This window comes from Halichoerus grypus, chromosome 2 (genome assembly GCF_964656455.1).
Source record: "Halichoerus grypus chromosome 2, mHalGry1.hap1.1, whole genome shotgun sequence".
In the NCBI taxonomy this organism is placed as follows: Eukaryota; Metazoa; Chordata; class Mammalia; order Carnivora; family Phocidae; genus Halichoerus; species Halichoerus grypus.
Window position 1 is genome coordinate 49,120,026 of NC_135713.1, and position 127,377 is coordinate 49,247,402.

The 127,377-nt window shown below is 37.5% G+C and overlaps 2 protein-coding genes across 3 annotated transcripts; one reads left to right on the plus strand and one right to left on the minus strand.

Moving 5' to 3' along the window:
• Positions 1-3,745: 3,745 nt before the first annotated feature.
• RNF145 (ring finger protein 145) lies at positions 3,746-58,292 on the minus strand. 2 transcript variants are annotated; one of them, XM_036103647.2, is made up of 12 exons: positions 57,944-58,292; positions 55,923-55,960; positions 51,835-52,037; positions 43,770-43,878; positions 32,517-32,608; positions 24,647-24,882; positions 21,889-22,064; positions 18,297-18,437; positions 15,526-15,708; positions 8,932-9,079; positions 7,678-8,034; positions 3,746-5,371 (listed from the first exon to the last, which is right to left on the minus strand). In XM_036103647.2, exons 3-12 carry the CDS (start codon positions 52,016-52,018, stop codon positions 4,988-4,990), a joined length of 2,010 nt encoding a protein of 669 aa, XP_035959540.1. In that variant the 5' UTR covers positions 52,019-52,037; positions 55,923-55,960; positions 57,944-58,292; the 3' UTR covers positions 3,746-4,987. The 2 variants fall into 2 exon arrangements, with proteins under 2 accessions (XP_035959540.1, XP_035959539.1); XM_036103646.2 differs by lacking the exon at positions 55,923-55,960 and having other exon boundaries at positions 57,944-58,290.
• Positions 58,293-98,900: 40,608 nt separating this feature from the next.
• Positions 98,901-118,585, plus strand: UBLCP1 (ubiquitin like domain containing CTD phosphatase 1). Its single transcript, XM_036103644.2, has 11 exons — positions 98,901-99,198; positions 102,242-102,439; positions 103,238-103,329; positions 103,726-103,811; positions 103,895-104,010; positions 105,235-105,333; positions 107,621-107,658; positions 108,180-108,278; positions 111,676-111,792; positions 115,720-115,847; positions 117,489-118,585. The coding sequence occupies exons 2-11, from the start codon at positions 102,286-102,288 to the stop codon at positions 117,514-117,516; spliced, it is 957 nt and encodes a 318-aa protein (XP_035959537.2). The 5' UTR covers positions 98,901-99,198; positions 102,242-102,285; the 3' UTR covers positions 117,517-118,585.
• Positions 118,586-127,377: the final 8,792 nt, after the last annotated feature.

Here is a 127,377-nt window from a genome sequence, read left to right on the forward strand (position 1 = left end):
GAGATCATTTTGTCAGATGAAGCTGAAGCCCAGAAAAACAAAGCCTGGCCAAGGATCACACAGATCAACCAGGAATAAAAATTATAGCCCAGAGCTCTAGCCTTTAGTCAAGCCTCCTCTCACCTCTTCTGTGCCGATCTGCCTAAATCCAAGGGGACCGGTAAATGATTGTCGGGGGAAACTAGCAGGCTTGGTGCCACTCGGAGAGATGACTTCAGTTTGGCAAGTTCTCATTTGGAAAGTAATAGAGTATTCCATCTAGAATTGACACAGAAGTTCTTCTAGGTTCGTGGGAATTATTTCCAGCTAGTCAGAAGCCATTCTCTTTTACCTTAGAACATACAAAACAACAGAAAAGCAAGGAGTTACTTATATCTATTAAGAATAGAAAGAAAAACTAAGGGTCAAACAGCCAACATTCATAAAAAATAGATTAGGAGAACACCAACATCAGTTTTAGTAAGAACAAGGAAAATGGATGACTCTAGAAGCATGGTTAATAGCAGGGTTTACTCAGTCTTTACCAGAAATGTCCCGACTTCCCTCTGAACCATACTGCAACCGAATGTCAAATCTGCTGGAGAAGGAAGTCTTTTTCTGAGTGGCCACAAGAATAATTAGTTCTGCAAGCTGCTCCTAGTATTTTTTATTATTTTCCAAGCAAGTGCGATCTATTAAACGCAACTTTAAAAATAGTCATAGCATTCTGTACTTTCAAAGTTGGGAGAAACAGGTGTACCTTAACGGATGAATTACGGAATTGTTTGGAATGTGTTTGAATTTCAGAAGCTGAACGATAGGCAGCAGACTTTAAAAATAGAAGTAAAAATGACTCCTGCGTGAGTGGGGGTGTACTTGTCAACAAGGGGAGTTCTGTTAGCACTGACTATAAACGTAACTTGAAAAGACTAATTCCAAAAGTGAAATTATGGGTGATTTTTATTCTTTTTAAATACTTTGCTTTCCTTGGGGCGCCTGGGTGGCTCAGTTGGTTAAGCATCTGCCTTCGACTCAGGTCATGATCCTGGTGTCCTGAGTAGGGAGCCTGCTTTTCCCTCTGCCTCTCCCCCTGCTCACGCTCTCTCTCAAATAAGTAAAATCTTTTAAAAAATACTTTGCTTTCCAAATCAAAAGCAGTGTTTAAAAAATGAGGAAAAAGTATTTTCAAAAACCATATAGGATTTAAAAAAACAATCGAAACCTTATAATTCCTACCTTCAACTTGCCAGGATTCTAATATTGGACTCTATTTTTTTGTGAAAGCCAGAGTAGAAACAACTAGAGTGTAAAACTTATTTTCTTGAAGGTGTTTTTTTTTTCAAAACTTAGCATATTCAAGTTATTAATTCCTTAAATCTCTGTAAGGCTCTTGTCCCATTACTGGAGCCGTAGGAAAAAAGGCCTCCCTTTTAAACTTGGAAACTACATAATTTTTCCTTCTCCACTAACCAATTCAATTCACAATTTAACATAACGTCAAAACCTTTAGGGAAAGCAGAGTGTTCCTGATGTCATGTGCTCATGAAAACATGTCAGGCATACCTCAGAGAACATGGGAGCCCTAGTGAGGGGATCGCAGAGCCTCGTGTTCGGGCCAGTGTTTGAAAAGCAGACCTCTAGAGACATACTGTGCCAACAGCATGGTTTAGATCACTGGAACAAGTTTTATAACATGAAAACACCACAAAGTGGAAATGCATGTTAACAACTAGTATGAGGGTTTAGATGGTTGAGTACTGACTTTGACGCCAAAGTTCATAAAGTGATAATAAGCGTTTAAGAGAAAACTGATTACGAGTGGGTATATGTACCCATGGTCTGAAAAAGAGTGGAAATCAGCAAGTGGACACAAAAAGGGCCCCAAAAGGATGTCGTATTTTCTCACTTAAATTTGATCAAGTGCAATGGAGGAGAAATCGAATCTAACTCTGTTTTCTCTTCAGAGATGGTTAAACTTTGTCTTCTTTCAGTCAAAAGTCAGTGAGTTGGAAACGATTACAAAAATGATGGGGAAATAGAAATCTGAAATACGGATGGCATCACGCAATGGTACAATCCCAGCATATCGGAACAAGTAGCAAATTAAGTCAGAGGTTCCCAGTCAGTATACTTCCAACAGGTGTGCTCCCAAAGTCTGAATACTGTGTAACTAAGACTAGGTGCTGCTTCCGCTGCGGTGTGGTAGCCCTCCGCACCGCTCACGTGCTCTCTGTCCAGGCCCCAGAGGGGGGACTGAACTTCTGCAGCGTCCTGTGCCGGTGGGGGGGTGACCGGAGGGGGCAGACGTCCACTGAATTGCTAATGGACCGTCTTCCCAGGCCCTTTGTCTCAGCCATGACCATCAGGAAGGTTCAACAGTGGCTGTTCCAGCAGCCTCCATCCAAGTTGTCTGCACCAAACAGAGCACCCGGCCAACTCCACAGTCACATAGGCAGTGTGCGTGGGACAGAAACTTTTGTTGTTTTAAAGCCACTTGAGATTTTGAGGGGTTTTGTTCCTACAACATAAGATAGCTCTCCTGAATGAAACAAAATAGGATATATACACTGAATAGAATGAGATTTGTCCACCAGGCTGCTGTCCTGAGAGGCTCATGTGACTTGGTAAGTAGAGCTGGGGTCTCTGTGCTAGTAGGAGATACAAAGTGTATTAAAACATGAAACTGATGCCAAAGAAGTCTCTAATTTTATTAGAACAGTTGAGTACTTTTCCTATGGTCTATAAGAACAGAGTCCTTTGGCCAGAAGTGTAAACAATGCTAAAAAATGGCCAAGTTTACTATGCCATAAATGATTCCAACTTTACCTGTAATTTTATTCCTTTGTTTGACAAAGCACAATATTAAACAAAGAGTTTAATATTTGAACACGCACCTTTTGCTCAAAGGATAAGTCAGTTTTAAATCAGCGGTCACTACCAGCCTACCACTAGAGGGGGCCATCTGCCAAGGATGGTGAGCCACTTGAGCTACACCCAGGGAGAAAGGCATTCTAGTCTAGCCTCTTTTCTAAACATAAAACTGCTGGTATCACCCAGGAAGCTTTGAAAAGCACATTCTCAGAAACCCCCAAAGCCTGATTCAGTAGGTCTGAAGTCGGGTTCAGATATGTGTAATTCTTAAAAATGTTAGGAGTATAGTTGACACACAATGTTGTATTAGTTTCAGGTGTGCACCAGTGCCATTCGACATCTCTCTGTATGTTCTGCTGTGCTCACCACACGTTATTACAACACCATCAACTATATTCCCTCTGCTGTACCTCTTATCCCTGTGATTTATTCATTCCCTAACCGGAAGTCTGTACTGCCCACTCCCCTTCCCCCATTTGGCCCCCTATCTCCCCCCTGTCTGGCAACCATCAGTTCTCTGAATTTATAGGTCTGATTTCTGCTTTTGTTCGTTTATTCATGTTTTGTTTTTTAGATTCCACATGAGTGAAATCATATGGCATTTGTCTTTCTCAGTCTGATTTCACTTAACATAATACCTTCTAGGTCCATCCACGAAATGTGTATTTTTTTTTTAAAAAAAAGCTCTCCCCAAATGCTTCTAATGCAAAGTTAGGTTTGCTTCCACTGGTGTAGATTTCAAAGAGCTGGTCATTCTCAATCAAAAAGTTTTGCCATCTGCAAGGCATTTCTGACAGGGATCAAGATACAAGAAACCTGGTTGGATAAAAACAAAACCTCCTAAGAACAGAATTTCAAATACTTTACAATAATAATCATCACAGGAACAAAAGAGTTATCTTCAAATTTAAATTTATTAAGACATTCAGCTATGTCTGTCAGTCTACATCCAAATTTGCTACTAAAAATAAAATAAAGTCACATCCCACATTAGGAATATCGAGTCTGAAAAACACTTTTTGAGCCAAGCCTATATTGTATAAATAAATGACTAGTTTCTTTTCATATCAAAATTCCCATAAAAAATTACATTCCCCCCTCCCCAGTTCTACCTGTAGCCATGATGAATGTAAAAATTTAAATATGACACATCCTTGTCAAAGAAAAGGTGCAAAGTCTATTAACAGCTTTAAAAGTGGCATTTGCAGAGTGTGATCATACAGTTAAGTACTCATTCCCAAAGTGCAAATATTGCCATAATTTAACACTGTTTTGATTCAGTCGCAAGAATTCAACATTACACAGATTGAAAAGTACACTTAGGGCCTTTATCAGTGCCCTAAAGCCCCTCCCACTTTGGTCTCCTACACTAACGTGGACCCCAAAGTGTTCATGAGAGTTTTAGTTTACTTCACACAGCCGACACAGTATACAATATATTAACAAAAGTTCCATATACATCAAAATATTGAAGACTCCGTCATAAAGTTCAAGAGTCTCAGATTACATGAATGCACCCGCAAGGCCCAAGTGCCCTCCCACCCCCTCCCCTAAAGCACATACGAAGTATGAGCGTGCTTCAATCTTGGAATACAATCAATGCTCTTAAGTCTTTGATTTCATTTCAGTGTTGTACAAAACTCAATTATCACCTGACTGAGTTCCAATTAACTGAGGGAAAGGGAGGTGGTGAAAAGGGCTGGTCACTACTCATACTTTGTAGTAAGAATGATCCTGTCCCATAGAAAGTGAAATGTCAGTTCTGCTTCTGCCCGCTTCTTCCCATGCTGTCCTGATGCTCTTTATCCTCCTTTCTTTAGCCCCTTTCAAGCACTCAAATCTGATTTTATTTATCCCTTATAAGTCAGGGGCAGTTTCTGAAGTTGTTGAAGTTGAATTTTCTTGGCAAACCTCTACAAAATATCAGCATAGGATATATAAATACATTTTGATTAGCACACATTGCAAAATTTCTCCCACAATGTCAGGGGGATGAAAGCAAACAGCCTCCACTGAGAGTACTTCCTGGATCAGATCCTTGGAATGTCAAGTTTCCTACCTCATCATCTCATACATTCATTCCTCAAATCTGAGCTCGAATTTCATAGTGAGTTAACTTCTCCAGAGTATCAAAGCATTACTTCTGCTTCTTTTCTTCTACGCTGACCTCAACAGGACACGCTTCATCTTTTTCACTAAAAGGATATTCCTTAGGGTCACAAGTCCCTTCCTGGCTATCTGACCTAGTGGCAATGCACTCATTATTGTCCCTAGAACCTTCTCGCATCCCAGTCCCTGGAGGATGCTCTTGATTTGGAGGCTCAGTCCCTTCCGGGAGCATGTTTTGCGCGGCTCCCGCAGGAGGGTGCGGCACCAGCTCAGCCCCCAACCCCGGAAGCTGGGAGGAGTTTTTGAGGTGGCAGTGGCACAGAGGGCAGGTCTCCTGGACATACAGCCACTTCTTGAGACAGCCTGCATGGAAGAAGTGACTGCAAGGTGTGATCACAGCAGATTTCATGTCCTAGAAGGGGGGAAAGATACCTCAATAAATGCCTATTATCTAGAATCTTTGTGGCTAATCCCAAAAGTTCTAGTTCCAACATTTCTTTCCCACAAGGTCCCCACAGAAAATCTGTAACACAGATTTTAGAATAAAACTCATTTTAGATTATAGTGATAATCCTCCTGCCTTCAGAGACTCCTTTATACCAACAATGCAAGAACCACTGGCTAAACAGTTAAAAGAAGTAAAAACCAAAAATGAGAAAGAAACGAACATCTTAACTGGCTTCTGTCTTCGTATGGAACACGAGCATCACACAACTACTGCAGTGTGATTGCTGGGTCCCTCCGCCGCCCCCCCCCCACCCCCGTGGCATGAGTGTAATTAGAACCTCAGAAAATCTGATGAAGACAGGACTTCCCACAGTTCTGCTTCAACACAGCTGAATAGATTATTCCATGATGAAATTACTGGCAAGGAGACAAAATCAGCCACATAACACCAGGGTATTGGCAAGGAAGTGGCAATTTCATTAGGGACAATGTATGTAATGCAGTCTTCAAGACAGGGTCTGTATAAGCCAGCGCTTCTCAATTTGCATCACAATCACCGGAGTGCTTGCTAACTACGCATATTCCTGGGTGCCCCCAGACCCACTGAACTGGGATATCTGAAGATGGCATTTGCAGATCTACAGTTACAGCAAGCCACCCATGTAACTTTTATGCACACTCAAGTCTGATAACCACTGGATTAAGAAGTGGTATACTTTGCATTAATGTTCCTTGCAGAAGATATACTCGGGGAGGGAAGGCTGAGGACATGATTTAATTGTTAAGAATACATATTTGGGGACTCAACCATTAATTTTGTTTTAAGTCCCAAAACAAGGAGTTGTAGTTGTCACAGAAATTCCTTGCCAAGAACTGGTAACGCCTGGGCGTCAACTTTTAAGCAGAAAGCCATTCAAGGAAAAGCAGCCAGCTGGGAAGTTAAGCAATTTGACTTTCATTTTCTGTGTGATATCAGCAGGTAGTTCTAGCACCTCAAAAAAAGTGATGTGACAAAAGGAAATACAAAAAGGAGACTCTTATTTAAATCCCAGAGATGGAATATTTATAGACATCGGCTGCTGAAGCTGATGTGCCCTGTCTTCGATGTGCTCTGTCCTGCATACGATGATGCTACCAAGCACCAAGAAGCAGAACTAAGACAATGGCCACTTCACTTGGGGGGAACCTACAATATTCCTTAGTCCCCCAAATGCAAAAACAACCTGGAAAACATTATTCTGCAAGGACCCAAAGGTATGTTCTAATAACAATAAAAAAGTGGCAGTTGCATTTTATTCTTAGACAAAATTCTTATACTAGATAGTCTTAAACACACACAAATACATACACACTCCCATCTAAACTGTAAAGCAGCCTTGGACAAAGAACATTCCCTCATACTCACTGACGCTATCTATAGTTTTATTACACCAGCTTACACTCTTTAAGAGCGATTTTAAAGGAAGAATTTCTGTTGTTGCCCTTAATTTCTATCCATACTTCCAACAGTACAGTTTAGCTATAAAAGCTGCTACCCAACCACCCCCCTGCACAGGTTACTGGTGACTAAACTGTAGGCCTATTTTTTGCTGTGATAGTTCCAAACTCATTTAAATACTATCTTTCAATTTTAATAGAAGGCAGTCGTCAGCTATTCATAACACACATGCCAAAGATGCCAGGAAGGCCAACTACAATGGCACACGGACCGGCTGCCTCTACCATATCCTCCGGCCCCCAATTCCAGACACACAGGCTTGTATCCATCTCAGATATCCATCAACCCACAGGTAAACACATACTCTCTCTACCTTCGTTAAGTAAATGAATACTTCTTCCCCATCCTGGAAATACCAGAAGGAAAACCATCAGAATCTTGGCACACCACTTTTCAGAAGTTGCTGACTCCTGAATTGATAGTATATATTTGATTGTGTGTGTGTGTGTGTGTGTGTGTGTGTGTGTGTGTGTGTGTATGTATACATATTTGGGAGTAAATATAAAATACACCTGACCTGTTTTTCCTTTATTTATGGGTGAGCAATGTTGAAAATAACAATAAATTAGAACTTGAGGGACTAAATTAAAAACTTAGTTCAGAAATAAAATGGAAATACTCTATCAGGTCTTTAATAATTTGAGGCCTATTTTTTTTTTTTAACCAAGGAAATAATTCTGCCTAGAAATTTAACTTAAATTTGGTTAATGTGGTTAAAGTCCCAGGGGATACACCAACAACCCACCCAAATGGATTCTTACTGTGCAAGTTACCTGGTAACAGATGGCACAAATATCATTGTGTTTCTCCAGCTGCTCTTTTGTAGCAATGGGTAATGATTTAATCTTATTCACAGCATCCCTGCGGAGAAGAAAGCTCTTCCACCCCAGCTGTGCCCGAAGCCACACATTATAATAGGAATGGATAAAGATGATCATTGAGCCCATTACGGTCCATTCTCCAAAGATGGTCTCTGAGACACCATAGGCCACCACACAGAGGGCCACAAGAAACTCCAGAAGGCGGTAAGTGCCATTCACATAGTAGATGACATCATCCATGTTTTCCACTGGCTCTTTTCTGAATTCCTCAACCATAAATAAGACATAAATAAAAAGTGTTCCCAAAACCTGGGGGAAAAAATACATGTATTTTAAAACAGAGTATGACCACTAAAAAAGACTTTTCATAGACTTTAAGCAATAACAACAATCCTAATACTCTTAGGATGCCATATTTAGAATCAGAGGAAACCATGGTTTAATTAAAATGTGGGTGGATCTCAGTAATCCAGGCATTTGATACCAAAAAGCCGTATCTTGAGACTTTCTTTAAAAAATTCTGATTAGTCATCACTTTTCTCTGACTCATCCTTTCCTTTTCTTCCCCAGATCACCAAAACCATTAAAATTCTATTTAAATTTTCCTAATTCTGTAGTTGTACATGCTCCTCAACTTTCAAAGAACCTTTACCTCTACAAGGAACAATGAATAAATCTTTGTTGCCAGTGTTATATTTTCTTTTACTTCTTACTGATCAGGCAGCAAAGATCCACTTTCAAGTTATAATAAGCTTATTATTTCCAGGGCAATACTGTCTGTTGTGCATATCTATGTGTGTATTACACACATATGTCATATATTCATACACATCACAAAACTAAGGATATTTTCAAGTGGGTATTTACTTAAAAAATGTGCTCCAAACAAGCTACAAAATCTTTTAATATTTTATAGTTGCTTATCAATTTAAGCTTTACACGATAGCTCTGTATCCATTTTAAACATTTGCAAAGTTTAATTACCTTGATTAAAAAATACAGTGACATAGATAGGTGTGGTATTTTAATAACCTACCGTCTAACTTCTATGCTCATATCAGTGTAATGTTTTTCTGATAAGTAAGGTAGGAAGTTATCACCTAAATAGGCCACTTATAATCATTCATCTCAAAAAAGTTTAATTCCTTTTCTGGAAGGAAAAATAAGAAAATCAGTTATTATATAGTTAATTATTCCTAGGCTTACCTGAAGAGAAGTGAGAATGCTGCTAGAAATAATGATAAGCAGCCAAAAATCCATGTGGAAAAACTGGCAAATCATGTAAGCCATGTAAGCAGGGAACACTAGTAAAAATAAACAAAGGCTCACAGCACGGAAGTGTTTCCATAAACTCCTAGAAAAAGAAAAATACTCCTTTAAAGCGCCTGTCACCCAGGACCACAACAATCATGTTAGCAACTGATAGGTCTTGGGCCATGCTGACATTTCCCAAATACTTTACTAAGCATCCTTCTCCTTGCCAGTCACTGTACTAGATTTCAGGACAGGGGTCATAGGCCTGGTATTTCAAAGCCACCTGAGTCACCTTTTCTCTTCTCTCCACTCAGTCAAAATTGCCAAACACCATCAATTCTCTTTTCTTTATTTTTTTCAATAGTTAGCTTTCAGTTCCATCCATTTCTATCAATTTCAGTGATCTCAGGCTTTTGGAGCACTAAGCCTTAACAATAATGTGTGATCTTAAGTCATGAGACATCTCCCCACCTGTTACACTGTGATGAAAATCTCTGCTACTGTGAGCGCAGTATTACTAAGAGGAATGGTTCTCCAACAGCTATATTAATCCTCACATCTGTCAGGGCTAGAGGCGGAAAAACTATGAACAACTGTGTTGCAGGACCTACTAGCTGGTCTTCCTCCCCTAGTCCCAATCTATCCCAGACACTGCCTGCCTGATTAATCTTCCTAAAGCTCTACTAGCATAATACTGTCAATGCCTTCTCTAACTTCCTAGCCTGGCATCTGAGCTCCTCGACTCCCACTGTTTCGGTCCAAACTTGTCAACACCTGTTCCTCACTTATAAGCAAAGATGGTTAATTAACTATACTCCCAGAAAAACACAAGCACTCTTACACCCCACTAGAAATGCCTCTGTCCCACTCTCTCTTGTTCTAAACCCTTTAGGCTAGCTCAAACTAATCAGGTAATGTGAATCCTTTCTCCAGGAATCACTGACCCTCTCAGAATTCCTAACACTGGTACCAGCCAATCATACACTAAAACTATAGTCTTGTTTCAATGCTACAGATATTTATATGTTGTATGCCTAAACATTTTTATTTCTATTTTATAGTTATTATTTAAATAATATATATGTACACAGACATAAAAATGTCTTATCACCCAAATTTAAACTCCTTGAAAAAAAGAACAGCAACTCCTTCACATAGCTCAGCTTTTAAGCTCAAAGCTTGTTTGAAGTGCCAAATAAAACTTGAATATTTATTTCTTCTTGATATTTTTCAAATTATTTTCCATTTATTACTACCTTTTTTTTTTCAAACCTATCTATCCACCCAAATGCAAAGCCCTATGATATAAGCAAGACAGAAGTTATCATGGTTATCTCAAGAGGGAGTACTATATATATGTAAGTATATATATATAACTTCATATATATAGCTCAATGTATACATATACTTTATACATAGCTTAGTGTGTATATATATTATATATATACTTTTTACATATAATAAAACTTTATACTTTTAAGACACCCAGTAAATCAAGAGACTTTCTTAGACTTAGATTTCAGTTTCGGATTCCACTTGAACCCTACTTGTCAATGGTGGAATACATACACAGAAGGAGCCCCATAGTTATGGCAAAAAGGAGAAGGGACATAATTTCTTCTTTTGTGTACCTCTTCATATATCAAAATATTCTAATAAATCATTCCTTAAATACACCCCAATTTTAGATAGATTGTATACTAAGTTCTAAAAGATACATAAACAAAAACCTTCCCCAACAAGTACCTTAAGCAGAACTTTGAAAAATCTTTCCTTACAACAGAAAAAAGGTCATTTCTACCCCCTGTAATTTTACTTATAGTTACTTTATATACCTGATTTACAAGCAAATAAAGATAGAGGGGCTGCCACAAAGGATTAAAAAAAAAAAAGATATTAGATATTTCCATTTCCTGGGTAAATAAAAGCCAAAGGTGGAGTACTTTTTTAACACAGTGATCACTAATCTAGAAAGAAATCAGTGTGAACCCAAAACAGATTTCCTCTCTTTTAAAACACAAAACTCAATTACAATCTATTAACTGAATATCAAAACTTAAAATTATTGATTTCCTATAAAAGATGAACATTTATTCATTTAATCATTGAGGAAATGTAGATTTCAATCAAAATCATTTAGAGCTCATGGCTGCAAAAAAAATTAATTTTTAATTAAAAATCATTATCTGTGATCTCAAATCCATGCAGTCTCAAGGAAACAAAAAAAAAGGCGGCATAAGGAAAAATAACCACACACAAAGTTAAATGCTAGACTGTATGGGACTTTCTATAATTAGTAATTCAGAGAAGAATTATTATTACGGTAAAAATTAAAGCTAGGTACTTGGGAACTGTTTTACAACTTTTCTTGCAAACATTTTCTACCTTCCAAAGTTATGGGAGAAACATAAACTTGTCAGTAGTTCTGCTTTGAGATCCAAAACATAAAAAGTTTTACTTTTTCAAAGAAAGGCAGGCAGGAAGGAATTACTGTAACAGTAGTTATACTTTATTAGATATTAAATTATAAATCATTTTAATAGGGTAATTTGCCTTAAAGCTCTAAATATATTTTTCAAAATCAAGCTATGATCCATTTATATAAAATAGGTATATGTTTACATATAGACGTAAGTATATTATTTTTATATACATACAGAGAGAAGCATAAACACCATTATGCCAAGAGTTATAATTTACTTCTAATTTTGGCGTGTGTATACACACCAACACACAAATATATATACACAAACATAGGTGTGTATATTATACACACAAATATATATCCTTATTTAAATAGTTAAAATTCAATAAAAATCTAATTTAAAATTAAATATAAAATGAATAGCAGAAAACAACATTGAAATCTTATCCTATTAATAGGTTAAGCACTATAAAATAAAATAAAAAATTTTTACATTCACCCCGACCCATTTTTTTTAGAAGTTTGTCATTTCAAAATCTACTATGTAATTTGAGTAAGTGGACCATTATCCTAAAATTCCTTGTTAAAAACTGGAATAAAATTTACAGATAAGGGCAACAATTATCTCTATGGCTAAAACTGAGACACCTTTTTAAGTTAAACACTGGAAATTACCTCTAGTCCAAGCAACTCCAAAGACATGTGAGGCTTTTCTACCCCTAGTAATTATTTCTTAAATGACAGAGAGAAGCAGTGTTATATGAATTATTGATATTATCTCTTAATTATTTCTCTAATTTGAGAATTAAGATATTTTTCGTTTCCCTTCTCAATCCCCAGTACTCTGAATTAGTCATAATCCTTAATTCAGGATGCACTGTCACCATTGGTCTGTGGGTGTCCCTCTTTTTACTGAGCTAGTAATCTAATTAGCTATCTTAAATATTGTAACAAGCCTTCATGAACCTGTCTCCCCATACAAAAGTGAGGGCCCGGACAATAACCCACATTTAACTATACAGCAGGCCTGCCTATTCCACGTCCTGCCTCCCTGCACCCATTGAAAGCATTAACTTGAATCTGTGTTCTTTACTCTCTTGCTTGCTTTTCCTTTTTATAGTTTCGTTTATTAATCTATATGTATTCCTAAAGAGTATATTTAAAATTTTTGCTTTTAACACAAAAATAACATCCTATACTGTCATCTTTTGGGATTTACTTTTTAACTTTATAATGCTATGAATCATGCATATTGTTTTCTGTGTCACTGCATTTCTAATATTCCATAGTGACTATTACCACATTTACTCACCCACTTTCCTGCTTGATTGTCATTTGGGTTGTTCCCAGATTTCTGCTACTGTGAATTGTGCTATGAACGTTCTTCTATATGTCCTTACTGAACATGTGTAAGAACGTCTAGAGTATACATGTAGGAGGAGAGAATGGCCACACTGTTTCCAAAGTGATTACACCACTTTACACTCCCACCAGAAACCAGGGATACCATGTCATCTAGACCTTTTCCACTCTAGATAATTAGCTGACTTCCCTTTCTCTCTCCCTTCTTCCTTCCTTCATTCCTTGCCAATCTCACAGGTTTAAAACAGCACTTCAGTGTGGTCTTGATTTACATTTCTCTCATCACTAAAGATGCTGAACCTCTCTTCATATTCATGTGTCTCCTCTTTCACTAAAAGCCTAAAGATAAAAATGTATTTTATCCATTCTCTTGCTCATTTGAGCTATTTGTATATTGATACCAATTCTTGGGCAAGTGCAAATACTATGAATATCTTCTCCCAGTTTGTAAAGTTAACTTTAGGTCTAAAAAGTTATTAACTGTAATTGTTAGATTTATCACTCTTTCCTTTCATAATCACAGTCATTCCTAATTCTTAGTCTCACTCTCCCACAGCAGTTCTGTCAGTTTAAGAAACTGTTTCCTTACTTGAAAGTCCAAAATATATTAGCCTATGTGAGTTTTAATTTTTTGTTTTTGACATTTTAGGTCTCTAACATTCCAGAGTTGATCCTTTGTTTATGGTGTGAGATAGGAACCCATTCTATCCTTTTCCAAATAGAAACCATTTTTTCCAGCAACATTACGGAAGAGTACCACCTGTCCCCACTCACTGGACATGCCACCCTTGTCATATACCAAAGTCCAACATATATGGGTCTGTTTGGGGGCTCTCTGTTCCAGTGCTCAAGCTGTCTATACTCCAGCCAATATTACAAATCTGCATAGTACCTCCTGCTATGAGTGAAATAAAACTTTATCTTTCTCAAGTTGTCTGATTTCCATACAGGGATTATACCAGCTGGACAGAATGAGTTGGGTAGTGTTCTTTTTATTGTCTGGAAGTGTGTGTTTCAAATAGGGATAATCTGTTCCTTCAAAGTTTGGAACTTGCCTGTAATACCATTTGGGTCAAGGGATGTTTGCCATTTGCTTCCACTTCTTTAACAGTTACAGAACTATCCAAGTTTTTAAATTCTTCTTGAGTCAGTTCTAATCAGCTACATTTTTCTCATACTCTTCGATTTCATTTGTTTTAAAAAGTACTGGCATTTGGCTGTTGATAGTACTCTCTTATTTACCACAGGCGATGGTGGGAGAGAAGAACCTAACCCTAACAATTCATCCCTTTTTCATCCTTTCACAGCCAAGAACCCCTCTTGCCTTAGGCGAATGCTGCAGTGGACACCAGTAAGAACACTGACAACGATGCAAAATAACCACCCCACACCCACACACAGGGCTTCTCAGTTTTGTTCCTTTCCTTTTAAATTTCCTCTCCATTTGACCTTAGAGGAAAAAGCCAGTAATGAGGCTACTTCAACATCCTGGTGGGAATCAGAACTGGATTTACTGGTTCTTACGGCAGTGGAATTATGTATTTCTTACTCTTTTCTGATACTTTCTATAGTATTATATTAGTCTTATCAGTATATGCTAAATTAATTTGTGTAAGTAATACTACTAAATGATACTGCCAGAAATGACAAAATAGCGTTGTACTTAGGTCAAAAACAACCCATTTAAATGGCTACTTAACCAAGCTCACCACTGAGTTCAACATCTTAAATGCTTCTATTGAGATACGTTAAACCTCAAAACCAAATCTCAAATAACTATAATTAAAATGATTATCTGAAACAAATCAAAGAGCTCTAAGCTTATTTAAATTAAATTGACTCTTGCAGCCTTTCCACCATTTGAGAAAAATTTCAGAATGTTCAGCAATGTGGGATATGGGAATAAAAAGATAAATCTGATGAACTGTAATTAAAATGTTAATTTGAAATGTTTTAAAAATCTGCTGTCAAAATTCTATCTCCCAAAAGACTGCCTGTTCCCTTACTCATAAAACACTACCAAAGAAGCAATAAATTAAGGTTATTTCAAAAATCACCAGAATGTCAACAGACGCTGGAAAGAAACAGTGGTGCTGAATTTTTAGTAATTCTTCATAGAATGTCCTTGTATAAACTACAGTAAGCCTAATTCTACCTTAAAGAGCTAAATAGTAACTTGACTTTTATTCCTTAAGAGAACTTCTGTAATATGGCATGAACATGAATGCAGCTATTAATTTCACCTGGTCCCATAAGGTGTCAAGAATCCCCATTAAAACCTCAGTAAGTTAAAACTGTCTAAAGGCCATCAGATGAGGCCATTATTCCATAAATGACTATCTTTAGGACTGCCTGAGAGCCTTTCTCTCTCCTTCAAATGATTTTCTCTGTTCTCTCAACGCTTTCTCTGCTTTAGCATTACACAGAATAAAATTATATTATTTACTGTATTTCCTGGACTAAATTTGATGCTCTCCATTCTTCATTTTAAAACTGAATATAAAAAGTATTAATTAAATTTCTCTGAAGAAGAAAAAGTTGACTTGTAATTACATGGCCTTTGATGTGATTTCTAACTATAAGAATCTTGAGGAAAAAAACAGAAAAGTCAAACATATAGAAAAATAAAAAGGTAAACTTGTTACCTTACGCTAATACCAATTATTCATCCATTTCCTATCTCTAAATATTATCTAAATCTTCAGACAACAAACTCATATAAAGAATATTACAAAAATTTCTTTTAGGAAGTTTCTTACTTGTCTCTAGATGCTCCCAGCGCCAAAACAATAGGATCTGCAATCTCTAACATAGACTGTAGAATAGAAGCTACGACAATGAAAAGGATAATACTGAGCAGGAATGCCCGGTGAACAACCTGTAGTTCTATCAGACCAGTCTGCACTGCCAGGATTAACAGCGTAACTCCTTCTGTCATGCCCCTAAAAAAAGCATACGTTTTCAGAAAAACAATCAGAATCTCATTTCATTCCAAGAGAAAATAATCCAAAGACTTACACTGTTGTTACATATTTGTGATCTAGTCTGACTTAGACAAAAAAACCTAATCAGAATATTAACTTATATAGAACATCGATGTAATAGTAATACACAGTCATAATATACCATTATATGTGTGCAAAATGTAATAGCTATTATTTTAGCATACACTGAGGAGATAAAAAGCAACTTCTAGGATAAATAAAAGTGTTCTAACCAGGCTTTGCTAATGAGCCAGATATTCTACCATTCTTAGATATCCACTGAATTATATTTATATCATGAGCTGTATCTTGATTATAAAAAATAAAATCATAGGTGAATGTCTTCATAATCTTGGAGTAGGAAAGGTCTCTTTAAGTAGACCATAAGAACTAGAGAAGACATAAATATAAACTTTCTTGAAATTCAGTTTCCATATGGAAAATACATAAAAAATCTTGAGATCTTTTTTTCATCTTATTGACTTGATTTATAAAAAACTCTCACAAATAAATGAACAAAGGTTAAGTCCAGTTTTCAAAACCACAAATGAATAAATATTTCAAAGTTTGATGACCCAACCATTGACAAGGAATTTTGAGAAAAAACAGGGAGACAAATGTTGAGATAAAACAGATAAAACCTTTCTAGAGAAAAACTTGCTAATAAATTTAGAAATGTATATACCCTTCAACTCAATAATATTACTGGTAATTATTTACCCTATGGATGTACTACAAAAAATTTAAATATAAGAGAAAATATAGTAAATAATAGAACATGCTATGTGATATCACAGGGATACAATTGGCAAAATCCAGACTCTGAAAAACTAAACAGGACTATCTGGTGTCTTCAACAAATAAAATGAAAGGGAAAAAATACAGACACAGCAGGGACCTAAATATTAAAAGAAACTTAAAAAATAGTTTACCAACTGCCATATGGGCCTTATTTGGATCTGAAGTTGAACAAAAAATGTTAAAAACACAAAAAAGGGAAATATGAACACCAACTGGGAATTTTATGTCAAGGAATTCTTCTCTTACTGGGAATGAATGTACTATTGTAGTTACGCTTTTTCCAATGAGACAATGAGACTGAAATATTTATGGGTAAGATGGTATTATATCTGGGATTTACACCAAACAAAGGCAGCTGGGGATTATGGAGGGGACAAAGTAAGTGGAGTAGATAGGGGCATGCATGACGGAAGACTGGCTATATTACTGGAGATGGATGACAGGTATATGGAGGTTCATTTTACTATTCTCTCAACTTTATTAATTTAAAAGTTTTCTAATTAAGAGTTAAAAAAAAAGAGACATATACAAAGGTACCATTTTTTAATAGCAAAAAAAGAAAAAAAGAAATACATCCATATTTTGGAATACTATACCTTTATCAAAAAGAATGAGGATGTCTTTGTGTTGACATAAAAAAACATCTAAAACATATTTAAGTGAAAAACTAAAGTGCAGAACTGTGTATAGTATGTGGAAATGAAACAAAAACAAAAGTAGCAAATATATAGGTGTGTGTAGAAAGAAATTTTAAAATAACCGTTATAAGCTGTTACCCTTCAGGGAGAGGAAATGGCAAGCAGGGGGAGGAAGAGTTGTCACTTCCCATTTCATATTTTCTGAATGGTGTGAATTTGTGAGCTTATACATGAATTATTTTTCTTTCTTGCCCTCCTTCCTCTTTTGCCATTATTAAGGTGTTAGCTGGGACTAGCAGGAAGATTATAAAGCATTTTTTTCTCTTCTGTCATAAAAAAATATTGTACACCCAAAAAAAATGTTTCCTCCAATTTACAAGATACTCACCATCTACTAATTCTGAAACATTCCATAAAGATTTAAAGACTTTAAGAAGATTATATAAATTTATATAAATGAAACCATTAAAAATTCCTATTTTAACAGAAATCGTGACAACTTCTAGAAATAGGGTTTCCCAATATCTGATCTTAGTGATTTAATAACTAGATTAACTATTCTGCATTCTCATTAATGCATCCTTTGAAACTTCAATCAGTATCCAAATTATGTCCACACACAAAAAAAATTTTTAAGTATCAAATATAGAAATTGGATTTTAACAGGTCTACACTTAAACTTCAAATGGGAAAAAGCAAGCTATCAAAAATCTCTTAGGGCGCCTGGGGGGCTCAGTTGGTTAAGTGTCCAACTCCTGATTTCAGCTCATGACTCATGATCTCAGGGTTGTGAGACTGAGCCCCATGTCAGGCTCTGCACCTGGTGTGGAGCCTGCCTATGATTCTCTCTCTCCCTCTGCCCCTCCCCCGCGAAAAAAATCTCTTAAATCTAGGAAAGTGTCCAATATATATTGATATGTACACAGAGTAAAAATTCATCTTTTACATATGGAAATTCAGTTATATTTTCAAAGTATTTTAAATCCAAATAGTTGCAACCATTCAAAAAAAAATCTCAAAATTCCATTTCCTCTGAAATTCATCATTACTTCTTCAAGGTATATATAATATTTAAATGTCTAGAGGTATCCATAGTCAAGAACTTACCGATTCATGGCAGGATCATTCATGAAAGCTCGATAACCCTGCAGGTAAAACTTGCAGAGTGTCAGAACACCCAAGGCAACAAAGGAAACCGTGAAGACCAAACCCAAAAGCGAATAAGGAGTGCTGCAGCATTCAGCAATACTAGAAAAAGGGGGGTGGGGAAATATTGACAGATAAAAATTTTCCATTTGAAATAAAACCATCTTAAGCCTTCAAATAACCACCAACCTTGACCTGATCCTCATCAATTAAAACACCCCAAACCAAAATTTGACGTAAAAATCACCTAACCACTCCATTAATAATTTAAATCCATTCTTCTAGTATCCTAACCTACATTTTTTTAAATCTCTTTGGCAAATATTCAGTACACAGCACCGTATCTGAAACAAAGTCTTCTCTTTATTTATCTATCACCTCTTTCAAAAGCAGTAAGGGCTTAAATTTTCTTCAAACCCTAAGAAACGTATAATTAACATGCTGATAATATTCAAAAAAGACTCATATATAGCTGCCCATAGTACCTTCTGAAAAATGTTTACTATTCAAATTGTGCTAATATGATTACTTCTCAAAACTCCTTATTTGACCAAACTGCTACCAGGGAAGGCCCATATTGACTTTGCAGCTCCCAACTCCTCTCAATACAACAGTATTTTCCATATTATTAATACTTTAAATTTTAATTTAATTTAGGTTTACATAATTGCATTTTTTTCTGGATTATTTCAAAAGCATATCCAAGAATACAGCCTAAGACCATTTAAAAATAATTTTATCATCAACTTTTAACATAAAAGTTTGCTATGAATACCACTTACAGGAACTGGAAGACCTTACACTAACTAAAGCTTGTAAATACTTTCACACTTTATGGAAATACATTCCATACTTTCACTGAACATATTAGAAACTTATTAACAAGTATTTTACAAACATATGTAATATTATGTACTAATAATCTGGATTTAACATTTATACAGCATTTAACAAATGTTCAGAGAAGTTTGAGAATTCCAGTTAAGAATTTCATTTGTATGCATGAGGAATTCATTCAGGCAAATCAATACCTATCCTTTACTATGTAGCTCTGTGCTTCTGCTACATAGTCACTCTTCCTACACAATTAACTGCTCATAAGTAAGTTTTTAAGTGAAAACATCTACTTTTCCATAGACCAATGTACATTATGATGAGAAAAAAATATCTGTTTTTCTTTTAGGAGTCAAGATATCTATGAGTCATGGTGGTTGATAGCTAAAAGAATGACTGTATGGCATTCTTACAAATCTAATTTCTGAAATGTGACATTTTCTCAGAGAAATCCTTATGCAGGATGTTTAAACAAATTGTCTAGTAACTAAAAAGTAATAACCATGGCTAAAAATATACTAAAAATTTTACTTCTCACTGGAAAAGCCTGAAAATTTTACTGATGATCCATGCAATTTCTCTATTCTTGTCTTAATATTTAGAGAAATCTTTTACACCCAAGCAGTATGATTTAATTACATTTTCAAGAGGATATTTTCAAAAGAGAACATAAGCAAAAGGTTTCAACCTAACTTTGGGGAAGTGAAAGAATTTGGAAAACTTTATAAAACTTTTCTTCCTCTCTCTCTTCAGTGAGATGTTTTACTGATTTTAGTTTCTATTTGCTGGCTGCAAAAACAAAGTTTTTGTTTGCATGTGCTTTTTTAGTTGGTTTGTTTAGTCAGAGTATGCTGATAAACTTGCAATCTTCCTTTTGTAAATAAGTTGTTCTTTGGCAAGGCAAACACACCAATGTAACCTGGCACAAAGCAGCATCAGGGACAACAAACAATGCTTACAGAGATAGAAATTAACAGAAGAACCAATTCACTTCTCTGTTAACAAACAAATTTAAACATTCCTATATTTAGAAGGGGTACTCTATTCTATGTACAAAACAGAATAGAGAGAAAAATCATTTTGTCAAGACACCTAAACCTCATCTAAAAATTTCAGTATTACTTTCTTACTTTGTAAATAAGTCCAAACCCATTCATGGCTTACTGATTTGTTAAGCCTATTACACTATGCTACATTTGATCTGATTGTGCTTTTTAATGGCTAATAATATGGTTTAAAACATGACCAATCCCAGTCTCACACTTAGGTTATTATCCTAACCAAAGGATTCTATTTCTCTTTCTCTTTAAATTGAATTACTTTTTGGATCATTTTAAAATTCTTCATAAAACTTTCATAATATTTACATTAAAAAACAATAGCAGGGGCGCCTGGGTGGTTCAGTCATTAAGCGTCTGCCTTCAGCTCAGGTCATGATCCCAGGGTCCTGCTCTGCGGGAAGCCTGCTTCTCCCTCTCCCACTCCCCCTGCTTGTGTTCCCTCTCTCACTGTTTCTCCCTCTGTCAAATAAATAAATAAAATCTTAAAAGAAAAATAAAAAATAAACAATAGCAGTAAAACTTCATTAATAATGAACTGGCTATTAAAATGTATTTGATATCAATTTATTGCATGCTTATAGAAGCTACTTATCAACTAAAAGTGTTATTTTTAGAAAGTACAAAATCTGACTCAGTGCCAATAAGTTTATTCTGCTTATTTACTGAAATAGGTACTGCCCTATGACATTTTTATTGCTTTTTAACACTGTGTAACATTTTCCCTGCACCCCTTACTGCACAGTGCTCCATCACTTGGTTGGCTGAGAAACAATGGCTGTATTAACTAAAACTCAACACTTTTGTCTGCCTATATGTACTCTCCCGAAGGACAGAGTTTTATTCTTGCCTGTATGTGCCAGGGAATGAAGATATATAGCCATGTGCTAGGTTCTGAGGGCTTGAGATTCAAACTCAAGAGTGGAAAAATGACAAATGTGGATGTAGCTCACAACAAAGATACTTTAGTAGAAAAAGGACTCAGATGACTTAAGACTATTTTTAAAAAAAAAACTAAATCTTAAAAACCAAGTCTTACAATTCCTTTGGGGCAAACAGCAAAGCATTATGATATACTCACTTCTCCAATTATTTGACTGTATCTGAATAATGAAGCAAAACATTAAAAATAACAGGGCATTAGTTGCAAGAGTAAGGTTTGAACTCAGATGGGCTCTGACATCAGCACGGCTTCTTTCAACGGTGTCACCTGGGGCAAGGTACTCTCGGTACAGTCTCCTCAGCTATTAAAAAATGGTAAATGATAATAAAGGCACCTATCTCTCAGGGTTGCTGTCAAGATTAAGTGTGAAGAAAAGTGTTCAGGAATGTGGTGGCACATATTAAATACTCACTAACTGATAATTATTTTTAGTAACATGTTTTATTTACCCAACCAATAGCTTAACTCGAAATTAAAAAAATATTTTTAAAATTTGCTATGTACCTTTCCACAAATCATTTGCTATAGCCAAATATACCATATTACCTTAGCACCTCCTTGCACTGCCAGACCTAGGCATCCACCAAATGAAAATCCTATCTTAATTAAATATGGGGTACACTCTAATGTAACTGGAAATTTGCGAAACTTGCTATTCCTAGATCAAAGTCTTCTCTTCCTAAGGTTATGTACAGTATCATACGTTCTTATTAATTACCTTGTCAGGAAAAGGAAAAGAAGCCTCTCACGTGATGCAGGCTGATCTCGAGTACTGAAATAGGAGTAAATCTGAAGAGCAAATAAGACGAGCCAGAAAACCATGAAAAGTACAGGGACTACGAGTTGATTCCACAGGGACATTCCCAAGGCTAGAAGGCCATATACCTCTACTACCTGAATAAGAAAATGAGACAGGAAAACATCTTGTATCACTTCAATAAACATTTTTAAACACCAAAGAGTTCAAAGTACTTAAAGAGAAAAATTAAATTGCTTTTCTTTCACTGTAAGATTGTTCCAACTAAATTCCTTTAAAGTTAGCTCTGTACATACAGTTAGTACGTTCTTTGTAAAAGAACGTTCTTAGTAAAATTCTCTGATTTTGCGTTATTATTATTAACACTTGACACACATTCATCAAATGACAACCATAAACTGCCCTTACAGTTCAGAGTAAAGTCTCTTTCAGAGTAAAACTACATCAAAGGTAGGTTGAGTAGACTTTGTAAACTTACTCATCTCTGAATCAAAATGATCAGGACTACCATAAATGATGCAAATAGTGCGTGAATGGCTAGAAAAAGGGGAAATGTAAAAGGAAGAATTCTTCCGGTTTTATTCAGGAAATGTCATAGGGGAGAAACAGTTTGACAGAAGACAGAATAAACACTGGAGTTTACTTCTATTGGAGAGCAAAGATAGTTAGCAAGTCTTTTCCCCCAGACAGATCAATTCCCCTTGCTCCTCCTGTGTATTTATCAAACAACACTTCTCAATTTATTTGATTTGCCTAGTGCATTAACACCAGGAAAAAAGGTACAACTAAAAAAAGTTTATTAATCTACTAATCAGTAACTTAGCTTTCCAGTTTGTAAAACAATCTCTTATGAGACTCGTTAGGAGGAATCAATTCTCATAATCTGATTCAGCCTAAGAGCATACATGTAACCAAGTTTCTGGGGTTACTATGCCAGGGACCAGACCCTGGTAACACAATAGGGTTCTGCAAGGCAGGCTACAAACTCTAACCTACATAGCCAAATTGTCTTGCTGGAACTCTCAATGTGATACCAGAATGTTTCAATAAAATTCAAATATCTTAAATTAAAATACACTGACTTCAAGTTTTTCTGATTTCTAATTAACACCTATTTCTAGGTAGACCTAGATCTTTTAAGTATTAAATTAAAATGCAATGACCTACAGATTATTCTAAATTTAAATTTTTTATCTGTAAATCAAATGCTTTCTCTAAAATCCAGTCAAGATTAACTTCTATTTTTCCCCTACTAGAAAATATTTAAAGAAAAAGCAAGTTGTCCAACTAGCTGCAAAATTCTTATTAGCAGCAAACTGATCATTGAGAGGTAGAGAGTAATTTTCCTCCTTTCCATTCAAGGAAGAGATGACAAAAAAGCCTGATAGTTTCCATTTCTTACCTATCCAATTCTTTCCAGGTTGTGGATTTCATAACCTAGAATTTATTTTCAACTACGACATCTAGTGATGCATGAATCTTAAGGCAACCAAGAAGGTAAACATGACATTGAGAAATGAGGGCTCTGTCCTTAACGGTGATTAAATAAACAGTATACAATTAATGTTTACTAATTGTCTTCTGTTTCCCACAAACTAGGGTAGCTCCACAAGACTGAATTCAAAGAAAAAAATACATATTTTAGTCATTCTTATTCTGAATACAACTATAATCCTTCCTCATGAAATAGCTCTTCATTGAGTATGAAAATAACTTCCTCTTCTCTGAAAGACCTACTTTCAGGAAAACTGCCCAAGTTAATCATTACATAAGATGAACAAAGAAGAAGGCAGAATCAACCTAAAGCCAAGAGTTTAGGGAAATTTTTCTGGGAAATCTGCCCCTGGGGCCACAACAACAACAAAAAAACCCACTTCACTTAGTAGTTTCAGTTTAGTCAATCTGAGAGCCTCCTGTACCTTAAGGTCATATACACACAGTCAAAAGGTAGAAAAGAATGTGCATTTTAGCACTCTCTTTTTATATCAATGTCAGTTTTCATATCTATTTTATATACTGAACTTATCAAACAAGTCAAATGGAAATATTTAAATATCTATTGTTACTAACTGGGAAATAATCTGTTTACTTTTTTTAGCCTTTGCTAAAAAAAGTAGGATAGGCAGGAGCATGTCATGTTGGCAGAATCAGTGTATCTAAACAAAATCCATCATATGAATGCCCAAAACTACTTCTCAGTTTACATAAGCTGGCAAATACAAGGAAAAAAACTGTAGTCACAGCAGGACTTTAATCAGAAGAAAAATCCAGATTTTACCTCTACGTTTTCAATTCTGTATTATTTTTGTCTTCATTATAATAGTTAACACATACTGAACACTGTCTGCCGCACTGAACTCATTTAAATCTCACAGCAACCCTACAAGTTAAGTACAACTGTTATTATTAGCTCCATTTTACGGATAAGCCAACTTAAGTGACTACCCACCATCCCCAGGTTACACAGATAGTCAACAGCAGAGCCAGAGTAGAAACCCAGACACTCTGCTTCCCCAGAATCACTTCAGTTCACTGCCTCCCTGCAGAACACTTCATCATAAAGAATCGCAGATGCTCCTAATTAGGTTGAAAATAGGTGCTACTTAGAAACTGTCCAACAGAATGTTACCATGACCACGACTATGAAATGAACTAAATCTTTAATAGAACTAATTTTTATGTAGAATTTTATCTACCTGTGTGTGGTTGTCAGTCTTACCTGAACCAATTCTCTGTATGCAGACTTAGCAAGGTTATAAGGTACTAAAAGATTAGACCCAAGAAAGTAGAGAACTTCCAATCCAGTAAAAATCATAGCAAATTTGTTGATGATAACAATTGTCTCCAGAGGGACAAGGCAGAGTCGTGCTAGCAAGGGAAGCATGTGAGCTGAAAAGAGCCAAATCTGCTTCGTTTTCATGACACAGGAACATAAAGTACACACCACCAACTGACCTAAAATGGGGAGGAGAACGCATTTAAGATTTGGTATCCACAAAATAAAAACAAAAGACACTGCCAATAAAGATGACACAGCTTTTGAAGAAGTCTAATTAAGATCGCTTAGATAGTAATTTAAATCAAAATTTTTACCTCATCTGACCATAATTACATATTCACATGTTCTGTCAATTTTGAGCACCAATTTCCTAGGTACTGATCTGAAAAAAGCAGCACAAATATCCACTGGTCTTCATCACATTTTGGATGGCATATATAATACAGAAAAAGGTTTTTTTAATGTCTAATTCAATATTATAGTTATTCAATTACTACTGCTTAAATATAGCTCTTTTTACAAAGGTCCTCAATATTTAACTGTTCTGGTCTATAGGTGATAGCATAAAATTCCGGAGATACAGTTACTTCTCTAAGATCATGCTGCAACAAAATTCATTCTGAGATTTTCAAGCTTTAATTGCTTTTACAGGACCATGCACGCCTTCTTTCGAAATGACTCAATAGTGAAAGTTAACACTAAAAAATTTAAGCAACAAATTCTTCCCAGAGGATTATGTATGATCATTATAGAAAAGTTAGAAAATACAGAGAAATAAAAAGGGGGTAAAAGTTCAATCTCTTATAATCCTATCACACCAAGATAGCCTGTTAATACCTTTGGTCCATTAGACAAAGCACTGCATAGAGAGCATTGTATCTAAAACCTAGTTAAGTGCTCAATAAAAATTAGGTATTCAGGGGCACCCGGATGGCACAGATGGTTGCAGGTCTGACTCTTGGTTTCAGCTCAGGTGATGACCTCAGGGTTGTGAGATCGAGCCCCCGGAATCTGGCTCCGTGCTCAGTGCAGAGTTGGCTTGAAACTGGCTCTCCCTCTCCCTCTGCCCTTCCCGCTCATGTCAGTTTGCTTGCTCTCTCTCTCAAACAACTAAATAAATCTTTTTTAAAAATCAGGTATTCACACCATTACCCTTTTCAGATTTATTCTATGCATGTGAATATACACAAATGTTTTCTAGGAGATTAGAGTGTACATACTATTTCACAATCAGTTTTTTTCAGTTAATACATATAATGCATGTGTCTCTCTCTATACCAGGAAGTACATATACATGGTTGTCTTTAGTTGTATGGGATATTACACTGAATGCATATGACACAGTACTAACATATGGCTGTTTTCAAATAGTTCATAATTATAAAATGTTTTGTTATGAATAAGCCTATACGTGTATGACATCCTTGTATAAACTACTTGGAGCACATTTCCCAATATCTTCTTAGACTAAATTCCTAAAAGTGGAATTACTGGTCAAAGAAATATTTCAGGCTTTTGACACATACTATCAGATTGCCCTATAGAAATAAAACACCCAGTGTACATGGTGCCCATTTTCCCACTGACTTGCCAGCTTTAAAAATAATTTAAGGAAGGGGAGGGCAAGGAATATTTCCTAAGCTTTTTAAAAGTTGCATTTGTTGATTACCAATTACAAATAAGTACACAAAAATAATTTGTAATTATTTGGTGAAATGCTTGTTCACATTTTTTGACCATTTCTACTGGAGAATGTAGCCTTCTGGAATTCTTTGATCAAAATATTAATTTCCTTTGTCTTACGATTGTATTTTCCCAGTGTGTCATTTGAATATTTTAATAATTTTTTTCTGTTATAGTACAGGATATTTTACTATAAATGGTCAAACCTATCAATCTTTTCTTTGATGATTTCTACCTTTGGTGTCATGGTTCAATCACATGGGTCGCCCTACTCAAGATTATACAAGTAATCACCTACATTTTCTTTTAGTATTCTTTAATTTATTTATTTATTTATTTATTTTTTTTTTTTTTTTTTAAAGATTTTATTTATTTATGTGAGAGAGAGAGAATGAGAGAGAGAGCATGAGAGCGGGGAGGCTCAGAGGGAGAAGCAGACTCTCTGCTGAGCAGGGAGCCTGATGTGGGACTCGATCCTGGGACTCCAGGATCATGACCTGAGCTGAAGGCAGTTGCTTAACCAACTGAGCCACCCAGGCGCCCTAGTATTCTTTAATTTAGAAATTAATACATTTGAGGGGCGCCTGGGTGGCTCAGTTGGTTAAGCACCCGATTTTTGATTTTGGCTCAGGTCATGCATGATCTTGGGGTCATGGGATTGAGCCTGGCATCAGGCTCTGTGCTCAGCATGGAGTCTGCTTAAGATTCTCTCTTTCCCTCTTCCCTCTGCCCCTCCCCTCATTCACGCTCTCTTTCTCTCTAAATAAAATCTTTAAAAAAAATTAACACACTTGGAATTTTAGAATAAGGTAAGAAGTAATGATCTAAGTTTGTTTTTCCAGATGTTTAGTCAGCTGTCTCAAAACTAGTGACTAGAATCATCCATTTCCTTTCTCATTACTTTGAAATGCCAGTCTAGTATACTTTTACATTTTTTGTATATTTGTGTCTACGTCAGAACTTGCTATTCTTTTTTTTTTTTTTTTCAAGATTTTGTTTATATATTTGAGAGACAGAGAGAGCACCAGCAGGGAGAAGGGTTGCAGGAGAGGGAGAGGGACAAGCAGATTCCCTGCCGAGAAGGGAGCCCAACATGGGGCTCGATCCCAGGACCCTGAGATCATGACCTGAGCCAAAGTCAGATGCTCAACCAAATGAGCCACCCAGACGCCCCCTTGCTGTTCTTTTTCAATGATCTACTCTGATGACAGTACTACACTGTCCCATTTCACTGACTAAACAAGCCTCCATAAATCCCTTTAGAATTTCTTGAAAATTCTTTAACATGTTATCTATCAGATTAACTTAAGAATCATTTAGTCAAATTCTCTTCCTTCTTGCCAATGAAAAGCAAAACAATACTTTGAGATTTTAGTTTTATGTTCAGTCTATATTACTATTAAAAGACTACAAAAACGGCATCCATTTTTACACAAAGCTGAACATTTATTAACAATCTACCATGTTGTAACATGTGGTATCTTCTCTCACAAAGTATTAATTTTAGCCTTTAACGAACTGATATCTAAATAACGTGAAAAATATTCATAAAGGCATAAAAGGAGGAAAACCCAAAATACTACAAACAAACAACAAAACCCAGAGGAGAGGCCACCAAGTGAGTTATGACAACATTTTAAAGGACAAAGAATGAAGAGATAGGAGGCAACTAACTTAGCCAAACCATTACTCTTTCCCACACCCTAGAAGGAAGACCAAAGTTTGTTCTCTGGAGAGACCAAAACAGGCTCCTGGACACCAGAGCAGAGGTAAGATGCCCAAATGAAAAGAGGGGATTAACCCAAAAGTCTGCACCCTGAGAGATAAGAGCTCTCTAGGTATCCAACCATGCTGCCATGTTTGTTGTCACCCATTCTAGTCACTGACAATAGCCTCCCCTACAGGGGACAGAAAGATTCCTCTTTGGGGACAATGACCAAGTCCAAGTGAAAAGACATACAAATACTCAAAACCAGCCAATCCCACATGAACATCAACTGTGAAACATACCAGTTGGTAAACCCTAAAGAGATTCCAATCAACAACTTAACTTACTTTAATACAAATGATCAGCCAAGGACTCCCAGATATTTAAGTAAAACTTATGGTTTAATCAGCCTCAGATGAGGCCTAGGCATCAGTATTTATAAATCCTTGTTCAATATAACCAGGTGTTTCAAATCCAGGTTTGAGAAACACTACTATCCCATGACAGAAAAAGACCAAACAAACAGAAAAAAGATTTCAGGGGAAATGGATAATTCAAGGAACAAAAGAAAGCTTCAAAGAGATAAATGATATATCTAAGAAATAAAAACACTGTCATAGTAAAAAGAAGCATTCAATGAAAACAAGTTCCTCGATATTAAAAACATAAAACAAAAAAGGTACAATAAAAGGGTTGGAAGATAAAGTTGGGAAACCCAGAAAGTAAAACGAGAGAGAGAGAGAGAGAGAGAGGGAGGGAGGGAGGGAGGAAGGAAAACAGAACAGTAAGGAAGTTAGGGGGGTCAATGCAGGAGGAACATTATCCAATTGACAGGATTTCCAGAGAAGGACAAAAGAGAAAATAGCAGGGAAGATATTATTGTGACTAGAAGGGAAAAAGGCCTCTGGGGAATTGATACAGGAGTGTGGTGAGGAGTGGTGCAGGAGAGAGCCAATTTTCATCATAAAATTGTGGTAGGTCTTGGCTTTTAAAAATAAGTGTATTTCTTTGATTAAAAAATTAGCAAAGACTCTAAAAGAAAGTACTTGGAGGAAACACTTTAATACTAGGAATGATTAGGAATTTTCATTCTGGCATATCTTACTTCTTTCACTGTACTCATAGCTGTGATATTGAAATCTCCTTGTTCAGCATGATGTAAACTTCCTCTACACTCCAAAAATTCCCCTAAGTCTATGCCAGCACATTCAGTGCTCAACTCTGGGGTTACAGGCTTCATTTATCTTCTTTCATAGAAGAATATGACTCATAGGCTATGATTCTCTTTAAGAGAAGACCACTTCTCCTATTTAGGTGAAAAAAAGGAGTGGAAATCTTTCCTGCAGCAACAAAAGAACTGGAAGTTGTTTAAGTTGATGTGCCTATTCAATTAGTAATTCCGAATAAATCAAAATCACAAAGTTATCTCTGGATGTCAGGATTCCACTATTAGAAATAGCTCCAAGAAGTTCGCAATTCTAAGAAATGATGGTGTATCAATATTACTCAGTTTTTCATTAAAAGTTCATTAATGAAATGGAAGAAAATGAGTAGAAAGTACTTCAAAATCCAAATTGGAAGAAGACATAGTATGTAACAGTTTATGGATTTTATCTCCAATTAATTGAATCTTAGTTTAGTAAAAAGAGTTTCATAGCCACTGATAAGAAAATTTACGGAAATGTTTCAAATTTATACTATATTGCATCCATCACAGAATAAAAAATAATACTTGACAAGCTTTCTAACCTAGCAAATACAGTTGACATCTAAACAGTGCAAGGATTAGAGGTGCCAACACCCCGCACAGTTGAAAATGCTCGCATAACTTTTGGCTCCCCAAAAACTTAACTGCTAACAGCCTATTGTTGACTGGAATTCTTACCAACATTAATACACATTTTGTATTTTATATGTAATACATACTGTATTCTTACAGTAATGTAAACTAAGGAAAAAAAGTATTATTAAGAAAATCATAAGGAAAAGTAAATACATTTACAGTACTGGATTTTAAGTGGACCCATGCAGTTCAAACCTGTGTTGTTAAAGGGTCAGCTGTATTTTCTTTTTTTTTTAAGATTTTATTTGACAGAGAGAGAGACAGCACAAGCAGGCAGAGTGAGAGGGAGAAGTAGGCTCCGTGCTGAGCAGGGAGCCCGATGCGGGACTCTATCCCAGGACCCTGGGATCACGACCTAAGCCAAAGGCAGACACTTAACCATCTGAGCCACCCAGGTGCCCTAGGGTCAGCTGTATTTTCACACTTGAATGTTACCACTATTGAATACACCAACTCCTAGGATATAGTCATAAAGCAACATTATTTTTTTTCTCCTATTGTCTTTTAAAATCCACTCTGTGAAGACTAGTGTTCTCCTGCTCCTAAGGCAAGTCCTATTAACTTTTCTAATCTAGCTGAGGTTACACAGTCTCAACTGAACAATAACCAACACTCTGAAACTGATTTAAAGTTGAGGCTTGGGGCGCCTGGGTGGCTCAGTCGTTAAGCGTCTGCCTTTGGCTCGGGTCATGATCCCAGAGTCCTGGGATCGAGCCCCGCATCGGGCTCCCTGCTCAGCGGGAAGCCTGCTTCTCCCTCTCCCACTCCCCCTGCTTGTGTTCCCTCTCTCACTGTGTCTCTCTCTGTCAAATAAATAAATAAAATCTTAAAAAAATAAATAAATAAATAAAGTTGAGGCTTTTCCCTCACTCTAGCTCAGGCCTCCTACAGGACTACAGATTGAAAACCCGTAATTGTGAGAGAGGTGAAAAGGTTATGGCAGGCTTCATCTTCTTTCTCTGACAGCGCCATTGCTCTTCCTGACTTATCCAGGCTTGAAGCATGTAGGGAAGAAGGCGAGAGAGGGAAGTAGGAAATTCTTACTCGACTATGCTCTTACAATGATAGGGTGTGGGTGCACCTGAAGCTGGGACATAAAAAAATCCCCTTGGGGTGCCTGGGTGGCTCAGTCAGTTAAGCATCTGACTCCTGATTTCCACTCAGGTCATGATCTCAGGGTCATGAGACTGAGAGCCCTGCACTGGGCTCTGTGCTAGTAATGGAGCCTGCTTAAGATTAAGATTCTCTCTCCCTCTGCCCCTCTGCCCCCCATCCCTGTACGTACCACACCCCCTTAAAAAAAAAGTGTTTTTTGTTTTTTTTTTAAACTCATTGCCTTTCTCTTGTGCATTTTTATGGGTTCTTCTGAAACTGTTCCATCACTATGGCTCTCCCACCCTTAGTGCTTGTTATATACTCTCCTCTGGCTGTTTTTGGTTCTTTGCTTAATTCCTGGAAATTCAATCCCCATTGGAGTCTTCTTATCCTTGTAAAGGCTCTCTTAGAAGGACCTAAAAAAATCCCATAGACTCTTGGGGTCCTTATCTAGTTCATAGGAAACTAATACCCTTTGCCTACATAGATTAGAGGATACAAGAGAACTCCACAAGACATTTTTACTATGTCCATAGTCAGAAAACTCAACAGCCAGCCAGCCCACTGTTGGCCTTGATATCATATTAGAATTATAATATGAGCCACATTTGTAATTTTTAACCTTCTGGTAGCCTCATCTTAAAAAGTAAAACAACAAAAAAAAACCAGGTGGAATTAATTAACAATATATTTTATTCAACCTAATATACCCCAGATATGATCATATAAACATTCAATCTACATTAAAAAATTAACAAGAAACTTTGCATCCTATTTTATACTAAGTCTTAGAAATTGGGTGTTTAGACTTACTGCATATCTTAACTTGGATTAGCCACATTTCAAGTGCTCAATAGCTACATGTGGCTAATTTTAGATGGTGCAGCTTGAGATTTTGCAGGCGTGGGTCAGACACCAGTTCACAGTATCCCTCCTAAGCCGCAGAAGACATGTGACTCTCCAAATGGTCTACTGCTGAATTCTCTACATGTAAACGGTTGGGGAGGTATTTCAGAGAAAAGAGCTCTCTACAGAAATCCTCCTTCTCCAACATTCAACCTTTTATCACCCTCTATATGGGTGAGTTTAAGAGTCACAAAATAGGTTTTCTCTTACCTCCTTTTTTGCAATTCTGTCATGGTAGGTAGGGTCTGGTATGTCACTTGGAACTATATGTACATTGTTTTGGGGTCTTAGTCAACACTCCTATTTTTAACATTCTGCTACCTAAATATTTCAATCATGTCTCAAGTGATGTTTCTGGCAATTTATTTTTGACTATAGTGATGGCTTTCAATAACAATAAATGACTTAAAAATAAATCTTACAAAGTAATAACTAGCTTTATTAACCTTCCAAATAGTTAAAATATCATTAAAAAACACAAGCAACTATAGGCTACATATGATTTTAAGCATGTAAAGAAGACAGTAAAACTGGTTGATCCTCACCTACACTTTTAATTCTTTTATAATACTTACCTATTAAGGCTGTGGTAAACCGATTCATGGACAGGGGTTCTAAATACATTGGTCCTTCATAGGCTGACTCCAGTTCACTCCTGACATAGTCCCTAAATAAGTAAAATGGTAAAAATGTATTAGATACATTCAAAGCACATACAGAAAAGAAAAACAGCTAAAGCACAGTATTCTTATAAAAAGCGTATTATGTTATTAAAATCTCTCTCCATATGTAGACTAAGAAAAAGTTTAGGTATAAATAATTATGTAAGGATGGACTTCATTTCCTTCTTCTATGCATTGGATCAGAATTTACCAAAAGTGAATTTTACTATGTAGAAAAGACAGCCAAAGCTCTACTTTATGGGATTTTCTTTCTTCCCAAGGCCTTATTAAATAACTATTCCCAGTAAAAAAAAAAAAAACAGCTGAGACACCATCCCTCAACCCTACTACTTAACTGATAATACCCAATAATATTACATCAAATTTCCCCTCTTGTGGCTCTCTTCCACCATCTTACCTATCTTATTTTCCCCAAAGTTTTATCCCCAGTTGTACTTAGTTACAAGTAGATCACAAACTAGTTAGAAAACTGGCTCACAGAACAATCCTTAAAAACTATCACTTTTGACTCTATCAAGAATCTATAATTAGGGTTATAATATGTAAGTAGGCTACAGATTTATTTTGAAACAAATTTTAAATCACATCAAATATTCCTTTTAAAATTTAATTCATTTAACATGTGAGTACTGAGAAATAACAAGATTTAAGTAGGAAAGAACCTTTACAAACTGAGAAAACAGAACTTTCAGTGCACATCCAGAAGCACAGGAAGGGAAAATTTAATTTACTATCAGTAAGCTCAGTAGTAGCACTAAAAGACTATGGTCTTAAGTTCTTTGGACATCAGATAGGGAAATTTGTGTAAAAAAAATTCTCCTTTTCTTCAATTATTGAATGCTTTATTCACTATATTTAAAAGAGTTTGAATGTTTCCAGTATTTCTCAACAAACCCACGGCTGTATTTACTTTTTCCATGAAATTACTTCCTATTAGGCAATCAAGTTGAAATCCTTTAGTGTAGCACAGCCAAATAAGAAATGACCCTTACATAACCCGCAAGGAGAGTACTGCCAAAAAATCAAAATTAAAAACTAAAATATATTTTATGAATGGAAGTAGTTTGGGGGACAATTATAAAAATCAATAATGGGCCTAGATTCATAGGTGATTTAGCAATTCTCCTCTATCATTCTATGATGACTATTTCTAGCAAATAATATACTAATAGTCTCTTTTTACTGAAATTCTCAAGAGGAATGATTTTAATGCAGTGGTGGTCAACCAGGGGTGATTTTGACCCTGACAGACATTTTGCAATGTCTGGAGACATTTTTAGTTGTCACAATTTAGAAGGGTTAGGGCTGCTATGAGCACCTAGATCAAGATGCTACCACAACATTCTACAGTGCATAGGACCGCCCCCACAACAAAGGACTACCCAGTCCAGAGGTCAGTGGTCAAAACCCTGTGAGAGGCATAAATGCTATACATGCAAATTACATATACATATCTGATTTATAACCATCAATGTAAAATTATCATACTTTATAAAGTTTTAGGGCAGAAAACTGAAGAATTAAGAGAATTACGAAATTTAAAATACACATATAAATACCACTTAACATTTAGTCTTTGAAAATACTATTAAAGAAAGAAATTTATATTTGTAAGAGGTCTAACCTGAGTCCTAGGCCTCTAAAGCCAAATAATTTCTTTGTGGCCACAGCAGATCCCTCTCCAATAGGTCCAATTACAAAGAGGGAAAACCCACAAAGACAAATAGCAGATTGATGCTTGCCAGGGGCTGGGGTGTAGGAAAATGGAAAGGACACATAATGAGTACTGGATTTTACTGTGGGGTGATGAAAATGTTCTAGAATTAGATAATGGTGATGGTTGCACAACATTATGAATTTAATATATGCCAATGAATTGTTCACTTTAAAGGTTAATTTTATTTTATGTGAATTCAATAAAAAGGGAATAGGGGTATCTACAAGAGCACTATCCCCCGGGAAGAGCCAAAGTTGCTCCCAAAGGGGTCAGTCCCCAGATCATCTCTCAAGGTGGGGGAGGTGGGGGGGGTGGGGGGGTGGGAGGGGATTGCAGAGCTGGATTCCCTGACATGTTTTCTCTCCCTTGTTTGCTTTTGTCATCGTATTACTGATGTTTTATATATAACTCAGCAAACCCACTATTCTAGAATTTCTTATTGCTGAAACATTTGTTAATTGTTTTGTATTATTTCCTGGCTAGGAATTTTAGTTTATAATTTAGTTTATTTTTTTTTTTTACAGCTTCTTTGCCTTTTAAGAATTCTAACTTCAGGGGCGCCTGGGTGGCTCAGTTGGTTAAGCGACTGCCTTCAGCTCAGGTCATGATCTCAGGGTCCTGGGATCGAGCCCCGCATCGGGCTCCCTGCTCGGCCGGAAGCCTGCTTCTCCTTTTCCCACTCCCCCTGCTTGTGTTCCCTCTCTCGCTGTCTCTCTGTCTGTCAAATAAATAAATAAAATCTTTAAAAAAAAAAAAAAGAATTCTAACTTCACGTAATGAAATTTGTAAGGAAAATTAACATTCTCTATACTTTTTCTTTTAACCTCAAAAAGAATTTACCATATACATAATATGTTGCTAGCACACCGCTACACTCTGGGAATACTACGACAGGCAAGAAAGACACAATCCTGTCAGCATGGAGCTTAACAAGCCAGGAGGAAAAACAAACATTAAACAAATAAATTACTTAATTTAATAATTAATTAGAATTGTGAGAAATGCTATAAAAACAGAATGATTTTCTTTTTAGTTCCTTTTCAGTCTCCATATTTCATGACTTTGTGATATGACAAGATTACAGGACACTAAGGGGGATCTGCCTTCCAGAAGAACAATCAACCTTTAGGCCCTAATGACAACACCATGGTGTTAAACAGCTTCCTCCCACTAGCTGTGTTGCTCTCCTCTAGGACTCTAAGAATAGCTCTCCTCAATGCTGCAACCTCCCCCATTAATGTGCAACCTGAGCCACTGAACCAATCATCCTACCATAGAAATTAACACCTTCTCTAGGGAACTTAGCCCCTTTCTCCTTTGTTCAACTCCTCTCGATCAAGACAGTCCTTCAGAAAGCCTGTAGTCCCTCTTTGGGCCAGCTGAGCTTAGTGCCAGAGCCAAAGCAGTGGCTTCGGTGAGGGCTAAACTACTGGTCTCACCAAGTAGCCACTAATGAGCCGTCCCTTCTGAAAGAAGAATCTGGACATTGCATCCCAAACTATACAAAAGAACTATAATAGGGATCAATGTTTGAACAAAGATCTCTGTATCTAACTTATGAACAACTTCATGGCATCCCATGCTGACAATGAAAACTTGATTACTCAAGTCTCTCAACAGAGTGGGTCATTCATAATGTAAATAAACAAGACAGTAAGCCAAATAAGAAGGATCCAGAGTAAGAATTATGCAAAATTCCAAGAGTTATTTTAGGCCAAAAATTAATCTGATCCGTGAGCCAAGAAATTCTAATTTTTAACAAAATTTAATAACTATTTTAAGACAGAATCAGATGAAATGTTCAAAAGCAGTATTTGATTTTTCAATTTAGAAGACTTTTTTTAAAGTTGTTTAAAAGCTTTTATTTATTTATTTTTTTTAATTTAGAAGATTTAAATAGTAAAACGTATTAAGCTGGTCAGAAGCAAGAATCCATACCGTCTACTTATAACTGAAAAATATCCTTCCTTAAACTTTTTTCATTTGTGCAATTTGTGCAATACTGACGATCAGCCCCTGAGCACTAATAAACTAAACACTTTGAAAATCTACTTCTCTAATCCCCAGTGTTAGTCTATTCTCCAGTGACTGAAACTGTTTGGGTGCATAAGAATGTGTGAGATATATGAAAAGGGCCTCAAGGATAGCTTGCAATTAGAAAAATTCTTGTTATAAGGAGAAGCATACAAGTTATAAAAAAACTAAGTAACAACAACAAAATCTAGAAGCTTACCAATTGACCAATTGACCTAACAATCTCTTAAGCAACCTGAACAACCTAGAACAATTTGTACATTCTGGCTACTTAAAGCTTTCAAACTGTTAGTTCCAAAGAAACCTAATCTACTTTTACAGAGAATAAAGTGGTGAGCTCTCAAAGCTATCTTATGCAATATGCACAAACAAAAGGCATTGCTCAATTTAAGGGACCCCAGGGACTGAGATGTTCTAACACCTGGATTTGAGTACCTACTACACCCTAAACAATGTGCTAGTAATTGAATAGTTCATTTACCCAGGGCTTAATTATTTAAATCATCTCTGCCACGCTGCTTCTCTCTTAGCTTCTTTCTGAACCCTTACTGAAATATTTAGTGTCTGTAGCTGATAATGTTCAAAAGAAGAAAATGTATCAAACACTGAAATGGGTCAATTTTATTCCTGTCAAAATTAAAAGTGGGGTATAGAATGATAAAATTCATTTTTAACAAGTCCTTTATTTAACAGCAATGGTTCTCAACTGAGGAAACTTTTGTTCCCCAGGAAAGCACATTTGACAGGGACACTCTGTGGTTTCACAACTGCTGGAGAGGGAGTTCTCTGTGATCTAGGGAGCAGAGGCACCAATATCCCATAATACACAAGACTGCCCCCATAGCAAAGCATGACCTGGCCCCAAGTGCCAATAGTCCTGTAATAGAGAAACCTTAAATGAGTCAAACTTTTATGAAATGGGGAGCTAATTATCTGTATTTTACATATAAATAACTCTTGGGGAAGTTTTACATTTGAAACGCTACTTACATACCTGAGACCAGGATGAAAAGGAGTATACTTTCAATCTTGTGAAACCCATGGGCTCTTAATTCAACTTACACACATAAAAAACTGACACATTAGTTCAGAAATCTAACAATAAAACAAGGAATTTAAGAATACTGGAGTTTAGGGCGCCTGGGTGGCTCAGATGGTTAAGCGTCTGCCTTCAGCCCAGGTCACGATCCCAGGATCCTGGGATCGAGTCCCGCATCAGGCTCCCTGCTCCTTGGGAGCCTGCTTCTCCCTCTGCCTCTCTCTCTCTGTCTCTCATGAATAAATAAATAAAATCTTAAAAAAATAAAAAATATATAAAAAAGAATACTGGAGTTTAAAAATTTTAGAGAAAAACACACAACTGTGATCAAGACCATACCCTCATAGGAATGGTCATGTCAGTTGTTGAGTTTTTCTTTTTTCCCCTATAGTTCTGGATAGTCTCAATTTTAAAGTAGGATTGATACTGGAAAATATATTCCTTACATCACTCAAAATGAAAAACACAGTTTAGTAATTCTGAGTTAAGGAACCTGAAACATATCAAATAGACTATTAAATGTTCATACTATATGAACCAAGGCCATGGATTTTCTGAAGTTTAATTCCTCTGAACTACAAGCAAAATCCACTCTAGACATATTCTAAACAAGTTTTTATTCACTTAAGGGTAATCAGCTTCATTATTTGAGTACATGTCTTTTTTTTTTTTTTTTTTTTTAAGATTTCTTTATTTGAGGGTGGTAAGAAGGCAGAAGGAGAGGGAGAAGCAGACTCCCCACTGAGCAGGGAGCCCAACTCCGGGCTCCATCCCAGGACCCTGGGATCATGACCTGAGCCGAAGGCAGATGCTTAACCAACTGAGCCAGCCAGGTGCCACTATTTGAGTACATGTCTTAAGGGAAAACAGAAACCCAGCTTTTCATGGAAATTCTCAATTTGCAATTTTTTATATAGCCAGTTTCTGAAGTACCAAATTAATTACTTAAATAATTAAATTATTATTTAAATTATCCAAGTATTGATTCTCCTTCTTAGTACCATACTACACTCTGCCTTGATATAACTAGACTGAATGGTGAAAAATATCTGTAAATCATATCACTGATAAAAGACTTATATCTAGAATTGAGATGTATTACAACTCAATAATATAAAAAGACAATCCAATTAGCAATTGGCAAAAGATATGCCAATTTTTCTAAAAAAGATTTACAAATGGTTAATGAACTCATGAAAAGATGCTTAATATCATTAGCCATCAGGGAAGTGCAAATCAAAACCAGATGAAATATCACGTCACACTTACTACGATGGTTATACTAACAAAGACAGATATCAACAAGTGTTAGCAAGGATATGGAGAAACTGGAACCCTCACATATTGTTGGTAAAAATAGTACAGCTACTTTAGAAAATAAAATGGCAGGGGCACCTGGCTGGCTCAGTGGGTAGAGCATGCAACTCTTGATCTCAGGGTTGTAGGTTCGAGCCCCACGTGGTGTAGAGATTAAAAATAAAATCTTTAAAAAAAAAAAAAAGAGAGAGAAAGAAAATAGTATGGCAGTTCCTCAAAAGGTTAAACACAAATACCATATGATCCAGCAATTCCACCCCAAAGTATATGCCCAAGAAAAAATTGTATGTCCACACAAAACTTACTCATTATGTTCACAGCACCACTCATAATAGCCAAAAGAGTAGAAAAAAACCTGTGTCCATCAGTGAATAGATGAACAAAATGTGGTATATTCATACCATAGAATATGATCTGGACAGAAAAAGTACTGATACATGCTACAACATGGATGAACCTTGAAAACATGTTAAGTGAAAGAAGCCAGGCACAAAGGACCACACACTGTGTCTACATGAAATGTCCACAATAGGCCAATCCATAGAGTCAAAAAATAGACAGTTGCCTAGGCTTGGGGTAAGGAGACTGATGGAAAATGGGGAGTGACTGCTGATGGGTACAGGGTTTCTTTCTGGAGTGATGAAAGTGTTCTAAAATCAATTGTAGTGATGGTTTGTAGAGTTCTGTGAATGTACTAAAACCATTGAGCTGTATCCTTTAAATAGGTATGTAAATTATATCTCAATAAAGCTGTTATTTAAAAAAAAGATAGTTATGAAGTTGCCACATGAAATCTGAACCATTACATTTTTTAAAACTAAAAACTTCAGCCTTAAAATTTTATAAATGAAATACATTCAAGCCTCAATATTTATAAATGTGACATATTATGAATAATTCAAGGATAATACATCTTTGCTAAACTTTTGTGAGATAGCACCATATAGTATACATTATACACTAAGAAAATTCTAAAACACGCCATTTCTTGAAATTTGTTAGTTTGATATCAAAACTAACTCCATAAAATGGGCACTGTTTTCCTTTACATTTTCAAAAAAGCAACTTACCAAGGTAACATATTGACTAAGTACGGAAACTAGTTCATACCCAGTCTGATTCTAAAACTCATTTTCTTTCCCCTAAACATGCTGCCTCCCTAAGAGGAATAAGCTAGCAATCAGAAAACCTACATTCAAGTTAAAGTCTGAGGTTGTTCCCTCCCAGCTATTTGCCCACTTTGGTTTTTTCTTCAATAAATCCAAAAGGATTACTAATAAGGATCAAAATGAAATAAAAAAGAGGACATGTTTTTGTATACTATAAAATTTTATTATAATTATTTTATTATTTAAAATAAATTTGATTTTCTAATAATAAAAATAAACTTTAAATATTAGAAGAAACATTCCCATAAATTAAAAATCAGAAGTTAAAATTGCCACCAGAAGAATGGTCAGAAAACGGCTTGTCTTTACCTCTGACACTGTCAGGATTCCCTTTATCCTTACATAACAGAATTTTGACCTCTAAAAAAGCCTGGATGGTAAGACTGTATATAAAAATAGAGCTACATGCTTTCAGCCATCACTACACCATTAAACCACATGGAAACCAAAAAAGCATGAGGGGAAGAGCAGGATCATTGTTTTCTCACCCAGAATTATAACTAATAAAAGCAACAATTTTCATACCTCTACCTTCAAGTTTAGGATTTTGAAGATTAATCAAAGAAATCACATCAACTCTAAAAGGCTATCACAAAGCGGTTCTATGAAATACTCTGATTTAAAGTCATTTTTTAAAGAATGCTCATAAAACACTGCTGCACAATAAAAACAAAACATAACAATGTTAGTTAAAATTCACTGAGCACCAGGAGCACTCTTGATTTTGGCTTGGGTCATGGGATCCAGCCCCATGGCAGGCTCCATGCCCTGTATGGAGTCTGCTTGTCCTTGTCCCTTTCTTTTGCCCTCTGCTCCCCCACCCACCCGTTTGCTCACTCAAGCTCTTGCTCTCTCTCTAAAAAAGAAAATTCACTGAGCACTACACCCAAAAAACAAATAATCCAATTAAAAAATGGGCAGAAGACATGAATAGTCATTTCTCCAAAGACATACAGATGGCCAACAGACACATGAAAAGATGCTCAGCATCACTCATCAGCAGGGAAATGCAAATCAAAACTATAATGAGATATCACTTCACACCTGTCAGAATGGCTAAAATCAAAAACACAAGAAACAACAAGTATTGGCGAGAATGTGAAGAAAAAGGAACCCTCTTGCACTGTTGGTGGGAATGCAAACTGGTGCAGCCACTGCAGAAGACAGTATGGAGGTTCCTCAAAAAATTAAAAATAGAACTACCCTATGATCCAGTAATCACACTACTGGGTATTTACAGTAGAATACAAAGACACTAATTCAAAAGGATATATGCACCCCTATGTTTATTGCACCATTATTTACAATAGTCAAATTACGGAAGCAGCCCAAGTGTCCACTGATAGATGATGGATAAAGAAGATGTGGTGTGTGTGTGCATACACACACATACACACACAAACACACACTGGAATATTATTCAGCCATAAAAAAAGAATGAAATCTTACCATCTGCAACATGGATGGAGCTAAAGAATATAATGCTAAGCAAAAGAGAGAAAGACAGATACCATATGGTTTCACTCATATGTGGCATTTAAGAAACAAAACAAAGGGAAAAAGAGAGAGACAAACCAAGAAACAGACTCAACTATAGAGAACAAACTGAAAGTTACCAGAGGGGATGTGGGCAGGGGGAGGGAGAACGGGTGAAACAGGTGATGGGGATTAAAGAGTACACTTATCATGATGAGCACTGAGTACTGTATAGAATTGTTGAATCACTCACTATATTGTACACCTGAAACTAATATAACACTATGTTAAAACTGTATTGGAATTTAAAAACTTGAAAAAAAATCACTGAGCACTTATATGTCAAAAATTATGCTAACAGCTTTATATGCTTTATCTTATTGAATCTTTACAATAGCCCCTTAAGATATTACCACCATTTTATAGGTAAGGAAACTGAGAACTATCTTTCTAATAAGTGACACTGAGGTTATAGAAATAAGGAACATGGTATTTGAAACTCTCCAGTCACCCATCCACTCAAAAGATATGGCACTCATAGGTAGCCAGGCACTCATCTACACACAAAAATGATGAATCAGAAGCCTATATACTCTACTGCATTATACTCTACAGACACAATTTTTGCTTAAAAATGAATAAAGATAGAGAAATGTCTCTACCTTGAGCTTGAGCTCAGATTCAGAGGTGTCCTGGGTAAAGCCACAGGAACAGACTGTGTCAGGCTGTGGGGCTGGTGGTGCTATAATGGGAAGGACATCATGTTGTCTGTGCTAGTCCTGGCCCCTAGACTCCTATTCTAAGCTATGTGGAGAAAGATGCTACAAATCTACTTCATGTTCCCATGAAGGAGTCCAAGACACAGAGACATACTTGTGTGACACAAAATGAGAAAACTCATGTCTTCAGAGTAAAACACAGCTCAGTTTGAAGCACTGTTAGGATTACAAGAAATGCAGTACTACTCTGGCAGCTCCAGATTTTGCAACTTTAACACCCGAGGACATAAGCTGGGCAAAACGGCAGAAGTTAGCAGAGGAAATTGACCAGACACAAACAGGAGTGGAATGTGAGAAAACTGAGTTTCTGCGGAACATTTTGGAGCCTTTGAGAAATAACCGGATAAGGTAAAGGATGATGAAGGTCCTACTTCAACAACAAGGGCCAAGAGTCAGTGACTATTGTTATTTTCACTCTTTCATATCCACAAAAGTGGTGGAAACTGGAAGGTATTAAAAATAATTGGAAGGAAATGCCAGAATTTTAACAGGTCTATCTCTGGGTGGTCTAATTTCAGGTGATTGTTACTGCCTTTAAATTTCTGTATTTCCCAAAAGTCATCTACAATGAACAGTGTTATTTTATAATCAGAGAGTAAAAAAGGTTTCTACCTCAACCATTCAATTCTAGTAATATAAAAATGCTATTTTAAGATTTTCAAGCCAACACCAAAATCTGTTTTTCAGACCTCCAGACAGCTACATCTTGTTATATATGCAAAGTAACCATCACTCTTTTTAGGATTGGGAGTATATTTCATTATGGTTACACATTTCAATCAAGACGAAAGAAACTAGAGGCGCCTGGGTGGCTCAGTCAGTTAAGTCAGTTAAGTGTCTGACTCTTTCAGGTTATGATCTCAGGGTTGTGAGATCGAGCCCCGCATGGGACTCCACACTGAGTGTGGAGTCTGCTTAAGATTCTCTCCCTCTCCCCTCCCAATTTACACATGCACTCGCTCTCAAAAAAAAAAAAAAAGAAAAAAGAAAAGAAAAGAAATGATACCCATCACATTTATTTATACCCCATTACATTTACTGTGTGGCTTTTAGTTCCCCCGTATTTTAATATCCTGTTCCAAAGCAGGAAGTTCATTTTCATTGGCAGACCAGTCTTAAAACTTAGGACTAGCAGACCTAAGCAAACACAATATTACTAAAGATGAAGAACTTCTGAGCTATACCATGAACCTCATCAAATAATTTATATAAATCATCCACTGTATACATGGTTGTGCCGTTTCTCAAGCAGCATAAGCTAACTTCCTAAAATGGTAGAAAGTAATCAAGTCCATAATTGTTAAAATGTTCTATAGCCTGTCTTTGGAAATTCTTAGGTAATACAGAAAAGATCATAAGTATCTCTGTAAACATAATCTTAAAGCCCATTTCATATTAAGATCTTTTTTTAAAAGCAGAAATAAAATCTGAAGCATAATATCCCAGCTATTAATTCTATACAACAATATTTACTTAGGAAACAAATATCAAAAAAACTGTTTTGGATACTTGGCAAAGCTGCAGCTTCTTAACAGTGTTCATGAAAAATATGTTTTCAGTAATGAAAAACTTTAAATTCAGTCATACATTTCAAAAACGAGGTCACATTCTTACCTGGAGATTTGATGTCCAGCATAGAGGAGCAGGGCAGTCAAAAAATACAGGTAAAGCTGAACCAGATGCTGCCTGGGCAAGGTTAGTAGCACAACACTTAAGATATAACCTGTAGTAGAAATAAAAAGAGATTATAAATAAAATACGATTCTAATTTAGTCTCCCAATTAATTGAAGTAAATTATTTTCCAATTAGGTTTCAACAATTTTGAGGATTTTTACTTCACTACCAAAATAAGTTTAATACAGTAAAAATCACTATGGATTATCTGTTGAAAACAAAGCATTTTTCACTTTTTTTGTAGATTGTTCTACTTTATAATCAAAACAACACACAAAGGTACCACAGGACTCCTCTCATTATCTACCCTTACTTGATGTCTACTTATTTGTTCTACACCAATTCTCTCATTCTCTAGTCCCAGAGGAAGAACTGTCCTTAATGTCCCTCTCTAATGCTGCCTCTTCCACTTGACTCAAGGTCTTATTTTTCCAACTCCTAAACACCCTCTTTCTCCTACATCTTCCATCATCCCCGACACCAGTGCTCACCTATTTTCAAAGGATGTATAGGGCTCCTCCTCCAATCTCAAAGAAAAACTTCTCTTCGTGCTGATTTTTCCTTTTTCTATTACCTATTTTTCTCATTCCACTGACAAATGTTATAAACTATCTCTACCAATGCTTCCATTTTCTAACCATCCACTATTCCCTCTTTATCCTCTACAGTCTACAAACTCTACAGAGCCCTCTTTACTCTTCCATTCTTAAAAACCTCAGAAGTCAACAACTGCCTACTTGTCAAATCTAAAACATCCTGCTTATCCTTGTCGCAGCACCTGAAGCAACAACCCTCAAAACTGGCTCTGTGGATTTTCTTTAAACCTCCAAATTCTCCCCTCCACTTTCTTTTTATTCCCCCAAATGAACATAGGAAATTTAGTCCCTGAACAACTGTTTTTCTCTCTATAAAGTATCTAGCTCAAAGAATTTATGTTGTTGCTTCAAACATACCATTCCAAATGTATGTTATCAACAGTTACTGAGAATCTACCTACTACACATACACAAAAAAGTAATCATTTCTTATTCTAAGCAAACATCTCATATCTCACAATGCCAGAGATATATACCACTTAAATGTTCTCATATACATGTACAAACTGAGCTCCCGCCCTCATCCCTCAACAGGCTAGCTCACCATCTTTCTCTCCTAAATCCCACTCACTCTGACTCAAACCCAAGTCATCTTTTCTGTCATCACCAAGTCCTGCTGAGTCTTCCCCAATAAGTCTCATGTCACCCTTCCTTTCCAGTCCCTATGCCCCATCCCAGTCCACTCTGTGACAGGACAGTATACTGCTATTCTTGCAGTCTCTTTCCACCCTCATCCATCCTATACTTCAGTACACAACCATCCCTTTCATCTAGACAACTCTCTTGCTCTAAAACCTCCAAAAATTCTTAACTTTTCAGTCTGACACTCTAGGTCTTGCAAAATCTGGTTCTAGTCTAATCTTCTATAACTATTTTCCACTTATTAATGAGTCTTTATTAGGGCATGGATATCCCTTCTTAGTACCCAATGCTCCTCTCACGCTTAAAGCTAAGGAATCAATCATGCTTAAAGCTACAGAAATAGGAGCAATATGCTAGGGACTAAAGAGGTAGAATCCAGATTTCCTATACACATCCTGACTTTAAGAACAATCCAACATAAACTAGAGATAAGTATTTCTATTTGCTTTTAATTTCTTAAAATAATTTTTCCAATTTATTTTGTTAATCCCTACCTCAAAGGACTTCAGAGGTATTTAAAAGAATGTTTACTATATTAAGCAAGTATGTTTAGTGTTTGTGGCTAAAGGATTCAATCTACTGCATGAAACATCTCCTTAAATTCTCTTTTAATGAACTGTCTTTTCCTTTCCAGATATTCTTATCTTTCCCTTCTCATGCACATCTCATAAAACAGCTGCCAAATCCTCATTCTTTCAATTATCCAGTCACTCAACCAATTATTACATGCAAAGTGTGACCCATATGCATTCCTAGACATGGTAGGTCCAAAGAATAAAGTAATCACAGTTTAGGAAAAAATAAACATGGACAAAAGTATGACACAATATTGGTGCTACAATAAACAAGTATTAGAAGGGCTATGGTTGATTAAATGATTAAGTTTGACCTGGACCTAGAAGGGTAAATGGATTTTTACCAGGCTAAGAAAAAGAAGCAGCATTCTAGGAAAAGAAAATAGTAGGCATGAAAACCATTAAAAAACAAAGAGTATTTTCAGGAAACAATAAACTCTTAGGTTACACTAGAATTTGGTGTAAATAAAAAAGTACTGGCGATGATGCCGATGGAACTGGTGACTAACGCCTCAATAACGTACACAATAATAAGGAGCTCAGACTGGGCCATCAGTTCTCAAATCCTTTAGATACACTTTAGGTGAGGTAAGAAGACAAAAAACAAAACAAAAACCCTATGCCTCACCTATACCCCCATTTCACATTCCAGCGGAAAAATAACTGTGATAACAACAAAATATATCACACAAGAAGATCTTAAGCAATTATGAATTCTGCTAAAGCAAGAACAGTATGAATTAGTTATCTGAACTACAACATGTATATAATCTATTTGAAAAATAAAAGCCAAAACCACTGCTGACACAAATATGCATCACTATTCACTCTAACAAACCACAACAAACTCAACTGATAATGATGAAGCTAACGCAACAGTAATTTATAATTAAAACGCAAGACCAGCAGCATTTAAAAATGATGACCTACCTAAAATAACATTAATGAATGTTCCTAACAAAATGTAGGAATTTCTGCTATTTAAGGGTGATTTAGTAATGGGGAAAAAGAAATGAGGACGTGGAATAAATCAGCAGCTTTGGTATGGAGTTAGCAGGGTCAGCTATGAGATATTTAAATAAGTCTTAGTGGTGATCTATGGGTGAGTGGCTGAGAACAAGGAAGTGAAGATGATTCTGATGTTTTAGCCTGGGTAGTAATCAAGAGGATAGCTTTGCTATTAAGATAGGAAACACAGAGGGGCGCCTGGGTGGCTCAGTCCGCCTTAGGCTCAGGTCATGATCCCAGGGTCCTAGGATCGAGCCCCGCATCGGGCTCCCTGCTCCGCCAGGAGCCTGCTTCTCCCTCTCCCACTCCCCCTGCTTGTGTTCCCTCTCTAGCTGTCTCTCTCTCTCTCTGTCAAATAAATAAAAAAATAAAATCTTTAAAAAAAAAAAAAAAAAAAAGATAGGAAACACAGAAAGAGGAGGAGGTTTGAGTTAAAGTAAACATGATGAGTTCAGTGACCATAAACTGAAGTGTCTACAGAATATTTAGGTGGAGATGTCTAACAATAGTTAGAAATTCATTCAGTATCAGGCATTAGCTAGGTGCTGGGAATACTGAGATAACAGACAACCACATTCCTACCTTAAAGGAGCTCACAATCTAGTTAAGAAGGTAGACAAGCATAAGGACCCTTAGAATGCAGAGTAAGTGCTATGGAAGAGGTATGAACTGGGTGCCATGGGATAAGAGAGGAGGAACACTAACAGACAGACTAGTGGTCAAAAAAGCAATGGAAAGTGGAGATAGAGATTTGCAGCCAAAACTATGTGCGATCACACAAACAACAAAAGATGAAAATTAAACACAAATTCTGGGCCCTATCAACACTTAAGAAGAAGTCTAAAGAAAAAAGCAAGAGTCAGAAGGAATGGTCTGAAAGTTAGAAGAATCCAGAAACACTGTCCTGAGGAAGCAGTCAACAACTTCATAAACATGGGAAGGTCTGCAGAATGAGGACACAAATGAAGCTTGAGTTTTTACATTTTAGGTCAGTCACTAATCATTTTAGTGATTGCAGTTTCAGTGGAATTATTCTCATATCTACTCTTCCCTTTCCAACTTCGACAAGGCTAATTCTGGCTCTCAGTACCTCTTGCCTAAAATCTTTAACTGGTCTTCTTACCTCTGGTTTCTCCACCTGCCCTCCCCTCCCCAATTCAGCAGTCTGTACAACACTACCTAAACACTTTTCTTAAAATGCAGTTCACCTGCTCTAAATCCTTCACTGACCCATGACCACATACCAAATTAAGTGTAATACCTAATATATGTACTCAGGTCTTTTCACAAATGGCCCCACTCTGCCCTTTCAATATTATTTCTATTTCCCTTTTTATATTCTACATTTTGCAAAACAGTTCTATAATTAACATTCCACCAATTATATTTAAACAATCACTTCTTTTTGCTGTTCTCAGAACCCACATGGAAAGCTTCTCAATTTGAAAGTACAATTATATTCCATAAACATGAACTTTAACCACACCCTACCTTGATTTTTAAGCTCTTAAGAACAATTAAAGGATATAAAAGGGGGAAAAGTCACAATTGCAATAAAAAAATATCTAGGAATGAACTTAACAATAAATGCCCAAGACTTCTATAATGAAAACTTTAAAACACTCCAGAAGGCTCAAAAGAAATCTGGAACATAGGGAGGCTCTCTATGTCATACATAGAGAAGAGTTCACATCTTTAAGCTATCTCTTCATCCTAACTTAAACTAAGTAATTCTAAAGTTCACATAGCAAACAGTATCAGAAAAACTCTGCAAGAGAAATAAAAACCAACGAAGGGACTAAGTCCAGACAGTAAAATATAGTCTAGGCATTCAATAAGACCACACATTGAAAGAACAAGAAAAAATATTCAGAAATGAAACCAAATAGATGTGAGAATTTAGTATATAATAATCAGTCAAGAAGTTGAACTATTTAACAAATACATGGAGACTACCAGATAGTTATCTGGGGAAAAAAAATTTTTACCTCTAACACAATGTACATGCAGATAAAATCCTAAGTGAAGCAAAGATGTAAATAATGAAACAAAAATAACGGAATAAAACATGATAGAGAAGTCTTTTCTAATAATTGAGTCAAAATTCTAAGTTATAAAAAAGGAAATTCGACCACATTAAAAACAAATTGTGCTTGTCAAAAAAAAAAAAATCATAAACCAAAATCAAGACAACCAAAACTGGAAAAAATAATTTCAACCCAAATTGAAATTCAACCCAATAATTTCAACCCAAAGGGCTAATTTCCCTAATGTATACCAAACTCCACAAATCAGCAAGAAAAGGCTACAATCCAGAGGAGGCCAGCCTAACTACTCTGTTGGTGCTGCGTCTCCCTTCAGCTTGAGCTGTAGCCCCAATAAAGCCTTGCCTGTGCCTCTGGGGAAAAAAAAAGGGGGGGGGCTAAAATCCCATAGAAAAGTGAGCAAGGGACACGAACTGACAACTCTCAGAAGAGGAAACACACATTTTTCTTAAACATGTAGATAAATACAATCTCACTCATAATAAGAGAAATACAAATTAGAACTAGTTAGAACACATCCATTTTTCACCTACTGGAGTAGCCAAATTTAAGAGTTTGGTAACACTGTTTTGATGAGGATGTAAAACTGCAGGAACTCTCAACCACTGTGCAGGTACAAAACAGTAAAACCTTATGGAGAGCAATATCGATCAGTATTACAGATATGTATACTCTTTCACCCAGAAACTTCACTTCTAGCGATTTATCTCAAGGCTATATTTGCACCTATCAAAATCATAGCTATATAAAATTATTTAGTGCAACACTAAATGAAAATGCAAAAAAGAGTATTTAGTTCAATGAATTATGGTATAGCCATACAAGGATACTATGCCACTACAAAACAGAACTGGGAGGGCTGGGGGGAAAATAAGGCCTTAACCATTTAATCAGAATCTTAAAATTTGGCATAACAGAAAGTGTCAACATAAAAACAGAGAACAAAGCTTTATTTCATGAATATCTAAAAGCAGTAGTTATGGCTCTGTGATACATCATTAAGTTAGAACAAACAAAAGGTGGAGAACAGTGTATATCATCCTACCATTCGTACAAAAAGGAAGACATACATTTATAACTACATATTTAGTATCTTTATACTGACATAGGTACATAAAAACATGTCTAGAATTTTTCACAAGGAAATAAAAATAGCTACTTGCTGGGGCCCAGAAAACTTAGTGGATAATGACCAAAGAGGAACATACTTTTCACTGTACACTTCTTATGTTTTGATTTTAACATAAATAAATGTATAAGTACATTACTAATTTTTAAAAGTAAGAATTTTAAAAATGTACTTAAGGGTGAAATTTGGTAAACTGGAACATTATGTAAACACTACCTAAATACTTTGACACAGAAGTTACTCTAACCAAAAACCTGTTCAAGCTGAAAATGTCTACATAGATGGGTGTAATCACTGAGCTTATTCTACCAAAGCATGTAGTTAAGTGTATTTAAGAAGGCTCAGTTGAGTTCCTAAAGTTATAAGACAGAGTATGAACTTCAATGTATGAGAACCCATTCAAATTTCTAAAATTAATGTTTCTGGTTATTAGGCAGCTGCTTTTAAAATAAATATTTCAATCTATTCAGAAATAATATATGTGATAAGCACATTTTTTTAAACCACAGTGTGAATTACTTTGCTGATTAAGCTAAAAATCTAAGCCAAGTACCAAATTGTTCTTCTATAACAGATTGGAATTATTTTCCAAAAATTGGCTAACATACAAAGCCTTTAATAAAGGGCTGAGAATTATAGTGTTTTGCAGCAAAAAAGAACCTTCTCATTTCACAGAATTTCCCAAGGTAGTGCCACCTAAGAGAGATGAATTTATTGTACCCAGATGTTCTGCTTCTAGTGTGTTGCCTTTTCTACTATACCATACTTCTTCCCACAATGGCTTACTTGGGAATCTCTTAGAGCTGTAAGGGGTTTTCAGGGCTAAGCTCTGGAACCCAAAAAGTCCTTCTACAGATGAAAATAAATCTCACAGAAACAGGACAGACCCTTCACAATTTTATAAAACATATACTTGCATGGGCAATTCTAATAATAAAAATATTATTAAACCACTATAGTACATCATTCAAACCACATCTTGAGTTATACAACAGCAATGTCAAGTGAAAATATATTATTGCTATCATTACATATAAATAAAAAATTAACCTAAAAATTAAGGATCTTAACTTTCATTCTAGGTAAATTTTTATCCTATCCTATCCTTCCTGTATTTCTTTTTTTTTTCTTTTATTTTTTCTAAGATGTTATTTTTAAGTAATCTCTGCACCCAAGGGGGAGGAGCTCGAACTTACAACAACCCTGAGATCAAGAGTCACATGCTTTACTAACTGAACCAGCCAGGCACCCCTCCTGCCTGTATTTCTTGCCTTTAACTTCTTTAACCTCTCAATATTGCTTTTACTGTTAACTCCAAATCATACCAATTATATTTCAAGGAGTCTTTTTTAAAAATATTATAAATGTCATTTCCAACATTTCATTTAACTGAAATAAATGCGTTATGTTCAACTGATGTTAATGTTCTGGAACAATAAAGAATGTTGCATTTAAAAAGCTTTCTGAATTACTAACAAACCCCAAAACAGACAAATCAGAACAGGCCAAATGTCTGGAAAGGTAGTTCTCATTATTTTCATTTTATCATATTAAAATCTAAAATGTTTCCTTCTGCCTTCTAGCTTCATCCAGTAAAATAAATCCAACACTGTTTTCCTCTAGCCCTAATAACTCATATGCAGTGGTAAGACCAATTACACTACAAACAAGATTCCTAAACATTCATCAATGGCTGTATCACTGTCATCTCAATGTAACCAAATTTCATTTCACTCAAATGTAAAAGCCTACAAAGACATAAATCAGAATGCCCACTAAAAGATTAGAAAAGGTAACGTAGGGGTGCCTGGTGGTTCAGTCGGTTAAGCGTCCGACTCTTGATTTCGGCTCAGGTCACGATCTTAGGGTCGTGAGATGAAGCCCTGTGCTGAGTATGGAGCCTGCTTAAGATGCTCTCTCGTTCTCCTTCTGCCTCACCCCCACGCGTGCTCTCTCACTCTCTTAAAAAAAAAAAAAAAAGAGAGAGAAAAGGTAATGTAGACACTTACCTACATAATGCATATTAAGAGCCAAATACTTATACTGGAAAAGAGGGTTGTTACTGAGGCTACTTCTTTGGATCTGCTGGAAGAAAGAGCTGACATCCCATCTGTACAGGACATCCAACAGCATGATGCTTGGCACCCTCAGGGCCACATTTAACACTGCTTCCAGTTTTTCCTTTGCAGCCATGTTTTTTCTTGGAGCAGACCTAAATTCAGGAGACATAATATATAAAATTAAGTCACCTCAAATAGCTTTTAGATATCCTCTTATGAATCTAAAGGATTGTCACAAACTACACAAAAACTATGTAACAACGTATAAAACTCTTTAGCCACATCTACTATTTCCAGGTATTCATAAAATAATCCTTGTATTGGGTTTTCACATTGACTCTTTCAGTTCTTCCCAATCTGATTAAGTGTTAAGGCCTCAAAATTTATTTTTAAAAAGCTTAACTCCAACTCTAGGCACTAGCAATAAAACACCCTAATCATACTATAGCTTTTGTCCAATTAACTTGAAAGGAAAAATTCACTCCTATAAAATTGAGATTTATGTAGCTCTTTAAAAAGAGCAAATTTTAAGTGGTTATTATATGAAAAAAACCTAAGCTATTCAATAAAAATTTGGTAACTACACATTCAGTTTGCAGCATCTCACAGTCTATCCTATTCTGTATTACTTACAAACAAAACTGAAGTACTGAATTTATATGATATAGATATAATTCAGAGAACTCATGATACAGATAAAGAAAACACAGTTTGCAATATTGTTTACTTCAATCATTAAAGTTAAAATCTCCATCTGAAATTCCCATAATCTGCCTTCAAAGTGGGGAAATAATGCTTATCAAATTCTTCCTGTGATTCACAGATATGCTGGCACAAGGAAGAAGTCAGGCTTTGGAGTCTGCAGCCCCTGTCTTTGCTCAGCTGTTGATGAGCTGTAGGAGTAGAATAAAAAAAAAAAAAAAAAGGGAAGGGAAGGAAATGAAAGATCTCCAGGACAATCCATTATTTAAAAGGACAATTCTGTGCAACACTGCTTTATATGATACAGCTTTAAATTAATCCAAAGAATTATGAGAATAAGGCAAACAGAAGTGGGTTAAAGACAATTTTAAGAGTAATGATAATTCTGGATTGTTGGCTCTGACAATATCCTTTTAAGAATTTTGCTGAGAAAGCTAAACAAATTTTCCAGCTTTGGCAGTAATTTCAGAATTACAGGACAAATGAAAACATTTATTTCTGAAGAAAATTACAGTGACAGATTGGTATGCTATGGTTAAATATTTGTCAGTATTTCCATTTTACCCTCTAATTTTCATAGCTTCCTAGCTCAGTTAAAAAAAAAAAAAAAAAGACATTGGGGAGGGATTTTAAAAAAAGGAGTTCAACTCGACAAACCATTATTATAAGTTTCTCAATCACTGAAAAACTGATTGTATTGATCACTGAGTGATCATATATCATTCCCATTACTCGGAAGTGATATATCCTAAGAATGCAAAATAAACATTTTCATAAATAAATACTAAATTCTGATTACTTTAAATGAACAAGACCACTTTAATAATTTTCCTACATAAGAAAAAATACTGTGAGAGAATCAAAACTGAATGTTGTATCCTAATGGGAAAAAAAGCACTGAAAAATAAAAACTCTAATCAACATTTATTGCAAATTACAGCATTCAGAAACCTCAATTTCTCAAAGCTCATATTATTAAAAAAAAAATCTTGAGAATACACCAAAATATCACATTAACATCCTTTCAATAGTAGGGCTAAGGTGCTTTTTATTCCCTTCTTTTTCTATTTGCCAAATGTCGAATATCCATTATTGGGAATTAAAAAAAGAAATTCCTTTGTAAAAAGTGTTAATACCTCTAAGCTATCTAGATAGCTAAGGAAATATACTTACTCAGATGGTCAAACAGATAACTCAGTTTGGTTTATTTCAAAGTACATAAACAGTAGATTTTTCTCACAAACCACCAGTCATGTGTGAAAGTCATCACAGACTGAGATAGTAACATCAGGCGACAGGCTTTATACTAAATGGAAAAGTAACTCTTTTCCCATATTCTAGAATCCAATATAAATCACTACTGCTTTTGTAGGGACTACTACTGAGTTAATACTTGTGGTCTATATTTCTTTCATCTGACTTGGAGCCTTCCCCTTTTTTAATGTCTTGCTTTTTTTAAATGTACCCACTTTCACCATTTTTTGTAGCTCTCAAAAGGGTAAAGAAAAAAAATTTAAACTAAACAAATAACCAATCCTGCATCAGAAATCAAGATCTGAACAACTAGAGGGAAAAAAAATCTCCCTAATTCTTACAGAAGATCATCTCTATTACAAAAGAGGGCCCTTAGCAGAAGGGACAAATTCCCTCTCAATTACCACTGTTCCTGCCTCACAAATAGAATAAAAAGAAAATCTTGAATTCCTAAAGCTCTCATTACAGAAGAATATCGGAGACTGATCCCCAAATTCTACTGTATAGTAAATCCAAGACTCAAATGTCTGAATTAAGGAGGACCTTGGATAGAATGAAATATGCCCACTTAGTAACAACTCTACTGCTCACTAAACATTTCACCTATTTCTGTATGTGAGCGATATTTTAGCAAGTCATTGGCAAGCTGGCCCGTATATGGACACGGGGGAAACAAATTCAATATATGGAAAACTAAATATAAAATGCTACCCACAAGGAACACCTGGGTGGCTCAGTCAGTTAAGCATCCAACAGGATGTCAGCTCAGTCTTGATTTCAGGGTCGTGAGTTCAAGCCCAGCAGCCGATGTTGAGCTTACTTAAAAAAAAAGTCTAAAATGCTACCCACAAAAGCTGTGGAAATACAAAAAAAAAACAAAAAAAATCCCCCCCCAACTTTATAATTTTGAACCTGTCTAAAGTGTAAGGGCCACATGATAGGGTGATCACCATCACAAGTAAATACCACATACTATACTCCAGCACCTCACACTAAATTAACATCTCAACACAATGTGGAAACATTTATCTTGTTTAAAATCACTAAAATCAGGTGCTTGAGTGGCTCAGTTGGTTAAGTGTCTGACTCTTAATTTTGGCTCAGGTCATGATCTCAGGGTTCTGAGATCCAGCCTAGCATGGACCCCACACTGGGCTCCCCACTCAGTAGGGAGTCTGCTTGAGATTCGCTCTCCCTCTTCCTCTGCCCCTTCTCCCCTTCTCTCTCTCAAATAAATAAATCTTTAAAAAAATAAATAAATAAAATAAAATCACTGAACTCATTCACATTTGCCAAGCCACTCTATTAGAAGCATGAAGTAAAAATGGAGATTTCTCTCCTGGGGTAAAAAGATTATATTTCTATGATGTTTGGTTCAAGCCTAATTTATTTTTTTCCGAGATTTATTATCAGAGCTAATGAGCATATTCCAGGTCAGAGGAAGCTTAAAATTCTCTTAAAATCAAAACAATACTAGATAATCCTCAAAAATAAGCAGAGGAACTGAAAGCAAAGAAAATTTAAAGCCCTGATACTCCTACAGTCAAATATATAAGCTATTTCCTGCCCTGTACAGTTACACAAATTTTCTCCTACATCAAAGATTTTTATATTTCCTCCTTAAGTGTTATAAGAACTGGGAAAGTAATATGCCAAAACAACCATCTCAGCAAGTAATGTAAACTAAATGTGACTCAAAATTAAAGATGGTTTACACAGCGGGACAGCTTTAAAAAAAATCCTTTCCAAAAACAGCAAAAAAAAGACTCAACAAATGCTAACCAAAAACAGCACCACAATGATTTCATTAAATGACCTTCCCAGGCTTGGAAACAGCAATCACTACTTACACAGTACTGTCCTGTACAAGCATAACGTTGCACAGTTCACCATTCATATTTGTGGGTTAGGAAACACAGGAGTCTCATTCTACACTTTCCTGAAAACACTGTGTTTTGGTTTTGAATATGAAGAAATCAAGCAAATCATCCTGAACAATTCGGAAAATGTACGTTTTTAAAGTCATGGCTTGTCTGTTGAAGAATTACGTTAAGAAAAAGAAACAGAAAATTCAATCTTACCAAAAAAAGAAGGATATTCACATCTCCTAGATAAACTCCTTTAAAAAAAAAAAAAAAAAGCAAAAATAAGAAAGCTGTATGATCCAATTTTAAATTCAATACAATAGAAAATTTAAGGCTGGAAGTTTCTACACCTTTTTCTCCCATCAAAAGAAAAAAATCATTTTTCTTTGTCCAATCCAACGGAAAAAAAAAAATTCTACCATCCGCTAAAACCAATCTCAAGAAAGGTTTTCTGTCTGTCCGTATGTTAGGATGGTAAGCCCTGAAAATGTTAGAGGGCAAAACTAGAGGCTAAAATCGTAAGTAAACTCAGCCCAAAACTGAGATACCCGGGAGGAGAACGCACTTCTTACATAAGCATTGGCACATGTTTTAAATATAGCTGGTCCCCCCCCACTCCCACACTATTGCTACCCAACTTTCTATGTACCTGATTTCCACATAAACTACTAGCAATTCTGTGGTTTCTCGGTATCTCCAAAGTGGCAAAGATACGGAGTCCACTCTGAATAACCGGACCATCTTTCAACTCTTAAGGGGCCAGAGCGAGGGAATAAAAACTGCTATCTCTGCCATTGGGCGCTCAGCCTGGGTCACGACTGCAGCACCGACAGCTCATCCTTTGGGCATGATTCAAGATTCAGTAGAACGGCACAGTCCGTATTTTAAAAAATAAAGACACACAGTCCTCTCCTTTCCTTTCAAACTAGTTTCCTGTTTACTGCAGACTGCGATGCAAAGCCATCCATTAATCTTTGATGCCTTCTCACCGCAAAGCCCCCTTCCTCTCTCCCCGCACCTCCTCCCCCGTCCCCCCGCTCCGCGCGCGCGCACGCGCGCGCGCGCGCGCGCACACACACACACACACACACACACACACACACACACACGCCCCGCCCGCTGATCTCAGCTGCGTTTGAACTATAGTAACCCCAACCCAGCTCGCTGCAAAGCAGGCAGCGCAGCAGCAGGGCCGCCGCGGGGCTAGGGGATTACGTTCGCAAAAAACTCTGCCAGTAGAGGCCCGTGCCAGGGAGCTCCCCTCTTGTCTGGCCAAGGGTGCTGGCTCCGCGGCGCCACGCACCAAAAAGCTTTCAAAGACAGACGCGGGCGAAGTTCATCATCCCCGAGCAGCAAAGGGACTCATTCCTAAAGGGAGGGCAAGGGTCTCGGGTGGAAAAAGCAGAACAGGAGTAGGGTGGAGAAGGGATGGCAGACGAGAGAGGAAGCGATGGGGACAAAAAGGAAGGGATGGGGAGCGCTCTCACGGCAAAACAGGGCTGACAGATGGGATGCAGAGCAAATGGGCCCCCATTCAAAGTATGGCTTGGCAGGCCTTTCCGCACCCCCAAACAACCTTAAACCGCATAAAAAGAGGGAGGAGGAGGCTGAGTAGACCAAAGAAGGATAAGTCAAAAGAAAAATGGGAGGGAAGCTTGGAAGCAAAGTGGACAAAGACGCAAAGGACGGAAAGTTGGGAGTGGAACTGGAGAAAAGGAGCTGGAAAGGAGCAGCTAGGAAACGAGTAGCTCAGGAAGGGGCTTAGAAAAGGCCTCGAAATGGGGTCCTGCGGAGGGGATGGGGCAGAGCTCAGACAGAGGGCATCTTAGGAATGCCGGGATAGGTGAGGGATGTCTCCAGGAAGGTGAGTAGTTGGGAAGGCGGCGCACAAGGCCCGAGAGCTGGGGGAGGGGGCTCTGTGCGGGGCCCCGGGAGGGGAAGGCAGAGTCGGAGAGGGCCGGTGGGGGGCCAGGAGGTCCGCTGGAGCGACAGACGGTTAGGAGGGAGGGGGCGCAACGGGTGAAGAGAGGATGGGGACACCGCCGACGCTGGGAGGAAGGAGGGAGGTGAACCGAGGCAGGGAGCTCCCCTCTTGTCTGGCCCCGGGGCGAAGGGGGAGAAGAGGAAGGAGCGGGCAAAGGGGTGGGGGAGGGGAGAAGGGAGGATGTGCGGGGGGCGGGGGGGGCGGGGACGCGACAGGATGAGAAGAGGCCGGCCGGGGCGGACGGCTCGGTCACCTCGGGTTGTGGCCTCTCTCCCTGCAGGGCTGTGCCGCCGGCGGGCAGGCGGGCTCCGCAACTCCCCGGCTCTCTCGCCCGCCTTCCCGTTCTCCTCCGGCGGCGGCGGCGGCGGCGGGGGCCGGGATGGCGCGGCTCACAGCGGCGGTTCCTCCGCGCCGGGCCTTGGTTGCAGCGTCTTGGGAGGCGGCGGCAGCGGCGGCGGCAGCGGCCCGACCCGTGCGGTCACCATCGTCCGCGGCGGCAGGCGCTCGCGGGCCGAGCCCCTCAGCAGCCGGCGGCGGCCATGGCCTACTGCGCTCGCTCCTCCCGCCCCCGGCGCTCTGCGGCGGCCGCTGTCCGCTCTCGCGCTCTGCGCCTGCGCGCGCCGCGCCCCTCCCCTCGACCCCGCCGCGCGCCCGCGCTCCCGCGCTCACTCACAATCGCACCGCGGGGTGGTTCCCGTGCCTCCCCCAGTACGTGGGCGGGAGACACGCGCCTCCCGCGGTCCCCGCCGCCGGGCTCAGGCAGCTATGGAGACGCATACAACGCCGACACCTGCACGCGCACTGTGACACGCGCCATTCTGACACACGTGTGCTCTCACACTCCTCAAACACCGGGAGCCACAGGCGCTCACACCCACACTCACCTGCCGGGACCACGTGGGAGAGTTGGAGGGGCTGATCCTCACTCGGTGCAACCGCAGTAGCAATGATGCCAGAATTTTTTTTAACTCCCTCACTGACTGGACTAGACTGTCAACTCCATGGCGTCAGGGACCAAGTCTGTGATGGCTCAGCAATGCCTAGCACAGAACAGGCGCTCCATAAGCCTCTGTTGAATAAGTGAGTGGATGCATGAATAAATGAATTGAAAATGTTCACTATTTTTAATTTTAAATTTTCGCTCCTTGGTTTAAAGAATTTGTTCAAAGAATTTTACTGTAGTATGAAATTAAATGGTATTTGTTTCTTTTGGTTCAAGTTTCAAAACAGAGATTAGTGTATACACCCCCTTCCCAAGGGTCCTACTGACCAGCGTTCTTACCTTAATTTAAATGTCAACATATCTTTTAGGGCAGAAACTGTTCCCCACTTCCCAAAACAAAGCCTGAAGCACGTCGTGTGTGCACAGAACAAAACAAAGATGTTGCTAGTCTTCTGAGCTTCGGCAGGGATTCATTCCCCAGTTTTTCTAGGACCTCACCGAATCTCCACAAATCCCTCACCCCCACCTGCCCCCCTCTCCCCGGAAAAAAACAAAAAAAAAAACCCTACACTGTTCCTTGCTGTGTCTTTGGTTAGTTCCTGGAGAGCCAGTCGCTACTAGAAACCAGTCTGGCCTTTGATGTTGGCAGCGACTTCTGTACACAGAAGATACACACCCAGTGGGTAAAATGTTGCAACTATACTGGATCAAACTGAAATTGTGAAACCTAAACTTTTGCATGTTACAAGAGAAATTAATGTACTTTAATCTAAATTTCTGTGTTGGGGACCCTCCTTGGAAATTCAAGTCTCTGTCCTCTGTATTTTAAATGGTAAACCTCCAATTCCTCACAACCTTTGTATCTTGCTAAAATTGTAAAAGTAAGCTCTACATTTAGCAAATGTAATTCCTGGAGGCATCAGTCCATCAGATTCAGAGGAACTTCCCTTCCACCAGTTTGATAGCTCTGTAGAAATGAAGCTTTAAAAATTTCTGGGAAGTGGGTTCATAACTCTCCATAGACAGCCTTTCATCCTGGTGCCTTAGACTACTTTAGAATAATCAAGCCTGCTACATCCTAGAGAGGCAGTTTTATGAGTCTCTTTATATATATAGCCTGGTAAGTAAGAAATTACAGAGGCCACATGACTAATGACGAGAATAGAAAACTGCCCAAGATAGCAAAGCCTTATTCCTTGGTTTCCTCCCCATTTTAACAACTTACTACTGACTCAGGCAAGAAAATGTAAGGCCAGAAACAGATTACAAAGAAGTCAAAATCTACATAACCTTAAATTCTAATTGGATTCATTTATTCTTTTAGGGTGAATTGCAGAATCTTGAAAATACTCCTTTAGTATTGTTACCGGATTTGTGTGTTTTGTCTAAATGGAGGAAGAGGTTACCTCAGTTCTCACATTTCCTTTTTTAAAGGGGAAAAAAAATGGCTTCAAAGTCCTATAACCCTCACTAATAAGTACTCCGGACTTGTAAAAGCAGGAAAAAGTCACATGTCTTTTTCACCTTTGAATTTTACAGCAGCTGCCTATAAATGCTAAAGTTCAAAACAAGCAAAGAAAATTACTCTGGTAATGAAAGGGTTACTGCTATTATATTGCTGCTAATCCAGTTTCGGGAAAGCTCCACATTGCCGGATACAGGTAACCGAATCAAACTAAAAAGACAAAAAGCAGAGAGAAAAACTGCGGGTGGGGCTGTAGAGAAGATTGCTCAAATAAAAAGCAGTCACAGTGTAGAAAGTACTTTCTAGAGGCACCCAAACTCACCCAAAACAGCAAAGGTCAGGAGCAAAACTTATTGTTAAGTACCTGGAGCCAGGCTTAAGAAAATGCCCAAATGCCACAACCTCGCCATGAAAGGAATTAGCTTCAGGGCCAGAAGTAAAGAACTGGAATGTTTATGACTGTGGAATGGGAGACCATTCAAGATTCCAAAGGTTATCTTCCTGTTCACTAAATGTATCCAACATTGAGGAGGAAGTCAGCATAAAGTTTGAAAAAATGCATGTTTGTTACAGCCCTAGCCATTCCAAAAGACTAATCCCTGAATGCCTTATGAAACCAACTATTGCTAATAATCCCATAGAAATTGTCCTCTGTTGCAAATCTGCAGATAATTGACAGCCAATTCACTACGCCTTCTGGATCCAGAGGTAAGAGCTCATATAACAGACTTCATTTAATGGGGCCCAAATCCAAAAAACTCAGATAGCCAACACTGGAAATATGGGGGAAAGGAGACTTATCATGTATTCATTTATTCACACACTTTCTTCCTACGGGCACTTTGAGGTTTTCTCTATGTAATTCCAAAATTAGTTAACTTTCTTGAATAGAAGAGTCAAATGATATATAAAAATTTCGTTCAACCTGACTACCCTCATGGTTTGATTTTGAAAGGCAGTTCTAAGAGGAAAACTAGTTTTCTTCAGCAACATGGTTCAGTAAAGGGGAAATTAACTCTTTTTGAGATATAATTGAGATACAATTCACATACCATACAATACACTTTTAAAGTGTACACTTCAATGGTTTTTAATAGATTCACAGAGTTGTGTGACCATCACAATCAATTTTAGGACATTTACATCCCCACCTCCCTTCCAAAAAAAACAACAAACAAACAAAATGAAAAACCCCTGTATCCCTTAGCAGTAACCCTTTCTCTCCAGCCTTGGGCACCTACTAATCCTTCTGTGTCTTACAGATTTGCCTCTTCTACTAGACATCTCATATAAATTAAGTCATACAAGATGTGATCTTTTGTGTCTGCCTTATTTCCCTTAGCAACATGTTTTCAAGGTCCGTCCATGTTGTAGCATGTATAATTATTTGATTTCTTTTTACTGCCAAATAACATTCCTTTGTATGGCTATATCACATTTTGTCTAGCCATTCATCAGTTGATAGACATTTGGGTGATTACCACATTTTAGCTGTTACGAATAGTGCTGCTACAAACATTCATGTACAAGTTTCTGTGTAGACACATGTTTTCATTTGTCTAGGGTATATACTTAGAAGTAGAATTGAATTACCTGGTCATACGGTAACTCTGTGTTTAACTTTTTGAGGAACTGCCAGACTGTTTTCCAAAGTGGCTGCTTCATTTTACATTCCCACCAGCAGTGTATGAGGAGAGATTTACTCTTAGATTCAGATACCCCTACCTGTTAGATATGGGACCCTGTGCCAAGTGTTCATAATTTACAAACATTTCCATATGTCATCTGTAAAACAGGGATAATGACAGTTTCTATTTCACAGGATTATAATAAAAAATAAAATAACATATGCTAATATTCCCAGTACAAAATAAGCCCTCAGTATATGTTATTAGTGGCTCCCTCGGTCTTTGGTATCTGGTTGGCAACATTTATTCTGTAATAAAATCAGATAAAGATAAAATTATAACTCCCTATTAACAGTAAGAAATGCATACACATAGTTGGTGCTGAATAAATATTTTTCATGGATAATTGGAAAAGCAATAGAACTTATACTTTTTTTTTTTTTTTTAAAGATTTTTTATTTATTTATCTGAGAGAGAGAATGGGAGACAGAGAGCACGAGAGGGGGAGGATCAGAGGGAGAAGCAGACTCCCCGCTGAGCAGGAAGTCCGATGCGGGACTCGATTCCGGGACTCCAGGATCATGACCTGAGCCGAAGGCAGTTGCTTAACCAACTGAGCCACCCAGGCGCCCCAGAACTTATACTTTTTTAATAACAAAATAAATTTATCTTTTTCTGCCTCCTGTAGACCTAAAGAAAAAATATAGAAACAGGTCCTATATTTGTTTGGTTTGGATTTTTCAGATTTTCCCACATTTTTTTATTTCCCCAACTTTTTATCTTGAAGAGTTTCAAACTGCAAATTTAAAATTGCAGTCATGACTCATATACTGACCATCGAGATTCTACAATTGTTAAAGTTTTAAATATTTGCCTTACCTATGTGTGTGTGTTGTGTGTTAAGCTATTTGAGAGTAAGTTGCAGACATTATCACACTGCACCCCTTAATACTCCAGCCTGCCTCTTCTAAAAATAACAGCTTTCTCCACTATTACCAAATGACCTTACCACACCTAAGAAAATGAATTAGAATTCCCTAATCTTTTACTAATTCCCTACTACTTTTTACTATTTAACTACCACAGCTCTCCCTGAAATACCTTTTACAGGTACCTTTTTTCCTAACCAAGATCCAATCAAGTTTCACTCATTACCTTAGTTGTTAGGCGTTACAAACCAGCTTTCCTTTTCATCAATCTGAGTGCTTGTGACTGTTTTGAATCTCCAACATCAGCAGGGCAAAAAATGTATTGTTGCCATTGTTTTCAGACTTAAGCTCTGCTGGTGTACCTCTATCCTACCCAGTCACTTTCTCTGTATTGATTCTGATGGAGACTGAGATGGGTAGTAATACAAAATTGTGTGTTGCTTGTCAAGCATGATGATATTCAGCTAAGTAGAATGGCTATTGATTGTCATAGACGTCTGTTAGTTGCCTCCCCAATATCTATTATTCTCTTTTTAATACCATCTTGAACATTCTAGCCATGTAGTCTATTGGTGGATTAATCAGTTTATCCTATCTCCCATAGTGATTAGTCCAGGGAAGGACCCATGACCTGAGTCAATCAGGGCAAGACTCAACACCAGAGCTTCTGACTAAACTATTCAGAGAAAAAGGTTTCTCTTTCCTGCTAGATCTAAAAAAGGAATCCTATAATTTTAGGGACCACAGGCAGTCATCTTGGATCCAAAAGGTAAGAACCTGAAAATGTCTCAAAGCAGGTAAAAGAACATAAAAAGAAACCAAGACCTGGTCACAGTGTCTGAGTCCTGTTCTAACCCTCATCTGAAGCCAGCATGTCCACCTCCTGTTTGTTAACTATATTAGCCAATAAATTACCTTTTTTTGCTTAGCCAGTTTGGGTTGTGTTTTCTGTTATTTGCAGTTAAAAGAATCCTAAGGCATTCAATCCTTTTAATTTGTTGGAGTAATATGCTTTTATAAACATAGGATGTAACTTAAAAAAATAATTATGATAAGTAGAAACAAAGTTGTACAAGTTAACAAATTATTATAAAACACAACTATTTAACCACTCTCCAGAAAGAGAAGCTTGCTAATACCCCAGAAAATCCCCACATACTCTTTCCCATCACAACTATCTTACCACAGAGGTAACCATTTTTCTGACTTTAATATAGTCACTTCCTTTTCTTTGTTTAACCACCTAAGTATGAATCTCTAAATGCTGTTTAGTTTTGCCTGTACTTGCATTTTGTATACATGGAATCATACAGTATGTATTCTTTGGTGAACAGCTTTTTCCACTTAACATTGTGTTTGAGAGTCAATTACATTCTTGTGTGAAACTGTAGTTCAGTCATTTTCATTGTAGTATAGAATTCTCTCACATGCAGAGAACATTATTTATTCATTCTGCTAGATATGAACATTTAGGTTCATGAACACCCAAATTCCAGTTTGGGGCTACTACAAATTACACTGCTATCAACATTTTTGCACTTGTCTCCCAGTGCACATGGGCACACATTTCTTTAGAAGAGCATTGCTGGGCCATAGTCTACAGGTATTCAACTTTCTTAGATGACTCCAAATTGTCTTCCGAGGTGTTTGCATCAATTTACAATCCCAACAGCAATCCCTCAGAGTTCCTATTGCTCTATATTCTGGCCTACAGTTGATATTGTCAGTCTTGTAATTTTAAACACTCTAGTGGGGTTTTAAACTTGCATTTCCCCAAATGTTGATGAGGTTGAGTACCTTTTCATATGTTTACTGGCCTTTCAGACTTCCTCTTTTGTGAATTGTTCAAGTCTCTTGCCCAATTTTCTCCTAGGTTGTCTTTTGCTTTTTGTTTTATAATCCTTTATATTCTGAATACAAGTCCTTTGTCAAATATATACACTGCAAAAATCTTATTCCATATCTTCCCTTTCTTTCTTTAAATTGTGTTTTTAATGAACGTAAATTCTCTTAATTTAATGTGGGTTTTTTTTTTTTTTTTTATGTTGATGCTTCTTTTAAGCCTATTTCCCCCCTGCTCCACAGTGCCATCCCAAGTCGGGTGTGTATATCTGAGTAGGTCTGTTTCTGAACTTACTATTCCATCCCACTGGTTCGTCTGTCTATCCTGTGTGGATACCAAACTGTTTCAATTACTGTAGCTAAAGAAGTCTTGATAAGTGGTAAAGCGAGTCCTTTCCCTTGAGTTTCTTTGTTTTATTTTGCTTTCTTCAAGAGAAAGAACAGGCTCTTTGCATTTCCTTATCAATTTTGGAATCAAATTTGGAATTTTGGCTTGTCAAGTTTCCTAAGATCTAGTTGAGATTTTTAGTTTTCAACATGAAGGTCTTACATTACCTTTTATGACATTAATTCCTAGATATTTTATGTTTTTGATGCTACTGCTAATGGTAATTTACATTTTATGTTAATCTTTGGATATGTAACAGTAAATCTCAAGAGTCCATGTCCCCAAGAACTTCCAATCTCTTGGGCTTGGGGACAGACACATAAATGGTTTTAATATAAAGTGAAATGGATTGGTTATGCTAAGGTGGGCAAAAGTTACCATGGAAATACAAATAGCATGGATTTGCCTATTCTGTGGGGTCATGGGGTGGAAGGAAGGGAAAGGCATTCTAAGTGTTAAAAAATAGATAGGAATCAGCTGGTGAGTAAAGAGTGAGGCACAGAGGGGAAGAGCACACATTGCACACACACATTTCAGGATGTTAGCATGGGACACTTCCTAACTCAGTGTCAAGTGAGGTGCCGAAACAATAGAATCAGATGTCAGCATGGGTGTGAAGCAAATTCTCCTGTGGGCATAATTTACAAAAGGAATGTGAGCAAGCTAGTTTCAAGATTCCTGGACCCATTTAGCCAGACAAGTTTATTAAATGGTGTAAAAGTGTGAGCAGAGAGAGGATTTGAGAAAGGTTTCTTTGGAGAGAGCTGTTGCTGTCAGTACTGCCAAGCAAAGGAGACATCATGGAGGACCTGCCTCCTCCTATGGTCTAATGGTGCTGAGATCTTCCATGGGACCATTCACAGAGTTTGAAATGCGTTCCCTGCAAAGGGCTGGTGCCTGCTGCACACCTGAGAGAGTGAAAGCAACTGTGGATGTCTTGGGACAGATGATCATTGCTAGAGTTTGTCAAAGGAAGCAAGAGGTGTGTGGGTGTTTCCCATGGGGCAGATGTGCACCGCATGGGAAACAAGGCTGGCCCCAGTCATCTGGGGTCCTATACAATAGGACTAAATAGAAGGGCAGAGAGAACTGATAGTAAGAAGTTGGATGGAGATAAAAACCCAATTCCAAGGGTCACATGTGACCACATAGAATAGAGATGCATCCACCCAGGTCATTGATACTATAAGAATCTTCAAACAACCCATGGAGGGTCACCAACGTCTTGCCTTAGTTGATCAATTATAAAAAGCGAGTGAGCTTCTCCTAGTTGATATACCAGTAGCAGTCCGGTGCTGATTTTGTTCAGATTCTACAAAATAACTAGTAACCACTGTGGAAGCAGCCCAAGCAGTCTTGCAAGCAGGTCCCCCTTCTAAGTCACTGCATGGACTAGCATCCTAGAGCCATTAGCAGGTCAGTGATATTGTGGGTCCTCTCTCATCAGTATGTCACTTTCTGCTGTATTACCCAAATATCCTTCTCAATCAACTCCTATTAAAAAAAAAAGAATGTGCACCAGGCACCAGGAGAGAAAGATTGAAGTTTAGCCATCTGCCAGATCCAGAGAAGTTGAAGGCCACCAAACAAGTATGAATTCCCCCATCCCTGACCTGCCCTGCTTCGGGCAGCTTCCACCCAGGTGGGGTCTAATGCAGCTGCTGGTACACAGGAAAGAGGGAAGTGGGGACAGAGCAGAAGTCCTCCACTTCACATATGGAGAAAACTCTCACTGTTTGAAGGGAGATTGAAGCATTAAATTCATCTCTTGACTGGACACATTCTAATTACCAAATCAAGACTGCGGTTTGTAACTTAAAGTGAGTAGGACTGCCCATTAATTAAGTAGTCTTGGAATCTGCCCAAGTTTGCATTGGAGGGCAGGGCAGATAAATTTACTGAATAAAAATGTTAAGGGCTAGTGGGTAACAAAATCAGATACCCCCCAGAGTGTAAAGTACATGCAAGAAATGAAAAGCAATACAATTATGACCGGATCAAAGATTTACAGAGGGAATGTAGGGAGAGATGAAGTAAACTGGGATCTATTCAGGAGCTAGGGAAAGACTTTCCATGCCATGCTATGGAGTCTGGACTTTTAACAGCAAATGAATCAATACTGAGGAGTTTGCGCAAGAAAGTTTAGTAGTTACTGGTCACTTACTGTATTCTTGGCTCTGTACTAGGTGGTTCACATGAATTATCACATTGTACCCTGCTTATCAGACTAACCATAACAGAAGAAGTAACGAGTTTGTTCACAGGGTCACATCTCTCAGTCTATTTTTAAATTTTTTTTAAAGATTTTTATTTATCTTTTTGAAAGAGAGAGAGAGAGCATGAGCAGGTGGAGAAGCAGAGGAAGAGGGAGAAGGACAAACAGACTCTGTGCTCAGTGTGGAGTCCGATGCGCAAAGCTTGATCCCAGGACCCCCAAGATCATGACCTGAGCCAAAACCAAGAGTCGGATGCTTCTGACTGAGCCACCCAGGCGCCTCCACATCTCAGAGTCTAGAACTCAAACTCCAGTTCAATCTAAGCTTTACTCTTGACTAGTTGTGTGACACTGGGCAAGTTACTCGACCTCTTCAGTTCCTTCATTTTTAGGATGAAGATAATTACCCTATTCACTTCATAGTATTTTTGTAGCATTAAATGTGTCCTTATTCTTGGTGACTTCAATATAGATAATCCATGTGGGTTTTTTTTCTTTTTCTTTTTTTTATTGTGGTAAATTCACATAACATCAAATTAGCCATTTTAAAGACTTGAACAATTGAGTGGCTTTAGTATATTTCCAATGCTGTGCAAATCTCTATCTAGGTCTAAAACATTTTTATTGCCCCAAAATGGAACCCCATGCCTGTTAAGCAGCTGTTTCTCATTCTCCCCTTCCTAATCTCCTTTAACCCTCTCACTTAAATGATCTTTTCCTCCCTCCTATTTTCTCTCATAGTTACATCTTAAACTGCCATTAACATCAATTTCCAAACCCTCAATTTTGAGCATCTTTCTCTCCAATCACTCCTACAAATATTGTGATTCTTTTTTATATATACTCATGTGTTCTTCTCAGCCTCAAGCTTCCAATCCACTGACCCTACCAACTCTTTACATACCATTCTTATGTCCTTACATCTCTCTTTACCCAGCATAGACTCTACAGTGTATCATTTAAATTTCTCACTTATAAATGTTTTTAACTTTCTTCCCCACCATCTGCTCAGCACCTGCACCTGGGAGGCTGATATTGCTGGATAAACCATACAAGCAACCATGAATCTCAAAGCTTAGCCTTCAGCACTGCATTGTCCTGATAAGATTGTTCTCGACTTCCCAGAGTGGCTCACTCTGCTTTCTTCTCAAACCTCCGATACCACCCACTCTCCTCCACTCACTTTCAGCTGAGTGAGTAGCTAAGAAGATGGATGCAGGGGCACCTGGGTGGCTCAGATGGTTAAGCAGTTGCCTTTGGCTCAGGTCATGATCCCAGGGTCCTGGGATCAAGCCCTGCATCAGGCTCCCTGCTGAGTGGGAAGCCTGCTTCTCCCTCTCCCTCCGCCTGCCGCTCCCCCTGCTTGTACTCTCTCTCTCTCTCTGTCAAAATAAATAAAATCTTAAAAAAAAAAAAAAAGATGGATGCAGTCAATCAAATTCCTCGTCTTTCTGCTATGATCTACCAGCCTTTGTGGTGATATTCTAGGCCTTTCTTCTCCTCCGTGGGAGAGGGTTCCCTGCTCCTTTCAAAGGTCACGTCGTCCTCCACTAGCCATCTGGATCACAGCCTCTCTTGCTGTCTCAAGGACTTAGAACCTGCAATAATTCCCCTTTTCCCTGTACCATCAACTTCTCTTCCTTTTCTCATGTATTACTGCCACTAGCATACAAACATGCTTAGGATGGCAATCTTTAAAAAAAATCCCTCCCTTAACTTCATGTCCTGAAACCATCACCCCCATTTCAGTGTGAATATTTTCTGAGTTGTCTATAGATACTGTCTCAACTTCCTCACCATCCATTTGCCACTCAACCTACTCCACTTGGAAGTCCACCATAAATACCTCACTGAAGCCGTTCTTAGCAAGGTCATGAAAGACTTCCTCAACAGCAGTTCCAATGGTCCCTGGCCAGTCCTCATCTTATTCACTCCTACTACCAATAACATTCCAGAGAGTCCGCCATCTTTCTAAAACATTTCCAGTTCTTGATTTCTGCAGTGGATTCCTAGGGCTGCTATAACAAAGTTCCACAAATTGGGAGGCTAAAAACCAGAGAAATTTATTCTCTTACAGTTCTGGAGTTTTGGGGTCCAAAGTCAAGGTATCAGCAGGGCCATGTTCCCTCTGAAGGCTCCAGGGAAGAACCACTCCTCGCCTCTTCCAGCTTCTGGTGGCTCCCAGAAATCCTAGGCATTCCTCGACTTACAGATGACTCATCACTCCAATCTCTGCCTCTGTCACACACAGCCTTCTTATAAGAATATCAGTCATTTGATTCAGGGGCCACCATTATCCCATTAGCCAATATGACCTAATCTGAATTAGCTAACTGCATATACAGAAACTGTATTTCCAAATATGGTCACATTCTGAGATTCCAGATGGACATGAATGGGGGGGCACTATTCAAGTCAGTATAACTTCTGTGACTGCACACTGCTGGTTTTCCTCCTTTCTCCTGGCTACTCCTCCCCACTCTCCTTCTGGGGCTACTTTGCTTCCCCTACCTCAGCTCCAAACAGTGTAGGGACCTAAGACCTGGCCCAGGGCCCCTTGCCTTCTCTAAATACACTGTCTCCCGAAGAGATATCATCTAATCCCACAGTTTTAAATTTCCACTGATGACTCCCAAATTTATGTTCCAGCCCTTACCTGTAACCATATTGATAATAGTAGTTAACGCTTATTGGATACTTACTATGTGCCAGACCTGACTGTAAGCTTGTAATTAATTGTGTATTAATTCATTTAATCCTTACAACAAATTTGTGGGGTATTATTTTTATCTCCCATGAAGAAAGTGAAGCACAAGGAGGTTAAATGAATTGTCCAAGCCCACATAGAGAGAAGGAGCCAGGATTTGAACCTGGGTAAGCTGGGTCCAGAGCCTCTTCTCCTGAACAGTATATACTCCAGCTTCCCACTGGGCTCCAGGCTCATACATTCAACTTCAAACTTGACATCTGCACCTACATGTCTAATAGGCATCTTAGGCATGAACTAAATAGAATGTCTGACACCCCCCCATTCCCATCTTAATCTTTCTTTCCCTGTTTTCACATCTTAGTATATAGCACCAACACCCAGTTGCTCAAATAAAAAAAGAAATCTAGACATTAAATTTGATTTTGTTCTTTCCACATCCATCCCAGCCTCCATTCCCACCCCCAACAAATCCAAAGAAGCCTATTAGCTTTACCTCTAGAATAGATCCCCAATCTGTCTGCTCCATTTTTGCTACCACCCTAGTTCCATCTCTCGAGTGACTGCAACTACTTTCTACCTGGTCTTTCTGCTTCCACTTTCTGCTTCCAACCCAACAGCCAAATGAGTTTTTTTGAAACATAAATCAGACCATAACATGCCCGCTTACATTCAAAATAAAATGCACACTCCTGTTCTTAGCCTACAGGTCTCTGCTTGATCTGGCACTGCCCACCTCTCTACCCTGACTCCTACCACTCTCTTTCTTGCTCACACAGTTCCAGTCATGATCTCACCCCTGCTTTCCCAGGAGTACTTTATGCCTGTACCAGGCACTCTGTACCTGTTCATCTTCACGCCAGAAATGCTGTTGAAAGTGCTCCACCCTCACATCTTCTTCCCATCAGCTCAAACATCACCTCCTCAAAAAGTTATTTCCTAAATCCTGACCTAATGTTGTGCTCCAGTCACTTTCTAACACACCATCCTATATTTCTGTTTTAAAAGCCTTCACTACTATTTGGAAATACCTTAATTATGTATTTGGCTATTTGAACGAAGACTTTCTCCATCGTATTTATATTTCTGTCTCCAATGCCCCAAATGGTGTCTAATACATAGTAACTGTTTAATATATATATTTTAAAAGGAGGAATGAATGAAACTGAGTGAACAGATAAGTAAGGTCAAGCATAGAAGGTTCTTTGGAGGTCTTAAGGCATAGTTTGAAAGGAGAAAAGATGATTAACTATTAGGAGAGAGAATTTTTTAGCAAGGAAAACAGAATATTCAAACAAGTGACTTTTTTTTCTTGAATAAGTGACAAACAGAGGCTATAACTATATGACCTCAGGTGACATAGAAAGTTAGTCAGTACAGAAGTAAAATGAGCTTATCAAAGCAAGGAGTTATCATCATTTGGTTAAACATATTGAATATCAACCCAATGGGTTTAAGTTTATTTATGCCTTCAACAAGTATTTATTGAGTTTCTACTGTGTGCTAGGTACTATTCTAGGTACTTTTTAATACAATAATAAACAACAGAGACATGATCTCTGCCCTAATAGTGTTTATAATCTAATGGAAGACTGATATCAAGTATTAATATTCCATGAACTTTTGGAATTGCCAAACTGCCAAAGTGTGTGCTGGGCTAGTATCTTTGTAACATTAATCAATGTGGTTTTTATCCCTAGTACTATCTGTTTCTCTTTGGCCCTTACCCATTCATTCAGCTCAGTATTCTGTATGTAATGATGCAGAAAAGGTATGACACAGTGGAATCCAATACATAACTAACAGGAATCTTGTCCTAGCTCTTGAGTTTCAAAATCTAGGCTTTAGAAGGCTGGAACATAACTCTGGGATGAATAGTGATTTAGGAAAATACTTGAGGAGTCAGAAAGGCTTCTGGGTCTACAGACTGGAGACATTTCCAAAGGTTGAAGGAGAGGAGTGTCAGAAGGGAAGTGATTAGAGATTAGGTGCTGTTGGAAAAGGGAGCCTCTATCCTATCTCATTGCCCACGCCATGCGCCAGTGAGTGACAGAAATCCAAGATAGGTTTGTGGCACATGACAGCAGAGGAGAACAGTGCTCCCTTTCTCAACAAGTTGACCAACCTCAGAGAAGAAATGGCTTTGTGATAGGTCTAAGCACTTCACCTTTGAAGCCTCACAGAATTGCCTGTGCTTCCCCTTGGTGCAGAAAACCAAACTGATCTAAAGAGGAGTAATATTCCAAAGAAGCATAGCATTGTTTTGTTGACAGCATCTCTGTCATTTTCTGACAACTAATTCTCTAATTCTTTGATACTCACAGGGCATCCAACAATCCAATTCAAGTTTGATATGAACTACCTAGAGTTAGCCAGACCCACAAGTTGAGAGCTCAGTCCCACAAAAATGCCCCTACTTCACATGCCTGCCACAAATGTGGTCCCCAAGCTACGTGCCCCTGCCCAGTTGACTCCCATTTGGGAGTTCCCATGACCCCTCCCCACTCAGATTTGATAATTAACTGGAATGACTCAAGGAACTCAGGAAAGTGCTACAGTAGTTCCCCTTATCCAAGAGGGATACATTCCAAGACCCCCAGTGGAAGCCTGAAACCAGATAGTACTGAACCCTATATATATTATGTTTTTCCTATATATACATACCTATGATAAAGTTTGATTTATAAATTAGGCACAGTAAGAAATTAGCAACAACAATAATAAAATAGAACAATTATAACAATATACTGTAAAAAAAAGTTATATAAATGTGGTTTCTTTCTCAAAATATCTTATTGCACTGTACTCACCATTCTTCTTGTGATCGTGTGAGATGATAAAATGCCTATGTGATGAGATGAAGTGAGGTAAAGGACATAGGCATTGTGATGTAGCATTAGGCTACTATCGACCTTCTGATGATTCATCAGAAGGAGGACCATCTGCTTTCAGACTACCCATGGTTGACCATGGGTAACTAACTGAAGCCACATAAAGTAAAATCACAGATAAGGGGGGAATTACTGTATACTTACCATTACAGTTTTATTGTAAGGGATGTAACTCAGAAACAGCTAAATGAAAGAGATGCATAGGGCAAGGAGTGGGGAGTGGTACACAGAGCTTCTCTGTCCTCTCCAGGCACACCACCCCGCCAGCACAAGGACATGCTTACCAACCTGGAAGATCCCCAAACCTTGTTGTTCTAGAGATTTTACTGAAGTTTAATGATGAGACATGATTGATTAAATCGTTGGCCATTGGTGATTGAACTCAAATCTCCAGCCCCTCTCCTCTGCGGTTGGGACTGGGGCAGAAAGTTCCAACCTTCTAATCATGTGGTTGGTTCCTCTGGTAACCAGCCCCCACCCTGAAGCCATCCAAAGGCCAGGAATCATCTCATTAGAATAAATTCGAGTATGGTGGAAAGGGGCTTGTTATGAATGACAAAAGACACTAACGACTATCAGGAAATTTCTAGAGTTTTAGGAGCACTGTGCCAGGAGCCAGAAACAAAGACCAAATATATATATATATTTTATTTATCATATCACGCATTGGGTGTTAGAAGGCTTCAAAGAAAGAATTTTCCATAGCTTAGCATGGTGCAGGAGCAACAGAATGGACTGTCTCAGGCCTATAGGGTATTTGGGAGGAGCAAGGCAGAGCAGTGCCTGGAGGGCCCTCTGGACAGGAGCCAGGAGGTGACAGCAGAGGCCGGTGTAGGCTGTTCCTGTGAAACTGAAGGGATGAGGGACTTCACAGCAGAGATTAGCTTGAATGGATGGCTGTCAGAGACCAGATTTCTCTCCCCTAATGTCATGGCATTCAATAAGCTCCCTGGAACCTAGATAAAACCCCAGGAAGAAAAGGAGGGGTGAGAACTGACTGTTTTGAGTATTGTTTTCAATTCCTGGTTGAATGGAGAGTCAAATTACCAATTAAGGTGAGTTATATTAAAAAAAAAAAAAAAAGTAAGAGTTTTTGTATACCTGAGTTTGTAGATTGAGAGCCATCCCTGTCACCAAATAGAGATGTTCCGGGGGCACCTGGGTGGGTCAGTCGTTGGGCGTCTGACTTCAGCTCAGGTCATGATCCCAGGGTCCTGGGATCGAGCCCCACATCGGGTTCTCTGCTCCGTGGGAAGTCTGCTTCTCCCTCTCCCACTCCCCCTGCTTGTGTTCCCTCTCTCACTGTGTCTCTCTCTGTCAAATAAATAAATAAAATCTTTTAAAAAAATAAAAAATAAAAAATAAATAAATATCAAAAAAAGCTGAGCCTGGCCAGCTAGGAAGAATAAGAATTTAGAAATAGTTTAATTTAGAAGACAATTTAAGAGATTAAATGAATCCAATCATAAAGTGAAACAACCTGGGTGAAGGGTTATAGATTCAAATTTGACTAGAATTATAGACGTGGACATGGGACCCTTGCTGGCTATGGAATCCCTGTTACCATGAACACAGATAGGCCTTGGTATGTTGGGAGAACACAAAATCCTGAGTTCCAGCCAAATCATGGGTCAATGTATATCTTCACTGCCCTCCTCCTCAAAAGATAACCCTAAATTGTTTGGTATGTGTAATTGTCTGCTTCATCTGTCCATTTTAATTCCAGGAAGATTTAGAATAGAGACTAAAGATAATGGAGTAAGTGATGATAACTGGTTAATTCAAACCTATTGTATTTAGTAAGTAGAGGAATAATAGGGGTATGCTTAACTATTTGGAATACTTGTTATGTTTTAGAGAATTTAATATATTAACGAATCAAACACAATTGCCTTCTGGTTTCAAATTATACTATATAATTGAACAATTGATTAGACCTGTGATTTTAAGTTCAATTAATAAGATAATTTTATTAAATTTAAAGGCAGCACTGGAATGTTTAAGAGAACCTAATATTCACCGTCTCTATGTGTTTAATACATTACAGTTACTTAAGGTATTTTTGTTAGGCATTGAATGTCTTAAAGTAAAAACAATTACATTAAATTTATAAATGTAATTTAAATGTTTGAGAAACTAAAATTAAGTTTGTAAATGGGCTTACACATTAACCAAGGCCCCCTTAAAAGCGAATGTTAATAATGTATAACCTTGTCAAATCACTAAGTTGTACACCTGAAACTAATGTAACATTGTGTGTCAGCTATAAAAAAAAATTTTTTTTAATAAAGGGGAATGTTAAAATTCTTGTTTATTTATAAATAGAATGATATCATTTTTATTTTGAATTTAGAAGCTTATGGATGAATAGATTTTTGATCTTATAACCTTAAGGGGAGTATTAATTTTTAAAACCAAACTAATCATATATAATCTCTTTTGGGCATAAAACTGCCACTGACACCAAAAAACTCATACTGACAGTACCCACTCTAGTGCCTTGAAGGGAAAGAATATGGTATCATGAAAGAGACTAATAGAAAAATAAAATCCTAGATTGTATTTTATTTTAAAAGATTTTATTTTTGAGTAATCTCTACACTAAACATGGGGCTTGAACTCACAACCCCGAGATCAAGAGTCACAGACTCCACTGACTGAGCCAGCTGGGCACCCCTCCATTCATTTTAACTTAAATGTGAGAATTAATGACAGTAAAGTACAAAGCCTTCTCTTATGAAAATAAAAAAATATTATTCATATTTTTAATAGTCTTTGTCTAGAAGAAAAAGAAGACTAATTGAAGGGACTTAATTTAGATTAGGGCTTCAAGGAAGTCCTCTCTAAGAAAGTGTCTTGTGAGCAGAGACTTCAGATAAAGGGATTTCCATGGGAAGATCAAGGAGAGGAGAGTTCCAGGTGGTGACCTGGGAAGGGCCTGATGTGCTAGAACAGAATAGATGGAGCTGGATTGAGAGGGGGCTTAGGTCAGATCAGATAGACCCTCAGAGGCCATGTTACACCATCCATTACACAAATACAAATATTATACAAATCCCAGAGGGTAATGAAAAACCACCAAGGATTTTAAGCAGAGCCCAGAGGTGCTGAGTAAGGCTGATTGTACAGCTGGGGCTGAATAGAACTTCACAGAATACAGCCAGCAGGGTCCCTGGTATGGCACAACACGGCCTCCCTGCAGGTGACATAATCAAATTAGGAGTTTTAAAAGATCACTTTGGGTGCTGTGTGGAGAAGAATTTTAGGGCCAGAGTGGAAGCAGGGTGATCATTTAAATGGCTAATGCATCCTCAATCAAGTGGCCTAGCATAGTACTTGTGATAGAGAAACGTGAACAGACCATATTTGCGGTTTCCACAATCAGCATTAGAGTTCCAGGTAGATTCCTGAATTTGAGAGTAGCCTGATTTAAATGGTGCTTGAGAAAAATTAATCTTCCAGACAGTGGTGTGCTGGAGCGGACCTGTAGCAGCTTGCACTGGCTCGTGAAAGCTGAATGTATGTACCTCTCTCCAACTCGTCATTCAGCGACATCAAGTTGATAGCTTGAAATCCGCCTTGGTGGGAGTATTTACACCATGGAAATTGGCAAGTGCTGCAAACAGAGCTTCTTTCCCCAAAGAGCCGGTTGTGATACATTTACTAGCACACCACTGCTTCCAGTTTTTGAAAAATATTTCAACACTAAAGAATCACTACATAAGATATGGTAAGAAGTGGTAGAACATTCATAAGGCTGCTGCAGTTAAAACACATGGGATAGTTATAAGAGACACTGGGAGGAAAAAACTCTGTAAGACTTGGTGGTTTATTCATGACAGCAATAGGAAAAGAGGAGCAGATTGTATTTTCTCCCATGGAGAAAGGAGTCATTTCCAAACACATCTCTTTGGAGAAGATTGTAAAGAGAACATTTCAGAATTTGGTTCCCTGTCATGTGTATTTTAAATGTCCCTGCTTCGGCTGTCAAGGATTTCAAGTGTCTCTTTAAAATTCCACCTTATTGTTGCTCAGAATTCTGAATTCTATCACCATTTACTGGTATAGTTAAATGAATGGAATAATAATTAAATTCCAAACTCTCAGTCATTGAGTGTAACTGTCTTGTTAAAATGAAAGCTCTGTAGAGATCTAGAGAACATTCTTTAAAACTCAAAAAATGTCTTCCAATTTGTGAATGTTGCAGAATCAAGGCAGCCTGTGTGGAGACTGACCCAGGCCTTAAAAAGTTATGTGGAAAGTTCATATAAGGATTTCTAAAAGGCGTCAGGAAAGGAAGTGGAAGAAGATACTAAGATACTAAGAGATTGCTCCAAACATTTTTTTCCATGAAAGTAAGCGTTCTGTAGAATTTATAACTTATGTCCTAAGAATAATACTAAACACCCTTTATCATCAGCTTGTACACCTAATAGTTCAGAAGAACACTAAATGTGTTAACCCTTGATAAAAAAAAGTGAAATATAAAAGATGACCTCATCTTTTCATTCTTTCAGTAAGCCTCTGTTGAAGGTATACTAAGTGACAAGTATTTCCCTAGATCTTGGAGATATAAAAATGAATAAAACTATCTTGGTTTTGTGCATAATAATGAGGAAGACAGAGTCATGAACAGATTTGAGTACAATGGGGGCAATGCAGGAGTTCAGCATTTAGAAGATATTATGGAAGCCCGAGGGGGCACATGACTCATAGCTGAGTGAGCAGAGGGAGCTTCCTGGAGGAGGTCACACTAAACTGAATCTTAAAGAGTAGGGGGAAACCAGATGAAGTATGTGTATGGAATGGGGGAATTTCAGGCAGAGGAGAGAGCATGACAAAAACCACAGATGTGAGAAATAGCAAAGCAGTCTTTAGAACCTCACCTGAAAGGCAGAAGGGAATAAGGAGAGGAGGGTGGAGACCTCCAGATTCTCAGTGACACACCAAAGAGAAGGCAACTAGAATGGTCCACCCTGGGTGTAGACAAAAAGGGGCTGCATTGACTGTGGAGTATTTGAAAACAATAAGAATGACTACATCGCCAACAATTCTAAATAATGATAAAATACTCCCTCTGTCAAGTGGCCACTCCCCTGGGTAGACCACTGCATGTTCTTCCTCAAGACGTGGAGCAAAGTGACATGGTCAGGTTCCTGAGCTGTACAGGCACAGAAACGCCAGCTGCAGTTATATCTAAGCGAGAAATCCTTTCTTTGCATCCCCATTCCCTATCTCAAACAAATGGTTTCATTGAACACCCTCAGAGCACTAAGTACTTTTCCTTAATAACCTCATCAGTCTATAATCATATCTACCAAGTGGTGGGGGGGGAGAGAGAGGATATGCAGAACAAAGAGAGAAAGAACAGGTTTCTAGAAGATACATAGAGTTTGGGATAAGTTGAGTTTTTATTGGCTTGTAGGAGATCAAGAAGAGATATATAGCAACTGGACATTGATTTTGGGCTGGAACTGTACATTCAGGAGTCAGCATAGAAGTGGTAGTTAAATCTCTGGGAATGGAAGAGGAACCTGGAAAAACAGAGAGATGGTGGGCCAAAAATGGAATGCTAGGAAGCTGAATATTGCATGGACAGTAGACAGAATGAAAGTAAGAAAGAGACAGTGAAGGGATGCTCAGAAGCTTAAGACGAATCTAGAAAGCACAAAATTGTGGCAAGACTTCCCAGGGCCAAGGGCAGGGCGGAGAATTGGAGATAAAGCAAAAGAGATAAATATTGATTAAGTTTCCTTGAGAAAGAAGTTGGAAGAACTCATGGTATGTGTTGGGAGGTAGCTAGGGAGTTGAAGATCCAATGGCAGAAACCCTAGAAAGAATCGAGAGTGACAGACTCTCATCTGGTAGCTTAAGTGGATTTATGGGCCTCTACCCCAGTCCCATATTAAGCTCTGAAGGTGACAAGACCCCAGAGTTTACCCACAGCCCAGTGTAGTAGGGAGTTAAGTAGATATGGCCCAGTGTGGTTCAGGGAATAAAGTAGACCCTTGCCTAAAGTGTCCTCCTTGCCTCAAAACAGCATGGCCCTAGCAAAATGACTCACAAGACCAGAAAAGACAGGAATGTGGGTGGACAGATGACCAAAGACCAGATGGGATGATGCACATCTCAAAAGATGCCACTGTCCTAAGAACTGAGGCCCAGATGGGCCTCCCACATGACTCACATTAGCTAAGCCTGTGCTTACCCCCTACCTCCACTTAAATGTTACCTCAGGAAACTTTGCAGTGTCTGCCACTAGTAGAATACTTACAAAAAAATAAAAATTAAGCTGAGAGGTAGAAAAATAAAGTCACATTTCTTGCATACTTCAGTTTGTGAACTGGAGTCTGTATGTTTAGTGCAGAAAACAATAAACAATAAATCCTAGACTCATTGGGTCTTTTCTCTGTATGGACATTGCATCCAAAAAAGTACAGTCTAAACAGCTAAAAATGATTAAAAAATGAAATGAAATTCTGAGCTTTAATTTTCATTGCTCAAAAATCTTTACAGAGGGGGCGCCTGGGTGGCTCAGATGGTTAAGCGTCTGCCTTCGGCTCAGGTCATGGTCCCAGGGTCCTGGGGTCGAGCCACACATCGGGCTCCCTGCTCAGCGGGAAGCCTGCTTCTCCCTCTCCCACTCCCCCTGCTTGTGTTCCCTCTCTCACTGTGTCTCTCTCTCTGTCAAATAAATAAATAAAATCTTAAAAAAAAAAAAAATCTTTACAGAGGATCCCATTTCTTCTTTTTTCTTTTTTTGTTAAGTGTTTTATTGTTATTATTCTTCTAGAATTTTTAAGTAAGCTCTAGGCCCAATGTCTTGAACTCATGAAGACCCCAAAATCAAGAGTCACGTGCTGTACCAACTGAGCCAGCCAGGCACCCCCCAGAGGATCTCATTTCTAACCCCCAGGTACATTTTTCCTATGTCCTTTTTCTTTCTTCCACATTTCTCCCACAACCTGTATTGCTTTGGATTCTCTCATTCACAACTTTACCTCCCCAAAACTTTTTCTCCTACAGTTCACACTGATACTTTGCTTTCTAAATTCCCTAATCTTTGTATTCTAATTCTTTAATCAATTTCACTTCCCTTTCCTTCTCCCCTCCTCCTCTCCCTCCTACTCTTTCTTCCTTCCTCCTTCCCAAGCTAGGGAGGGACTGTGAATTTAAACAGGCAAAGATAGTATCCTTTTTATAAGAGACTAGTGGAGAAAGAAAACTAGAAACACTGGTTAATTTTTAAACCACATTTCTTAAGGTGGATAAACAAAAAGATGAAAATGCGAATTACCTGAAATTCTACTATTGTAAATATGTCTACTATACTTTCAGACTTTTTCCTATGCATTTATAACACACATACATTTAAGCTGCAAAAAATAGCCTCGTAATAGCTCTTGTAGCCCCCTTTAACTTAATTATATTGTGAATATCTTTTTCTCTCAAGCATTATATGTACTTTACTGTTAAAAGCTATGTGGCATCCCACTGTTTTTTGATGGACTTGGTATCCCACTGTTAAGACACTTAGGTTATTTCCCATTATACAATTGTGAACACTATTGCTGTCCTTTGTTCATTTGTGCAATTATTTTCAAAGGATTAATTACTAGGTGGGATAATTCTGGTCAAAGAGTACACATATTTATAATCGTTTTCTAGGCTGCTGGAACAGAGTGTCACAAGCCAAGAGGCTTAAACAATAGAATTTTATTGTCTCACAGTTCTGGAGGCTAGAAAGTGAAGATCAAGCTGTCAGAAGGTGGATTTCTTCTGCAGGCTGTGCGTGAGAATCTGTTCCATGACTCTCTCCTGGCTTCTGGTGGTTCGCTGGCAATCTTTGGCCATCTTTGGCTTCTGCTGCATTACCCCAATCTCTGTCTTTATCTTCACATGACATTCTCCCTATTTGCCTGTCTGTGTCCACAATTTCCCTTTTTATAAGGACACCAGCCATATTGTATTAGGGGGTCACCCTACTCCATTATGACCTCATTTACAATAACCCTATCTCTAAATAAAATGATATTCTTAAGTGTTAAATGTTAGGACTCCAACATATGAATTTTGGGAAGATGCAATTCAACCTATGACATAGCTTTAAGACTTTTAATATATGTTGCCAAATTTATAGAGCACATCTCTGAGAAATGTAAATGCGGTAGCACTGATGGGACTTGGTACGATTGATTATAATTGGGGAAGGGATCAGAGGAAAGGAGTAGCATTGGGTGATTTCTAAATATTGGCCTTGGGCAGCTGAGTAAAATATAGTAGAAGTATACCAGGAGAGGGAATTTGGTAGTTAAATTTTAGACATAGTGAGTCTGAGGCATTATAAAAAAGGCAAGTGGAAACGTCTAATCAGTAGCTATATATGTGGGTCTGGTGTTTAGGAAAGACACAATTTGTGAATCATCACTACTTCAGTGGAAGTTGTGGATGAAATCACCTACTTAGGTCACCCAGTAACTTGAGATAAAAGATAAAAAGAGGACCAAAGACAGAATCCTAGGAACCCCAATACTTAAAGGATGTTTGGAGGGTGAGAAACTTACAAATGTGACTGGGATGAAAGGTTTCAAGGATGAGGACATCAACTAATATTTGAAGGATGAATAAGACTTCAAGGGAGACAAGGAAGAATACCAAGCTGAGGGGATGGTTTGAACAAAGGCCTAGAGAATGGGAATGTGCACAACATAGCCTTGAAATATCCAATAACCTTGACAAGACTGAGACAATAGTACAAGGGGGCAGGGAGTGGTGGAAATGAGAAGGAAGATACATTAGGGCCAGATGTGAGAGGTGTCTTGTGCCTGTCATTGGCCTCTTAGTGCTCAGATCCATTCCCTGTCCTTCTGCTTACCTCTGTATCACAGGGCGCTGACCTTGTTAACCCACATTTCTCAGGCTGCCTTGCCCACTGGCTTCTGGTTAGGTTTGGCCAATAGAGGCACCGATGGTAGACTAGAGGGCAGGATGAGGGGGAGAAGGCATAGTATTTCTCCTTCTCTCTCTGCTTTGGGCAGCATCTCTGGCAGGGACTTGCTGCTCACACCCTACCATGGCTCCAGCTTTTTTGGGCAACTCCAGCTGCATAGTCAGGCTCCAGTGGTGCTGGAGGCTCTTCCTCTAACTTCCAGATCCTGCCGTATACCCTGGTTCCTAGGCTCTAAAGACACTCTCTCTTCCTTTTGTCTTCCCTAGGGATGGCTGAAGCTCCCTACAATTGTTGATTTCTGAGATGCCTCACCTTCTCATTTTCAGCTCTGCCAATGCTCTCTAACTAGTTCTCCATATTAAATTCCTTCTGTTGTTTCCAGGGTTTTTTTTCTCTTATGAATAATGTTATAATGAACTTGTTCATGTCTCCTGGTACATCCGTCTAGTAGTCTCTTTCCAGGGCATATACCTTGGAGTAGCATTGCTAGATTGCCTACCTTCAGATTTGTTTTACATAAGAGAGAAACAAGCCCATGTGAAAATGGATTCCTACCCAATACCATAGTCAAAATTTAATTTCCATGGATCAAATATAAAAGGTAAACTTGAAAGCTTTAAAAGAAACTAGAGAATATCTTTATGATCTGTGTTAAGGAAAAATTTCTTATACAAGATACAAAGAGAGCAACCCATCATGGAAAAGATAAAACATTAAACATACTCAGAATTAAGAACTTCTGTTCAACAAGACATGATAAAGAGAATGAAAAGGAAAAGTATAACTGGAAGAAGATAGTTCACAACACATATAATGCACAACATATTAGTATCCACAATCTACAACTCCTATTAACCAAATAGAAAAAGACAACCAACCATATAGAAAATAGGCAAAAAGATTCTTCACAGAAGCAGAAATCTAAATGCCCAGAAATGGGGGGGAAAAAAGTTTAACACCATCAGTAATCAGGGAAGCACAAATTAAAACCATAGTAAGAAACAATTCAGCTCACTAGACTGGCACAAATGAGATACTACCAAGGTTTTGACAAGAATGTAGGACAGGGTAAACTCATATTCTCTTCATGGAGATACAGTTTGGTACAACTTTGGAAAGCAATTTGGCATCACCCAATAGAGTCAAACAAGCACAGATCATATATCAAGGAATTCTATTCCTAAGTATGAAATTAAAATATCTGGGGCACCTGGGTGGCTCAGTCATTAAGCGTCTGCCTTCGGCTCAGGTCATGATCCCAGGGTCCCGGGATCGAGCCCCGCATCGGGCTCCCCTCTCGGCGGGAAGCCTGCTTCTCCCTCTCCCACTCCCCCCTCCTTGTGTTCCCTCTCTTGCTGTGTCTCTCTCTGTCAAATAAATAAAATCTTTTAAAATAAATAAATAAACAAATAAATAAATAAATAAATAAATAAAATTAAAATATCTGTTCACATGTAAAGCAAAAGACACCTATAAGAAACTCCGATGTATAATAGCCCATAATAGTTCCCAATAGGCAAAAACTTTGGCAAGATTCAAATATCTATTGACAATAAAACAAATAATAAATTTGTGATCTATCTATGTCATGGATTTTTTATACAGCTGTGAAAATTAATACAAGCACACACATAAAATGGCTGAACTCCAAAAGAGTAAAAGTAATCACAGAATGCCAAATATGATTTAATTGATGTAGTTGAACAGACAAAACTGAATAATAGTTTAGAGGTATATATCTATGTGGTGTGCTCTAAAGCAAAGAAGGGCATGCTTAACACCAAATTCAGGATGATGGCTATCTCTGGGTGGAGATGGGGCATGTGATTATGAACTATGATAAGTTTCTGAAGAAAAGGATTGTGTTTCTCTGGAGTTCATAATCAAGGACCTCACCTAGTCTGTGAATTCACAAAAGCCTACATGAGGAACGGGCATTTGAGCTGATAGCTGAAGAATAAAATTCAATTAGACAATGCTTCTCACAGATACCCATCAGTAGCTGTGAGCTATAACGGTATTTCCAGTCATAGTCAGATTTTTTTTAAAAGATACGGTTTTATGCAAACAAAAACAAAAGACTGCCCATTGAAGTTCCTGCCCTTATGGAGAAAAGAGATCAATATTTTTAGAAGCTTAGCCTTATTCAGAAAGAATTTGGAGGCTTTCAATCTTTTTTCATGTAAACCAGGCTTGAGAACAAGATCATTAACACAAAAACTGGTGGCCACTAATAAATACTTGGAAATATCCAACTCTTTACTTGGGGCTAAAAGAGAGACTTTGAAGAGATATCCAAGCATTTGGAACAAGTTAAGCTGATGGCTGATATTATAAAAGAGACTTAAATCTTTTGAAAATGCATCAGAACAAGGGGCACCTGGATGGCTCAGTTGGTTAAGAATCCGACTCTTGATCTCAGCTCAGGTCTTGATCTCAGGGTTGTGAGCTCAGCGCCCCCCCCCCAACCCCCCTTTTGGGCTCCACACTGGGCATGGAGCCTACTTAAAAAAAAAAAAAATGCATCAGAACGAACCCAGTTTCAAGTAGCTGCAACCAAACAATATTAAAAATACAATAGCTAATGAAAAACTCAAGGTGGCAATAAAGCTTGGTTTGGATGAAAATGCCTACCTGCAGGAAAGCATAAATCTGCTTCCATAAGCTAAAGGATGGAAAGAAAGAGCGAATAAACTTTAAAAAAAGAAACACTTGCAGAAGATGGGAGATTGGGTTGCTGTTCTTAGACAAAAGAACATGGATGAGGGGCATCTGGGTGGCTCAGTCGTTAAGCGGCTGCCTTCGGCTCAGGTCATGATCCCAAGGTCCTGGGATAGAGCCCCACATCGGGCTCCCTGCTCAGCAGGAAGCCTGCTTCTCCCTCTCCCACTCCCCCTGCTTGTGTTCCCTCTCTCGCTGTCTCTCTGTCAAATAAATATAATCTTATAAAAAGAAAAAAAAGAACACGGGTGAGATCTTGGAATTGGATATAATGAATGCATTAGACAATGGAGATTTCATAGGATATTAACAAATTTTTTAATTGAGGTAAAATTCACACAAAATTCACCATTTTAAAGTTTACAATTCAGTGTCTTTTACTACATTCACAATGTGTGTAACCATCCTCACTCTCTAATTTCAGAACACTTTCATCACCTCAAAAAGAAACCCCATGCCCAATAAGTACTCGACTGCTTCCCCAGTCTTGCCCCCCCCCTCCCACCTGGCAGCCACTAATCTGCTTTCTATCTCCATGTCCAGAACAGTCTGGACATTTCATATAAATGGAATCATACAATATGTGGCCTTTTGTATCTGGCCTCTTTTAGCTAACATAATGTATTCAAGGTTCATCTATATATCAGTTCCATTTCTTTTTATGACCAAATATTATTCCATTGCATGGATCTACCACAGTTTATTCATTCATCCATTGATGGACATTTAGGTTGTTTCCGCTTTTTGGCTATAATGAATAATGCTATGAATATCTGCATACAAATTTTTGTTTCAAAATACGTTTTTAATTCTCTTGGGTATATGTCTAAGAGTGTAATCGCTGGATCTTATGGTAACTCTATGTTTAGCATTTTCAGGAAGTGCCAAATTGTTTCCCTAGCTGCACCATTTTTCATTCTGACCAATAGTTTACAAGGGTCCATTTCCTCCACATCCTTGCCAACATTTATCTTTTTTTTTTAATGGCCACCATAATGGGTGAGAAGTCTCATTGTGGTTTTGATTTGCATTTCCCTAACAACTAATGATGTTGAGCATCTTTTTATAAGTTTATTGGCTCTCTATATATCTTCTTTGGAGAAATATTTAGCTCCTTTGCCCATTTGTAATTGAGTTGTTTGTCTTTATGTTGTTGCGTTGTAAGAGTTCCTTGTATATTCTGGATACTAGACTGTTACGAGATAAAGGATTGCAAATATTTTCTCCTATTTTGTGGATTGTCTTTTCACTTTCTTGATAGTGTCCTTGATTAAGATTTTTACTTTTGGTGAAATGCAACTTATCAATATTTTCTTTTGTTGCTTGCGCTTTTGGCATCATATTTAAGAAACCATTGCCTAATCCAAGGTCATGAAGATTTACTTATGTTAGCCAAGTGGAGTTTTGAATAAACTGGATTTATGTGGCTAAAGTAAATGTGCCTTTAAAGACTGTTAAAGAAAAAAAGCAACCAAATATACATTAAATTATCTGAAGAAGTAAAAATAATAAAGGTACTTAGAGATCATATTAGTCACAAAAACTCACAAGCTTCATTGCAGTCAGAAAAATCCAGTTTGGGGGATGCTGGGTGGCTCAGTTGGTTAAGAGTCTGCCTCCAGCTCCGGTCATGATCCCAGGGTTCTGGGATCAAGATTCACATTGGGCTCCCTTGCTCAGCAGGGAGCCTGCTTCTCCCTCTGTCTGCCTCTCTCTCTAACAAATTAATAAAATCTTAAAAAAAAAGAAAATCCAGTTTTAAAGTGAGATTCCAGAGCTTTAGCAGAAACCTAGTCATTTCAAAACTACATCAATAAAGTAACATGACAATGGAGCACTCCACCTAAAGTGATTTACTTTGGAAAGGAAGAAAAGAACCTGTCCAAAGCAGATGAGAAGATCCTTTATGCATGCCAAGAGGTGGACACCTACAGAATATAAGCCAAATCCTTTTAGAAAATCAGAAAGAATCATTGGGTCTTTGATTATCAATTATCACGAGGAAAAAAGGCTCATGATATTTGGTGAGATATCTGTTGGCTGAAAAAAAAAAAAACTTTGATAAGAAAATAAAATCCATACTTCAGGAAAAATAATGATTTAGGAAGAATTTAAATCTCAACTTTGCAAACAGTATCTTTATGTCCCTGGTGTTCCAAAAGGGGCATTTGCCAGAGGTTCAAAGAGGTGCTGGAATTCCCTGGTATGAGGAAGGAGGTCCTCTAAGTTGGGATGGTTCAAAGATCCAGGATCTTGTGTCTGTGTGGACCACATTCTCCAATCAGGCCAACTCCATCCTGACATAGCATTTTCTCCACAACAGCAAGACAGAACTTGTCCTGGTGCTCCTCGTGCTGGCAGATGCTCAAAACCTTCCTTGGACAACTCTAAGACATATACATTTTCAGAAATACAGGCCAATAGAATGATACCACATATGGTCTTGGACATTTAATTATGCCAGATTCAAGCCTTTCAGCTGAATGGAAGGCAGCTGACCCAGGCTCTGTTCTTCTAAGTCATCTGCCTATCAGAGGTCAGATATCACAGGTGGGTCCCAGGAAATGGTTCCTGACAAGAGACCCCCTGTCATGTTCTTTTTTCTGGAAAGCCAGTTTGGGCCTCCCCAAGAATCTTTTCCACAGAGGGATGTTCATAGCCTAGCACATTCTCCACTGGCAATAAGAAACATCTCTAAACCAGTGCTGGATTTTGTTTTTTTGTCCACACAAGTGAGACACATTCACAATTGATCTAGGCTTCTAATGAGCCCAAGATCAGAATCATAGGAAAAATGCATTTTTGCTTTCTCCTAAAGTGATTTTGATATTTTCTCTTAGTTTTACTGCTATTAAGTGATCATTCCATCCCTCAAGTGGAAGATGGAGAGAATTATCATTCTTAAGATATTGTTTTATCATTGTAGATTATTTAAGCATGAATCTTAAAAGGAAATTGCTTCCATTTTATTCTATTTGTAGGTATGATTATTACAGTATTTTTGTTGTTGTTCTTGACAAGTCCACTAAAATAATCCAGGAACACAGCAAGAATTTTGCCTTATAAAATAATTTTGAGTATTTTCTCTTTTAGCTTTATTATTATTAGTTAAGTGATATACAAGTGCTCAAATGGAAACATGATAGAATCACAATTCTCAGGACAGTGTTTCGCAAATATACATTACATAAATGGGAGTTTCATTAGTAAATTGCTTGCATTTTATTCAATTTCTACATAAAGTATAGTATTTTTGATGTTGCTACTAAATAAGTCTCTTCCACTGATCCAGAAAAACATAATAATTTTGTCTCCTAAAGTATTTTTCAATTTTCTCTTCTTTAGTCTTTCTGCTGTCATTATGTGATTACACAAATGCTCAAATGGAAGCTCAATCGAACTGTAATTTTTAAGATAGTGTTTATAAATTTATTTAAAAGTGAATGTCATTTTCTCTGTCTCTAGATAGTCTGAAGATAGTATTTCAATTGTTTAACTTAAACTTCCCAATAACATGGTCATAGAAGTATCATGTCCATATTAGTTGTTACAGAAGAAATTTGGAGGGAATGGTATCAGACATCAGATATGCTAACCGTTGATTGTAAATAAAAATCAATACATGTAAAAAGCAACACCAATGAGATGTCTGTGGATGTTAACTGGAGCCCTAAGGTTGCATTCCCCCGTAGAAACTGAATTAAACTGAGGTCAGAGGTAGAGCACCAAGCAACAGATTCTAGCTTTAAACAGACTGCTGCCAATGATTTTCTCAAACCATGAGCCAAACGCAGAACATAGTTTGCCCTTTTTTTGTTTTGGGACAAAAAAATATTTTAATCTGACATCCATAATGTTGTTGTGAGAATTAAATGAAATAACACATCTATGGTGCTTGCAGGAATATCATTATTAGATCTACCATTAGAAATATTATTATGGGAAAGTAATGAAGAGAAAAAAAGCTACAGGTTAGATTCACTATACCAAGAAGAGAACAGTAACTGTGACTCATGTCAAAATTGGAGTTATTAAAATGTAATCAAATTCAGAGGGTGCAATTCTAAGAAAAATTTAATGGAGAGACTCACATTAATTTAAAATTCGAAACATTTCAATATTTGAGAACCATGAACTAATTTGGAATGGTTTAATACTTCTTATAAATGCTAGTAACGGTGACAGCATAAAATACATTTGCAGGTGGCAAAATTTAAAATTAATGTAAATCCAAAGAGCTGCGATATGGGTGGAGAGAAAGAAAATGAATGATTTCCTTATTGATAAAATGTGACTATCATTAAACAAGAGAGTGGATAAATGAATACTGAATTAGCTAGAATGTTAAGAAGAGAAAAAGAGTAATACTGAGAGTGGTCAGGAAGAGAACTGACACCATTGACTGTCCGTGTAGAGGACACTTCAGGAGTGGCTGTTTGACCTACAGAGAGGCCTCTTCTCTAGAACCCTTCCCGGTAGACAAGGGCAGGCTCAGGCAGAACCTGATGCACTCTGAGGAGTTGATCAGTCCAGAGATAATATGACCTAAGTTAGGCCACTAAGATCTTATCTCAGGATTTGGGGATTTGGAGCTGAGTGATAGAGACTGGGAATCAGAGTCATATTAGCAGCGGTACTCTAGGGATAAATAAGGTCTATAAATTTATTGTTAAGGACTTTAAACTTGCCTTGGCTCCTGGTTCAACAACATTCAACTAATTCCCTATGCCAGGTACTGTGCCCTCCTGACACCTCTCTTCCCTCCCCAGCCCCATCTTTTTGGCTCAAGCTAGCTGATTAAGTTTCTATTATTTAAAACCAGAAAAAATATTTCAAAACAAATCATTCGAAGTAATATTTATATAGCATCAAAAAATATACCACTTTTATATTACCATTGAAATTCTAAATAGTAAATGTAGATTCTCTGTGAAGTTTATTTCAATGTGAATAACGAAGCTCTGGAAATTCCAGGAAAGATAAATGCAGACAAGAGAGAGGTAATAATAGTTATCAATAAAAAGAAAGAACATGGTTTTCCATTTGGCCTTATGACCAAGGCACTACATGATCTTTTTATTTCTCATTTTGTAAGCAGAAGACTGATGGAAACTATGTCATAATCTAGTACAGGTCTATACCATGTTGGTTAGGAACTATTGAATTAAACCCTAGAGATTCCGAAATACAGAATTTTAAAAAATCTTTTGTTCATTCAATAAGCTAATTTTTATAAACAGGGATTGAGGTCAGGGGAAATTGATTACCTCAAGGTCAGGAGGATAATTTTAGGCAAGGCTGCTTCTAGAACCCTCTCTAATGCTCTTTGGACATAAACATATTGCTAAAGAAATGTTTCCTGACAATTAGAAGTATAATGAATAAAATAACGGTAGCCTATTCATTATAGATAGCTTATTGGTGATCAAAACTTGCTTTGTCATGCTGTAAATGTTTAGACTGTAACAGTCTAGACATTTCATTAATATTTCTTGAAGAATGGAGATATTAATTTATCCACTTGAGTCACCATGGATATAAAAAACAAATAAATGAAATTGCCCTCATAATGTGAAATGCTGCAACATAATAACAATTTGATATTCTTGTTTAAGATTTCAAATTGAATGTTGCTTAGTTAGCAATATATTATACTAAAATTTTCATTTCAGAAATAGTTCATTAGTCTAGAATTGGTGGATAGGGACATTTGTAATTATTTCTCCCACAATTGAAAAGATATTATCTCCTATGCACGAACTTTGGATATAAACAAGAAGCACAAGTTTTACCATTAACCCTGGGTATGGGAAACTGCCTGCAGGGCTACCTATGGAGACCTGTTTAAATTCTATACTTCAACTACAGGAAAATTTCTCCTCTTGATATTTTCCCTATAAGATGATGGCAAAATTAAATGAATCTGGATCTTCTGCCACCCTGTAGCCTTTATTGACTTTAAAAGTCTCATTCCATTTACTAAACAAAGAAAAATAAAATCAACTTTCTACAATGAATACATATTATTTTCATAATTGGCAGAAATACACTTTACTATCAGAATAAGTAGAATCAAATCATGATTTTATTCCTACAACTGGTAATTTTTAGACCCTATATTAATTTAAACCTACCAATTTCAGGCTTAAAATTAAGTTCCAGGGATCTACCTTACAACTTTGTGCCTGTAGTTAACAATACTATATGGTACACTCAAAATTTTTTTAAGAGAATAGATCCCACGTTAAGTGTTCTTAATTCAATAAAAAAGTTAAATCTATGTCATATACATGTTTTGTTTTCAATGAAAACAATGGAAAATTTTAAAATCTCTTTTTTCCTAATAATAAAAGTAATACAGAGACTTCCAGGTCGGGGACAAGACAGAGTCATTGCACTTCTCCCGATTCCTTCTGCTAAGTACAACTAAAAACTCTGGATGGTATTATGAAACAAATACAGGAAGACTCTGAAAGATAGAGAAAAGGCAGATTGGCTAGTTATCTCGAAAGACATGGCAGTGAGTTCCCTGGGTTCTCCTTTTGCTTCATATTCCTCAGACTGGGTCCGGCAGATGCAGACAACCTAGAAATGCCAGCAGGCTCAGACAAAAACTGCCCCCAAAAGCCTGCTCTCTCTAGACAAAGGACCAGGAAAGGCACAGCCTTGCAAGGAAAAAAAAAAATTTGGTTAATTACCACTCATGCAGAAAAAAGTTAACGTGGGAGGCCTGAGCCATAGAAAGTCTTGCTTGAACGTTGGCCTTTGGCTATCATCTAGAAGCTTCACTGATAAAACAGTTCCCTACATTGATATTAAACTTTCCCTAAATGATATGGATGTCTCACTGTGCCTAGACTGTTCATGCAAGTGATAATGGTTTATGCTGTACACCCACTTTCCTTCTGGGGGTCTGGAATTGGTGCTAGGCAGTGGGTACCTATATGACCAGTGCAAAAAAACCTTGGGTACTGAGTCTCTAATAAACTTCTCTGGAAGACTCGGGGTGCCTGGGTGGCTCAGTCGGTTAAGCATCTGCCTTCAGCTCAGGTCATCACTGGGATCAAGCCCCCTATCAGGCTCCCTGCTTAGCAGGGAGCCTGCTTCCCCCCCTCCCTGTGCCTACCATACTGCCTGCTTGTGTGCGCGCTCTCTCTCTCTCTCTGTCAAATAAACAAATAAAATCTTAAAAAAAAAATGTCCCTGGAATACAATACTTAATACCTATTGTCACAATTCACTGATGGAAAAATTAAGTGCATCCTGGACAATTCTATTGGGAGAGAACTCTTAGAATCTTGTGCCTGGTTTTCACTAGACTTCACTCCACAAAACTTTTCTCTTTGCTGATTGTGCTTTGTAACCTTTTGCTGAAAATATCAGTGAATACAACTGTATATTGAGTCCAGTGAGTACTCCTAGTGAATCACTGAACAGGAGAGTGTTCATGGAGACCCCCAACATAGTGCCATACTCCAAGTATCACAGAAAAAGTGGTGGTCCCACCCCCACCTCTGTCAGCAATAGCCCAGTGGGAAACCTAGACTTTCACTCATGCTAGACTATAATGAATTATCCCAATCCCTCTATGAGGACGGTGTCAGAGAAAGCTGAGTGGGAAGCCAGAACTTGTACCATCTTCCAGTGGTAATGAGGTCCTCCCCCACACCACCCATAATGTCGGTGGAGGCCATGTGGGGAGTAGTGATGAGGCATCCTTCGACCTCCCAACTAGGGGGGTATCAGTGGAAGCCTGGTGGAGAACCTGAACTCCCACTCCTACGCAACAGTAATGAGGTGCCCTTTCCTGCCCACATGGGGTAACACAGAGGGCCTAATGGGGATATGAGCTTGTACCTCAACCAGGAAGTTATAAGGTAGAATCTCCCTAACCCCACTCTGCAGTATCAGAGAAGGCCTATTTAAACAGAAGATTTAAATAAGATCCAGAGTATCATAATATAATATCCAAAACGTTCAGGCTACAATAGAAAGGTACCTGTCATACTAACGACCAGGAAAATCTCAATTTGAATGAGAAAGACAATCAACAGATGTCAACACTGAGATAAGACAGATGTTGGAATTATCTGAAAAGGATTTTAAAACAGCCAGCATAAAAATGTTTCAATAAACAATTATGAGCATGCTTGAAACAAACAAAAAGTTTCAGCAAAGAAATGGAAGATATAAAGAAAAGACAAATGGAAATTTTAGAACTGAAAAATTACAATACCCTAAAATAAAACTTAAAAAAAATTAGTGGATGGGCTCAACAGAAGAATGGAGGATTATAGAAGCATCAGTGAACCTGAACACAGATAATAGAAATGACCCAATCTGAACAAAAGAAAATAGATTTTTAAAAAATTAACAGTTCTGGGGACCTGTGGGCTACTCTAAAAGATGTAACATTTGTTCCAGTAGAGTTCTAGAAGGAGAGGAGAAAGAGGGTGGACCTGAAAAAGTATTTAAAGAAATAATTTCTGAAAAACTTCCCAAATTTGGCAAAAGACATAAACCAAGATTAAAGAAGCTAAGTGGACCTCAAACAATAAATCTAAATATATCTCCACCAAGACACATCACAGTCAAACTTCTGAAAACTAAAGACAAAAAAAAAAAAATCCTGAAGCAGTAAGAAAGAAACAACAGCTTACAAAGAGTAGGAAAGAACAATTCAGATGAGATTTCTCTTCTGAAACAATGGAGGCCAAAAGGAAGTAGCACATTTTTCAAGTGCCAAAAGAACTATCAATCCAGATTCTGTATCCAGTGAAATTATCATTTAGTAATAAAGGGGAAGTCAAGACATTCTCGAAGGAAGGAAGTCTCAAGGCATTTGCACCAGCAGAGCTATCCTAATAGAATGGCTAAAAGTTCTCTAAACAACAAGGGAATGATAGAAGGGACTTGGGATATTAGGAAGAAAGAACAATGGAAGGAGTGAAAATATGGGTAAATACAATATACTTTCCTTCTCGAATTTTCTAAATTATAATTGATGATTGAAGCCAACATTATAATATTGTTTGATATAGTTTTCAATGTATGTAGGAGAAATGTTTAAGACAATCATAAACTGTGGAGAGTAAAGAAACATAAATGGAGTTAAGGTTTTTTTTTTTTTTTTTAAGATTTTATATATTTATTTGAGAGAGAAAAGGAGAGAACGAGTGAGAGAGCATAGCAGGGGGAGCGACAGAGGGAGAGAGAGAAGGAGAGAGAGAAGCAGGCTCCCCGCTGAGCAGGGAGCCCAACGCAGGCCGGATCCCAGGACGCTGGGATCATGACCTAAGCCGAAGGCAGACACTTAACCAACTGAGCTACCCAGGCGCCCCAGAGTTAAGGTTTTTATACTTCACTCAAACTAGTAAAATGCCATCACCAGTAGACTGTGGTAAGTTAGGTATATATAATGCAATACCTAGAGTAACCACTAAAAAATTCATACAAAGAGATATACTCAAAAACACTACAGACAAATCAAAGTGGAATTGTAAAATCATGTTCAAATAACCAACAGAAAGACATGAAAAAAAAACCCAGAAAAACCAAAAACAGAAGGAACAAACAGAAAACAATAAATTGGCAGACTGAAGCCTTAATATATCAATAATTATATTACATACAAGTGGTCTATATCATTTGTAAAAGCCAAAAACTGAAAAAAAAAATCCAAACAGGTGAATAATTAGACAAATTGTGGTAAATCCATACCAGGAAATGCTACTCAGCCATAAAAGGGAATGGACTGTTGCTACAAACAATAGTTTGAATAGATCTCAAGTGTCTTATGCTGAGTGGGGAAAAAAAAAATCTCAAAAGGCCTATATGTAGGATTCCATTTACATAATATTCTAGAAATGACAAAGCATAAAGATGGAAAACAGATTAATGACCAAGGGCTAGGAATGGTAAGAGGAATGGGGGTGGGGGTGGGTATAAATGGGTAGCACAAGGGCATCTTTGTAGTGATGGAAGAGTTCTGTATCTTGATTGTAGTGGTTATATGAATCGATATGTGGTAACACATGGGCTAGAATTATATGCACACACATTGTACCAATGTCAAACTTTTGACACTGTACTAAGGCTATGAAAGACATAATCATTAGAAAAAAACTCAGTGAAGGGTGCATATGATCTTTTTGCAACCTCCTATAAATCTATAATTATTTTTAAAAAGTATATATAAACTGTACATACAAATGTATATACATCTAAAGCATAGAAAAGACTTGCAAGGATAGGCATTAAATTATGTGTTAAGGATATATCTGTACTATTTGAAATTTTAAAAAAAAAAATGCCTTCATGAATTTCTTATATCAAAAAGAAAAAGAATGCAAAATCATTGTAAAAAATCCAAATATAGAAAAACATAAACAAGATGAAAAGCACTTGCTCTATGATGCCATCCAGAGATAATTTCAATTAACTCACTTAACAAATACTGAGTGTATCCTATGGTGCCATGAACTGTCAGCATTTTGGTGTATATTTCAGAACTTTCCTATGCATCCAGAGCCACATACAAATTATAATCATTCATGGATATGTATTATTATATGCATAATATATAACAAGCTCTCATTACTTGACGTTCTATTCATTAATATTCATCCATTCAGCAAATATTTGATTACCTGCTTTAGCCAACGTCATGCTAGACTCTGAGGATATAATGGTGAATTAATCAGACATGGTCTGGTTCCTCACAAAGCTTACAGTACAGTGAGAGACTGTCACTAAAAAAATCTTCTGAAATAAATACACAATTACAGATTGTGTCAAGTTTAGATAAACTTGGTAAACTTTAGGTAAAAGGTAAACTATGTTTTTGAAACACCCAACTATGAAAGGAAAGGTATCTTGATGGCAAGATACCATGGCATGCTTATCATTGATGGAAATGAACCAGTAGAGAGAAAGATTAAAAATACAGTTGCCAGAAAGGATACTAGATTTAAAGAAGGCTGACAAGGAAGGAGCCAGAGCACAAGTATAAGGGTTGGCTTCAGGTAGAAGGAAACTGCCATATAAAAACAAGCAAAATAAGCAAAGACAGGTGCAGATGTAACTTAGTTCATAGATTCAGAGGTCTGAAGTTAATTCCTCTTTGAGATCTTATATTTTCTTTTTTTTTCTTTGAGGGGGGAGGGGCAGAGAGAGAGGGAAAGAGAGAACCTCAAGCAGATGCCCAGCTGAGCGCAGAGTCTGACATGGGGCTCAATGACCTGAGATTATGACCTGAACCGAAATCAAGAATCAGATACTTAACTGACTGAGCCACTCAGGCGCCCAGAGACCTTCCATTTTCTTATCAAAAATATAAAACAATGTCATCCACCAAGAACAAGGATGTAAATTGGAAGATCTGAGGTTTAAAGAGAGTTGTGGTTTTAAGTTGTCATTTGGGAAAGCAAGCTAAATAGAGAAAGATAGTAAACTTGCCAGCCCGAATTAAGGGCCTCTAGAGTGTGCCCTATGGGGCATATTCTAATCATTTTCAGCACCCTGACTGCCATCAGGGAAAAGGCAAGGGAATAGGTATTAGGAGAAACAAAGTGCTATAGTATCTAAATTTGAAAGAAAGAAAGAAAAAAAAAAAGAGAGAGCGAGAAAAGAGGGAAGGAGGAAGAAAGGATAGTTTTTCAACTGGGAGGAGAGAGAAAATGGCCTGAGAGAAAAGGGGAAGGAAGTAAACAGTCAGGGGAATGCGGGGATAAAAGCAAGGTGGTGGTGGATTTCTGGCTGGGGTGCAGGAAAGTCCTTTAGCCTTCTAATCCAGATATGATCACAGTGATGTCAGCAGTTTATCATCTGATTTTATGAAATTGGTTCCGTATTTATTTTAGTCTCTTAGACCTAACAACCTATCAAAACCCTAGGGAAGAATTCCCAGGCATCTTTAGTTGCTGCAAAGAATTATGAGTGAGGCACAAATATATTACTCTCCACACATTAGAAGGGAAGATCTAGTGAGCAATAGGAAGGAGAAATTTAATTATTTAATTTAATTATTCTCTTCCTAATGACACTTTGTGAGTTGCTCTGAGAATTTTTTTAAAGTCCATTTTGTATTTATTCCTAGTTCCCAGGAGTCCAGCTCCTTTCTTCTTTTTTTTTAAATTCAATTAGCCAACATATAGTACATCACTAGTTTCAGATGTAGAGTTCAATAATTCGTCAGTTGCCTATAACACCCAGTGCTCATCACATCACATGCCCTCCTCAATGCCCATCACCCAACTACTCCATCCCCCTACCCACCTCCCCTCCAGCAACCCTCAGTTTGTTTCCTATAGTTAAAAGTCTCTCATGGTTTGTCTCCCTCTCTGATGACTTCCCATTCAGTTTTCCCTTTTTCCCCCTATGATCCTCTGTGTTGTTTCTTATATTCCACATGAGTGAGACCATACAATTGTCTTTCTCTGATTGACTTATTTCACTCAGCATAATACCCTCCAGTTCCATCCACATCAATGCAATTTTAAGTATTCATCCTTTCTGATGGCTGAGTAATATTCTATTGTATATATATACCACATCTTCTTTATCTACTCATCTGTCAATACATCTGGGCTCTGGACATTGCTGCTATAAACATTGGGGTTCACATGCCCCTTCAGATCATTACATTTGTATCTTTGGGGTAAATACCTAGTAGTGCAATTGCTGGGTGGTAGGGTAGCTCTATTTTTAACTTCCTGAGGAAACTCCATACTGTTTTCCACAGTGGCTACACCAGCTTGCATTCCCACCAACAGAGTAAGAGGGTTCCTCTTTCTCCGCATCCACACCAACATTTCTTGTTTCCTGACTTCTTAAATTTCCAGCTCCTTAATTCTTAAGATATTTTTTTATTTCATGAATGTTTAGCTAAATAGAAATGGACTTGGAAGAACTGAAATGTGGGCAAATCTTCTGTTAAATGGACTATTTGTCCAAAATACTCTGCTACCATTATTCTCTAAGAAATACCACTGTTCAACGCTTGCAATTATTAAATTATCTACGCTTGAGTAACACCAAACTTATCAGATTCTTTGTACAATGGTTATTTTATCAAGAATTTCTTTATGCATCCTTTTGCTTAGATTTAGAATTTAAAATGTCTTAGTTGACATTTATGATTAACAAAAACAAGCTTCTCAAGAAACAGTAAAAAATATAAAGTGGCCAAGCAGCTGGTTAGCACATGAACAAGGAACAGACTGGGTTGAAAGAAAATTATAATTCATTCTGGAGTTCAGTCCCTTGTTTTTTGACCATCTCTTCGGCTGGACTGCTACCATGTGATTTTTGTACAAATTCTTTTAATTTGGGGTTTTCTTTCCCCCTCCTTTTTGAGAGCAAGAGCGAGAGCGTGTGTGTGTGTGTGTGTGTGTGTGTGTGTGTGTAGCACACGGGAGTCAGGGTGGAGGGGTAGAGGGAGGGGCAGAGAGAGAATCTTAAGCAGGCTCCAAGCCCAGCATAGGGCGGAGGGGGAGCTCTATCTCAGCACCCTGAGATCTTGACCTAAGCTGAAATCAAGAGTGGGATGCCTAACCAACTGAACCACCCAGGCGCCTCCCCCACCCCTTTTTTAAGGAAAGAGGGTGTACTTTTTTTTTTTCACTGAAAATGTTTCATTTTTAAAAATGAGCAGCTTTTCATTCATTACTAATGCAATAAAAATTGCCAAAAGATACAGGTAAGGAGAACATAAAATAGTGTTTGTCTTAACTAAGAAACTGTTAAGACACAAAACTTGGCTCTTTGCTTCCCTTCCATCACAGCCAAAAGGGAAACATGAACCGGTTATATCACTGTCAAGTAGAAGGAAAAATATACATAATTCAAAGACTTGTGCATATCTGAGGCCAATATTACGTTCACATTTTCCCTTTTCAAAATCTAAGTTTTGTTTGGCGCCATATAGAACAATCTAGCGGCAATGATTTTTTTCTTCTTCTGCCTAAAAGCAAAGTGATGCACATTGAAAACTCGCTGTATGAATCAGACAGAGACTGCTCTGAATTTCCACTAAAGTCTACAATTCTTTTGTCGGGGTTTGTAACTGGCTTTCCTCGCATTCAGAGGGGAGGTGGGGATGGGCAGGTGGAGATAAAATTCGCTACAATACTTTAGTGATCTCGATGGCAGCTCTCGAATTGAGATTTGCTTCTTTGGTTTTTTGAGTGACTTAGGCTTGCCCCTTCCCTTTCCTGCAGGTCCTCAGTTTACCCTTGCATTGGATAAAATGGGTAGAAAAGTCTAAGCTCCTAAAATTACTAGTGTTGGAAGCCCCTGGTGCGGGGGGGGGGGGTTCCAAGTCTTCAGTATTAAAGGTCACCTTTCAGCTCTCATCCGGAACATGACAAAGCCACGAGAGTCCTAGTCTCGAGCCCTACGAAGGTCTCAGCACACCTGGAAAGCCAGGGTAAGGCCACCGACCCGCCTCCTTCGGCGAAACAATACCACAGACGTCATTCGCCTGAAGCACCACCCCCACCAGCTCAGCACCCACTGGCGGGCGCATGCGCAAGACAGGAGCAGGCCGGCAGCCGTCCAGGGACCCTAGGTATCTGCACAGTGGTTAAAGTCTCGGAAAGGCCTGGCTCCCTCGCCGGGTGAGGAGATCCCTGGCAGCGGCTATCTAGGATTACCCCCGACCAAAGACCAACGCGAGAAGGTGCCGTGCGGTCTCCAGAGCGTTTCCGTTTCAAACCTGAACTTCCGGTTCGTTAGCCGGTTCCGGTCCCCGTTTTACACTTCCGGTCGCCCTCGGTTCCGCTGCGGCCGGTTTCTGCGTCCACTGCTGCCGGTTCCGCCGCGCTCCAGGTGAGGGGACGCAGGGCACCCCGGGGCGCTGCCCACGGAGAGGCCGTTGGGGCCGGGGACCGCAGCGCAGCACTGGTGTTCGCGCGACGCGGCTTCCACTGGGGCCGGCCGCGGCGGGCTGGAGGCTGCTTGGAGGAACCCTGGGCCGCGTCTGCCCCAGTCGGCGGCCCAGGCCTCCGGCCCCGGCCAGCTCATCGCAGGGGCCTCCGCCCGCCCATCCGGCCTTCTCGCTTCTGTCGTGGGCTTCCCGAGCCCCAGTGGGTTTTGCGTCCCCTAACTCCATCCCTCCCTCCTCCTCAGCCTCCCTCTTGAAGGCATCCGGCCTCGGGTTTTTGAGTCTCTCCTATGCTTGTATGCTGTCCCAGACCATGCACTTCCCATAGCTGTCGCCCCCGCACTACCTCGCAGTTGCTGCTGCTGTGCTGTAGGCTTGTTGAAAAGTTCACCTCCCAATTCCCAAGATGTTAACTTTTGCTGCCGTTAGTTTCAAGTTTTCGCCTTTGCAACATTTTAGTCGTGTGGTCTTGGACAAGTTGTTTTCTTTTTTCAGTTTTCTAATGTGTATAATGAAGACAATAGGCGTTAGTTCAGGATTGCGAAAATCAAGTGAGATAAGTTGTTTAGCATGTTGTCAATTTTCTGTCATCGCCACCATTCGTCTTGCTCTCTATTTAGAGTTTACTAAGTGCTGCCACAGGTGTTATCTCACGCGTTAACACTGTTCTTGTTAAGTAAATATTAATAGTCTCATTTTGAGATAGGAATTTTGGAATTGACTAGGCAAGTCAGTACAGTATGGTAGAGAGAAGAACTAACCCAAACAGCTGTTCTTGACTCCAGGTTCGCTATAAAGGTGCGATCCTTACTTGTGTAGGTTTAATTGCCAGCCACTCCCACCCCCAAATCATTTTTTGGTTTGCAAATCTGATAGGGTCCAGAATGATACAAAGTATTAGAATTGTGTGAGAAAGAAGGTTAAATGTGAAAACATAAAAGGACTCAGGCATTTGCATTGTGTGTTCCATTGTGACTGACCTGAATATTGAGGAAATGAGGTTCAAAAGCAGTTTTAAGGACTATGCATTTTTGCAAATTTTGCAAAATTTTGATGGTGTTTGTTTTGTTATGCTTGGTCCTTTAGAGCACTTGCCAACTTGGAATTCCCACTAGGGGTGTAGGTGTACAATGTTTAACATTTGTATACTACTTTACTAAGCATGCAGAGCCCATGCCATCTGGCATATTTTCTTTTTTAGCTGAGAAAATTGCGTCTAGAGCACTGGCTCTCAAACTTTTAGTATGCCTCAGAGATGGAGGTGAGGGGGAGGCTGAGACAGGGATTGTTAAAAAAACACAAATTGCTAGGTCCTTTCTCTCCAACCCCAGTTATGTTTTTAACAAGTTACCAAGTAGGGTCATACTGTTAATTGATCTGAGACCACACTTTGAGAATACTGGTCTAAAGGTGAAATGACTTGTCCAGGCTCATCTGGAGCTCAGGTGATCTCCAAACTCTCTGTGCCCCCCACCCCCCAACACAACATAAACTGTGTTAGTGGTGTTTGCATTCTCAGCTCTTGTAAATTTTCATTTTTATTCCCACCTTCACAGAGAAATAATATTTAAACCATATTTTAGTTTGGCTCAAATTCTCTTTGTCTGTTTATTGAGGATCATAACATTTGTTAGAAGAAGTTTTCTCTAACAGAATACATTGCCCTAAATTAGCACTTTATTTAAATTTCAGTAGAGCAGATATAAACATAAGAGCATAAATATAAGTGATTTTATGGTGCTCTGTTCTAGTGGACATGTTGAAGACACCTTAAGTTTCTAAGTTATTTTTGCATATTATGATTCACAATTTGCCTTCTTGCAGTTGGTCATAATCCAGGGAGAACGCAGTCAAATATTTCATTAAACAAGTGATAGCATTTGGAAATGGAGATTAGGAAATTCAGTTCTCTGACCTGGAAGGGGGCAGGGGGATAGACTTAGGAAAACTGATAGAAAGTTTTAAGAGGGAAGAGACCTACATGCTATTGTTGATGAAAATAGCAGCCAGTATTTAATCTCTATGTGCTTATATCTGTGCCTGTGGGTTTTGTATTTACTGATCTTTGACACCTTGCCTCCTGTAGGTCCCAATTTAAGAGAGGCAGTTGTGATGTAGGGGAAGAAACATGAGATTTAGTCAGAACATGTTCTGTTCCCAGCTTTGTGCCCATGAGCAGATTGCCTAACCTTGTTGAAGCCCCGTTTCCTTAATTGTAAAAGAGGGACAGTTCTTATCAACCTTGTTAAATGACATTGCATAAAAACTGTCCAATTTGTTAAATATGGAACACATAATGGCTATACTTTTTATTTAGCACAGTGCCTGGAACACTTCAGCTCAAGTTTTTAGGAAAATATATTTAGCCAATACTTATTTATGTAGGGCTTACTATGTGCCAGGTCTGTGTGACTTATGAGAGTTAAATTAGCTAATTATGTATAAGACCTCCAAAGTAGGTAGTATTCTCATCCTTAGTTTACAGATGAAGAAACCTAGACACTAAGAGTCTGATAACTTCCCAAAGTCAAATAGCTAATAAGTGGGATAGCTGGGATCTGAACCCAGTTACTCTGGCTCTAGAATTTGCACTTTTAACAAATCACTGTGCCACTTCTCAAGTGTTAAATAAATATGAATGGTCCATCATGGAGGAACTTAACCTGTAGCATAAACCTGGTCAAACAGAGAGGGAGGGATAGGTAGCTGATCGTTGCAGCTTAACAGTCGAACAGGGAGAATCAGACAGAGTATTAGGAAGTAGTAACTTTAAGCCAAAAATTGGGAGGGTAGGGGAATTTTAACTTTGAGTCCTAATTACTTTTGGTGTTCTGGTAGCATTTCTGTAAGGAGAAAATGTTATTTCTCCACCATCAAGTTGTAAAGTAAGACTCAAACTGCATTGCTCCTAAAACTTAGTTACAAGTTTGGCTACATCTTTGACATATCTATTTTAACTTATTTACTTGTATATCCCTTTCTTTTTAGGTATCTTTTTCTGAGTGAAAGCTGCTTGATCATATGTTTCAAGGATGGCTCTCCCTATCATCGTAAAATGGGGTGGACAGGAATATTCAGTGACCACACTTTCGGAAGATGATACCGTGCTAGATCTCAAACAGTTTCTTAAGACCCTTACAGGAGTGCTACCAGAACGCCAAAAGTTACTTGGACTCAAAGTTAAAGGTAATTCTCTCCTCACTTTAAACTTTTTGCATTGATATATTTATGAATTTTTATATTAGCTATTTGTTCTCTTTAATAAGTCTTTCCCCTTGGAGATTTCTTTGTTAGGGATATTCCTAAAATTGTTTTATGATAAAAATAAGAATATTAAAAATTACTTGAAAATACCACCACTATTAAGATTCCTTTTGATTCCTCTGACAGTTGATGTTTGCTTATTAAACCTTTGGCACAGAAGTCTCAGGTAAAACTGTAATTTCTGACATCTGTGTTCTAGCACAGCTTTTTCATTACAGCTTGGTTCTTGTACTCTCCCTAAATTGTCTTTTCTGCTTCAAAAGTAATGATGATTTAAAATGATGATTTAAAAATTATAGGCAGTGTTCATATCCAGTCTGAAAAGGACTTTCATGGTGTTTGTGTTTGTTGTATCATTGAAGGGTGAATTTTGGGTAGCAATAAATCTCTAGTTTTATCTTAGGTGCTCAGCGTTCAAGACTTTCTGGAAAACATCTTCATCTTGAACGACAAAATAAAACATGAATTTATTTTGTTTAGCTAGTTGAATAAAGGTGTTCCTCTGAGATGGAGTTGGGGAAAAAACAAATCTTGTATTAGTTGCTACTTCTTAGTGTGTTAGACGTTGCTAATTCAGCAGTGACAGTTTGTTAATTTAAGGGAAAAAAAAACTGCTGTGGAATCTGTACCAAAACTTTTAATGTTAGGGTTTTGTATAATGGGATAGTGAAACCAGCACCTGAACTTTAGTGAGAAAACAGTCATTTGCTTGTATTGTAGGCAAACCTGCAGAAAATGATGTTAAGCTTGGAGCTCTCAAACTGAAACCAAATACTAAAATCATGATGATGGGAACTCGTGAGGAGAGCTTGGTAAATGTTTACTTTTGTTACCATTTGTCCCTTTGAAGATATGATTTATATTACACTGTTGTATCATGGTTTTAATTGTGGTAAAATTGTCAGTTTGGCAGTCAGTGAAGAAAACTTCACAATGTATGTGGTATTAACTCAGCGGAAAACAAATACTAGGGAACTTGTTAGTATAGTTAGCCATAAGCATAGTAGTAGTGCAAATGGTCAAAATAACATGGTAAATCTGCCCAGTGAATGTGTATAATGAATTATAAAATGTGGAAATTTTCTCACAGTGTGTGTTTGAAAGATTCTTGACCTCAGACTGTATCTTTTATTTGCTTTTTATGTTATGCATGTATTTGTTATGTTAAAGACAATTTGGTAAAACAAAACTATTTTTCATCTTAATAGGAAGATGTCTTAGGTCCACCTCCTGACAATGATGATGTTGTCAACGACTTTGATATTGAAGATGAAGTAGTTGAAGTAGAAAATAGGTAAGTGCTTTATAGTATCAAAGGAAATGGGTTGTAATGTGAGAAAAAAGTGAATGTTTCACCTGATTTTATTTTTCTATTAGGGAAGAAAACCTACTGAAAATTTCTCGCAGAGTAAAAGAGTATAAAGTGGAAATTTTGAATCCTCCCAGGGAAGGGAAAAAGCTTTTGGTACTAGATGTTGATTATACGTTATTTGGTAAGTCAACTAAAACTGTGCTTTATCTTCTGTTACCCATAACAACTCTTTTTTTTCCTTTTGTTTATTTTTTCCTTCCAATATGAAATATTTGAAAGCCTTTCTTATTATTATAAAAAGTATATCATTTATTGTAGAAAATACTGAAGTCATCTGTAATCTCAAACCCCTAAAATAACTGTTCTTATATTTTAAGTGTATCTTCCAGGGTGTGTTTGTATGTATATCCTTTTTACTTTTGCTTAATGATATTTTGAATATCTCAGTCATTTAATATTATTCATTATGAATTAAAGATACATATTTTTTGGTCACCACTACTCTAGTTTATGGCTGTATCTTAATTTAACCATGTCATTCTCTATTGATTAACATTTCAATTTTTTGAGGATTATTTAAAAAGCATTTTTGATATTTTATCATTTCAAATGATACGGTTTTTCATTTAATTATGTTCAGGGCAGATTCTTTTTTTTTAAAGATTTTATTTATTTATTTGAGAGAGAGAGAGAGCACAAGTGGTGTTGAGGGGCAGAGGGAGAAGCAGACTCCCCGCTGAGCAGGGAGCCCGATGTAGGTCTCGATCCCAGGACCCTGAGATGCCTTGAGCCGGAGGCAGATGCTTAACTGACTGAGCCACCCAGGTGCCCCAGGGCAGATTCTTAAATTTAAAATTTCCCATGTCAGCAAAAAAGAAAGATGTTTATTTTATCCTCTAATATTGCTAAGAACTGACTAGTTAATTCCTGATATTAGCATGAATTTATTTACCTCTAATCCTAAACTTTAAGTACAGGTCATAAGTTAATGTGTACTTATTTTAAAATTTGATTATTAAGTTAGTTGGGCCTGTCATTCTGGTGAAATGTGATTATATCTGGGAGGTGAATGGCTAAAGTGAGTATAGGTGGCTCTAGTTTGTTTTTCATGTGACAAAATAACGTCTATATTTTAAAGACTACATGAAAACAAAATTTACAGCTTACTATATAAGCCTGAATTCTGGGTATTGCTCTTCCCAAATTAAAAAAATCGATTAATTAAAATTGAATCGCAGTGATATCAAATTGTGTGCTTTCAAAGACATCTGTTTGTCAACCAGTATAATTCAGTCTTAGGTAGTTTGCATTTGAATGTTTATATTACATTTCATAATTTTCATTGATATCAGGTACTTGTCCATGATAACAAACTAGTAATCATCTATGACTGATTTTCTTTTAGACCATAGGTCTTGTGCAGAGACTGGAGTAGAATTAATGCGACCATATCTTCATGAATTCCTAACATCTGCATATGAGGATTACGACATTGTTATTTGGTGTAAGCTATATTTTTTGTTTAGATTTCCATGGAAGTAATCTTGTTCTGTAAATTATTCTGCTTTATAAAATGTGACTTAAAATGACCTGTGGTTAAATAAGATGCATTTTTCATTTGTTTTAGTTAATTTCTGATGAAACATGTTTGACTTTCTTGCATCACAATATAAACTTATATGTATATTTGCCAATACCACTGAAGTAGTTAAATACAGGAAGAGACTAGGTTATGGTGTCAGAATAAAAATGATCTTATTTTCATAAGACCCCACCTTGATTAGGAATTTTTCTTTCTGATCTTTACTGTAGAGTCTTTGATGCTTCAGGATATTGTTGCTTTCTCCTTTCTTTATCACTCTAGTTTCAAAACATTTGGAGAAAGACGTATAAAAAAAATCACAGTGATGTTGTTCTTCAGAAATAAAGGAATATGAATTAAGGAAAATTAAACAGACTAAGGCAATATTACTCAAATTGTGGTCTGTGGACCATTCCAGGAACTTACAGGTCTGTGATAAGATCATGAGTTTGCTCCAGAAAGTAAATTTACTACATTACTGAGCACACTATTTAGTTCAATGGACATTTTGTTGTGGCAAGACTTTATTGAGAAGAGAAACTATTAATTTATATCTTACCTCCCCACAAACATTTAAAGTTGCTTCTTGGCAAGCCATAGGCAGAAAAGAGCTATCCTGATTGTGAATTAAATAAAATCTCATCATGAAAAATGTTATGTTTAATTGTACTAGGTTTTTGCTGAGTGACCACAAAGGTGTTACTTCAATCTTTAAATTTCCTTTGTACTTTTCCTTTTAATCAGAGTATCTCCATTTTTCAGTATTAATACGAGTTCACAGCCATTTAGATTAAATACATAGTTTTCTGGTTTATAAGATACAGGGAGGAAAGCTTCCTGGGAACAAATTTTGTTCAACTGACACCTGAGATGACATTTGAGAAAAAAGTTTTTCCTCTAAATGTTATTAAAGTAGACTTAGAAATTTAGAGAATTTTTTACAATCATATATTTAAAATAAGTTATTTTTGTAAATTATGATATCTAATGGTAGTATGTTGAAAAGGGCACTTCACTTTGGAGCTAAATCAACTAGAGTTTAATTCCGACTTTGTCCTTATTTTGTGATACTGGGCAGGTCAGTTAATATCTCTGAGCCTCAAGTTCCTCATCAGAAATGAAGATATGTAAACCTGTATTACAGGGTAGTTATAAGAATAAAAGTATCAGTACAGCAAGTAGTACCATGTCTGACATACAATAACTAATTAATTGGAAACCCTTTTTATTAGCTATGAATATTTTTGTTTTTCATCTGGGGATTGTAGACCTAAAATAGATACTGAATTTAAAAAAATTGTTTTTCCCAATCTCATGATTGTTGTCATTGTAGATGTATCAGTCTCTTAAGATTTTAGTTCAACTGACCAGTTTTGTGTGGAAGGTGATTCTTTCAGTTGGTGTGTTTGTGTGCTAAAGACTTTTATTTTGAGAACTCAGGTACCTCTTTTGTCTTTAAAAAATAGATACACATACACATACTGTAAAAATTAAACTCCTTTTCCCTTTTTAACCATTTTACTTGGTAACAGCTATGTAGTTTAGTCCAGTAACTTGGGACCAGAAAGGCATATAAAACTGAGGGTTGAATTTTAATATCAGTGATCTCAAAACTGGTTGGTGTCTGACAATGAGCAGATACATAACAGATAGAATTTATGAATTTAGTTGTGTCAGTTTCGTTGTTAAAAGCTCCTAGACTCAGTGAGCACTGAGTTTCCTGAGCCTGGTAAAATGTTGATTTTTATTGGACCTATTGATCTCTAACATCAACTTTTGGCACATAACATTAATCTGCTTATATTGACATATATGCCAGTGCATTGCGTGGCAGTGGGAACATGGAAGTAAATTAGAGATCCAGGCACCCTATATTTAAATGTGGATTGTTGGAGAACAGTGTCAGGGCTGTTTTTAAACAGGAATTTAGGTCTTGATTTATAAATTTCCTAGATTCAAAATTCTTTTGAACATTGGTTACCTGCATCTTTTAGATAAAAGTTGTTAAAATTCTATTCTGCGCTGATGCACTAAAAGTAAGTTTATTTTTATAAATACTTAAAATTACCGTAAATATGTTAGGAATTATTATTTGTGATGCATTTGAGCTTTTAATCTTGCTTAGAAAACTTACTTATACAGAAGAAAAAATTTTTAAATGAAGTTCAAGCTTTTCATTTGTATCGTATTATCATTCTTCATATTTTAGCCGCAACAAATATGAAGTGGATTGAAGCTAAAATGAAAGTAAGTGTTAGACAATCCATTTAAGAATGTTTTGAAATTGCATTTGTCTTTTTAGAAGTTCCAAGTTAAATTAATTTCATTCTCATTGGAGGGCATTTAATAGATAAACAGTTGGCCATTATCAGGAATAGAGGTGTGCTTAAAGTCTGGTTAATGGTGGAATGTATTGTGTAATTAAGTCTTTTTTAAGAAAAAGTACAGCAGAGCTTCACATCCTTTTTTCCCCCGTTTTACAATAATGCTTTTTTTTTTTTCCTCCTTCTTTTGCTTTGGTGTGTAATAAAGAAGTGATGTTCTTCTGAAATATGTAACAGGATGTAATCTGTTTCTAGTTTCTTTTCTTTGGACTACCATTTGTTGGCTTAAATGAAACTAATAAACTTGGTAGTTGTTGAGCAAGGTGTGGTTGGTGGCCAGTAGGGTAGAAGGTGGCATTATGGGAAATGGTAGCTGGAATATTGAGAAAGCCTGGAATTTTTCATATTATTATATTTTAACCACATGAATATTTGTATTTATAGGAGCTGGGAGTGAGCACAAATGCAAATTATAAGATTACCTTCATGTTGGATAGTGCTGCTATGATAACAGTTCATACTCCAAGGAGAGGATTAATAGACGTAAGAAATCATTTTACTTCTTTTTAAAGTTTTAAATGTTTATTTTCTAGTATACTGTTTGTATTTATGTTGGTGGAATAAAGTACAAAAAGAGTTGAGAAGCACATTTGAGTGGATAATAAAGTATCAGTTGAGTTTGACATAGGAAGATGTATGTAAGGTTAATAGATTGGTATTTTAATGATAGAATTAAGGATCTTGAGCAAGACCGTCAAGAATGGTCATGGATAATTGTCCCATGATGATGGCAGCACAGTGTTGCTCAAAACAGAGTAGGTGAGAAAAATACTGAATATCATCGAGGAAGATACTAGAAGCAAACCAAAACATACTCACCCTGCCCTATATAAAACTGATAAGTAAAAGCAGAAAGCATGATGCATGTACTTTGGTGTGATGTATATGTAACCCTGGAGAAGAGCAACAAGAACCACCAGAGAAAAGGGTTGGGCTAAAAAGATTAGGGTTCTTCACTTTGTTTACTCATTGAGTAACCAGTCCTATTATTGAACTCTTATTTGAAGGTGTTATGATAGTCACTGTTGGAGACATGGTCTATACCTTTGGGAAGCACATGAACTAATAAGAATTGGGGAGAACTTAGCAAACTAGGAAAGCATAGAGGAGACTATTGAAATTGTCAGAATCATAAACAGAATCCTTTAAATGCATGGAGATTTATTCAATAAAGGAAATACTTCATATGTCAAGGGAAAAACATTATTACCTACTAAAGTCGTACATTTATAAAATCTAAACACTAAAAAAAAGTTGGGGAATGTTAAACATAGTCATGTTTATAATAGTGAAAAATTAGAGAAAGAAAAATAAATCTGGTGGTTGCCAAAGAGGAGATAGGTGAGGGGATGGGTGAAAAAGATGAAGGGGATTAAGAAAGACAAATTTCCAGTTATGAAATAAGTAATGGAGATAAAAGTACAGAATAAAGAATATAGTCAATAATGTGATAACATATAGTGACAGATGGTGACTGAGCACTGAGTAATGTATAGAATTGTCGAATCACTATATTGTACACTTGAAACTGATATAACACTGTGATAATTATACTTCAAGAAAAAATGAATAAATCCTCAATATCTAATAGGGAATTGGATATAAAAATTTTCGTTCATCCATAAAATGGAATGCATTTTTGATGTAACAAATATTTGATGTAACAGAATATTTAGTGATTTAAAAATTTTTCATGACACATCATTAAAGAATAATTTAGAGAGCAGTATTTGCAGACTGTTAGAAATAGTTTTTAACTGTTATTTAGTTCAGGTTTCCCCTTAAAAGAGCTATAAACTGTGAAGCTGCTGGTGTTTATAAAAAAGACTGGAGGAGGGGCACCTGGACTGCTCCAGCTTGGACTCTTGATATTGGCTCAGGTTATGATCTCAGGGTCCTGGGCTCAAGCCCCACTTAGGGGCATGGTAGGCATGGAGTTTGCTTGGGATTCTCTCTCTTCCTCTCCCTCTACCCCTCCGCCTGCTCCTGCACTCTATCTCTCTCTAAAATAAAATCTTTAAAAAAAAAAAAAAGACTGGAGGTAAATATATCCTTCGTAATGACTGGATTATAGTTAATTTAAAATTTTCCTATGTGCTTTTCTGTGTTTTCAGTTTTTTTCCTACAGTCAGCAGTATTATTTCTTTAATTGAGAACAAAGTAATCCAAGTTTTGGCACTTGACATAATTAGAAAATGACAGCACTATTTAAGAGGATGTAGGATTTTAACCCTGGGTGTCATAAACTAAAGCTCTTGTCCTATTTCATGAAGCTTTTGTTAGCTAAGAAAATGAAGAATCTGGGGTGCCTGGGTGGCTCAGTCGTTAAGCGTCTGCCTTCAGCTCAGGTCATGATCTCAAGGTCCTGGGATCGAGCCCCGCATCAGGCTCCCTGCTCTGCGGGAAGCCTGCTTCTCCCTCTCCCACTCCCCCTGCTTGTATTCCCTCTCTCGCTCGCTCTCTGTCAAATAAATAAATAAATAAATCTTAAAAAAAAAAGAAAAAAAGAAAATTAAGAATCTGGCTTACTGTGTCAGTCATATTTGTCTTGAAGTATTTGGTTGGTTTGTTTCAGTAGTAAACAAAAGAGTAAAAAACTAAGGCAAATAAAATTAAAATATTTTAAATAATAAAATAATTTCAATAATATTCTTTGTAGTAGCTAGGACACTAAGAAAAAAGGCTTTCTCTATATTAAAATAAGTTCTAGAAAGAAAAAGAAAAACCACCTTTTAAAATGACAACCTTTGTTACCATTTATTTACTACCATTTAATCTCCTATAATTATTATTATCATATAATTTCATATTACCGTAAAAGAGACTCCTGTCTTCAGCAAAAAAGTACTTCTAAAAATTAATTTATTTAAAAAATTTTTCTGAATGTGTAAAATAAGCTCATATGATTCAAAAATAAAAATAAAGTATGTAATGAAAAGTCTTCCTCCCTCTGGCCCTTTAGCCACTTAGTCCTCTCTTCCTACTGTTCTTGTGTGGTCTTACAGAGACTTTATGCAAGTACCAACAGATACGAATATGTAAGGAGTTATCTTTTTTGAAGGCTCATTTTAACAACTCAGAAATAAAAGTAAGAATTTACAAATAATAGTGATTTTGAAGTTAACCAGTTGCCCTAGGAATTGTGCACCTGTGCCACTGAATAAGACAATCAGTTTTCCTCTACAAAATGTTTAAATTCTGTATTAATAGAACCAGGCACTTTGTTCGTTATTAAGGTTTTCTAGTTTTGAAAACAGACCCCATGTGACACTGAAGCTCTAAGGGGCATGTATTAGCCCAGGAAGTCATGTGACTGCTCAGCAGACAGTTAAGCAATTACTTTAAATTCTTACATTTTATTTTTTTATTTTATTTATTTATTTTTTAAAGATTTTATTTATTTATTTGACAGAGAGAGAGCGAGAGAGGGAACAGAAGCAGGGGGAGTGGGAGAGGGAGAAGCAGGCTTCCCATGGAGCAGGGAGCCCGATGCAGGGCTCAATCCCAGGACCCAGGGATCATGACCTGAGCTGAAGGCAGACGCTTAACGACTGAGCCACCCAGGCGCCCCTAAATTCTTACATTTTAAATAATTACTCCTCCTTTAACCCCAAATCTTCATGTTAAAATTATGGAAAGTCTTACAGTGGGTTTAGGTAGGTAGACATGAGCAGACCTTTCAGAAGTTAACATCGCGAGATCCGTTGTGCTTTAAAGTGTGTTGCATCTCAGCTGTGGTCTGTTCACACGGCCAGCCGTCACTGTCCTACAGGAGGAAAGGAGTGCTCTGACATAGTTTGGGCATTTTGAGGTATCTCTGCTTTTAAGAAAGGATGAACTATTGATAAAATTGGAGTTAAATCAAAACTTTTGTTCTAAGGTAAAGCCTCTTGGTGTTATATGGGGAAAGTTTTCGGAGTTTTACAGCAAAAAAAACACCATAATGTTTGATGACATTGGAAGAAATTTTCTAATGAACCCACAGAATGGACTAAAGGTAAGACATAATTTTATGCTTATGTAATCTGAAATTTGTGGTGGAACTTGAGCACTGTTGAATTTCCTAAATTTTCGGAAGTATTCTGGTCACAGGCAAGAAAGCTTACATATCTAGAAAAATTCATTAGTTGAACATTTAGAAATTTAGAAATGAATTTAGAAAAATTCATATAGTTGAACATTCTCTCTCCCACGTTGATACCTTCTTGGGTTGCCAGCTCATCCAGGTATTTTCTGTTTAGTTAGCTCTGTGGAACACCATGGGCTTACTCACATTGACTTTCAGCATCACAAGTGAAAGCAACAGACATTTTATTAGGGATACAAATCTTAGGATTTCTGATGTTCTGGTTAGCTGGAAAGCTGGCAGTAACGGTTTATTTTTTCCTTTTTAAACCGAAACAGGTTTTTGAAAACTCATACAGGGCAACTAGAGATCTTAAGAATTATAAAATGCCACAGCTAGGAATCTCAGTCACCTTGTCTACCTTCTTAACTTTATATAAACAATCTGAGGATCAGAAAATTTGTAACTTGCCCAAAATCATGTATGTGACTGGTTAATGACAGAATCTGAGTTAGAATCTAAGTGACTTGATTCCTAGGCCAGTGGTGATTTTAGCATGAAGTCATATGCAATCTTGTATAGGCATGATAGTAACATTTAATCCTGGTAGCATTGTAAATTGGTAAGGTAAACATCTAAAACTTTACATTTCTGGATGTGGTCTTTAGTGTATGAGGAAAGGTTAGAGACAGAATGCTGATCTTGGTAGTGAATTGCCACAATTATAAAAGCTGTTGACTTGGAAGAAAAGTACTTGAGGTGAATTGGTAGTTATGTTCCTCTCTAAAAATGGTTTCTGTTTGAGGCTTTGGGAGAAATGTTTTTCTTGTGTGTAGTTTGCCAGGTGTGAGATACAGGAATAAATTCTTGAGAAAAGATTCAGTTGCTCTAAACCAAATTCTCTATGAAACTAATGGTTAATACCTGTTCAGGAAAAGAGGTGAAGTCATGATCTTCAAGGATGATTTTTGAGGAAAGCTTTAACTTAAAAAAAAAAAAAAATACGACCATTAGTTTCATATGTGTTTAGAAGAAACTTTATTTTCCTAGCCCACATTTGGGCCCTACTTATCTTTGGATGCAGAGATGATATAAATTTCTAGTTCTTCATATTACTTTAGAGCAGGGTTTTTTTTTTTTTTTTTTAAACTAGGCATTCTGTAGAATCACTGAAGGAATTTCTAAAAATACCTGTCTACAATCCCCCCAAATTTTAATTCAAGAGAGGTATTTTTAAACATTCCACTGGAAATCTCTCATATGTCTCCTTTTGAAAACCTCTTTTAAGAAGGTAGTTATTAATGGGACGCCTGAGTGGCTCAGTCGTTAAGCGTCTGCCTTTGGCTCAGGTCATGATCCCGGAGCCCTGGGATCGAGACCCGCATCGGGCCCCCTGCTCCGCAGGGAGTCTGCTTCTCCCTCTCCCACTCCCCCTGCTTGTGTTCCCTCTCTCACTGTGTCTCTCTCTCTCTGTCAAATAAGTAAAAAAATATTAAAAAAAAAAAAAAAAAAAAGGTAGTTATTAATGATTTACCCACATTGACATAGAAGCAGTTTTGAAATTGAGAACTATTCTTCCTGTGTTTTGTTGTCATGGTTTCATAATGTTCTTGATAGAAGTCTCAAAAAAGATTTCACAGAGATCTTAAAGATGACTGCTTATTTTTAGAACAGTAAACTTCTAATAATATAAGCTTGCTAATCTTAAGGTTTGACATAGAATATAGAAGACATTGTGAATTATGAATACAGTACTGAACTAAAAAAACTTTACTTTTGGTCATGGATAAATCGATACTCTGAAAATTTCATTTTTATTTATACAAGGAAATGATACAAGAGAATGCAGATAATCTAGACCATCTTAAGTTCCTAAAAAGGTTTCTTTGATATGAGACTACAGTGGTCATATATATTCTGCCCTGCTAGTGAGATCATTTTTAAAGAATGATACAATAAGTGATTATGCTAGAACAAGTGAAGGTAGTTAAGTGAATAGTAGACTTTTTTCCACTTAACTAGCTTAACTTTTAGATCCAGAGTCATCAGAGTATTTTAGTTTTGCAATTTAATAGTGCTTACAACCAAATGTTAAGAAAGTAACAGTAACTTAGCAGGGCCTTGGTAAACTAGGAATCACATTGTACATTGTATATTAATAATTTAAAAGTTAACATGTTGTCTTTACAATTTTTATTTGAATGAAGGAATACTTTGAAACATTACAGTATTGCCCAAGATTATGTAGAAACTCATTTCACTACATCACAATATCATGCCTCTTTACTTCCAGCCCCAGGGCTTAAGCAGGGTCTGTTTCTTCGAGAGAATCTTCTCTTACCTCCCACATTCATTGCTGCTGCTGTGATACAGCACTGCCCACTCTACCTGTTTGGAGGCAAGATCTCCTACAAGTGCTTTGCTTCTGCGCAGACTCACTTTGGTGCCCTTAAAGTTGTGGGAGCCTGGCTGACTGACAGCTGTGGAGGTCCCTGGCACCAAGCTGTTCTGATGCTAGTAGAACAAATGGAAAAATGGTGGTGTGTTTTTCCAATAACAGAAACTATTTAAAACCTTTCCTCTTCTTAATAGGATATGGACTTCTTTGGGTTCATTGTTCTCAACCAGTGACAGAATTAAATGTCATCTGTTTTTCAGTGTTACTATGTAAAATTAATAACTAATAAGCAGTTTGCATTTTCTCTAAATCACAGTAAGGATATGTTAATACTTTACTAAGGATTATTTCTTCAGTCCTTATATGTGTGTTTTAGGAGTATGATTTAAAAAAACAATTTTTATAAAATGAAAAAAATCCAAATATAAATAGAACTATATAGGAATTATATAAGGAACTCCTACATATGCATCATTCAGTTTAAACAACTTATTAATTCATAGATGATTATTTTTGCTCTATATGCTACCTGCTTCCCTCTCTGTAATATTTTGAAGCAAATCCCAGAATATCATTTCATCTGGAATTAATTAAAAACTTTTGGAAGGCTGTCTTGAGTTTTATAAAGATATTTGAGCTGGTGTCTGAAAAAGCAAAACTCCTTATTTGAACTGTGACATAAAGAAAAGTGCTTAATATTTATAATTTAACGAATCATTATAAAGATAACACGTGTAATTACCACCCAAGTCAAGGTATTAATATCCCTTACTAATTATGATTCTCTACTCTGTCTGCCATCCTGACTTTTATGCTTTTGAAATAAATGCTTTTCATCATAAAATATATCAACCTTAAATATTTGGAAAATAGACTTCTTTTTATGGGAAAACTTGTGTAATTAAAAAATATTTTTATGGAGACTTTAATGATAAAAATGCTTGTGATAAAATGTGAAAGGACATGTTATATAAATGTATAATATCTTAGCTATATGAAATTTTATAGAAAAATAGTGAAATGAAGATCATCATTGTTAAAATTTATCTCACTCCCCTGTTGGATCATGCTTGTATTTGGTTAACTTTTTATAAATTGGGTGGCATGAATTAAGTTACTTATTTAGTAAGAAGCGTCTAGATTGATAGAAGAGGAAAAAAATCTAGCAGTTTTGCAAAGTAAGAAACCATGTAGGGCTCAAGGGCTGGAAGAAAGTTAGTGTTGTCAGGTTCAGACTGAAAAATAACATAAGGTACATGAGGTAGAAGGGCTCTTGGCACTGTAAACGTTATACACGGACTGTCAGTTTATTTCACTGAGATAGTGCAAAAGTCATTTTTAGTACTGACATCCTTAGTAATATTTTCATCTCATTAACTGAATTTGAATGCGAGGATAGTGTAGATTTGTGCTAGTTTCCTTATTGCAGTGTGAAGTGTTGGATGTTTGTTTTCTAACAGATAAGGCCTTTTATGAAAGCGCACCTAAATCGAGATAAAGACAAAGAACTTTTAAAATTAACTCAGTACCTCAAGGAGATAGCAAAATTAGATGACTTTTTGGACCTAAACCACAAATATTGGGAAAGGTAAGTGCTAATTGCTTATTCATTTCCTTTTCACAGTAGTGAATGAAAACATTGTCTGGTGACACATAATTCTGAACTTTTATTTAAGATGGGTGAATTCTGAAACTATTTTCTAATGCAGTGACATCTCCCCCAAAAGTATTCTTCCCTTTCATCTTAACCTCTACCTTGTTCATAAACCTGCATCTCTTAAGATCTTTAATACTTCTAGGAGGGAGGATTTGAGACTGGTACACATTTGTGTTGCTACTTACAAATTATTTTGTGACCCACTGGATAGGTCACTCTTTTATGAATCATATGGGAAGGTAGTCCCTCTTCTCATACTATAAAATAGTCAGGATAAAGTAAAACACACTCAAAAGTTTCCTGTTAAAAATCACTCTACAAGTAACCTCTCTGTGTAGCAGAAAAATTAGAAAACTATAATCCAGTAGAGAAACAATTACTTAATGATTTTCCTTTCCAGAGAGAACCACCATTACCATCTTGATGTATGGTCTTCTAGTCTTTTTTCTAATCACAAACATAGGCACACATCTACATATAGCCTGCCTATGAACATCAAGATTCTGAAGCAGGGAAAACCTCTGGGGAAGTGGACAGGATTATAGTGTACTGCAAGTAATTTTTTGGAATTTGGTTTTTAGGGATCTGCTTGCATTAATACAGCAACAAAAGAAACTGTTCGTGTAATAACAACAGTTTGGCTTTTCGGATCACTCTGACATATAGCTTCTTAATAGATAATTCTCATAATCCTATTAGGAAGGTAATGCAGGCATTTTTATCCTCATCTCCAAATTATTGATGATGTAACAAAGGCATGGAGTTAATAAATGCCACAAAGTGAACAAGTTTTGTACCATTAAAACGTGTCCAGGTCTTCTGATTTTAAGAGCTCTTTCCCCACCCCATACTACTGAGTATAGTAATTTGTAAATGTGAAAACCCACAATCGTTACTCAAGAAAAATAAGATTCTTTCTTTCTTTCTTTTCTTTTCTTTCTTTCTTTCTTTCAAGATTTTATTTATTTATTTGACAGAGAGAGACACAGCAAGAGAGGGAACACAAGCAGGGGGAGTGGGAGAGGGAGAAGCAGGCTTCCCGCTGAGCAGGGAGCCTGATGTGGGGCTCGATCCCAGGACCATGGGATCCTGACCTGAGCCGAAGGTAGACACTTAACGACTGAGCCACCCAGGCGCCCCGTGGAAAAATAAGATCTTTAAATGAGTTTGAGGTTCTTTTTGGAAATTACAGTGTTAATATACCACTTTCACATGAGGTAGTCAGGCAGTATGAAGGGAGAGAATGCAGTCTCCAGAGCCTTGTTTTGAATCTGAGCTCTGCCACTTTCTAGCCGATGGAACTTGGGCACTTAGCCTCTTCGTGCTTGTAAAATAGGAATAAGTTCTGAAAGAAAGGTCTGCATAGAGCATTTGTGAGGATGAGTGAATTAATACCTGTACTTAAAACAGTGGTTGGCACATAAAACAATCAACAGATATTAGATTATTAACAATTATTACTCATCTGGAGAAGTTTTGTTATTAACATGAACTTCTTTTGGGAGGAGAGTTAGATTGTTATTGTGAATTTATCATGATACAGCTTAGACATCTTTATTTTATTTCTTGCAGGTATCTGTCAAAGAAGCAAGGACAGTAGTTACAAGTTATATTGGCAGTTATTGAGGATACTTGAGATCACAAACTTCTTGCTTTTATGCTAGAAATCATTATGATAGTGCTGGACACTGCAGTGAATATCAGACTGCTTATACTTGGTCTTCCAGTTTTTTGTAAATTTAATTTTGTATTTTTTGAAGATCATAGCAATATGCTAAAAAAATCCTTTTTTCCCCTATATGAATATACTGTTACTCTTGAAAAATATTTTCTCCAGCATTGAGTACTGAGTTCCTCCCCCCCCCCCCCCCCAAAAATCGACAAAAATGTATACTCAACAATGTCATTTTGTGGCTTTGGAAACAAGTTATGTCTTGTGTTTTTGTCTCATTGTGTTGTTGTCTGACTAAATCTAAGACCAAACCCATCTTGCAACTACTGCTTTTCCCTTTAAAACCAAAAAAAAAAAAAAAAAAAAAAGTTTTTGCGTAAGGATCCTAGTTTGGTATGCTTAAAATCACCAAGAGTTTTTTTATTCCTTTGTCATAGACACAGTTTCTCTTCTTACTGTGCACTATTTACATCTCTAAATTTTGAGCTGTCTCAGTTTGGTCTATATGTGTGTCCGTGTTTTTTGAGTAAAACTGGAAAACGTCAGCTGTGATACAAGTGTGTCTCATAGTATGAGAAATAGAAAACATAAGCCTGAAGAATAAAAGCTAAGGAACAAAAGTTATTTCTTTTTGGTGGCTAAGTAGAAGCACTTCTGCCTAAAACCGTCGTCATGAAAGCAATTAAAGGCAATACATTTTTAAGGGGACAGCCCTAAAAAGCATGAACAAAAAGTTTTTGTTCTGTTCCAGCTATATCTTGTCTAAGTGCAAACACTGTGTCTCAGTGAAAATATTTAGCCATAAGATTAAAAAAAAAATTATTTGCAATGCTTACGCCTGCAGATATGTAATGTGACCACTGTTTTGTGTTGACAGTATTGCTTTATACAGTTCTTGTATTTGAAAGGAATCTGATCCTTTCAAATAAACATGGTGTATATTGTTCTTACGGGACTATTTCAGTGGTGTAAATAATAAATACTTTTTCTTAAAACATTGGCTTTGCTCTCTACTGTTCCAAATATTTTGCCTCTTTGTTGAATCACAAAGTGAAACAAACAGTAGGCTGGGGCAAGGACCTCTTGAAAAAAACTAAACGTGTATGGTTTAAAAGTGTGAATATCACTATTCATTCAGAATTGGTTTTAGCAGCTACTTAGATATGTTAAATTACTTAGTTCTAATAAGTACCATGTTTTCAGGAAGATAAGCTGTTTTCTTTGTGACAGGTTATTATAAAGACATACAGTGCAGAAGAGTTTGAGAACCCTTAAATAAGATGATTCAATTAAAAACATATTTCTAAATTATGAGGCTAAATTTAAATATTTAAGGATGGAGTAGAATTTTTTGGAATATTCATTTCACTGGGGCATTTTCCCATTGTAAAAGGCAGTTTATTGTCCCAAGGTAGGCATGGAAAGGGCTTAATCTTAAGAAAACTGAACACTTTAGAACTGTTTAGTTCAGTAAAGAGCAGAACATTTTCTAAATCAATATAAAATACGAAAGTGAGCAAGCCTCAAAGCAAAGTAGGACTTTTAAAAAAACATTCTCTGCCATTAGGTGGTGCTCAAACCAAAGTTTATTAGCTGGTATGCAAAATTTAGTTCTGGGAGAACATTGTCACTGTCGGCTTACTGAGATCACATGTGTCAGCTTACTGAGATCACATGTGTTTTCTAATAGAGTATTGGCGTTTTTACTTTGTCTTCTGCATCTCATAATTTATTGAGCAGATCGATCTACCTCTGTGTATGTGGCTCACACAACATAACCAGGCAGATACATAGGCTGATGAAACAGCAAGTTAGTTCTATGGTTTATATGTTCCTAACTTTTAAGCAGTTGGTTCTTAGTAAAGTATATTTAATCTAAAAATTGCAGAACATCATTAAACCTTTGATTCAGAGGGCACTTGGAGATCTAGTAGCCCCTCAGGTCCTTTATGAAAATCAGTTATTGGACTAATGATACCTATAGGGGTTACTCAGTTTTAAAAGCAAAGAATAGATATACGGGTCATTACAGTGAGTAACTGAAATGTTCTTTATTAAAGAAAGTAAAAAGACTGTCAGTTTTGTGGAGGAGGTGGAGCTGTGTAGGGAGAGGGGGACTGGGAAAGAAGAATATGCAAAAAGGAAAAATGCAAATCACTTAGGTTATTGCTTGGTTTTTAAGTGACGGTTGCCAAGAATAGTAATAAAACATGTGAATAGTGAATAAACTGGGTGAAGGATTTTCTCATCCCAAGTAATCAACAGAACTCTCAAGGAAGAAATTGTTACAGTTTCCCCGAAAGTATTTTTTACATCAAAATTTATTCTTATTAACTGGAAAGCAGCCCAAGAGGTGTCGCTAGAGATAAACACTTAGATATTTATGTAAGGATATACTAGTTTTTGGAATTGCTTTGGAGAAGCTATGTCGGTCTTGATGGGAATGCTAAGTATTTAGAGCTTAAAGAGAAATCCTTGAGGATTAGTTTGACAGATTTATCAAAGACTTATGAGAAATTAATGCATGATAAGAACTAGAACAGAAATATCAGACATCCTGTGGGTTTAAAAAAGGCTATTAATTACCTAATATCCATGAGTTTCCATGTAGAATGGAAAATCTTACAAAATCTCTGACACTGATGATTTTTTAAAAACTCTTTGGAAGTAAGCAAGCACTTCTTAAATGCTGGTATAAAGATACTTCCTGATATAAAGTATTACTTATTAAAACCTGATTTCCTTCTGAAAAGCTTTAAAAGTTCAACCTATCATTAATAAAACCATTTATAAACAGTGGGAACACAATCATTAAAAATATCAAAAACAAACAAAAAATATCCAAAACAGATTGCTTAAACATTAGTGATATTTCCATAAGTCAATATGGTTACAACAAATGAGTTACATTGTATGTGTGTAATTTGTGACAGTAAAGGCCAAACTGAGGACTTTTGAGGAACATATAGATTATTAAAATGAAATAGACAGTTTTAATTGAATACAAATCCCTCTTAATCCTATTACCAACTCTTAATTCCCTGGAGCACTTCTGACTACTAATACTTCTTGTTACGTAATATGTAGGCACAGCTATAGTTTCCCAGGTGAGGCCTTAAGAAGAAAAGGCAAGTGATTTGTCAGAAAAACCTGTGGCTAGAATCCCTCCTTACTAACAGTGGGATCTTGTACAAGTCTCTCTAATTCTTTGAACTTTTGTTTCCTCCTCAAAAAAGTTCTAATAATGACACTTCTCTTTCCCATAGACTGTTGCAAAGGTCAAATGAGAATTCACGGGGAAGTACTTGGAAGCAGTTCAAGCTTATGTGAATCTTAGATGTTATTAGAAGTGGTTCAGAGGGTGTGGCTATGACTGAGCTATATCATTCTTGAAATTATAATTACCAAGAGTGTAGTAGTAAAAGGAAAACTTTGTGTAATTAAGTATATGTTTTACAAATATTACCATGGCTTTCTGAGAGTTCTAAACAAGGAAAGTAGAATGAGGACGACCTCTTATGGTCTACATGTTTTTGTAAGTATCCAGCTGCTGTTAGTAATTGCTTGGACTAGAAGACCTGCCAGCCCTGCTCCTAACACCCCCAACGTAGGTATGTTTGAAACTTTAGGGGCATTGTAATTACAGCTTGTATAGTGGAATATTAACATTATTTTAATTTTAATTTTGGAAACAGCTGTTCCCAGACAGAAGCTAGCTAATTTTGCCATGCGTGTAAAAAATAATCATTCCAAAGCAATAAGAATTTTTTATTTATTTATTTATTTATTTTAAAGATTTTATTTATTTATTTGACAGTGAGAGATAGTGAGAGAGGGAACACAAGCAGGGGGAGTGGGAGAGGGAGAAGCAGGCTTCCCGCCGAGCAGGGAGCCCGATGTGGGGCTCGATCCCAGGACCCTGGGATCATGACCTGAGCTGAAGGCAGACGCTTAACGACTGAGCCACCCAGGCGCCCCCAGCAATAAGAATTTTTTAAGCATTTTTTTTTCTTGTAAAGCTGTACTAAGGTAGATACTAGTTTTTTTCCTGACAGGCTTGGCAGAATGAACTGTCTGTGCAGGAACCAGGCAGTCCACATTTAACGGATATTTGTTAGTCCCACTATGTGTCTCAGGTACCGTTCTTCAGAGGTAAACATGAAAAGATTGTCTTCTCTCACAGAATTTGTGTTTGAGTAAAGAAAACGATAAAATATAATTTTCAGAGACTGAGAAGTGCTATACAAACATGGTAGAAAGTGGAGTTGAAGGTTGGTGATTGGCAATAGCATGGGTAGGAGTGGGAAGACGTGAATGCTAAGAGGTATCACTCAGAATATTATGAAGAAGAGTAGTGTGGGTAGAGCTAGGAGCATGTGCAAGGCCTTAAGGCGTAGTGGGAGGTGAGTGGTGGCTGGTGGGAGAAGAGGATGGGAGAGGTAGGCAGAGCCCACGGGGTTAGGATTTGGCAGGTCACTGTAAGTAACCTGGTGAATTCTAAGTGAAATGGGACACCAGTGGAGGGTTTTAAGTAGGGGAATGATAATTTTTTAATCGCCTTATTGAGATCAAATTTACACAACCTAAAATTCACCCATTTGAAGTATGCGATTCAGTGATTTTTAGTATATTTACAGAGTTGTGCAGCCATCACCATGATCTAATTTTAGAACCTTATTTGTTTTTAAAAAGATCATTCTGGTGTGTGGAGAATGGACTATAGAGGGGCAAAAGTAGAAAGGACAAGATCAGTTAGGAGGTTACTGTTATCCAGGTGAGAGAGGTTTCCAAAGTGACCAAAGGAAAGTTTGCATTCCTTCACTCCTTCACTGCATCACTTCCTAACTACCTGTCAAGGCCCCGTAGTGTGCTAGGTACTGGTTGAGGGGCTAGGTCTCCAGTGGTGAATGAGGCAGGCATGATCCTTGCCCTGTGGATCATGCCCCTGTGGGACCGTGCATGGCAAACTCATCCCTCTGGGCTTCACCACCTGCTAAGGCATTTCATTTGAAGAATGGAGAACTCAGCATATCAGAAGTCCACATACAAAGAACCTTTCTTACTCCACCTATACCCACAGTGAAAAAGCCCTCTGGGACTTCAGCCAATCCTGCTGTCCAGAGGCTGGCCCCGTGGTGAAGTGTCCAGGATGAGCACGCATGGTGTGTGACTGTGGAGGGGAGCAGTCAGACAGAAAGATCAAAGACCCCTTTCCATTTCTCTAGGGAGTGTTGCAGGGAGTATAGAATATCCTTCTACCTGTTTCGTAAATGGGCAGCAGAGAAAGTCATTTACGGAGTACTTTGCATTTGTACTCAACATAACCACTTCCTCCCCAGCATCTAATGGGGCTACAATGTGTGCTCTAACTTGGTGGCTGAGTTCTGCTGCCAGATGTTTTCTCAACTCTCAACGCCAGGAACCCTTCCTCCAGCACTCATGCAAACTGGTTCAAAGGTGCTGCGTTACAATCAGATCTTTCAGAGCATGCACTGCTGTAAAATTTTGGAAATTTTAGTCAAAGCATAAACAAAATAATAAGCTAAGCCTGAGCGTCTACTAAGGGGAAAATAATGAATACATAAGCACTATTGCCGATCTTACTGTTTTAAGAAGACATAATTAAAAAGAAAGAATATGGGACTGTGAATATTCTTTATTTCCCCCTAAGCATTTCTTTGCTCAAAGAAGAATGAGTGTGCATCATTGTTTTGGTGGATTTGGTGAATCTGTTGAATCAATGTTAGACCTAATTGTTTAAAAGACCTTTCATTTTCATTTTTAAGGACTATTTTTATTTATTTGAGAAGTACAAGTAATTTTTTAAAATTACATATAATCTCACCATCTCGGGGTGACCCAGTTAACATTGTGATGCACTTCCTTCCGGGCTTTTCTCTGTGTCCATGTGTACTGATGAAATATTTGTATAAGAATGGCTAGACATGTCTCAGTGGCTCTCTGTGCTTGAATTAGCCTGTGTGGTTATTTTTAGATCCATATAATTGAAAGCCTCTGGAAGCAGAGATCCTATTTCTATTACTTTTGTATTCTTTCCAGGTACATCGTAAGTTTCTGAACTTGGTAGATCTGTGACAAGAGTTAAGCTAACAAATGTGTAAATAAACAAGCCGTAAAATATGCTTATTTAATGTCATTATTTTTAACATTTGCTTCTTTAAATGCTTCCAACTATAACAAGACTCATGACAGAATAGAATACATGTATTTATTTCCCTTTTCTTTTTGTATCCCTGCAAAAGAATCAATCCCTGTATTGATTTTTTCCATCTACCTAATAGGAGGACATAGTGAAATAAGGAAAATATTTTCATGAAAGCTTATTGTAAAGAAGAAATTTGTAAGTTCCAGTTACCGATAACAGTGAGGTCGGGTGGGTGAACTACTATAGTCTTATGTCTCCATGATATACAAGAGATATTTTCATCTGTCTCTTAGATAACATTTTGCCTTTAGTATAGTAGTAAATTGATTCATGTGGTTTACAAATGCCTTCACCAGACAGTAATAGAAGTGCAGAGCACCATATCTAATGCTGTAATTATTTCTCCTACATTGATATTCTCAGGGAATTCTGGGAACTCAAGACTAGATGATTGTCTGTTCTGATTAATGGGACACGGATAGGTATTATACTGGTGCCACTGAACAGCAAATTATTGAAAACAAAGTGCTACAATTTGCCTGCTGCCATCCAGTTGACTGAGTAACTAACTAAGCATCCACACATCCAGCCCCACTGTGAGGTGCAGTGAATATGCATGGGAGCACACGTGTTGAGGAAATCCTTCCAGGGCCACTGAGCTCTAACACTTCTCAAATAGGGCCCAAGACAGACCCATATTATTGCTGCTGCATCAGGCAGCTTCAGCATACGTGAAAAGATAGTTGGATCCTGTAAGTCAGGGCTGATCCTGTGGTTTGAGTGATTGGAGGAACTCAGCTAAGTCGTGTTTTGGAGCACAGGTTGGGATCTCATGCAATCTTGAAAGCACCACTTGGGGACAGCAGGGCAGGGTATGGCCCCCGTAAACATGGATTTGGGAGTTAACAGGTCTGGGTTGGACAGCCAGACCCACAACTTCTGGGGGATCTAGGATTAGAAACTTAACTCCCTGTGTTTGTTTTCTATTGCTGCATAACAGATCACCACAAGCTTAGTGACTTAAAACAGCAAGCATCGATTTCCGTGGTTTGGAGTCTGTGCACAGTTTAGCTGGATCAGGGTCTCACAAGGCTGCATCAGGGTGTTGGCCAGGCTGGATTTCATGTGGAGGCTTGCCTGGGGGAGAATCTGCTTCCCAAGAATCTGCTCATTCAGGTTGTTGGCGGAATTCATTTCCTTGAGGCTATATGGCGGGATATATGACTGATGTGCCCCTACTTTTTAGTGGCTGTCAGCTGCCCTCAGGTTCTAGAGGCTTCCCATAATTCCTTCCCACATGAGCTTCTCCAGTATGGCGACTTACCTCATCCAACCCTGAAGCAGAGTCTCTGACTCCAATCTGCCAGAACAGAGTTGTCTTATATAACGTGTAGTAATCCTGGGAGTGACATCCTATCACATTTCCCATATTCTGTTAGAATCAAGTGACAAATCCCTCCCACACTTAGAGGAGGGAATTATGCAAAGGTGTGAACACCAGGAGGTAGAATCATTGAGGGTTATTTTATGGTTTCTCTGCCACAGTCCCTGATCCTAATCTGTAAAGTTGGTATCAAAATACTTCACAAGGTGATTAGATTCAAAATAAATAACACTTATGAGGTGTTTGCACGGTGCCTGGGACATAGCATTCAATAAATGTGATGACGATGGTCAGAATCATTGGTGATAGCCGATGAATGTCCTGATAATTACTTTCAGTCTTCCTAAATCATGGCCCTTGTAAGAACTCCTTAGAGTATAGAGAATTTCAAGTTTTGAACTTGAGTCTTTCAAAGGATAGCATCAAACCAGTTATCTATGTGATATGGAGAGAAGGCAAAGAAAGACGTTGATTATCTAAGGCAGGACATAATTCAAGAATAATATCTAACTTGACTTTGAAATAAATTTTAAAATTTATATTCTTTCTCTGATTGCTTATGCTAAGAAGGAAGTCATAAAGGACTGCCTGTTTTGTAATTCTATATATATGAAATGTATAGAACAGGCAAAAACCACAGAGACAGAAAGTCGACAGTGGTTGCCTAGGGCTGCCAGAGAGGAGAGGGATGCTGGATTGAAATCTGATGGCTAAGGAGTGCTGGGTTTCTTTTTGGAGTATTGAAAATATTCTAAAATCGATCGTGGTGATGGATGCACAGCTCTGTGAATATACCAAAAGCCATTGAGTTGTATGCTTTAAACGGTCAATTGTGTAATATGTGAATTATACTCATTATAGCTATTAAAAAAACTTGGCATTCAAATTCTAGTAGCTAATGATGGCTTCAGTCTATAGAGTTAAAAGAGTAAAGCCAAAAATGAGAGTCTGTTTGTATATATTTGAATAATTTTGCCATTATTTCAAAGTGAAATTCTTCCCTTTTTTGGATCTAGGGCCAAATGTAAACTCACAAATTGCTTATTTGTATATACTTGCCTTTTGAGATTCAGTACTCAATATTTCTCTTACCCAGTCAAGTTTTAAAATTTACAGAATTGAAATTACTCAGATTGAATTTTCTAAATTTATTTGTGTAAAGAAGAGACAAATTGCAAAATCATTTGAAAGCAGATGGTGAATTTTTCTGAAAAGTGATAGGACATTTGCAGTTTTTATGTGATGATCTAGTTAAATCCATGTGGTTTTTTTCTTCTGCTCCTTCTTCTCTTATTATCCCTTCTTCTGGTAGAAAGAGCGGGCTACCTAAGTGCAAATGGCTGGGTTGAGAGTCAGTGGCAATAAAAACCTCAGTTGCTGGACTAGCCAAGCATGTTCTGAATTCTGACCTCTTCAAAACAATAGCATTTTTGCATGATTAAGTATGCACAGTTTGTTCCAAAGCATTACCGAGGAAAGCAGGCTGGTCTGTGTCTGGATCACCATCCTGAGCTTGGTCCTCCTGGTTTGTGAACAAGGATCTAAACACTGAAGGCTTGTAAAGACCATGGATTGGGTCAAGTGCAAATGGCCACCCCAGGGATGCACACAAAAAAGTGGAGCCAGCCACGCCTTGTTTTTATCGATGACAGCACATCAGATTAGCAGGTCCTCTACTAAGGACCCAGGGCTTGAAGGCCTGCAGCAGGTGCATCCATGCATTTGCAAACTTCAGAATCACCATTAGAAAGTCATTTCCTCCAAAGCTTCCAGGAGGCTGCCTGCCCCCCTCACAGCGCATGTGCAGACCAGGGGATGGACTTCAGTTTTAGAATTATGACTGATTGGAAAATATTTTCACTGTCTGGAATTCTTGAGCAGGGTGATCTCTCCTCCTCTGAGCCCCAGAACAGCTCCCATACCTCCACTGACAACTGCATGAAAGTATCTTTTCAGTTTGAAATACATTTTCAAAAAATACAGAGAAGATGAAAGAAGGATATTTTTTAAAAACCCTAAGATATACCCATTGTTAATACCTTGATATATTAGTGCTTTCCAACAAGAAGAGAAAGTGAACCTCGAATGTGAACTCTACATATAATTTAGAAATTTCTAGTACCCACATTTAAAAAGGTTAAAAGAAACAGGTGAGATGAATTTTAAGAGTACTTTACTTAATATATACAAAACATCATTTCAACATATAATCAACATAAAAATTATTAATGGGGTATTT

Bases quoted from the DNA above. Each gene is read 5' to 3' on its own strand.
- RNF145 (XM_036103647.2), bottom strand. From the start codon at position 52,018: ATGGCTGCAAAGGAAAAACTGGAAGCAGTGTTAAATGTGGCCCTGAGG. The intron at 18,438-21,888 runs GTAATTAATAAG...CCCTTTTTCTAG, and splicing joins CTTTTCCTTTTCCTGACAAG to TATTGCTGAATGCTGCAGCA. The intron at 9,080-15,525 runs GTAAGAAACTTC...TTCTTTTTCTAG, and splicing joins CTGGGAGCATCTAGAGACAA to GAGTTTATGGAAACACTTCC.
- UBLCP1 (XM_036103644.2), top strand. From the start codon at position 102,286: ATGGCTCTCCCTATCATCGTAAAATGGGGTGGACAGGAATATTCAGTG. The intron at 107,659-108,179 runs GTAAGTGTTAGA...TTGTATTTATAG, and splicing joins GGATTGAAGCTAAAATGAAA to GAGCTGGGAGTGAGCACAAA. The intron at 115,848-117,488 runs GTAAGTGCTAAT...TATTTCTTGCAG, and splicing joins AACCACAAATATTGGGAAAG to GTATCTGTCAAAGAAGCAAG.